General features: G+C 43.5%; 1 protein-coding gene across 1 annotated transcript; it reads left to right on the top strand.

Moving 5' to 3' along the window:
• The first annotated feature begins 25,015 nt into the window (after positions 1 to 25,015).
• Hs3st2 (heparan sulfate-glucosamine 3-sulfotransferase 2) lies at positions 25,016 to 127,960 on the top strand. The gene is made up of 2 exons (XM_027410352.2): positions 25,016 to 25,500; positions 127,342 to 127,960. Exons 1-2 carry the CDS (start codon positions 25,016 to 25,018, stop codon positions 127,958 to 127,960), a joined length of 1,104 nt encoding a protein of 367 aa, XP_027266153.2.
• Positions 127,961 to 144,179: the final 16,219 nt, after the last annotated feature.

Raw genomic sequence — 144,179 nt, 5'->3', positions numbered from 1 at the left:
AGATGGAATTATAATCTCGAAACAATAAGAGTTATAATAAAAATAGTAAGATGGACCCATAACAGAAGACACCCAGTGCTGACCTCTGGCTTCCATATGCTCATGCACATGTACACGCACACAGACACACAGACACACAGTCACACAGACACACAGACACACAGACACAGACACACACACACACACACACACACACACACACACACACACACACACACTTGCAGGTGCACATGTGTACATAGAGTTGTTTCAGAAAGGAGTCTGGGATTTTTGCAAATCCCCCACAAAAGGATATTTGCTCAGGTCTGTAGACAATGTTGATAATCTTAGCTGGGGGAGGAAAGTTATGATCGGTTTGTACAAAGGAGAAGGTGGGGGTGTTGTTCATCGCCCTGAAATACAAGGGACAACCCCAGAACAAAGAATGAGCCAGCTCAGATCGTCCACATCACTGAACCTGAGAAAACACAGTTATGGCTAGGGGAGCTTGTAGCTGGTAGAAGCTCTAAAGCAAGGAAACATAAAATCCATTAGGTGGAACTTTCTAATGGTCAGATGACTTAAGCAGTCAAATGGGCATCTTTCCCCGAAGAAATCTTAATGTTGGGATATTTGAAATGAACAAAGACTGAGCCAACGCAGCCATCCATTGCCCCAAGTATGGACTGGGTGTTATCTGCGGGGACAGGGGAGCATTCCTAAATATTCAAACCTAGGTCCCTTCCTGGAAGACTGTCATCTAGTAATGCCAGGTCGGGCCTGAGCAGGTGTAAGTTACTTTCTCCCCTGCATGATGCTGCCTTGTGCTACTGGGGAAGAGCCACTGAGTGAGCTCAATGACCTCTACAAGCCTGAAACCTCAACCTTGGCAATGACTCACTCCTGTCCTCCAAAACAAGTCTATGTAAATCCTCAAGCACACACTGAAATAGAAACAGATGACCTGAGTGCTGCAGGCTGGAAGTAGCTCTTTACACGCAGAGATGGAGTTACACTGAAGCCGCAAGCTTCTCTGATTTAGGGGCAAAAGGAAACATTTTCCAGGTTCCAGCTCCTTTTCGGGCACAGCCACTATGTGATGTTTGCTTAAATAACCCCAGAAAGCAGCTTATGGGCTTCTGTGAGAGTCCTGAGCTTCTAGCAACAGATACCAAAGCTGCCTGCTTAAGCTGGAAAGAAACCTATTAAATGGATGTTGGGACAGCGTAAGCGGGTTTCAAATATGCCTGCCTTCTGATGCATCAATGCAGTGACTTATTAGACAGCCGTTAGGAACTACCAAACAGATTAAACTTGTATTAGTATACAAAGGGGCCATAGTATAAAGGTTCGTGAGAAAATTAAGTTATACAACAGGATTGAGTTATGGTGGGATTTACTTCTCTAATGTCGATCACTTGTATTTATTTGTATGGTTAGAAACAGAATAGTTAGATACAAAAAAACAGAATGGAGCATAGCTTTAAATGTAAAATGTACTTTTATGTCTAAAACTTTCAGAAAAGTGAGAAAAACATGAGTCTTAGACTCAGCGCCAAAAGCATTAGTCTATGAAAGGCAAAGTTGGTGAGTTTGACCTCTGCAGAGTTTAGAAGGCTTTCTCTTCAAAAGACCCTAGGAGGGAGCTGGAGAGATGGCTCAGCAGTTCAGCTGTTTATGCAGAGGACCAGGGTTCAATTCCCAGGACCTACAATGGTGCCTAACAACCATCTGTAAGTCCACTTTCCTGGGATCCAATATACACATACTCCTCAGGCCTCCTCCAGCACCAGGCACACAGGAGGTACACATGATATATGTGCATGCAAAACTCCCATAGACATAAAACATAAATAAAATAAAAAGACCCTGTGAAAAGAATGAGAAGGCAGGCTGCAGATGCGAAGGGAAAATACTTGCAAACCACGTGTTCAGCAAAAGACCGGTAAAGATAATATATAAAGACCTCTTAATAGTAAGAATTAAAAAATCAGATTAGAGAATGTGTGAAAGACATGAAGATTTATTTTACCAAAAAGGACCTAGATTGTAGGTAACAAGCACACAAAAAGATGCCAAGCACCATTAGCCATGGGGATGTTTCCTGATTCTATAGGTGTGTCGCTACACACCTATTAGCACTGTCAAAATTAAAAAGTAGTGGCAACAGTGAACGCTGTGGACATGGAGAGATTTGATGGCATGCATGCTTTTGAACAAACTCTGCAAGAGTTTGCCTGTTTCTTTTGAGGTAAACATTCAATTACTACTTGATCCACAATTGAGCTCTTGGGCATTTATTTATCCACAGAAATGAAAAGTTATGCTCAGATGAAACCTACACACACACACACACACACACACACACACACACACACCGGTTTTATTTGTAATTTGCAAGTACCATGACTAAAGAAATCACAAGGTAACCATAGCACAAACAGAAACAAACTGTTGATACATGTAACATATGAAATTATGCTGAGTGAAAAGGGCCAGTTCCAAAACATTGCATAGCACGTGATTCTATGTGTGCAATAGTTGAACCAGAGAGCATGTTGCTTGTTAGTGTAAGGAATGGCATGGGAGAGAGGTAAGAAAGTCCATTAAAAGGCAGAGTGGCAGACTTTTTGGGCTGCTGCTGCTGCTCTGCTGCTGCTCTGTACTTTGGCTGTGGAGGTGCACACATGACATATGATATGGTATACAAGCAAATCCACAGTCGGCTGAACACAAACAAAACTGGGGGATTCTGGTTAAAAATAATGAGTCCATGGGATGGTGCTGTCATATTTAGGGGTTAGCCTTCCCACCTTAGTTAAACCTCTGGAAGTGCTTTCACAGATGTGCCCAGGTGTCTGTCTCCTAGGTGATTCCAAATTCAGCCACACTGACCATCCACCAAAGTCTGCCACCTGTCACCTTGACACTCAAATGAATCACTTTTCAGCCATAATCTTGTACCTTTGGTCCCAAGAGTCTTTAAACCAGAATGTTTATTTCATTCATTTATTCATTCATTCACTCATTCACGTAGGTATACACGTGTGTACCCATGCACAGGCATGCCACAGCACATAAGTGAAAGTAAGGGGACAACTTTCAGGAGTTGGTTTTCTCCTACCATTTCAGTTCTGGGGACTAGACTCAGGTCATCAGGCTTGGTGGCAAGTACCTTTACCCACTGAGCTGTCTACCTGGCCCACAGAAGTTTTTAACATAACAATTATTTCTGCCACTCAAGACAATCCTTCAACTGTAAGCCCTTGTAATATAAAAATTGATATAAGTATAAGCATTCCCATACCAAGAGTAAGGAACAGGAGTATGGTGAGAAAAGACTGGGCCAAAGAGCAAAATCTAACAGAAGAAATATTAACCCCTGAAGTTCCAGGTCTCCCACCTGATGCTCATGATGGAGTGAGTCATCCAGACTCCAATGGCCCTGGGTAGCCCTGGGTAGCCCCACCCTTCCATCTATGCTACTTTTAACACATATGACCTATTTGTTGCCTGTCTCCATTCTGCATCTGCAAACTTCCTGTGGTCATCCAATATCCTTGCAACTTAATATTTACCTTCTCAGATTCATGTAATGGTCACTCATTATGGGCCCCCTTAGAGAGAATCTAACCTGCCATACATTGCCAGGCCTTTGTGGCTTTCTGGCACTTAGGTACAAGCCTCCATTGTAAGACCCCCGGAGGCTCAGGCCCCCAGGATCTCGGTCCAGGACCGAGGCCACCCCAATCACCATGTGGAGGTGAAAGCTTGATGCAAACAGCATGAGGCTTTGTTGTAGTTGTTTAACGAGCTAACCCCATGTTAGCTCATGCCTTCCATTCATCCACCATGGTGGATGGCTAGGAAAGATGCTGTGAAGCCACTGGGTAGCGATCTTATAGGTCAGCATAAGGGGAGTGTCTAGGGGTATGCACAGGCTCAGGATTGGTGTGCCTCCAGGCTTGGAGGGTTTGCTCTGTGTTAATTGGTCAACTGGTTGTTATGGCCCATAGGCCCTCCCAGGGCAGTTGCTATGCTCTGCACGTCATTGCTGTGCACTTGTCCGTAAAGCACACCCAGAGCCGTAAAGCATAGCACCACCAGCTAATTTCTGATTGGTTCCTTCCATGAGGCAGACAGACCTCCTAGTGACCAAGACAAGGTCAGGCAAGTATGTGTTCGGCTGTTATGGCTGCTGAAATGGAGAGCTGGTCCCTTTACCATGACCCCTCTACTTCTTGAATTTTGTATGGCTGCAAAACCAGCAACATAGGAACGATGTCATCAAGTCCTGCTGCCAGCTTCAGATGTAACCTGGCCTCCTGCTACCCTGTCTGTAGTGACCTCTGAGCATGCTGACAGCAGAACCCAGGCTTTGCTCTCAAGCACACACTTCTTCAGTGGGTTTCTCAGGTCACATCTTTCTTTTGGATTTGCATTTCCCCAAGTTGGACACTTTAGTGGGTGGAGTCCTACCCTTAGGGAACCTTTACTACTGCTGTGATGCAGAACAAGCTGGTTTTTCTCTTTAACAATGAGAATCTCCATAACAGTTACAGCCACTTTCTCTGTTCACTTGTCATTCTGTGCAAACAACATGGGAACATTTTTGAGCATTACTAGTTAAAGAGAGTCCAAAAAAAAAAAAAAAGTGAAATTTGACACTTTCCCTATACAGAATAGAGTGAACTTTGTCTGCTGCCAACACTCATTGTGTAAGAAAGTCCATTCTTAAAGGTGGTCAGCACAAAATAAGAGGAAAAGTCCACCCCCACAGTTTAACACTTGAATATTATCTGTGGCTCACTCAGAGACTCATGAATAACAATGATGATAATGACACCTGGAGGCTAACCTTTACTAAGCACTCACTTCTGCCCGCACTAGGCAATCTCTTTACATCCATTCTTACTTAATTTTCATAACAATTCCAAGATGTAATCTTCATTGTTATCATTACCCCTAACAGAGATTAAAGCTGAGGCACTAAGAGATTCCATTAATACGGTCAGGGTCACCTGGGATGTATTAACAGACAGACTCTGAGCTCAAATTGGCCAGACTCCTAGATCTACAGGCAGGAGGGTGGATTGTGAGATGACTTTGGTCCAGAACATTAAATTTAGGTCTGTCACTGACTAGGAATCCAGACCTATTATGGCACAAATGTCAGGTCTGAGTCATGCTACCTGTTAGTGAGTTCAGCTTTTGGTGTGTCCTTTGGGGCGGGACACTCAAGATGAGTTCAAGGTGATTTTAAAAGTTGACCTGGCTGATTTCCTCTCACTAGGTTGTTTGTTTGTTTGTTGGACCAGGATTCACAAAGGTTGTGGTTGTAGAACTGGGGCTAAGGACTTGTAGTGAAATGGAAGCTAGCATAGCAAGAAATTGGGAAGTGAAACTGTGCTGTTGTTAGGGTAGAGAGAAGGCTTCTCCTACCCTCTTCTTCCTCCCTTCTCCATGTCTCAGGTACAGGTTGAAGGTCAGATGTTTCCTGGAGTCATTAATATAGGAAACACTATTCAGTTTCTACCATATGGCTCAAGTGCTTTGGATTAATTTGGTCTCAATTAGTTATTTCCTCAACTCTGTGATCAAATCCCTGAAAGAACCCAAAGGAAGAATGGTTTGTCTTGCTCATGCAGAATTCAACTCATCATGATTGGCCCCATGCACTTGAGCAGAAAACATGGCAGTGGGAGTGCACAGCAGAAGAGAGCTGCTTGCTTTATGGTGGGAAGGAAGCAGGAAAGGATGCAGGAAGAGGTCTGGGAAGATACACCCCCACTGACATACTGCCTGTAACGATGAGACCACACCTCCTACCTTTCACCACTACTCTGTAATGTCATCACAGGGATGAATCAGTGGGTGAATCTGGTTAGAGCCCTTGGAATCTAATCAACCCTGGAGATACATCACAGACATTAATCTCGTAGTAGTTTCTCGGTTCCATACAGTACTATAATAATCATGACTAACAGTCCCTGGGGCTTTTGAGCTGAGTGACTTGGAGGGTTAATCCAGGTGCTTTGAGGGTGATGGAGATGTCTTATTGCTCACACTGGATTGCCTAAGAGCAGAGTTGCCTAGGTTGTCCTCACAGCAGTGTACTCACTTTAGAAGCTCAGCACTGAGCTATGACCCAGGCCTGCTGAGTTAGACATTTCATGAAGAGGTTTTTTGATGCCAAACGGTTGAACCAGCTTTAAAGGCAGAAAAATCCCAAATCATATCCAAGCATCCAGGTACAGCTGAAACAGGGAAATGGACAGGTAGAGGCTCTCACTAGAGAGAAAAGCAAGCATTAGGCTGGTTTCTCCAACGGTGGGGTATGTTTAAGCACAAAGGGAAAAAACAAACAAACAAACAAACAAACAAACAAAAAAGCTCTCTCTAATCCAGCCACCAATTATAAAGAACATTGTTCTGTTGTAAACATCTTTCAGTCCTTTTGATTGTTTTGCAAGATAGTAACTTGGTGTATAATATCATTTCTTTTTACTTCTTATGCTTATTCAACTATTCAACAAAGAGAGATGGAGTCTCAAACCCAGCCCCTAGCAGACAACAGTTTCTAAAGGATGATACAACACTGTTTGGTCTGTATCATATGTCTTAAACTTATCTTCAATTTTGGAAAATGTCACTGGTCTTTTGCTTTTATTAATACACATATGTATGCATTTTAGTCAGCTTTAACTGTCAAGTTGATAGTCTACAGCAGTGGTTTTCAACCTTCCTAAATGCTGTGACCCTTTAATACAGTTCCCCATGTTGTGGTGACCCCTGTCTTAGTTAGATTTTTATTGCTGTGAAGAGACACCACAGCAACTCTTATAAAGAAAACATCTAATCAGGACAGTCATTTACAGTTTAGAGATTCAGTCCTTTAACATCACAATGGGGAGCATGGTGGCATGCAGGCAGATGTGGTACTGGAGAGGTAGCTGAGAGTCCTATGTCTTGCAGGCAACAGGAAGTCAACTGAGGCACTGGGAAGTATCCCAAGCATAGGAAACCTCAAGGCCCGCCCCCACAGAGGCACACTTCCTCCAACAAGGTCATATCCACTCCAACAAAGCCACTCTCTATGAGATTATGGGAGCCAATTACATGGAAACTACCATACCCCCAATCAGAAAATTATTTTGCTGCTAATAAAATTATTTTGCTGTTGTAATTTTGCTACTGTTATGAAGTGTAATGTAAATATCTGCTATACAGGATATCAGATATACAACCCTCAAGGGGTCATGACCCACAGGTTGAGAACCACTCATTTAGAGAGTCATCTGGGAAGGGAATCTCAGTTGAGGGATTACCCCCACCTGATTGGCCTGTGGGCATGTTTGTAGAGGATTGTCCTGGTTGTTAGCTGATACAGAAGGGCCCAGCCCACTATGGGTGGCACCATTGCCTTGGGATATATAAGAAAGCCAGCTAAGATTACTCTCTGATCAAGCTAGTCAGCAGCACCCTCCATGGTTCTTTCTTCAAGGTCTTGCCCTGATTTCCCTCAGTGATGAGGTCAATCCTATAAGATAACATAAACCTTTCCTCCCTAATTGCTTTTGGTCAGAGTCTTTGTCACAGCAACAGAAACGAAACCAGAATCTAAGTATAAAGAAGGAGAGAGATAGCCATGGTGCCACACTCCAGTAACCCCAGCTCTCAGAAGCTCAGGGAGGATTGCTATGAGTTCAAGGCTATCTTGAGCTACAAAATAAAGCCCTGACTCAAAACAAAAACCCAAACATAGAGACGGAGAACCATTACAGAAACAATCACATAGCTTGGGTGAGACAGATATGAGGTGCTGGTACGAATGACTGAATTTCAGGAACAGTGCCTTGGGATACTGGAATGTTCCCCCACTCCATTTCCTCTCTCTTAGGATAATTAGTGAAGTAAAAGTGGCCCAGAAACTTAGACACCACAATAAACATCATCCATGTATCCACCTCTTCTTTTGCTTTATATCTAGAAAGCAGGCTGTAGATGTTAACACGCTCCTCCTGTTGTGTGGTAGTGGCATCTGATGTGGACCATACTATAGTCTTCAGCTCACATCCGTAGATGGGGAAAAGGAGGTCAGAGGGCAGATCGAGATTGTGGAGTAGATAGCCACTGATGGAAATAGAGAAGTATTTTCAAGGTCTGCAGCTAAGCCCCGAGCTATCACTTATGTGAGCAAGGGGGAGCAAAAAATGTTTGTGTGAAATGGAGTGCAAACTGCCAACTTGTTATTGAGGTGGAGGAGAAGGCATCAGAGACTGGAGGGAGGGTAGAAATAAACCGCAGGGACAGAAGGAGGTACCCACTTAAGGAGCAGTAGCCCCCCGCAAGTGGGAGACTCTGTAGGAGTTTGTCTGCCTTTATTTATACAATACCAGATAACGCTGCAGCTCACACTCTGTGTTTGCCGCCGCCACCCCCATCAACAGATGGAGGTAATAAAGAGGCTAAAAATGGAAACTCAAACTGGTGTGTAGCTTTGTTATGGCAGTTTGTCACAGAACAGTCAAGAATCCTTCTCCAGTAAGTGTGCCTGTCAAGGTCGCCCATGGCTCTTTGGGTACTAAATCAAACAGACACTTGGCTGGTGGGGCACTAGCGTGTCCAGGGAAGCAGATCTCTTGGGGGATAAGGTTGGCCACTGCCCATTTCTGACCAGCCAGACACAAGCAGTGGCCTGGCTTCCCCGGGGTTTCTTGAGGGCTGTTATTTGCACGTTGGTCAATAGACTGTATAATTAATCAACTTACAGGGAGTTCTGGTTAGCAATGGATCTTGACCTCGGCTGCACACAAGAATCATCCAGGGAGTTTTAAAATAAAGACTAACTCGCCCGGATCCCCCCCCCCCCCCGTTCCCCCATGTCTCATCCAGGACCAACGGAGTCAAGAGCCAGTAAGGCCTGGGATACAAGAAGATTTTGTAAATCTCTGCAGGTGATTTTAAGATTTATTTTTGTTATGTTATTTTATTTTGCATTTTTTAAGTGTGCGTGTGCACATAGGTCAAGTGCTTACAGTGGCAGCAGGTCTCTTAGGCTACAGTTACAGACAGCTGGGAGCATCCCGATGTTTACCAGGTACTGGGAATGAACTTGACTGTTGTACATGAGCAGTGTATGCTCACACTGTTCTCCAGGCCCTCTCTAAGTGACTTTAATGTGAAGCCAGAACTGATAATCATGAGGCTGGCCCATTAAAGGGACAAGTTCAAACATGCATACCTAATACTGCTCTCCTTTTGTCTCTAATCTGTGATCTGCCTTTTCCTGGCTAACTCTGAACTGGGAGAGAAGCGAGCAAAGGGCTACAAAACAGTCAAGTAAAAATCACTGAGTGCAGTATTCCCTTTAAGATGGCTTCCAAGTACATACACATGCTGTGAGATCAGTGAAACCCCTTCATCATACACAGACATTTGTACATGCTTAGAATTTATTTTCTTAGAATTAACTCCTACCCTGTGATGAAAAGTTGCAGATATTTTCTAAATTTCATGATACAGTCAAATTGAATTCCAGATCCACTGTTCCAATGTAAATGCTCAAGTTTTTAAGCACTTTCCCCATACACCTGTTGCTTATCGTTTAAACAATATCAGTCAGCTTGACAATTGGTCAGTTCTATTTAACATTTATTTTGTAACTTCAGCGATATTTTTTCCACTCATGCATTTAGTCATCTCTTCTTATCCAAAACAGCTCTTTCTGTGTTTGGCCATTTTTTTCCCACTGTGGTTCATTTTTTTTTCTTACTCATTTTTAAAGTGTTTATATATTTGAGAATATTAAAGCTTTGATTGATGTTTATAGCTGATACATTTCCTTGGTGTCTTGATTCAGATATGAAGTTATTTCCTCAAAATGTTCAGGTATTGAAGGTTTGGGTCCCAGCTGGAGTTTTAGAAGATGGGGTATAGCTTGAGGTCCATGAGAAGGTGCCTTTGAAGGCAAGACCCTGGACTCTGATTCATACACACATTCTCTCTCTCTCTTTCCCTCTCCTTCCCTTCCCCCTCCCTCCCCCTCCCCCCCTACCTCTTCCCCACCATACCTTCTACTATACTATTCTGCTTCAGCACTCCTGACCCAGGAGCAACAGACCCAGGTGACTCCAGAGCCAAAATGAATCTTTTCTCCTTAAATGTATTCCTCTTGGGCATTTGTCACTGTGACAAAAATTTAAGTACATTTGCTTTAAATTTCATTGGAGGCTTTTTGTTCTTACTTTGTTCCAATACACAGATATAACATAGTCACTTGGCTGAAGTTACCACTTTTATCCATCACTGTTGTCTTCTTTACTACTATGTTTACAATGTTCTTCATCACAAAATGTTCTTGAAATTATTTCATGACTTCAGGGCTTAATTCATAACATTAAAGCTTTAATTCATCTGGGATTTGTTAGGCAGGCATATTGCACTGTCTCTAGCTACCCCATGCCCATTCCATCCCACACTGGACTGGGAGCCCTGTTTGCTCTGTACCTTTGGTCTGTCTGTCTTATTGCATTGCTTTGGTTATCATAACTTTATCATTTAAAACCTGGCAAAAACATGTCATTCTTCTCAGAGGGGTTTTGCCTATTCTTTATGGTTCTTCTGATTTGAGTATCATTTTTAAAAATCTTGCTAAGATTACCATCAAAACATGTGAAGACAATATTATTTGTAAATATTGATGCATAGGGTTATGGAATCAGAGAGAGATGAGGGATGGAGCTGTTTGTTTCAGTGAGGAGAGAGGACCACCCAACAGATCATCTTGGACAGAAGATCGAAGAGAGATGGTCGTTCAGCAGCTGACCTTGGACAATTTCTTCTCCAGTTGGTAACAATTGAGAGCATTGTCTCAGATCACACGAAAATATACATTTCAGGAAACTTGGCAAAGTCAGTGAAGAGAAAGTCCCAGACAAGAAATTACAAGTGTTTAAAAACATAGAAACATTCTCACCCTCAGCAATAGAGGAATACAAACAAAAACAGCAATTACATATCAACTATTTTCTATATGACTGGCATTTGCTGTTCTGGGGATCAAGCCCAGAAGATTGAACACTTTTGGACACAGCACTACCATTGAGTTAGTTATGTCAGGGGTCTTTGAGGTTGTGAGGCACAGTCTCCCTATATAGCTCAGGCTTGCCTGAAACTCCCTATGGTAGCCAAGAATAGCCTTGAGTTTGAGCACTCCTTGCCTCTCCTACTGGATTCAACAATCCAGTTGCAAACATGCACCGCCACACCCAACTCAAATTACATTTTATATCCAATTTCTTAATTTGCAGAGTTGAGATTGGGTGGAATTGCTGGGAGTGTGGTTTAACACAGCTACTTTGCCAGAAATTATTAAAGTAAAAAAACATGCATATCACACACCGGGAGGCAGTATCTTTACTGAGGGAGTATCTTGTGTTCACTCCCGGGACAAGCAAAAGCAGGGCTCCATGAGTTGCCTGACTTCTCTTTGGTTGGGAGACAGCTTGGACCTTTTCAATGTGCTCTTGAACCCTACGTTCCAGGCCACATTCCCTCAGCTTCCTGTTCTCATGGAACCAGCCTCTACGTTAGTGATGGACACATAAAGAGCAAGTCCAGTGCTAGGCAGGGATCTGGTCTCAACTCTGTGTCAAAAGATGCTCCCCAAGCCTCCTAAGGATTAGAATTTCAGGGAATTGAAGCCAAGCTGCCACTTGCCTTCCAAATACCTACTTTCTTTTTGGAGGAAAAATCCAATCAGTTGATATTTTTGCCCATCAAAAGTAGCTATGTCCTAAAAGTCAGCCAGGTTATTCTGTGTAATAAATTCTTTAAATTAAAAAAATACATTCATTTATCTAGTCATGTATCTATCATCTACCTATGTATCTATGCATCTGTCATGTATGTATGTATGTATGTATGTATGTATGTATGTATGTATCTATGTATGTATGTGCGTATGTATGTGGGCACAAGTACCACTGTGTTCCAATGGAGGGCAAAGGACAATTTGCAGGTGTTTGTTGTTTTCTCTTTCCATGGTGTGGTTACTCAGGTCATCAAGCTTGGCAACAGGCACCTTTACCCACTGAACGATTTTTGTGGCCCCAATATGATTAAATTCTAAAAAAAAAATGGAAAGTGTGCAGATGGTTTTCCTCAGAAGGAGGGATCACCCCCTTTCCCATCCTCTAAGCCATCATTGCATTGGAGACCCAGCTTCTGAGAACTTTAGCATCCATCTTCCTTGAGGAGGTGGGGTACATCCTCAGCTTCAGAGGTCTGGAAGCAGCTTGGGTAGCTGACACCACTAAACTCCACACAGACCTGGAATGCCTTCTATTGGAGAATCTTGAAATGACACAAATTTATATCCTATTCAAACTTCTGTTGTTGGGGGAAGAGGTGTCTCAGTCAGATGCAGCTAAATTTCATCCCAATTGTAACCAACTAGAGGCAGCAGATCTGTAATGGACTTTCTTGCAGAAACTGAGTTCAGTCTATGGGCATCAGTATGTTGCATGGACAAAATGAGTTGCAGAGTACCATAGCATCCAAATGTGTCTCTCACCATAGCATGTGCATGCGACTCTCAAAGTCGCCCCCCCTCGCAACACGGAGAAGTTGTCCCATTTTTCTGTACATGAAATGTCTTTTAAAAGAGCATAATTATATTTCTTAAACTGTGATAATGTTAAGAAGTTTAGAGGGTGATGAAGAGATTACATGAAAAAATATACTGGGGAACTGTCAAAAGCCACCATATCTTTGCCTGTGCTACTCTACAGTCCCACCTAAGGAGTGGCTCATGTATTGTTTGTAAAGTATAAATTAGTTATGTCTCCCACCAGCCCAGCCCCTGACCTTCATAAACTCTTTTCATGCCTGCTACTTGCTACTTGTGGTGACCACAAAACTGTCAGGGTTGGAGACTTGGATGTAAAAAAAGCAACCTCTTTGGCAAAGAGAGATAGCTCAAGGGACACCACCCGCATGCTTTCTGTTGGCAAAGTTCAAGGTTCTTTCAGAAGCCCTCTGTTGCATGCATTGTGTTTTCACAATACCACTGTGAAGTGAAGGAAACGAAGGCATTAATTGGAAAGAAAGAAAATTGAGAGGGCACAACAGCAAAGACAAGATTAATTGCAATAGAAAATCGGAAGCAGGGCCAGGCACGGCTGAGCCATCAAAGCTGCCACTACAGTCTGGAACAGGAAATATATCCTCAGATAGGTATCTAAAAGGTTCTGTGCCTAGAGGTATCACACAGTATGGAAAGCAGAAGAGGCACAGGTTGAGAGCCACATCCTTCTTCAGTTACTTTTGCATAGTTGTGACCAAAAGAACCAGGGAGGAGATAGCATATTTTGGCTCATGACTTCTGAGGGTTTGGCTCAGGCCCATTGTCCCCATGTGCTTGGGCAGAGCCTGGTGGCAGTGACAACCTGTGCCGGAGGCTGTCCCTCATTTCCTAGTGGACAGAAGCAGAGAGAGGCAAATTCTGGTGATCATCTCACTGTCCTCTTTCTCTCCTTTTATTTTGTGCACGTCCCCAGCCCATGAGATTTGGTGCCATCCACCTTCCTGCTGGGTCTTTCTTTTATCAGTCCTCTCTAGAAACAGGGGCACAGACATATCAGAAGAAGCCTCACTAATGCCCTAGATGATTCCAGATCCAGTAAAGTTGACAGGGAAAATTAACCATCTCCCCTACCCCTGCCACCACTGCCAAGTAACCCTTGCCATGTGCATAGTTGACAGCACTGTGGCTTCCTCTCTCATTTCTTATTCTATAGGAAAATAAGATGACCCTGTTGTGGGTGACCCCAGACTGGTAGTTGGGGTCAAGTGTCAACATAGAGTGAGGAGAATTAGTTTACGCTCATGCTTTGTATGAGTAAAACTTTCCAAACATATCAGGGGTGTGGGGAATTGTCAGGACAGCAAGGAAACCTTTTTGTCATAATACTCAGTGGTTTTCATTAGTTAAAATGACCACAGTTACCCTTTAAAATTGACAAAGGATCAGTTGAAAAAGGAAACCCATCAAAATTCAGTGTGTCATTTTCTTGATACTTGTGGCTACCTCTCAATTTGTGCAAAGCTTTGTTAATTTTAACTGAGCAGGTAGCATTTTTTGATTTGCTTTGTTTTTTATGAGACAGTGTGTATGTGGCTCTTTGATTTTGCTAGGCTGCTCAGAGTACATATGTTTATTTGGTGTGTGTGTGTGTGTGTGTGTGTGTGTGTGTGTGTCTGTTGGCACACAATCCATAACACATGTGTAGCAATTAAAGAACAACTAGAACAACTTTTGGGAGTTTGCTCTCTCCTACCGTGTAGTCCTGGTGATCTAACTCAAATGGTCAGGCCTGGCTGTGCCTTCACCTGCTGAGCCATCTTACTGGCCTCACACCTGGCTTCTTATATGGGTGCTGGGGATGGAACTCAGGTCCTCATGCTTGTATCGTGAACACTTTACCCGCTAAGCCACCTCACCAGTGCACACTTAGTGTTTTCTGTGTTTGTGTATATCTATCAGCACCAGTATATTTGGTCTTCTTAAAAATAAGAAGGGAATCATTCTATTTACTCATGGGTCTCATGGCAGATATTTCTGTTAACTTTTAAGTTTTTAATGGAGATGCTTTTGAGTCTGCTAGTTGTCTGAGAAGAGTGTGGGGCAGAGTGGAGGGGAATGGCCTGAGAATCAGGCACGGTTCCCTATGGCTTAGCGTATCAGAAGACTTCCAGAGTTGCTGGAAAGTCTTTAGCCCCAAGAATGGAGTTTTTGACTGAGCTTAGAAGCCACAGACAGCTTTGAATAACCAAACCCAGCTTGCCTTTGAAACTGGACTTAAGACTTCCTAGGGCCTCTAACAACATCTGTCCAGAAAACAGAGCTGCTCTAGGTATTTCAAACAAAAGAAGTCTGTGTGGGGGGAACTAGATCCAAAAGTGATGGAAGGGTTGGAGGAGTGAAAAGGGAAGTTAGAGTTACTTTAAAAACATTAAGCACTGCAGGAATTACTCCTGGGCTATGGGAACAGAAAGGGAGGTGATGTTAAAAGCCCACAGTTGCTGTAGGATGTTGATTGCTGGAGATACACTACTGTTACCATGGTCACATTGTCTGAAGGGCTGTTAGGCTAATGGAGCAAAGCCAGTGAATTCTGTGGGGCTAAGCCTAAAGGTATGCCCACTACAAGCACCATGCTATGTGGCCATGAATTAGAAGTTTAATCACCACTGCTGTGACTGCTAATGTTGTATATAAACAACCAATCTTTTCTTCTGTCTGTCTATTTTCTTGTCTCCTTCCTGGAGTTCCTTTCAGTGAACCTAAGTACAAACTACCTGGAGTGGATTCTGGGAAATGCAGTTTTCAGTGATACAGCAACTTTCAAACAACAGGGCAACAAAGGAGAGTGGGAAAGGAAGAGAGGGGGGGTACCAGCACTTGGGAGGCAGAGACAGACAGATCTCTGTGAGTTCAAGACCAGCCTTGTCTACAAGAGCTAGTTCCAGGACAGCCTCCAAAGCCACAGAGAAACCCTGTCTTGAAAAAACCCCCAAAAGGGGGTTTACAGTACTGCCTGTGGAATCCAGATGAAAAAGGATGATGATTTGGGTGGGACAGCACAATAGAAGTGATGAGGATCAGCCATGTTTTGAGGGGAAGAATAATTGGAACTTGCCAACAGGTTAGATATGGTGTATAAGGAATGCAAGATTCAATGATGACTGGAGTTGTCTTGGCTTAAATAAGGAAAAGACTGGAGTTTCCTCTCACTTAGATATCTGAGACTGGAGTAAAGTCAGTTCTGGACAACTAGTAAGACCTCAAATTTTGGAACATGCTTAGTTTGATATGTCCATCAGACACCCCCAATAGGGCTCAGTGAAATTGACTTGTCAGGGGAGAAAGATGTACTTTTGTGGTTTGTTAAGTACATAGGAAGTTCATCAAGCCTGGGGACTTGTAATGCCACTAAGAGAATGAGCCCTGCTAGAAAAGAAACTAATCTCTAGAACACTCCAAGTCAGAGGTCATGGAAATACAAGAAAATCATCGATGGAAACCTGGAAGGAGAAACAAGGAGGATGTCACAGACTGTGTGTTTCAGGGGACACAGCTAGGAGAAGAGAGTGCCAGCTGTGCCAGCTGCTGCTTGTATGAAGGATCAAGAAAGGCTAACGACTAATTGGGGAGCTGGGGCAGAGGGCTTGCCTAACCAGCAGTGAGGCGCTAGGTTTGATCCCTGCCTAGCACTGTAGCATTGGAAGAAAAACTAAAATGAATTGAATTTATCATTATGAGACCCATGGGTGACCTTAAAAAAGAACAGTCTTTTAAGGCAAGGTCAGGAGCAGTGAAAGTTGCTGGGCCAATGGGAGGAGCCAATGAGTAGAGATGACTCTTCAGCTGAGCCGTGAAGGAGCAGCCCTGGGAGGCAAAGGTGAGGTTAGTTTTTTTTTTAAGATGGAATAAATAGCCCCACACTTGTACGATGTTGGGATCAGTCCAGGGCCTGGGGGGTGTGGTGAAATGATGATGTGGAAGAAAAATGGAAAGATGGCTGGGGTCATGTCCTTGAGAAGACAGAAATAGACAGGATGTGTGCACAAGCAAAAGAATCTTATCTAGAAGCACACAGTAAAATCACATTAACAGGACAGAAAATAATGTCCATGGATGTAGACGCTAGCACGTGGGGAGAGGTGAGGGGGAAAGTCCTCTTCAGATTGCTCTGGTTTTCTGGTGAAGTGAGATCAAAGTCGTCAGCTGCAGGACCCAGGAAGGCTGTACTGTGAGTGTGGCAAGAGGATGGGTGGTCTTAAGGACGTTCATGGTAGGACTCGAGATTGAATGGGCTAGAAAATGTAGCATGATTGTGAGGAAGTGCTGAGGGGCCACTTGAGACTAGAAATGATGAATTTTAAGTGGGACTAGTCACGGCACTTCTGCACTCGCTGTATTCAACTGTGTTGTTGAAAGCACCGAGTAGGAAGAGAGATGATTTCAACCAGGAAACCCAGTGCAGAGAAAGAGGGTCGAAGGACTCACAAGATAGGTAATAATATGGCTATCCTGTTTATTTGAGATTTATTTATTATCCGGACTTTGTAAAGAGAGGAGAGACCGTGAGAGGAGTGACTGACAACAGACAGTTTAGTCCTTTAATGCAACTGAACCAGGTCCTTGCAGCTAATTCGGTTGTCATCCTGACAACAGGCTGTTTGAGGGATACTATCTGCCTACTTATGCAGGAAGCATTCATGGAACACTTGCCTGAGTTGTGTCTAGAGGGGGCATTTGGTTACTTCCTTGGGGATATTTGAAGTCCCGGGGTTATACAATGGATCCACGGAAGGAGAGATATTAGGGTGATTTTGAAAGTTGAACTTGCTTTCGCTTTGTTATCAATACAATTTTCAGGTTGGTTGAAAGATGCATATCTTTCTGAAGGGTTTACATTTGAATCAATCAAAATAACTTAGGCCAAAAGAAAATTATTGACCTCTGCTGCTGGCAGCTCTCAGTATTGTTGTGGCCAGCATTCACTGAAGGCTGCTGGTTAGCCCATTTCTCATAAAGACATCACACTAATTGTTATGTTTAACCCCAGAAGCAAAGCCAGCATTGGGCATAAACAGTCTGCTCCAGAGACCATACTCCTAACCACTATGCTTTATTGCCTCTTTAAAGGACAGCTTCAGGCAAAGTTGGATCCCGGGATCTCCAGTTTCTCACCAGGACTAATTCTTCACTCTCACGTTACTCTACTCACAGCAGCTGCAGGCTCATGCCATCCTCAGCCTAGCACTACCCACACAGCATTTTCTCTCTCCGAAAACCCTGTTACATAAATCTGTACTTAATGCTATGAAGGGGATTCACAATGCTATGAAATAAAAGAAAAACATTTCACAAAGCAGTAGAAAATACCTGGTCCAGAAGCAAACAGGCAAGTGAATAAATACACTGACGGGAAGGGTACAGACAAAATCCTAACAAAATTAGCAATAGCTGGGTGTTGATGGCCCACGCCTTTAATCCCAACACTCGGGAGACAGAAGCAGGAGGATCTCTGTGAGTTCTAGGCCAGCCTGGTCTCCAGAGCGAGTGCCAGGAGAGGTTCCAAAGCTACACAGAGAAACCCTGTCTCGAAAAACAAAAAAAAAAAAAAAAAAAAAAAAAAAAAAAGCAATACGCAAAATACTAACAAATATTTTTCCTTCTTGATTCTTGGTGTTTTCATTTCTTTCAACATCAAGAATGTTATCACCTAATAAAAGTGAGGAAAGAACACAGGGAGCTAAGGCAGGAGGACCAGTGTGACATTTCAGCAAGCCTGGGCTACACAGTAAGTTCAAAGCCAGTGTGGGCTCCATGGGGGCTTCAAAAGAAAAGGAAAATAAAAATGAAAGAAGAAAGATAAAAAGAAAAATGTTAAAAGAAAGTGTTAGAAATTCAATACAGACTAACAAGTAGATAGAGAGATCTTTATATTTCTCTGTGGAGCTATCTTACATTCATCCCTCCTATACAACTGAGGTCTGTAGTTTGTGAAACTGATGGAGTGTGAGATTGATACCAGAAGCCAGTACCATTCTCGTGTGTGTGTGTGTGTGTGTGTGTGTGTGTGTGTGTGTGTGTGTGTGTGTGTGTTTAACAAGAGTGGCCATTCCTAGTCAGCTATACCATAGTATTGAGCAAATGAGGGGCTGGCGTCTTCCCTGACGTTATACTTCAGGTTTGTTTTGAAATGAAATATTACTTCATCCTTGGAAACCTGGACAGGAGTCACATTTAGTGGTTGATCAAAAGGAGAAAAAACATGAAGAAAGCAAGAATACCTTAACATGAATATGCAGGTCAAGTTCTGAGTGCCAGGCTGAGCTGGAAGTAGCTGCATAGTTGCAGGAGAGAGACACAAGATAAAAGAGGTTAAATAATGCAGCACCTGAGAGGCTGGGGCTGAACTTTGGAAAAAAGATGCTGAAGTGAGTGAGGCTGGTGCTGAACCTCCCCACTCATGCTTTTGTTGTATACACCCCTGGGCTTCGGCACCTGGGAAAACATGGAAAATTCAACCCCCTGGAGATTGCTTCCTTACTTCTAAAATAAGGGTTTTAACAATGCATATGGTATTAGTTTATTGAGAAGATTAAATTAGGTAATGCAGCCAACCCCTTGTTCCTGGTGCAATAAATGGTGTCTATTTTTAGGTCTGTGGTGGCTGCCAATAACAAAAGTCATGAAAGTGGTTTAGATGCTTAGTGCTTAAAATCCTCAGGGTCCTTGGTCTTCTGGATTTTTCTCCTGTTCATGGGATCTTGAACACCTTGAGCTTTTGGGTTTATCCAGATAATGGAACAAAGCCGAGTCTCCTTCCCCTCTACTCCTCATCTCCTTGTAAAAGTGGAATGTTTATGCTCACCCTCTGGGCTCAGATGTGAACTTTGTGTCTCCCAGAAGGGAACCAACAGATCACAGGACTCCTCTGCCCTCTGCCTCCTACGGATCACTCTGTTTGAGGATACTTTCTTACATTTTAAAAACTTGGCTCCCAGGAAAAAATTTGAAACTTACTCGCAAGCAAAACTGAATAATGAGACTTGATTAGGTCCAAAAATGTAAGGGAAAGAGAACTTCCTTGTTTTCTAATTTCAAATTCAAGGTCTTCAATGCAGGGCATTAGAGTGGGAGGGAAGGATCATTACAGCCGTGGTACAAAAGAGACAGAAGGAAAGGGATTCATCCTGAGGCTGCTGTCATTCATCAGCTCTCTGTCAGTCATTCATCTGCTCGGTACCCTACTTAGCTAATCCTTTTTCATTCTATGATCTACTCTGAAGTGTTTGTCCTGTGTGAGTTATTCACCTTTATGCTTATCTTAGCCAAAGTCAGTTTCTGCTGCTCATATGTCAGTAACCTGTACTGAATACACAGAGAAACAGAGAAGTTGAAAAAAATAGCTGACCTATCTATGATTATCTCAGATTCATGACAGTTTCAGTTTTTCAGGTCCTTAAAAATAAGCTCCTCCCCACCTCTGTCAGTTTTCTTTTTTAATCAAAGTAGCCCCTAAATCTTAATTCTAATGGGACATATTTTTCATTAATGATTGATGTGGGAGGGTCCAATTCACTGTGGGTGGTGTCATCCTTGTGCTGGTGGTTCTGGGTTATATAAGAAAGCAGGCTGATAGTCGGGTGATCCCAGCTCTCGGGAGGAAGAGGCAGGAGGATCTATGTGAATTCGAAGCCAGCCTGCTCTACAGAGTGAGTTCCAGGACAGCCAGAGCTGTTATACAGAGAAACTCTGTCTCAAAAACAAATACAAAAAAAGAAGAAAGGAAGGAAGGAAGGAATGAAGGAAGGAAGAAGAAAGAAAGAAGGAAGGAAGGAAGAAAAAAGAAGCAGGATGAGTTTAAGCCATGGGGAGCAAGCCAGTAAGCAGCATCCCCCACAGCCTCTGCTTCCCTTCCGTGCCTTCAGGTTCCCACCTTGAGTTCTTGCCTTGGTATCCCTTGATGATGGACTTCAGCCTGTAAGATGAAATAGACTCTCTCCTCCTCTAGTTGCTTTTGGCCATCTTGCTTATTGCATCAATAGAAAGCAAGTTAGGATAGTCCCCTTGGTAGCTCACATGACTATTGGAATTGAAGCTCTTTTTGTCAAGCTTGTACTAAAGAAAGGAAAGTTTCATAAAAAAAATCTGTGGTTAGTTCTCAATGGAAAGAGTTGGATTGTTTAAATTCATGGAAATATAACTATAAGACATTGAGCTTGGTCACATCTCTGTTTTTGAATTAGATCCAACCCACACAAGCTGTATATAAAAAATGATTTTCAAGGTATATGAGTCTATGGGAGCCATTCTTATTCAAACCAGTATAGCATGTGACAACACTGATAAATTATATGTGGAAATAATATGGATGACCGATAAAAGTGTTCTTAAAGGGAAATGGCATGTGTTCTCCCATCCTTTTCTTCCTGACAAGCTGACAGCAGGTGGTTAGGTCAACATGGGATATGGAATGATTTTACAATGGAGAAAACATGACAGAGCACGTGGTAGCCTGGGTCCCTACCCTTAAGGAATTCCCATGCCAGCCCTGAATCACTTTCATCAGAACTTGCATGTGATAGAAAACCAGACATATACCTTCTCTAAGTGAATGCTATCTGATGAACTGCATGACTCATAATCCTACTGGATACTCCCTAGGGAGAATCGGGCACTGCAACTCCCATTCCCTCAGAAATTCTACTGCTATCTTGGTCTTCACTCTGGTTAAGATGCGAAGGAGAAAACTCACCTGTTTCTGATGTATCTGAGCTTTTAGAGTTTATTAAGAAATAAAGTAATTTAAAAACAGAAGCAAGCACAAAATGGCAAGTATAACCATGTCCAAGTCTTTTTCCTAAGGAATAGGTGTGCCAGGGTGTATTATACTGCATTCAGCCTTGTGATTTTAACAATGGGGTGCAGAAATAGGCTAGTGATGTGAAGAACTGTTGAAAGCATGCATTAGAACTCCCTTCAGCATATCTGTTTTGACATTTTTATTAACAAATTGAGTGAAGAATTAATTAAATTGTAATCAGATGTGGAGGTGACATAGTGCCAAGAGACTGGCTCCTGCTTTGGAAAATGAAATCACATAACTACAGAATTACAACAGTAGGACTTCGAGGCTTTTGTGGTTGCTTATGCCCTGCCCCATTTTACAGATTAAAGAAATTGAGGCTTAGAGAGGGCAAAACACCTGCCCACAATATTACAGGGAATCAAGAGTAAAGCCAAGAGCTGGAAATGTAGCTCCGTGGTAGAGTGTTTTCCTAGCTGTGCAAAGACCTGGATTCAATCTCTCAAACCCTCGAAAACTGAAGCCTGAATTTAACCTTTTTATTTTTTTCAAGAATATGAAAGCTAAATTATGACTTGAGATTCAAGCAGACATCTGAAAAAAAAAACATAACTGTAGCCGTGAACTGATGAAATGAGATGAAATTTAATCAGGTCAAATGTGTAAGGACCTACATGTTAGGTCTTTTTTTCTCTTTAAGTCCACTGTGCAAGCTCAGTAGGGGGTAGCTATGCCTTAATCATCAGCACTTGTAGGAAACACTTGAGATGTTACTTGGTGGCAAGCTGGAGATGTCAGCAGTGTGATGTAGTGACAAGAAAAAAGATGTGGAGTCTTATTGGAAATAGAATTTATCAAAGGTCCTGTTGAACTTTTCATTCTTTACCTAGAATTCTCATCCAGTTCTGGGTACCAGATTTAATAGCAATCTAGACGAATTTGTTCATATCCAGGAGAGTAGCCTTGGATGGAATTATGCGAATAATGCTTCAAGGAAGTTCGGAAAGCTTCAGAGCTCTGTAATTAAAACCTTGAATCTTGGAGCCAGAATGTCTGGGTTTAATGCTAGCTCTGCCAATTACTGAGTATATGTTTATTTAACCTCTTTTCACTCTCTGCAAATTAGGACTTATAATAATGCCTATAATAATACCTATCTCCAAAGATAAATGAAGTAAAGCCTTTTAAGTGGTTTGCACATTATGGCACAAAACAAGCACTTGATACATGTCAGCTATTGCTAGAATTAAGATTGGAGATAAAGGCATAGGTCTGTGCAGCTCTCAACCTTGGGCAGAGGACCCTCCTTTCACAGTAGGCCATGATCACCACAGAGACTCATAACTGGTCAAAGTGTTGGGCATATGTGATTATGAGTGCTCAGCCCCTAAAGGACATCTGTATCACATGCCTCCCAAGGCTTGGGGAACATAGTGGAACAGGGGGTGTAAGAATGTTAGAGCTGGAAGATGGAAGGAGATCTGCAAAGTGGTCCTTTCTGAACATGTCTGTGCCCACTGCCCATGCAGCGGTTACCTGTACAAGATCTACACCAGATCAAGCCAGTCAACACTCCAGAATAGAGAAAGAAGGAGCTCATGAGACCCCACTCCTGGCTGGGGAGCTATTGGCAGTTGATGGCTGCTGGGGGGAGTCCTTTTTATTCAGAGGTGTGGCTGCTAGTTAGTTGCTCATGTTTCAGTGGATGGCCCCACACCCAGTCATCTATGGGAATCACTAATTCGCCTCAGGTTATTTTTTAAGATGAAGAAGAAATGGAATTGAGAAGGAATATGTTAGAGGGTTCTGGGAGGATCTGGGATGGGGTAATAAATTCTCAGAATAAATAAAATATTATTTAAAAATAATCCATAGAAATGTGAGAAATGGTAATACTATGGTAGGCTCTAACAGTTATTAAATGATTTAAGACATGTTAACAAATATTAGTTGTTAATGCCTACTGTAGAGAGATTGGTCTAAGTTTTCTAGGGATGGGCATAGCTTGGGGGGAGGAAATGTATTTCCTAGTTTGAGCAAGAATACACAGACCATGTCCTGAAGTCATCAGTAGCCTAATGGAAGCTGAAGGTGGAGGAGCCATCTTGTGAGAGTCTTCACTTTGGGAACATTGGTCATGGTGTTTAAGGGACAGCATTCCCACCTGGGATGCAGGGTTCTAACCAAGTACTAGTGTGATCTCTCAGGAAATCACTGGGGTTCCTCACACAAGCATGTTCTGGGGCTAGTCACTGGGAACTGTTCCCGGACAGCCACTTGGCAATCACTGTGAAGAAACCAGCTACATGCGGGCTCTCAGAGAGCGTCTGGTACCCTGGACAGCTCCCTGGGGAGCAGTCCACCGCTAGGGGGCGGCCTCCAAGAGATGAGTAAGTCTGCCGCTCTGGGGCTCGCTTTCCTTCCAGGCCAGGGCAGGGAGGAGGGCGGGGTGGCGAGAGTGGGGCGGGATGAGGTGGTGTGCCAGTCGGGTGGAGGTTTATGCTCCATGGGTGCGAGACAGAGCAAGCCGCCTGGGTGTGAGTCAGCGCGCCGGTGCTAGGGGGCTTGGTAACTAGTCACGGAATCTCACTCACGCTCCACCCATCCGCTTTACAGTGTGCGCCTGGGTCCCAGGCGTGTGCGCACACTGCACGATGCCAGATTCCAGGCTGTGTGTATTGGTTCAGGGAGATGGCTGGGGATGGGGTGTGTCCTTGTTATGTTCCTATCCTCGGATTAGGGGTATTCTTCACCCTCTGTGGGGTGTTGGGGTGTGTCCGGATTAGGGTGAGCTTGCTCTTGTGCTAGTGCGTGCATGGTGCATGTGTGGATGAGTGTAGTGGAACCGAGTGTCAGGGTTGGGTGCAGGCATCAGCACCCAGGTCTGTCTGGGGTGGGTGTTGGCGTAATCTCGACTCAGGTGTCCAGAAGCCAGAGTGGTGGGGATGTCTAGTCTCCCTCAGGAGTACACAGTGTACCTGGCCACCCTCACCTCACCTCTCCAAGCTGGTCAAGACTCTTTAGGGAGCGGTCCGCATGGGGAGTGCCTGGGGCGATGTTGTACCTGAGCAGAATAAGAGAGTGGGGGTGCAAGGGGCGGGCCAGGTCCCCGGGCGCGGCGCGGGCTCGGGGGACCCGCGCGGCTGACGTCAGGCGACTCCTTAAATAGAGCCGGCAGCGCGCTCCACTCGGCATTTCCCGAGGAGCCTGAACGCGGCCGGCGCCAGCGCCACCGTCCGGTCCGCGCATCCTCCCGCCGGCACAGCCGCGCGGCCACCGAGCGTCCCCTGAAAGGCGCTCCGAGCATCCGGAATGGGGCTTCGGGCGCTGGGCGCGCTCCAAACCCGACGCGCCTGAGAGCCGAAGAGTGCCGGGAGCCGCCCCGCTTCCCGGAGCCCCCATCGCTTAGCACCAGAAGATGCTGGCAATGCAGCCACCCGGTCCCCGAGGAGCCACCGTCTCCGGGACCCCTGGGCACGGTGCTCGCCCAGGCCAGCAACCCCCGGAGGAGAAGGCGTCCCCTACGCCCGACCCACACGGCGGGGACAGCGCCACGCGAGCCCTCTAGGCAATCGCAGGGCCACACAGCAGCTCCGCCGCAGGTGCCACCTCAGAAACCATGACCCCCGGCGCGGGCCCATGGAGCTATGGCCTATAGGGTCCTGGGCCGCGCGGGGCCACCTCAGCCGCGGAGAGCGCGCAGGCTGCTCTTCGCCTTCACGCTGTCCTTGTCCTGCACTTACCTGTGTTACAGCTTCCTGTGCTGCTGCGACGGTCTGGGCCAGAGCCGCCTGCTTGGCGCGCCGCGTTGCCTCCGCAGCCCCAGCGTAAGTGGCCAGAAACTTCTGGCGAAGTCCCGCCCGTGTGATCCCCCGGGGCCGACGCCCAGTGAGCCCAGCGCTCCCAGCGCGCCGGCCGCCGCCGCTCCAGCACCGCGCTTCTCTGGGTCCAACCACTCCGGCTCCCCGAAGGTGGGCACCAAACGGCTGCCCCAAGCCCTCATTGTGGGCGTCAAGAAAGGGGGAACCCGGGCGGTGCTGGAGTTTATCCGTGTGCACCCGGACGTGCGGGCCTTGGGCACCGAGCCCCACTTCTTCGACCGGAACTACGGCCGAGGGTTGGACTGGTACAGGTAAGGGGGCCAACCACAGCTCCACTGTGAGCGCTAGGTCCGCTCCATCCTTGGAGCCACCCCTTGGCTTTTCTTAAACCTGAAAGGGGGTGTGAATGATTACTGTAGGAGGATTACCAAGGAGAACTTCCAGAGACTAGCTCTACACAAGGTTCTTTGAAGTGCAAATGGAAAGGGCATTCCTTCCTGTCTCTGGGGTCCATGGAAAAAAGGGGGGTGTTTCCAGCCAAACACAGGTGCTGGCTGGAAAGCTGGCTTCCGTATCCAGTTTTTAGGGTAGATAGGGCTGCTTGCCCAAGGCGAAGGGTTGTCTGACCACAGTCCTACTCTGGCCTACTCTGAGCTGGTCTTCGCTGATTGGTGGCACCCGAGGCTGAGGAAAGGAAGCCAGGACAAAGGCCTTCTGGGGTGGTTTCTGCCTTGATAGGTTCCTATACTTCAGACAAAATGAGGGTGTGCCCCGAGTTCTTGCAATGAGAAAGGGAACAAGGTCTGACCCTTCGAGAATGCCAGCCTCATCTGCAAATGTTTGCTACTGGGGTTCACTCCCTTAGCCGCTCTAGTCCTGGGTTAGTGAGCTTGGAGGAAAGGAAGGAATCTTGGGTTTTAGTCGTGGCTCTGGCACTTAGATTGAGTAAGTTTCTCAAACTCTGGCAGCCTCTTTTCCCCCATCCATCACAAGGGGCAGGAAAATAGTTCTTGCCCTGTTTGCCTGCCAAGGTTTTTTCAAAGTGTTTGAACGATGTAAAAATGACACTTAGCGTTGGGGGTGCTTTTAAAATAGCAACCAGCAGGAGAAATTTGGAAGACAGGTGGGCACTTAAAACGAAGGCTAGACAGGATCCTAGGAATAGTCAGACATGCCTAGAATGCCCACTCTTCCCTTGGACTTCCGCTGGCTACTGTTCGCCTCAGTGGGTGGTGTCTGGACATACAATGAAGCTTAACTGAGCTGGCAGCCTTCACTCTCCAGTTCTCCAGGGTTCACTGGCCTTCTATACCCTGTGTGGTGTAGACGTGCAGGATAGGTCCACAGAGGGTCTGGAGTATAGCGTATGGACCTTTGAGATGTCAGGGAATCTACCTGGAGATATTCTAGACAGTTCTGCATAGTAATGGAATTGCGGAGAGATGCCATGGTAGCTGACACAGCTGCTGAGGCTATTTCTTTTTATTTTCACACAAAAGGAGACCCTTTAGTCAGTGGACTCATAAACATACTGGACAAAGGATGATTTCATTAGAAAGATGATCCTAAGGAAGTCATAACAAAGAGTTCTGGGTTTTCAAAGAAGGGTAACCCATAGGAGTGACTTGTCACCCTTTTCAGCTAGCCCTGGCCAGCAGTAGCTATGGCTGTTAGGAGCAAGGGATGGGACACATGCTGTCCCCAAGATTCAGGCACATTGTCTGCAGTGGAGCCAATCAAGGGACAGTTGGCACACAGTCAGGTGTGGCTTCATGCCAATGGTGGGCTGATGGCCCACCATGTTTTCTGAACTGTGACCCATGGGTGTTTCATCTAGTTATGTGTTTACTGTCTGAACCAGACCCCAGGGATAGGCTGCAGAAGCACTGAACACTAGTGCCCTGCTGGTCAGCTACTCTCACTGTATGCCAGGGTTTCCTCGATGGAAAACATGAAGATCGTTATGAAACCTTTTTCCTCCAAGAAGTGCTTTTTAAGTGCAAAATATCAAAATTCTGAGCATCTAGCTTTTAGGTAATGTGCTCTCCCATAAACACCTCTATGTTGAGCCCAGGCTCTCCTCTGTTCCTCCCTCCTCCAGCAAACAGCATACCCCAGGCTTCCTTTCTGGAGCCTGTGTCATTCAGGGATGACTGCTTTTTATTTTTAACCTTGGCATGTGTGATTCGAAGCCAGCTTAGCTGTGAACCTTGGAGATGGGAGCCATGCCTTTTTTTTTCCCCCTAGCACATTTCGATTCTGCTAAAATTCTCAGCTGAGTCTTGGTAGGTTTTATTTAACATGAAGCACACTGACAGCTCCACTTCTTTCTCTCCCCTCCCCCACCACATTTCCTTCTTGAAATTTCTAAAGGAAAGATTAGCCTGGAGGTCTGGTCATAACTATGATACCCATCAGTTTCCAAGGAAGGCTGGGAAGTCCTCAGCACTCAGGAAAGGCTTGTGTGTTTTCTACTTCTTTTCCGGGGGGAGGGGCCGGGTGTGTGCAAACCAGCACCTCCCAGGGTCAAGGATTTCACATGGAGATCGCTGTTTCACAAAACATAATATTCTCCCCTACTTGGGCACTGTTTCTCTCTGTTTTATCCTTTATCATCACTTGGGTGACATGCAGCATTTGCAGAAAAAAATGAGGATTCCTGGGAATCTTTGCAGTATGTGTTCAAGGGGTCTTTCACTGTTGTGGCCTGGGTTTCCTGGGGTGGAGCTGCATATGTGCAGTGGAGTCCATGATTCCCTGCCAATTTTGAAGCCCTGGAGCACTTTTTAGGCCAGAAGGTCTATATGCAGACAGACAATGGGGAAATAAGAATCACCACCTTCAAGCCACAGGTGAGACTTCTCCTCTGTGAAGACAGAGTTGATATAGTCAGAGAGACAGCATCAGAAAAAGGGACAAGCCTACAGAGCCCTCACCTTCTTTATTCCTAGGTCCTAATCCCTTCTTGGGAACCTCTAATCCAGGCCACCTTCAGAAAGTCTAGCCCTCTGCAGGGGAATTCCTCTAAGACCCTTCTGTAATCTCATTTCTGGCTCTTACCTCACCTGTGTGGCTGGCCTGAGGTCCCCTCTTCAAATTTCCTCCCAGATACAGCATATGGATCTGTAGGGGTGCAGGGTGGGAGCCACTATCTGCTCAGAAGAGAAGGAAAAGTTATACTAGGTTGATGATGGCCCTATGGCAGAATCCACTGTTAAAGGCCAGAGATGACTTCTTTAGATGCTGTACAATTTGGAAAGGCGTGATGGCCCTGAGTTTCAGCTGCCTTCTCATGGAATGGAGCCCATAATAATTATCCTGGGTTTGAAGAATGAACCTTGAAACACTGCATATGAAAGTTCCATGGGAAAATTTTTGTTATATAAAGATAAGCAAGACAAAGGTGTTATTACTATTGTCACAATTACTGCTGTTTTGCTACCAATATTGCTGTTATTGCCATTAATGTTACTGCTAACACAAATGCTAGTGCTGTACTTGTTGCTGCCTCCAAATGGGGGCTGAAGAACACATTGCTAAATAGTTTCACACTTCACCTTTTCCGTGTGTGTGTGGTGTATGTGTGTGTCTGTGAGTACAGGCACACGTGTGAGCATATGAATGGACGCTAGAAGTTGAGTCATTTTCCTCCTTGTTTTTTGAAACAGGGTCTCTCACTGAACCTGGAACTCACTGATTCCACTAGGGAGGATGACGAGCAAGCTCCAGGGAAATGCCCCCTCAGGAAAGAGATCACAGGCACTGGCTACTGGGTTTTGGGTTTTGTGTGATTTCTAGGGACCCGAACTGACCCTCTCATGCTTGTGGGCGCTACAAATCCTTTACCAACTGAGCCACTTCCTCAGCCCATACTTTCCTTTTTTCTTACTTCCTTTCACCCCCTCCATTCTTTCCCCCCTCCCTTCCTTGCTTATTGCTTTCCCCTCTCTCCCCATCATCTTCTCTTTCCTAACCTTGCATTGATAAAATTTCACCTCATATTCTGCATACCTATTTACCCACCTTTAAAAATGAGAATGATGACTGACTTGGTGTTTTTACATCATATATAAAGCATGTACAACACCTTATGTGGAAACATTCAACAGACCTAAGATTTCACATAAGATACTATTGTTTTTACCAAAGTTCACCTCCAATAAAGCCTATTCGGTATGATCATCATTTATAAAGAAATATAAATGGCGTTGTGTCCAGGAGTGTTTAGGGTTCAAGAGGAAGGTGAGTCTTGTTTCAAGCATCTCAGTTTTGCTAGCACTATGTGTTGGCAGGCTGTACATGTGGAGAGGAAGAGAGTCTAAACTCATTAAAATGACAACAGGAACAAGTTAATACATGACAATTGACTCTGCACCAGTGTCCAAATGTTGATAGATGAACTTGTTATAAATGTTAGACTCCATCTCACATCTCTGCTTACTTTCTTGCTCAGCATCGGTGTGTTCTTGGGACTGTATAACAATCAGACACAGGATTTGCCCCAGAGATGATGGTCTAAGTAAGACAAAGAATGAAAAGCACAGAATGAAATCTACCACATTATCAAGCTCATCCAAACCAGTGACTCATATGTAACAGCAAAGCCAGACTCTGGCTCAGCAAGCATTAGGAGGGAGCCCACAGGCAAGAGACAGGGGCTTTCTGCATGAAGAAGAGAGCACAGAAGGCTTTGCAGCCTTATAGAAAACTGTTCAACACACAAAACAGAAAGACCTCTACTCACTGGGTGTACAGGTGATCTGTGACACCCCAGCCCCTACATATGTGTGGTCTCCTGTAAAACATCTTTCTGTATGAGAAGTTTTCCTACCAAAGTCCAGGGCAGTGTGACACATTCTGAATAAATGAAACCATTGAGTCTGGAAACCCCCGTCTGTCAGCCTTGCAGCACACTGGAGGTATATTAGTTAGTTCCACATGTGTACAGTTCTTCTCAGGCTCCAAGGAACATTCAAAATGAAGAAGCTGACGTTGCTCCAGGAGGGCTTGGGAGGGAAGAGTTGCTCTTACCTTTCTCTGGAGCCTCAAGGGACTGGAGAAGCTGGGAACAAAGACTTGGATGTCCCAAAAGCCTTTGATTGAGCTTGTAGAGTGAAGAAGATCCTTCGAGGCCCTAAGATTTTCACCAAATTCACACTGTTAAGACTGTTTGTGATGTTAAAATAGAAAAAAAGTGTCATTTAATAGAGAAAACAAGAAGCATAGCTGGGTTTTTTTGTTTGGTTTTGTTTTTAACTTTTCTGAGATTAGAATGCTTACAATGAATGGTAGATGTCCTGGCTTCCATGAAACACTCTGCTTCCACCTTGGTTGCAGAACTGCTCCTCACCAAGTTGTCTTCTGCCTTGAAGTGTGGCTTCACCACTGAGATCCATCAGTCTTCCCAAGGACCACTGTCTACATGGAAAATCTCCAACATGGTATCTCTACTGCCAGCAGCAAGGGGTCTCTGTTGGGAGGTTTATTCATTTTTAAATTTCCAGTGTTACCCATGTCATCTTCCTGAAACCATCTATTTTACAACTAAGGAAGGTGTGGGGCAGATGCCCACCAGAGATGCTCCTCTGTGATGTTCTCCATGGGCAGCTATAATGAGGCACTTACTTATATAGACCAGGAAGCATGCCCTAAGAGCCCCTATCTGTTCTGGTGCACAGTCAATGCCAATAGGTGCTGTTTCCTGAGTGATTGTTAATGTTCTCTGCAGCCAGTATTCAGCAGTGTTGAATAGCATTCTTCCCTTGGTTAGCCCTCCATGAATCATTGCTGAATGATTGAGTGACAGAGTGGGTGTGGAGGGGCGGAAGCACACAGCTCCTTATTGATCCAGATCTGCTGGAGGACTTGGAGGGGAGGCCAGCTCTCTGTGTGATGGCTCACAGCCAGTGGGCATAAAAGAGGGAGGTAGATAAGCAGATACTAGGGCTGTGAGTCAGGCCAGAGGGGTCTAAAAGTTCATGCAGCCAAACTAAGTCTGTGGCACCCACCATTTCCCCCAGAGCTAACTCTGAGGTAGGTTAATCCATTTATTTGTCAAACGCCCACCATTGGCCAGGCTCAGTGCCAGGCTGCTGTGGGCTGGCTCTGCTGCCACTCTTCTCTCCTAATGGGCTGCACTGATGGGCTGAAGTGCTTTGTAGTCCATGAGCAGCTTGACAAGGTGGGTAAAAGCCACCAGTGAGTGGAAATAACTTAGCATTTCAGAGGTAATTGCTGCCTGTCAGGCTACACAGCTGGGCTGTTGGTCCAATGCTTCACTCCCCAGGGCTTTCTCTGTGGGATAATGGGACAGGGTGAGTAACTGAAGGCTCTGCTCGAGCACATTCTCTCAGGAGACATGGCCAGATGTGCTGGTTTGGTCATGGGCTTTGGCATCTTGTAGGGCTCCTATGTACACATTAGCTGTTGTGTCTTCCTAAATTTTCAACAGGAGAAGCTAGCAATGGTTCTTTCTCAGTGCCTACAGCTCCTCCCATCTTTGCTCTAGGTGGGGTCTAGGGGGACTTCCCACGACCATCTTCCAATTCATGGTAGAGCTCCCATTTTGGAGGGACGAATCCACCATTTTCTAGAGTTCAGTCATTATATTGCACCACCTCTACTGTCATTTCCTTAATATTCATGTTTCACTGATCTCATTTAAACTTGTAATGGTGTTTAGCTAAGAATGAGTATAGTGTGGGAGAGGGAGGCTTGGTCCATGAATACTAAATTAGAGGTAGGAGTACAAGGCGCTGGTAAGAGATTGCATTGTAGAGTAAATAAAGATAACAATAATGTATTCCACTATTAAAAAAAAAAACTAGGAGAATTTTGGATGCTCCACTATAAAGAACTGATAAATAAGGAGATGGATATATTTAACCTGACATGCATATGACACAATGTATATGTGTATTAAAATATCAGTTGGTAATTAATCCCTCCTTATGTTAGGCTTTGGTTACTGTAACAAACTACCAGAGATAAGCAACTTTAAGAAGGAAAATGTTGATTTTGGCTCACATTTTTAGAGGTTTCAGTTCACCGTTGATTGTTCTATTCTTATGGTGCATGCAAACTAGGAAGAGGAAGACCTAGTCTCAGAGCAGGGAACACAGGAGACAGAGTGAAAGGGTCTAGATTCCTGCTATTCTCTCCAAGAACACGTGTCAGGGACCTAACAACTTCCACAGTACCCAACCTCTTTTAAAAAGTTACTTCTTTTATTTTTTGAGATTATATTATAGTTGCATCATTTCCCCCTTCTCTTTTCTTCATCCAAATACTCTCTTGCTCTCTTTCAAATCCATGGTCCCTTTTTTCTGTTATTTGTAGTTACATGTATGTATGTATGTATGTATGTATGTATGTATGTATGTATGTATGTATGTTCTTAAATACATAAATATAAATGACTCAGTTTGCATAATGTTAATTGTATGTATGTTTTCATGACTCATCATTTGGTATTGGATAACTAATTGGTGTGCTCTTCCCTTGGGAAGACTATTTCTCCTGATCTCAACATTCTTTAGTTGCCTGTAGTTCTTTGTGTAGGGTTGGGGCTTCCTGGGCTTTTCCCCACATCCGTGTTAGCGTGTCTATTGTTGCTATCCTTGTTCATGTCATCTTTAGGCAGTAATGTTGGTGACATTTCATACATGTAGCTCCTGATGTTGCTAGGAGACACAATCTCACAGTAAACTCCATGCTCTGCAGTCTTTCTGCCCTCTCTTCTGCAATGTGTCCTGAGCCTTGGATGCAAGAGTGTTTTGTAGAGGTATCTGTTGGTACTGGGATCTACAACTCTGTGTTTTGATTGGCTTAGGTTTTCTGTAAGGCTCTCCAGAGGTCTGTCACAAAGAGAAATTAACTTGATAAGGAGCAAAAACTACACTTATATGTGGGTGTAAGGGCCAATATTTTCAATGTAGTTAGGGATCCTTCTGTGGCAGTTGTAGGTTCTCCTCTAAGACCCATGACTTCACTAGCCCTGGGCTGTTGGCTAGGTTCCAGTAGCAGGAATGATCTCTCTCTTGTTGAGTGGGTCTTCAGACTAATTAGAGAGCTGTTGGTTACCACCTAGGCATGTGTCCCACTACTACACCTATGGTTTGCTGACCGTTGGTGAGGTTCATGGCTATCATAGCTGAGTAGGACAGTTGGTTGCTTCCCACCTTTGGAACCTTGCTTGCTTGGTGCCTTCTGGTACTATGAAAGCTAGTTCTTAGTAGGAGAGTTTCAGGTCAGTTCCAGTTCAGGGGCCCCTGGGCCCTGTAGGACCCCTGATGTAATTTAAAAAGCTGTGAGTGAGAAAAAGATGCCATGTGACAGAACTCACATCATGGAGGGTTTTTTTTTTTTTATTAGGGTAAAAAAAAGGGAATGGGAAAGGGAGGAAGGGAACTGGGCGGGGGGGGGGGGACTGGCCCCTGGGGATAGGAGCAATGAAGAGAAAAGAGAGACAGGGTAGAGAGAGAAGAGAGAGAGAGAGAGAGAGAGAGAGAGAGAGAGAGAGAGAGAGAGGAACAGAGATAAAGAGACAAAGATGGGAGGTGGGCAGGGCCCTTTTAAAAGGGAACATAATGAATGTGCACAAGAGGTGCTCTTAGCGCCTGAAGCTGAGGACATGTCCTGTCAGAACCCTATGACAGCCCACTACAGATGCCTGAATACTAACAACCCTATCTCTAAAAGTTACCACCACTACCAGAAACACCAAGCCTTAAATACATGGTCCTTGAGAAGCATTTTCTAGATCCAAATCATGCTGCCATCTATATATACATTTTAAAATATTTTATGCATCAACTAAAAAATAAACTTAATTTTAAAAATTATATAATCTTACATGTTAAGGAGTTTATGGAGGGAGTTAGTGGAAAGAAATAGCGAGTGGATATAATCATATATTGTATATATGAATAAAATTCTCAAGCAAAGGAAAATTATAATCTTTCATCAAGAATGAGGCTTCATCTTTTTAGTTCCTATTTTAGAGTAAATAGCACACTTTTAATATATGGATGTAATGCAACTCAAAAGAGACAAAGGGCAGTCCTACATGCCTCATCTTTTGGATTCCTTTTTTGAGACGAAATGACAAAATCCCCATTTTGTGGATCCCTTTAATGATGTTATCCATTTGTAAACCTAACATATTCTATGCAAATACATTTCAAGTAAATACATTTACAAAGCAACTTTGTTTAAATAAACCTCCCTAAATGGAAAGCCAGAATTACTTTCTGAAAGTGATCTCAAAGCAGACAGCTTAGAAACAAAGTCATGCTATTGAGTTTTTAACCAAAGAGCATGCACTGCTCCAAGCCTACAGCAGTCAGTCTCTGTCTTTAGTGGGGATACCAGGAGACACTAAGGAAATATTGGCATCAAGCTGAGACTTCCTTTCTTGATGTGGTGCAGTGGAATTGTGCAGGTTATGCAGGACACACAAGACATGACCAACATCAGGAGAAACATGTCTGAAGTTTATAAAAAATCCAATTTAAGTGAGTGCATTGGTGTCTCTGGGTTTTTTAGGTTCCTATGAAGTATTAATGATTGGGAGAGAAAAGCAAAATGAAAACTCAGAACACATGCAAGTGTTAAGAGAAGTGTTCCCCCAATGATCTACTTCTGGAAGCTAGGCTTCACTTCCTACAGCTTCCAGACCCTTCCAAATTAGTGTCACCATCTGAAAACCAAGCATGCAACATCTAAAACTGTGGGAGGCATGTGATACTAAAATAATAATTTTGTGATAGTCAATATGATAACTAAGGCAGTTACTGAATAATGGGTGGGTAGCATATACAGTGTGGATACACTGCATAAAAGGACGATTTACTTTCCACTTAGAATACACAAGGGTGGAAATGCCATTGTGTAGGTGGACTTTTCTTCATGCCACAAGCTCACAAATATTGACAAGGAGACTTATTATTAATTATGAAAGGCTGGCCTTAACTTAGGATTTCTCCCAATTAGTTCTTATAACTTAAGTTAACCTGTTTTTATTAATCTACATTCTTCCACATGGCTTGGGTACCTCTCCTCTGTACTAACTTCTTCAGTGTCTAACTTCTTCAGTGTCTTGTTGGCATCTCTCTTATGCCTAGATTCATTCCTAGATCCTCTCTCTGCCTGGAAGTCCTGCCTAGCTATTGGCCATTCAGCTCTTTATTAAACCAATTACAGTGGCACATCTTCACACAGTGTAAACAAACATTCCCAAACACCCTCGTGTTATACCTTGTAATGAACAATTAACACTTGCAAATTGTTTTATTCTGGGATTTCTTATTTAATAAGTTTAAATCACACTGCACAAGAAACTGCACAAAGCCAAACCATAGACATGGGTGATGATCATGGGTATTTGTAAATGGCAATCAAATGCCCAGACCCTGAAATCAGGAAGACTGTGTTGGCGTCTCTGCTCCACCATTTGCTGGGTATGTGTCTACCTACCCATTGCTTCTCTTTGGCACAGTGTTCCATGTGTGCACTGGGTCTCAACAATACTGAGTTTCTCAAAGGGAAGCAATCAGTGTTTGATGGGCAATAAAAGTGCTTCAAGCACTTCATGTATGAAAAATGTCCAATAAGTATTAACCATATTTATTGACCATTGATACTGTCATTGAGATTTTATTTATTTCAATACTAATGACACAAAGAACAGAACACAGGTCCTGCATCTTGGCTTCTCACATGGTGGGGTTTTGAGATGCCTATGACAGTTTCATACACAAGCAGAGTGTACTGCAGCAGAAGTACTAGGAGAATAAGGGTAGAATGGAAAAGAGATGGAATCTAATCAGAGGAAGGCTTCCTGGAGGAGATGATGTGTGATCTGAACCCTAAAGAGCAGACAGTCATAGATGATGTTGACTGAGCAGACAGAGAGGTGTCCTGGTGGGGATGTGTGTCTAAACATACCCATCCCATAATTTCTCTTCTGGAGACTCTGGAATCACAACACCAGTGTCATCCACTTAGTGATCATTCGTTATGTGTCAAACATTGACTAAGCCTCAGAATGGGCATGGGGGCATCCTCTAGTAAGGAGCTGAATGGGAAATAAAGTCAGGAAGACCTGAGCAACAGAAACTCCCAGCACCTGTGTGGCCACAGGGGCGGGGCTCCCATGAAGGGCAGGGCATTGAGAAGCTTTTCAATTGAGGACTAAGCTTAAGGTAGTTTTCTGCTGCTTTTGTCTCTACTGGGATTTTTCCTTTCACAGTGTTCTATAGATTTGGTTCTTTTTGTAACATGGGTCTCAGATGATATGTGTGTCAAAAACAAAAGGAAGCCAAACATATCCCTCCTTTGCCACCTACTGGAAGCCAACTTCCCTTCCTCACCCTTCTGTAACTTTCTTCACTGCCTTATTTTGTCTACTGCAGGCTTCTTGTTACAATTCAAATGTATCTTGATCGCTCTCTCTCTCTACTTTGAAATCTCCCTGGGTGCAGAGACCTTGCCTGTTTCATTTATTCTGACATCCCACAGCTCAGTGTGGAGCCTGACACACAGTAGGTCCTCAAGAAATATTAGTTGAGTGAATATTTGAAGCATGTGAGGCATGTCTGAGATCATGAGTCTGTCCAGAGGCCACCAGTAACTTACATCCCTTTATTTGGATTGCCATATGGTCTCTAACAGGGTGATAAGAATATAGAACCTATGTGTTTGGGACTTGATCATCATGTCATCAGATGCCTATTGAGCACCTACTATGTACCAGGCTCTATAGTGGTTACTGGAGAGAGGGAACGCAGTGAAACATACAGACAAAAGCCCATATCCTCTGCAGTCAACAACCAAGATAGGTCTGTGTCAGATGATGCTAAGTGTGACCGTGAAAATACGAGAAGGGTAGAAAGGTGTTGGTAGGGACAAGGGACTGCAGCTGTCATTGGTTAGTGTTTAGAACAGGCCTCTCTGAGATGGTATTTGAGCTAAGACCTGAAGCTGGTATAGAGACAAGGAACACTATAATGTAGTGGAAAGAACCTTCTAGCAGAGAGAAAAGCAAATGCAAAGCTTCTGATGGCATCCAGGACAGTGGAGTAATGGCAAAAACCTTCAAGACCAGGGAGGTCACAGTGGGTTCTGCAAGGGGGAGAAACATGTAATGAATTCAAAGAGCAGCTTGGGACAGATTAGGCAGGGCCTTAGAGGCTCCTGCAAGAGCCTTGAGTTCTTCTCTGAGTTGACGAGAAGGAGCTGGGTGGCTGGAGTTTTGGGCTCCTGTGATCCGATTTTTTGTTTTTGCTTTTAGACAGGTTCTCATGCATCTCAGTCTAACTTTAAACTTGCCATGTAGCCAAGAATGACCTTGAACTTTGGATTCTCTTATCTCCATCTTCTGGGATGCTGGGACCACAGGGGCACACCGTGTCTGGTTTTTATGCAGCACTGAGGACAGAACCAGGGCTTTGTGCAAGCTAGGCAAGCACTCTACCCACTGAGTTACATCCCCAGCTCCTGACTTGTTTTAACAGGCTCTCCTGAGCTGCTGTGATAGGGAGAGCAAGGCCAGAGCAGGAATGGAGAAGGCTGCTGCAATGGTAGTGGTGGACAGAGAAGCCCTGTAGCAGATGCCCAACATGGTCTGAAAATGTGATTTCAGGATTGATTGATGAGAGCTAGGTGTGTGGGATGAGTTGAGCAATATGGTGATTGTGACAGTGAGGGTGATGAAGGTCATGCTGCTGTTGGGCGCAATGGCTGAGCTACAGTGCATCTGCGGTTTCTCTCTGTTAAGCTTTTAAAGTTCATTGCAAGTGGCAGGCTGAGGTTTGAACCTAACCCTTTGAAATCCAGTCCATGGTCTGACTTTTCAAACATCCCTCCACAAGTGTGGATGAACTAACCAAAGAATGTTGTTCAACTGTAACCTGGATTCCCAAGTAGGTGGACAATGGCAGAGCACCTATTCCTAGAGGTCTTTGGGTCCCGTTTTTAAAAATGGAGTGTTTGGATAATCTCTTGACTTCCTTTGAAGGATCTTGTCTATCCCCAAAAAGGCACATGTCACTTGTGTGAGCCACCCAGATTCTCCACTCTGTTCTAGCTCCACCCACAGTTGTGACGAAATAGTTGTCTTGATGACATTACCAGATCGGAGACCAATGCCTGTGATTTCCTTCCAGAAGAACTGAACACTAGCGTGGCTCTAAGAAAATCGGGTTCCAACTCTCCTGGACTTGCCCCAAGCTGCTGAAGCATAGGGAATGTTCTCTGCCTTGGCAGCCTCTTTGCAGCATGTTTCTGCTTTGATGGCTTTAATGAAGATATGAAATCATCTAACAGCTTTCATTTTGCTCAGGCGAGATGGCTTAAAGTGGAGGCAGCATTTCCCAGGATCAATCCCCATCTTCAGAAGTGGTTGGTTAAACTCTCTGCAGTTATAGCAACTTCTCACCGGAACGGTGTGGGATCTGAATTATTAATTCTGTGAAAAATGAGTTAAGTTGCCGCAGAGCTCTGTAGTGGCACCAGCCCCCATTCTGGGTGCCTTTCTCATATTTCTCCACTATGAGCATCTCGGTTAACCAGAAATCCTAGGTAAAATGGCTAGATCTCTCTGTGTTAGTCATTTTGCTGAGAGAAAGAACTATGTCAGTTTTTTTTTTTTTTTTTTTTGAGACAGGCACTCTGTCAAAGGCATTTACAGATTCTTGAACTTGGGACTCATTCAAATGACAACTGTGTAAATAAGGTTACATCTGAGCACCTCTACTGGTTGACTGGTGTCGAAAGATGTATGTAGAAGGATGGGGACACCCTGAGCTATTGGAAAAATGGTTTTGGAAGCTGAAGGCAGGGATTGGGCCGCACGGAGTGGCTAGACAATGTTTTAAAATGGAGTGTTTTCATGGGCTTTGGGGTAATAAATGAATGAGTGATGTTGGTGTGAGCCAACAAAAATCAGGGGCTCATCCCTAAGACCTAAGTCCATTTAAACATTTTTGTATAACCAAATATTCACTTATGTCTCTCTTCTTCCCTCTCTTCTTCCCTCTCTTCCTCCCTTTCCATCCCTTCTTTCTCTTCCTTCCCTCTCCCTGCCGTCCTTCCTTCCATTCCTTCATTAAAAAGGCCTTTATAATATATCTTTATAATATAGTAGATATGGTGGTGCACACCTATAATCCCAGCACTGAGGAGTCTGAGTAGGGAGTCATAAGTTAGGGGGCAGGCTAGGCTATGTAGCATGTTCAGGATAGTCTGGGACACAGAGCAAGACCCTGCCTGGAAAACAGATGGTGAACCCTCCATTTGTAATTGTGTTTACTGATTCAAAACTTCTTACAAAAATAGTGTGTGGACAGGGTATTATTGGGTATCGTGGTTTGAAAGAAAACGAATCCCAAAGGAAGTTGTACTATTAGGAGGCATGGCCTTATTGGAGGAAGTGTGTCACCATGGGGGAAGACTTTAAGGCATCTCTTGCTCAAGCTTCCCTCAGCATGACAGTCAGTCAACTTCCTGCTGTCTTCTGGTCAAGATGTAGGACTCTCAGCTCCAGCACCATGTCTGCCTGCATGCTTCCATGTTACCCATCATGATGATAATGGATTGAATCTCTGAAGCTGTAGGTGAGCCACCCCAATCAAATATTTTCTTTATAGGAGTTTCCAAGGTCATGGTGTCTCTTCACAGCAATAGAAACCCAAAACTAAGACACAGGGTCACCTGTCTTTTTAAAACTTGGAGAGTGGGCTTCAGAAGCAGACACCACTGGCCCTCTGCTACTGACATACTGTGATGTGTGTTGCCCCATTCGGCTAAGCCTTGGTTTCTTTTATATGAACTGAAGGTCTCAAGTGCTCTTACCCTATAGTTCTCTGAAATAAGTCAACCTAACACACAGTATTAGATTTTATTGTCACTCTCATTGGTCCTTTTTCCAGAGTTGTGGTTGAAGCAGGTGTGATTATCAGTTAGCTTATGGCTATGCCAAGAAGAAAACAGACTTCCACTGTCATAATGTGGACTTTTGTCAGTGTGTGGAAAGCTAGGGTCTTCTCAGTTGGGCCAGTGAGAAAGGAAACAATCCAGAGTCAGGATGACACATGTTTGAAGAAACCCATTTGGTTCTATTCCTTGACCCCAGGGAGAGAGCCAGCAGTCTCTCTGCTCCTCCTTGTCAGTCATGTTCATTCTCATAGCATCCTTTTAGGATGATGAATTTGTGATACTGTCACTGTCCCAAGCTACTTCTCCATGAGACAGAAGCTCTGCAAAGTCTGGTCACTCCTCAGGCTCATGGTGTCAAATTTACAATGGCTCAGTTTCTCCATTCTTCCACACTTCTCTTGTCACCAGCATCTGGATGAGACAGGTTCATATTTTAGACATGATCTTACTTTCAGTGAATGTCAAATGCCCACTGATTCTGGATGTTTGATAGATGGAATCCATCCTGGAGAAAGAGAACTTCTTGACAAGAAGAGGTCTTGGGATATTCAGGGATGGACCATAAAGATCATCCTAGAAGAATCTTTGTGGATCAGTACTCACCATGTACAGAAAGATAGAGGAACATTGGAGTTTGGGGGGTAAATGAGGCTGGAGAAAGAAGAGAGTCATGACCAGAAAAGGCAGACACAGTTCAAGAACAAATGGGCTGCCAAGGTTAACATGGATTTCTTTAAAACCAAGTGAAGCATTAGTGTTAAAGATGGTACAAAAAATGGTACATTGTAGTTGTGTGCTCAGCACTAGGAGCCATCAATGGACAAGCCAAAAGTCACCCAGGTTACATCCTGCCTCTAAGACAATGTCCAAATACCTCCACATTCATGAGGCTCTCAGAGATCTTCCTAGAAGCTAATATTTGTTTCCCAACCTTCATTTCTGTGCCATCTTCAAGACTTAATTTTTCATGTACCCACAAATATCATTTACTTTATACTCTATTAATGACCTCTCATCATTTTTGCTCTTCTACATTACTTAAAATGAAACTTTAGGAGGCTGGGAAGATGATTCAGTCTTGAAATTACTGGCTACACAAGGATAAAGACCTGAGGTACATCCCCAGACTATGTCAAAAAGACAGGTAAAGTGGCATGCCCTGTAATCTCAACACTGGAGTGACAGAGACAAGAGGATCCTGGGGACTTGCTGCCCAGTTTCGGTGAGCTCCAGATTCAATGAGAAATTGCACCTCAAAAAAATAAATAAGGCAGGGGCTGGAGAGATGTCTCAGAGGTTAAGAGTACTTACTGCTCTTCCAGAGGACCTTGGTTTGATTTCCAGCACCTACAGTTCAGAATCATCTATAACTCTGGTTTTGATGCCATCTTCTGGCCTCTTTGGGCATTAGACATATATATGGTGAACAGACATGCATGCAGGCAACACATACACTATAATAATAATAATAATAATAATAATAATAATAATAATAATAATTATAATAATTTTATCTTTAAAAGCAAATAAGGTAGAGAGTAACTGAGAAAAATATATGACATCAACATTTGACTTCTACATGAACATGAACATAAGTGCAGGTGACGCTGTACAAGTGTACACGCGCACACACAAACACACACACACACAGAGAGAGAGAGAGAGAGAGAGAGAGAGAGAGAGAGAGAGAGAGAGACAGGGAGAGAGAAATTTTTGCCAGAAATGGAAAGCAATCAAGATAATAAACACAGTCATCACCAAACCATGAACTTAGTGCTGGTCCAACACTGTTGGCTGCCATGCTCTGTTGGCCACCATGCTCTGCCTGAGGCAGCCTTTCCTTGTTGAGGAGGAAAATAAAAAATAATCAGATGTTTGGGAATGTAGCTCAGTAGTAGAATGCTTGCCTAGCACATGTAAGGCCTCAACACACACACACACACACACACACACACACACACACACACACACACTTAGAGAGCTATCAACAGCATTCTAGCAACTAAGACTTTCTCCATGATGCAAGTAGGAGACTCAAATGCAGTGAAACAGGAAAGCTAATTACTTGCTAATGATATGATTGAGTGGTAGTAAAGTGACTCTGTGTAGCACTTCACTTTTTAAGCGTTAGTGCTGAGTCTCCCACATTTTGGAAAGTGCTGACCCACCCCCACCCTTCTGCCTTTGGTGTCACCGTATTACTGTATCATATTTAGTTGTCATGGTCCATCAACAGCTTGGGAGGGACTGGCTGACATTACCAAGTCTGAGTGGTTTAAAAAGCTGTGATTCTGATTTAAATTGCAAATAGATGGGGCATCATGGGAAAGCGAACACAGCCGTGAAAAATGGGAGGAAAAGATCCAGCTTGGCAGTATTTTTAGATCTCCCCCTGATCGGTTTTGCATAATTTGTATCTGGACTTTGGCTTCAGTAAGTTCCAATCTTTACTCGCTAATACGTTCACTTAGGGCTAACCCAACATTTCCTCCCAATCGCTCTGAAATCACCTGTGTAAAACTTTTGTGAAATTCTCCTTAAAAACACAGTGACTTGGATGGGTCTCAGAGGTATCACGCACGCATGCACGCCATGCTGAGTGAGAAGAAGGTTATGTACTGTGTGTTTCCTGTTATATATGACACTCTCAAACAGGCAAACCAATGATCTAGAGAAAAACCTAGTGGTTGCCAGGGCTTAGGACAGTAAGGTGAGGTGCCTAGAAACAGTCAAGTTGGAGGTATTCTGTCCTAAGACAGTGGTTCTCAACTTTCCTAATGCTGTGACTCTTCAAAACAGTTCCTCATGTTGCAGCAACCCCCAACCATAAAATTATCTTGTTGCTACTTCATAACTGTAATTTTACTACTGTTATGAATCATAATGTAAACATCTGATATGCATTATATCTGATATGTGACTCCTGTGAAAGGGGTCATTTGACCCTCAAGGGGTCATGACCTAAGAGACCCACTGTCCTGTATCCTGGCTGGGGTGTTAGTCAAACAAACCCATACGTTACCATGTGTACATGTATAGATGGGAACAGCTCTACGAGGGCTAATTGGGTTAAGAAAAAAGGAAATTAAAATTGAGACAAACAAGTAGGGACTTAGGAGGGAATGGGGTGGATTTGATAAAACACATTGCATACATGTGTGAATTCTCAAACAATAAATAAAAAATATATTAAAATGAAAACCGAAAGGGTTGGGGATATATCTCAGCGGTGGAAACTTTAGCTAGCATGCATGAAGCCTTGGGCTTAAACTTAGCAGGACCAAACAAACAAACAAAAATCATAGCAAAGAATACCCAATGGAAGTCCATTTTATAGTATATTTTCAAAGATAAAATTAGAAAGGAAAATATTAGAAACATCCCTAACTATAGGGCTCAGTAGAATGCGAGTCCTGAGTCCTAACTATCTGAGGGATAGTTCTTTTTTTTTCTTCTGAGTTTCTAACTTTTCCTAACTTTCACCCTTGTTATCTATTATCTTCAAGGCTTCAGGTTGCATTAAAATCTTACTCCACATGTACCTTCCTGAATAACACAAAGGTGTGAAGCCAAGGCTGGGTGAGCCCATTGTGGTGAAGGCTCTATGGCAGAGAGCCTAATGGCTGAGCTACAAGCATTCTCTTTCTTGTTCACCCTCCCTTCTGTCATGAGTCCACAGAGTAGAAACCAAAACCTCTATAATGCTACCTTCTGGCCACAGCAGCCAGGGCCAGGAAGAGCATTGATTTTGGAGTATAGATACCCACAGCTCTCCTCCGCACAAACTGTTGAGTCTAATCTTTCCAGAGTGCTGAGTGCTGCACAACTTCTCAGTGTTCATCATAGGTCACCAATCATCTCCTCTCTTTCATGAAATATGGACTCAAAGACCACATGCCCAGGACAGAAGAGAACCAGCGGGGATTGCCATTAAAGTGCTCACACAAGGTGCTCCCGCCACCTGGCCAAAGTCCTGTCTGTCACGTGGCTTCACTAAAATAGCTTGCTTTCCCTCAGAGGACTAAGATGCCATTCATACTATTGTCATTACCCTCAATGAAGTGGTTGTGCCAAACCTACCTAGACAGGAGGCCAAGAAAATGTAGGTGTTGCCATCCCATGGATGATAGTTACTCGGAAGGGTGATTACAGTGCACCAGGAGTGTGTACAGAAAGGGACATGAAGAAAATAAAGAAGGGATGGGAATTGGCAAGAAGATTATGTCACTTCCTAAAATATGGTGGAACAGACTATAGGTGACCAGTCATGGTGAGGTACTCATTTCTTCAGCATCTTTTATCCCCTGTGAGTGTTTATGGGAAGGTACAATATATTTCCACTTTGCTATTTTATCACTGTGTTGATCTGCCTACCTTGAATCCTGGGCTCTTGCAGAGTCAGCTTTGGATTTGCATATTTCAAAAATGGTGGTCACATCAGGTATCAAGATATTTGATCCTTGTTGCTGACCATCACTTTCTCCAATGTAGAGCTACTTTTATTTACTTGGATTAAAGAGAAATTGATCTATAAGTAAATGAATATGCAAAGGAGATATCCAAATAGAGTTCAGCATATCAGATAAAGAAAATTTACAAACATTCTTAAGATATATTGCTCAATTATAAGACTAGCATGGGTTGTAGACGTAACTCAGCAGTAGAGAATTTGTCTCACATGCACAAGACCCTGAGCTCAATCCCCAATCACACACATACACACACACACACACACACACACACACACACACACACACCAAAGCAGCAAAGTGAAAAACATATGTTATCTTCTGTATAAAAGAGGAAAATGGATAATATATTCAAATAATATATTCAAATGTTCTTATTTATGCATAAATTCTGAATGGCTACAGAAAAAAATCCAGCCTACTAACAGTAGCTTCCTAAGAGTAAAATTGGGTGGATGGGTGACATGGTGAAGAGAGAGACTTTTGATTAACCCTTGTATTTCTTATGCTTTATGAGTTCAACCTTTGAAGAAGTGGAAATTATGCTCTGTGGGGAAAAATAGAAAACCAATAAGAGGATAAAAAGTCACTCGAATAGTCCTTAGGGTGTGATTACTATTAGAATATTGCTTTTTACTGATCTGGATAAATCATTGTGTATATATACTATTACACACACAGAGAGAGAGAGAGAGAGAGAGAGAGAGAGAGAGAGAGAGGGGGGGGGGAGAGAGTGAGAGAGACATCTCCATGTATACAGTACATGTCCCATGCTTCATAGGCAGTTTTGTAGCTTGCAGTTTCATTTAACAATGTGACATGGTTTCTTCATGCCAGGAAGTATAGAGCTATACAATAATTTTAATGTCTGTGCTGCATTTAATTGTATGCACGGAGTGTTGTCTATTTAAATAAACTATTGATAAGCTCTTCAACTGCTTCCCAACTTCTGTTCATGAGCATTTTAATATAAGGGCAACAGCAGGCTCTTTACCCAGTTCCCCCTCAGGATAAAATCTCTTTTGGAGGAATTTTTAGCTTTGAGAATAAGTATGCTGAAAACATGGAAGTATCAGTTTTACTACACATTTCCAGTCATGGAAGTATCAGTTTTAGTATACATTTCCAGGCATGGAAGTATCAGTTTTACTACACATTTCCAGTTTTTTCCCACCCCAGCCCCCACATCTTTTTTTCCCCATTTTTTATTTGAATTAGAAACAAGATTGTCTTACATATCAATCCCTGTTCCCTCTCCCTCCCCTCTTCCCCTACTACTCCTCTAACTAAAACCCTACCTATCACATACCCTTTCTGTTCCCCAGGGAGGGTGAGACCTTCCATAGGGGGTCTTCAAAGTCTGTCATATCCTTTGGCATAAGGCCAAGGCCCACCCCCATGTGTCTTGGCTCAGGGAGTATCCCTCTATGTGGAATGGGTTCCCAAAGTCCACAGCTATGCTAGGGATAAGTACTGATCTACTACAGAAGGCCCTATAGATTTCTGAGGCCTCCTCACTGACATGCACATTCATGGGATCTGGATCAGTCCCATGCTGGTTTCCCAGCTATCAGTCTGGGGACCAAGAGCTCCCCGTTGTTCAGGTCAGCTGTTTCTGTGGGTTTCACCAGCCTGGTCTAGACCACTTTGCTCATCACTCCTCCTTCTCTGTAACTGGATTCCAGTTCAGTTCAGTGATTAGCTGTGGGTGTCTGCTTCTACTCCCACCAGCTGCTGAATGAAGGCTATAGGATGGCATATAAGTCAGTCATCAATCTCATTATCAGGGGAGGGCATTTCAGATAGCCTCTCCTCTGTTGCTTAGATTGTTAGTTGGTGTCATTGTTGTAGATCTACAGACATTTCCCTAGTGTCTGATTTCTCTGTAAACCTATAATGGCTCCCTCTATTATGATATCTCTTATCTTGATTTCCTCTATTCTTCCCCCAACTCAAACTTCCTGCTCCCTCATGTCCTCCTCACCTCCCCCCCCCACTTCTGCTTCTCCCCTTCTCATTCTCCTAGTTCCCTCTCCCCTCCTCTCATGCTCCCAGTTTGCTCAGGAGATCTCGTCCCTTTCCCATGTATGTCTCTCTTAGAGTCCTCGTTGTTTCCTAGCTTCTCTGGCGGTGTGGAATGTAGGCTGGTAATCCTTCCTCTATGTCTAAAATCCATATATGAGTGAGTACATACCCTGTTTGTCTTTTGTGACTGGGTTACCTTGCTCAGAATGGTTTCTTCTAGTTCCATCCATTTGCCTGGGAATTTCAAGATTCCATTGTTTTTTTCCGCTGAGTAGTACTCCATTGTGTAAATGTTCCACATATTCTCTATCCATTCTTTGGTTGAGGGGCATCTAGGATGCTTCCAGCTTCTGGCTATTACAAATAATGCTGCTATGAACATCATTGAACAGATGTCCTTGTTGTATGAATGTGTTTCTTTTGGGTATATGCCTAAGAGTGGAATTGCTGGATCTTGTGATAGACTGATTTCCATTTTTCTGAGGAGTCGCCATACTGATTTCCAAAGTGGCTGTACAAGTTGGCACTCCCACCAGCAATGGAGGAGTGTTTCCCTTTCTCCACATCCTCTCCAGCATAAATTTTCATTGGTGTTTTTGATTTTAGCCATTCTGACAGGAGTAAGATGGTATCTCAAAGTTGTTTTGATTTGCATTTCCGTGATGGCTAAAGATGTTGAACACTTTATTATGTGTCTTTCAGCCATTTTAGATTCATCTATTGATAATTGTCTATTTAGTTCTGTACCCCAGTTTTTAATTGGATTGTTTGGTGTTTTGGAGACTAGCTTTTTGAGTTCTTTGTATATTTTGGAAGTCAGCCCTCTGTCAGATGTGGGGTTGGTGAATATCTTTTCCCAGTCTGTGGGCTGCCATTTTGTCTTGCTGACTGTGTCCTTTGCCTTACAGAAGCTTCTCAGTTTCAGGAGGTCCCATTTATCAATTGTTGAGCTCAATGTCTGTGCTACTAGTGTAATGTTCAGGAAGCAGTCTCCTGGACCAATTAATTCAAGGGTATTTTCCACTTTGTCTTCTAATAGGTTCAGTGTGGCTGGATTTATGTTGAGGCCTTTGATCCATTTGAACTTAAGCTTTGTTCATGGCGATAGACATAGATCTATCTGCAGTCTTCTACATGCCAGCATCCAGTTATGCCAGCACCATTTGTTGAAGATGCTTTCTTTATGCCATCATTTAAATTTAGCTTCTTTGTCAAAAATCAGGTAGGTGTGTGGGTTAATATCAGGGTTTTCAACTTGATTCCATTGGTCTACCTGCCTATTTTGTGCCAATACTAAGCTGTTTTAGGATATAGCTCTGTAATAGAGCTTGAAGTCAGGGATGCTGATGCCTCCAGAAGTTCCTTTATTGTACAGGGTTGTTTTGGCTATCCTGGGTCTTTTATTTTTCCATATGAAGTTGAGAATTGCTTTTTCGAGTTCTGTGAAGAATTGTACCGGGATTCTGATGGGGATTGCATTGAATCTATAGATTGCTTTTGGCATGATTTCTATTTTTACTATGTTGATCCTACCTATCCAAGAACATGGGAGATCCTTTCATTTTCTGGTATCTTCTTTGATTTCTTTTTTTAAAGACTCAAAATTCCTATGGTACAGGTCTTTCATTTTTTTGGTTAGCGTTATCCCAAGGTATTTTATGATGTTGTGGCAATTGTAAAGGGTGACGTTTCTCTGATTTCTTTCTCTGTGAATGTATCATCTGTATATAGTGGGGCTACTGATGTTTTTGAGTTAATCTTGTATCCTGCCACTTTGCTGAAGGTGTTTATCAGCTGTAGGAGTTCCCTGGTAGAGTTTTTTCGCAGCCCCCACATCTTAAGAGAGGTATATATTCTTCCCTAGGGGACCTGAAAAGGGCCTTTGCCCTTTGTCAAAGAGTGAGTTTCAATCTCATCAATTCTCTAAGATTGCCAATCTAGTCAGTCTTTGCAAGTCTAATGCATGAAACTATATCCTTTTAATCTGGATTTTTGTAAGTATTTTTTAAAATGTTTTAGTCCATTTGTATTTTTATTCTTAAAATTTTAGTTACTATGGTCCTTTATGTATTCCTTCATCTGGCTTGAGAGAAGATAGCTGAAACTAATGGCTAGGTTGACCGAGAGCTGACTTCAGGTTTTAATGTGTTCCTGATAGTTGCATTTGGCTGCTTTTGTCTTTATATTAAGCCTGATGGTGATTTTTGTTTTCCTTTACTTAAAAAAATTCTGTGGTGCTGAGGCTTGAACTCAGGGCCTGGAGCCCTCTGGGTAAGCCCTCCAGCACTGAGCTGCATCCTTGACAATTTTTACTTTTTAGTTTGAGAGTCTCACTAAGTATGTCTCGGGCTTGCTATGTACTATTGGCAGACCTTGAACTTGTGGACCTCCTGCCTCCACTTCCTGAGTGTAGCTGGAATTATAGAACCATATCTGCATGTCTGGCTCCAGCTTGGTGATTTTCATCTTCAAATATAAGTTTTATGCACTTTAAAATATTTGGACTTTCCAGAAGTCACTTATTGTGTTGTTTTGGTGTGTGAGAGTGTGTGTTCTGAGACAGGATATTGAATAGCCTCACAGAGCTACTCAGTCTCCTGAGTGCTGGGGTCACATAAATACCTTTATGATAAGCTTTCATCTTCCCCTGCTGCACCCCACCCCCAAGTCCTCCCGCCTCTCTGGATTAGTGGGGTTTTCTTTCTCTCCTCTTCTGGAGTGAAACTTGTGTTATCTGTATCTGCATTTTTAATAGATCCTTTAAAGCAGATCAAACTCTTGCTAAAGAGTAATACAGAATAGTGAATGCAGCCCTCAACGCTGTCTGGCCATAGTGTGGCTGACAGGCCCTTGACTCCACTTTGCTTTTGTGATGATAACATTTATCAAAGACTGTGGTGATATCAGTGTTTTCCAACCTGTGGGTCACAACCCCTGGAGGTCACATGACCCTTTTACAGGGCTCACCTAAGACCTTCAAAAAACACATGTATTTGCATTGCGATTCATAATGGTAGCAAAATTACAGTTATGAAGTAGCAAAGAAAATCATTCTATGGTTGGGGGTCATTATAACATGAGGGACTGTATTGAAAGGTCTTGGCATAGGAAAGTTGAGAAGCAATGGTCCACAAGTTTAAACTCTAAACAGCATCATGATACTTAGTGGACAGCAGCAGCCTGCCATCTGTGAATTCTGATTTCTGGTTATGTAAGTAATCAGTTTTAGGATTCTTTCAGTTTGCTACTTCTATGTTCTACATATTACTAAATAACATGTTTGTGTGATTGTGTCTTATAGATCAGATAAAGGCTAGCCTTGGGAATTAAAATTGAACCTGTTAGTCATTCAGTCAAAAATTTTGGTGTCAGAACTGTACCATATGTAGCAAACAATGTTAATATATAGAATACCTGCCAGAACCAGACAGATATGACCAAAGAGCTATTCAACAACAGCTAGGGTTCTTTATTATTTGGAGAGAATGCATATGCTAAGAATCCTGCCCAGGTGTTAGAGGAAGGAGGAGACAGCTTAAGAAAACAAGGAAATCATTCAGAGAGGCAAAGACATTAATGAATGGTGAAAAGCAGTAGCAATGACTGAAAATAAATGCAAGAATTAGTTATTTCAGAAAATTGTAAAATAGACAAAAATAGATGTAGAAGGAAGGATATAACTTCAAGAATGCTTTAAAAATTGTGAAGGACACAAACTTTATGATACCGAAAAGGGATCACGTAAAACTTTGTAGTGGAAACCAACTGTTGTGCTCTTCCCTGGGGAAGACTATTTCTCCCACTCTGAACATTCCTTAGTTGCCTGTGGTTCTGTGTACAGGGGTGAGAGCTTGTGAATATTCCCTATTCATGTTGGTGTGTCTATCATCCTTGTTCAAGTCGTGTTTAGGCATTCATGTTGGTGAGACTTCCTGCATGTAGCTTTGACATTATTAGGAGACAGCACTTTACTAAACAAACACAATCTCTAAGCACATTCTAAATATTTGTCCTTATTTAAACATTTTAAGTTATCTCTTGAGTTGGATTACCATTTCTGTTTCTTATGTCTCTGTAGCTCATTAGTTTCTGATTTCATTTTTCTTCCTTTCATTTATGAATTGCATTGTTCTTCTAGTTTCCTATATTGTTTACATGTATTGGATGTGGAACTTGCTTTTGTTATTTTCAGGACTATCCCTAAAGAAATTAAAGCTATGAGCTTCAAAAACAATCAGTAAAAATCAAACATTTAATCTTCTTAGAGCATCACAATAGTGCTAAAGACATTTTATAAGTATAGTCTCAAAACTAATTTTCAGTGAAGAGAGTCGTGGGTGGGATCTTGAACTGACATGAGTGACACTTGCTCACAAACTCCACTGATAAACAGCAGAGGTGCAGAGGTGAGCATTAGAGACAGAAGAGCAACACGTAGAGCAAATAAGCATGGAAGTCTTAGCCAGAACTGAAGAAAGGGCAGTCGGCAGAGAGCAGAGTGCAGAATACAGTAGCCATCTGAGAGTCCTGCTTCTATGTAAAATTATTGAAACAGTTTTTCTCATTGTCTTATGTTTTTAATTTCAATAGTTACCTAAATTTCACAACTACATTTTGTTTTATTTTATTCTGGAGGGGGGTTGCTGAACTCAGTACATAGTCAAGAATGACCTTGAACTTTTTTACCTTCTGTCTCTACCTCCCAATTGCTGGGATTACAGGCATGGGTGACCACACTGGGTGTATGTGACACTGAGTATTGAACCAGGGCTTCTGCACTCTACCAACTGAACCATAGACCAGCCAGACCTCTGTGACTGTTACTGGACACACCAGTATTTATTGGCTCTGGTTCTGGACTTTCTATTACAATGCAAAATTTTAAAAATAATGGTTTCTGGGCGTTGGTGGCACATGCCTTTAATCCCAGCACGCAGGAGGCACAGGCAGGCGGATCTTTGTGAGTTCGAGGCCAGCCTGGTCTCCAGGATAGGCTCCAAAGCTACACAGAGAAACCCTGTCTCGAAAAGCAAAAAAAAAAAAAAAAAAAAAAAAAAAAAAAAGCTTTAGGACTGGAGAGATGGCTCAGAGGCTCAGAGGTTAAGAGCACTGACTGCTCTTCCAGAGGATCTGAGTTCAGTTCCCAGCAACCAACCACATGGTGGCTTATAACCATCTGTAATGAGAACTGGTGCCCTCTTCTGGTGTGCAAGCATGCATGTGGATGACTGTATAAATAAATAAATAAATAAATAAATAAATAAATAAATAGTTTCCATTTTTCTCTTTAACAACTTTTAAAAGATTCATTTATTTTAGTTTTTTTTTTGTGTGTGTGCCTTCATGAATTTATATGTACCATGCACATGTAGGTGCCTTTAGAGTCCAGAAGAGGGCTGTGATACCCTGGAACTGGAGTTACAGGTGCTTGTGAACCACCTAGTGTAGGTGCTGGAAACTGGACCCAGGTCCTCTGCATGAGCAGCCCCCTTCACAGCTAGGCTCTCTCTCCAGCCCCGTGTTAGAGCCCCTTGTAGACTGAAGAATGTTTTTCTGTTTCCTTTGTGTATAATACTTTGGCTGGGTTGGAATTCTTAGGACAAACATCTTTTTTAAAACCTCTGAAAATATGATCTGATTGTCTTAAGGCTTTTGTGCTTGTGAAGCAGAGGGGAATTCGATGTCAGCTGGATCCTTTCCTTTTTGTAGGCACACTGCTTTGCTGTACTTCTTTCTCTTTGCCTAAGGTGCTTACATACTTTTTTCTCTTAAATTAAAAATATAGGCTCTGAGCCAGCCTGCCCTCAGTTCAAGGCCAGAGTCTCCTACCCACTAGTGTGTCTGTTTGTGAAGTTCACTTCCCTGCTCTGTACTGTATTCTCTCCTGGGTGTTACAGGTGTGATTTCTGGCTCATAGGGGCCATATGAGGGCCAGCATGAATTAGTGTGTGCACAGTGCTTAGAAGGAGAACCAATCCCATAGCAAAGACTATATCCAGATTCAATACTACTTTATATTGTATCTAATAATTTTTATTTGCCATTATTTTATCGTTGTAATTACTACTACTAAATTATGTAGTATTTTGCTATTAATTGTATTTGCCTCTATAAGTAGCCAGAGTTTCCAGTACCTATGAAGGAATTTCCTATAGTTCCCTGTAAGCATATCACCTCCCCAATTGGCTTTTTCTTCTTTGCTTTTGGAACACATAACTGATGACTGTCTCTGTCCTTGGCACAGACTGCCACCCCAACAATATACCACAGATGAGTGTTTTATGTTCTCCGAGTTTTCTTGTATCTGGATAACCTCCCAGTCATCATAAGATGGATATTTGCACACATCCCAAATTGGTGCTCAGTGAGTCCTTCTTCCACCCCTAGTTTTGAATTCAGGAATGCTCCCTGAAACTGCTGAAGTTTTTCCATATACCCCAGGCAAGCAGTTACAGCCCATACAAATTGCAGGTTGGTTGGGTCTTTCTTCTTCACTGTATCTTCTTCAATGTATCTTGTAAAAAGTTTTCTGCTTATGGTATGCCAGCTCAATGCATCTCTAGCCCCCAGGATAGACACAGACTTCTGCTTGTCACTACTAAGAGGGGCCAAAGAGGATGGGTGGAGGAAGCTCTAGGTTCAAAGAGCCCTTTTAATCTGGAGCTAGCTTTTTGTTTGTTTGTTTGAACAGTGCCTCACATAGTCTAGGCTGGCTTTAAGCTCTACATGTAGCTGAGGATAGTCTTGAACTCCTGTTTACATGGTGCTAGGGCTCAAACCCAAGGCTTTGTGCATGCCAGTCAAGCACTCTATGAGTCTGGCTGTATCCTTGCTCTTAATATCAACTATTATCATGGTTTACCACCTGAAACTGTAGGGTCTCTTCAGAGTGGAATCAGATTTTAATTCTATGCTTCTTCCTCGGTCTATACTTAGTCCCTTTCCTTCTTTTACATTGCTGGACATTAGTTGTTTTCTATCCAGGCTAGAGTACCCCTTGTTGAGGAGCCAGGAATTTGTCCCCTCTAGCCAATTTGTCCCCTTAATACAACAAGCCCCTCCAATATAACATGCCCTTGGGGTATATCTAAATTGGATGAGATACTGACATATATAATTTTTCTACATTGTGAAGCCAAAGATGTACAGACGCCTACAAGTAGTTTATTTGGGAGGTGGTTCCTGAAAACAAGGGAGAAAAACAAGTTAGAGGCGTCTACTTGCCACTATGGAGAGTCAGATTCAATCCTGCTAGGGAGCCTAGGAGATCATGTAGACAGTGCCTCAGAATCACCTCTCTGAGGACCTATTGGTGGAGGGTATTTCCAAAGGGTACTTCCTTCCCATACTTCAAGTCTACATATGTCAGAGGGAAAAAAAGCAAGTGTCTCCACTTTGAATAAAACCCTGGGCGACCAAGAAACCCCATGAGGAGCGCAGTTGAAGGGTCACAGGAATTGCCCACAACTGAATTTCAAAGTGGACTAAGGTGGGAGTGATAAGAAAACATAGTGTGTCTGTTCCTTAATGTACAAGAGTTTTCCTGATCAGGAACTTGAAAAAAAGTCGTGCTCTCTGCCAGCCATTTCCTCCCCCTGGAGCCCCATCACTGGAGGCAGATATACAACAAGGACTAAGCATCCTGCCTAGGACCTGATGTACCACCCTGTATAGATAACTTGGCCATGACCTTCAATTGTTTCTGTCGCACTTGGTCTGGATCTGGCATCCTAATTCCAGCCTTTGGTTCTGTTCTTGTTCTCTTGGCTTAAATGTGCCTACCAGGTCTCAGTCTGCTCTGAATTCTTTAGATCAGGCCATCTTCTCCAGAATAGGGGATCTAGAGGGACCATGTTACAGCAGCCTACCATTTCTAGAGCATTGGTACTCAACTGTGCTAATGAGAGCTACCACAGATGTGTGGGAGACAGCAGAGCCTCAGTCGACCAGGGACCTCAGCGGCTTTTCCCAAGAGAGCTGAACAATGCTTAAGGATCCTGAATCAGGAGTGAAGGACAGACATCAAGAGCATGGTCCTGAGTCAGGAAACCCTCATTCTAGTTCAAGGAAGGTCATCAACTTTCCTTTGACCTTTGGCCAATAGCTTGTGTATTCTTGGGATTTTTTTCCCCTTTCATTTATAGAATTAGGAGGCTCCATCTTCTTCTACAGGAACAACAGTAACAGTCTAGTTAGAGTTTATCCTTGGCAGTTTCTCCCTGCATTTTCTACATTTACCTAACTGTTGAAGGAAAGAGGTACTGAGTTTCCAGTTACACCCCAATAGAGTTTTAAGGAGAAAAAAAAAAAACCACTTCGTAACTAAAACACTAAAGAATAACCTAAAGGAAAAATTTGTGCAAGAATGTGGAGTTCTGAGAGTTGTGTGTGAGTGCTGAATTGGAGGAAAATGAACTTAAATTGTTTGCCTAGCTCTAGAAATCTCTTCAGGGCGAAATCATCTGCACCATCAGGGTGGTGGCCCACCAGTCAGATGGCTCAGGATTTTGAAGGATCCATTGTGGAGCCCTTTTGGAGTAGGCTCACAGCTGGTCCTGGGGCCAGCATCCTTCAGATGCATCTTTTCAGAGACATTGCATCATCAAGGAAGCTTTTCTGACAGTTGGTGGAGGCCTCTCTCCTGCAGCAGCCACAGAATGAGTCCTTTGAAAATCATAAATGACAAATTGCTTCTGTGGCCACGTTGACATCCTTGCTTAGTGCAGTCCAGGTGTGTTGCAGCTGAATAGTTGGGCCAGAGTCCGGGCTAGGGAGAAAATCATTATGAAGAGCTATCGATTAGGTGTCCACAGCTGCTGAAGCTCAGCGGCGGAAGCTTCTGGAGCTGTGTTTATGAAAGGGCACGGGGTCGCAAAGAAGGGCAAGGATGTGAGGAAATGAGGAGGCAATTTGTTTAAAGGATAATGGTGTGTGAAGGCAGGAAGACCTGGGTTCAGTTCTTCCTGTGCTGGGGCAGGCATGCAGGTGTCTGCTAGGTGTGTGTTTGTCTCTCTTGCAGACAGGGCAAGGCTCTGAGGATGCTGTGTGTTTCCTGAGAAATCTTTCTTTGACTCATATTATTTTCTGTTTTCTTTTTGTATGTGTGTCCATTGCATGATCATGTGGAGACAGTTACATAAGTGTGCACACGCATGCAAAGGCCAGAGGACAAGCTGGGCTGTCCTTTCTTAGGTGCTACATACCTTGTTTCTTTCCTTTCCTTTCCTTTCCTTTCCTTTCCTTTCCTTTCCTTTCCTTTCCTTTCCTTTCCTTTCCTTTCTTTTCCTTTCCTTTTCTTTTCCTTTCTATAGTCTCTCATTAGCCTAGAACTAAATGACTTGGTTAGGCTGGCTAGCTCACTTGACCCCAGCCAGGAGTCTACCTGTTTCCAACCCCCATTGCACTGGGGTTGCATAAGTGTGAGCCACCACACCTAGATTTCTAACATGTGTGTTGCAGGATTCCTCCCTGGGTCCTGTTACTGTTTTAGAGACCCCAAATAACACACAGAGACTCTATTAGTTACAATGTTGTTGGCCAATGGCTAAGGCTTCTTATAGGCTAGCTCTGTCTTAAGTATTAACCCATAACTATTAATATATGTATTTCTATAAGGTCTTATCTTACCAAGAACACCAGACTCATGTGTCCTCTCCTTCTGAGATCACATGGTGACTCCTCTCTGCCTATACTTCCCAGAATCCTCTTTGTCTCCTAGTTCTACCTATCATCCAATCAGTGTTTTATTCAACAACCAATAAAACAAACATATACACAGAAGAACATTCCCCATCACATGTGTTCAGGAGAGCCAACACAGGACTCTGATTGTCAGGCAAGCACTTTACCAACTAATCTCTCTACCGCCTCATGTTTCTTTTTGTTTGCATGTGTGTGTGGTGGTGGTGGTGGTAGGGTCTGTGAATGTGTATTCTCATGTGTGTCCATGTGTGGCTGTACAGGTGCTGTGTGCATGTGGATGCCATCAGTCGGTGTTGGGTGTCTCCTTGCTCACTCTTCATCTTATACAACGAGGCAGGGTCTCTCAGTTATATCTAGAGCTCACCAATTTGGCTACTCTGGCTAACTAACTTGGCCTGGATATTTGTTATCTCCATCCCCAGGGTTCTGGGGTTACAGGCAGGCTATCATGCCTGCTAGCATCACTGTGGGTGCTGGGATTCCAAAATCTGATCCTCATGCTTGCACAGCAATCATTTTTCCTCCTTGAGCCATTTCCCCAACCCCTTGTTTTCATCACACAATCCCAGCCCTGCCCATGCTGCCCTTTACTACCCTGCCAATAATATCCAATCTTTTACTGTTCAGCAGAGCTCAGCTTGCACAACACAAGCCAATGTTGCTCCCTCATCAATGAACTGCACTAAACAGTACTTACCATGGTACATCCCTGATTGCCTTTGGCAAACCAGTGTAACACACTCCGCACTATACTGAGCATCTTCAAACACCCGTGTATGGTTGTGGAAAAAAAAAAAGTGCAGCCTTGTCTGTATTTCTGTTTCCCATAAGCTTCAGAAAGTATCTGGGCACATCATAAGATTAATAATATTTGTTGGATGAATGCATGAGGCTTGTTTGGCTTGAACCAAACAAGATCAGGGCTCAGAAAAGTTCATGGGCACCAACTGTAAGCCCTTTGGACTGTTGGCTCCTGGCTGGAAGTTCACAATGAGAGTGGAGCACTGCTCAGGAAACCTGGAAAGAGCTCTTGGCGAGAACAAAAGTATAAAGAGCGAAGGAAGGGTATAACAATGTTCCTTCCTGCCTAGAGCTTTGAAATAGTTGTAATTTCAAATGATCTGTCAATCACACTTGATAAATTAAATCGTACCTTTAAGTAGCACTTCTCAATGTGTTTTCTTCTTGGCATAAAAGCTGAAATATAGGTAACTTCTGTGACTTATGGGAATTTTCTTTCCTGGGTAGCTGTAATTTCATGCCTTTTCCTCAATTCACAGCAGCATATTGTATTTTCTCTTAAGAAGACACATAATCTTCCCCCATTTTCGGCCAAGATTCTCATATCCGTCCTCCATCGTCATACTTGATACTCTTTTTTTCCTATTTTCTTTTTTTAGAATGTGTCTTTTTTTCTCTCCATTTTTTATTTGAATTAGAAACAGGATTATTTTATATGTCAATTCCAGTTCCCTCTGCCTCCCCTCCTCCCCCCCTCCCCCAACTAAAACCCTCCCTATCACATACCCTTTCTGCTCCACAGGGAGGGTGAGACCTTCCATAGGGGGGTCTTCCGAGTCTGTCATATCCTTTGGCATAAGGCCAAGGCCCACCCCCTTGTGTATCGACTCAGGGAGTATCTCTCTACGTGGAATGGGCTCCCAAAGTCCACACCTATGCTAGGGATAAGTACTGATCTATTACAAAAGGCCCCATAGATTTCTGAGGTCTCCTCACTGACATCCACATTCATGGGGTCTGGATCAGTCCCATGTTGGTTTCCCAGCTATCAGTCTGGGGACCAAGAGCTCCCCGTTGTTCAGGTCAGCTGTTTCTGTGGGTTTCACCAACCTGGTCTAGACCCCTTTGCTAATCAATCCTCCTTCTCTGCAACTGGATTCTAGTTCAGTTCAGTGATTAGCTGTGGGTGTCTGCTTCTACTCCCACCAGCTGCTGGATGAAGGCTATAGGACGGCATATAAGTCAGTCATCAATCTCATTATCAGGGGAGGGCATTTCAGGTAGCCTCTCCTCTGTTGCTTAGATTGTTAGTTGGTGTCATTGTTGTAGATCTACAGACATTTCCCTAGTGCCTAATTTCTCTGTAAACCTATAATGGCTCCCTCTATTATGATATTTCTTATCTTGCTTTCATCTATTATTCCCCCAACTCAAACTTCCTGCTCCCTAATGTCCTCCTCACCCCCCTCTTCTCCCCTTCTCATTCTCCTAGCTCCCTTTCCCCTCCTCTCATGCTCCCAATTTGCTCAGGAGATCTTGTCCCTTTCCCCTTCTCCAGGGGACTATGTATGTCTCTCTTTGAGTCCTCCTTGTTTCCTAGCTTCTCTGGTGGTGTATACCTGCTACTCTTACTAGCTAGAAGTAATGCCTCGGCTGCCTCTTTCTCCCATTTTTGTTCAAAAGTTTCTCGGAGAATGCGATGAAAACTACCCACAACCCCTTGTGTTTACAGATCTACACACACCACAGTTTTCACAGAGTTTATCAGATTGCAATGGGTACTTCAAGTTCATGGAATATGGATGTGATCTTTATAAAAGAATTGGGCCTTCTCATTTCAACTTCCAAGCATAAAATAAATGTATTTTCCCGGGAAGTCTATAAACTGGAATTTGGGCAAAGTAAGACAAAAAACTAGCTTTTAACTTGATAAGGAAGTTTAATAATGTGATAATTATGCCACACAGCTTACGTAATCTTTGGCAGCACTGGACTGTGATGTTTGTTTTGGATGGGCACCTGGTCACAAAGGTAGAAGCAGATGAGACATGTTTATAAGCTGTCATGGGAAGCTTTACCCAATGAGGTTGGTCTGAAGCCAATGCCCCATCAAACACTTGGATTTTCTTACTAGGGAGGTAAAGCTCATCCACATATTCTGTGTCTGGCCAAGAAACTTTATTACTTCAGAAGCATTGTCTTGCTTTTGCAATTCACCATAAGTTTGCAAAATGTGATTGTCAGAGTGAACATGAGAGGAGAAGATTAAGATGGGAGCAGTTTATCTAGCAGCATGCTAGAGTGATGGTGTAGAGATCATTTTCCCCATGACCCATCACCAGCGGGAGAAAGGAAGGTGTTACTGGCAAAGAGGATACATTTTACAACACTGTACACTGTCCCTGTTGATTGTCTTCCCCTTCTGGGAGCCACAGCCAGCTCACCAGCCTCATGGACGTTAGAAGTATGCTCTCCGTCATACAGTCATACAGAGGTTGCTCTCACAATGAAGTTGATTTGATCTAGAAATAATCAGTATTTTATCCTTTTCCTGAATAACATGGTAGCTCTGCACAAAAATACTCATCACCAACCTCCTACCATGCAATTGTCTAGTATTTGAGTTACACAGCAGGTGCTGCAACATAAATCACGTGATCATCATTTATTCCATTTTGAAAACAGCAAGCAACCCACCAAGAGCCCCAGAGGCTAGATATAGAGCTGCAGGATTGGGCATTTTCCTTGCAATGTTTCAGTATTACTTTGGTCCCATAATTCCTTGCTGTGCCCCATCCCTCCCTTCTGTAATGGGGATAGTTGCTCTATGGCATTGTATACTGAAAGCATGTAAGTTGTTGTTATTGCTGCTTTCTTTATTTTGTAGGTGTTCACAGTTAAAGGATTGCCTTGAATCTCAAAGGAGACTTTGGGCTGTTTAAGAGTGTTGGAACTGTTCAGATAATGAGGACTTTTGAAGTTATGAGTTGGCCATGAGGCCTAGGGAACCAGGGGTGGGATGTTATGGTAAATTAATGTGTTTCATTTGATTGACAAGGGGGGGACTTGTGATGGTTGATTTCAGTTGTCAAACTGAACTGATTGAATTGCAAATCATGTGACACATTAGTGGCCGATACCTCTGGTTGTATCTGTGATGGTGTCTCCAGAGAGATTTGACCGAGGTGGGTAAAGTCTCTATAGGCTAGGATGCTAGGCTGAGTAAAAAGGGAGAAAGTAGATAGCAGTCTAAGAGCTAGCCTTCCCCCTTTCTTTGGCGCCCATGGATCATGCCCCTTTGAACTGTGAGTCAAAATAAACCATCTATCACCTAAAGCAATTAAAAACAGTAAAGGTGTGTAAATTTGGTTGGAAGTTTTCCTAATTCTTTCAACCACATGCTTCTGAGTTTCATTTGTCTATTGCTAAATTTTTAGTTTGTTTTCTATCAAAATGTTGCTAGTCTGAGGCTGTAACTCAGTGGGATAGTGCAAGTCCCTGAATTCAAAACTCAGCACCAAAAGAAGAAACTTTCTGTTTTGTGCTCACGTTCTTCTTCTTTTTTTTTTATACAAGGAGGGCTTTTGATTGGGGGAAGGGAGTAGGGAATGAGGGAAGGAGTGGAGAGACCAGCCTCTGGAAACAAGGGTGGCAAAAGGGAGGAAAGAGAGGCAGAGAGAGGAGGCGGGCAGGGCCTCCTTGTACTTACTTTCAATGAAGATTAGTTTAGGACAGAATTCTATTCTGTTGCCTTCTAGAAGTTTCTTGTTAGGACAGCTTGCTTTGAATTTGAACTCTCTTTTTTTCTGTTTTGTTTTTGTTTGTTTGTTTGTTTTTGTTTTTTTTGTTTTTTTGCTATATGTTTGATGTTTTGGAATTCAAGATAAAGTACCTAAGCAGATTTATTTTATTTGTCAGTTTTTGGGAATTCCATTTGCTGCTGCTATTATGGTGTGCTCACTGTGTGGCATTCCATGTCCAGAAAACTTACTCCTCCCACTTAGCTGAAAGTTTATAATGCTAGCTCAATATCCTGTCACAACCCCACCTATCCCCGGCCTCTACTTAACCACCATTCTCTTCATTGTCATCTGGTCAGAACTCCTGTGGCTTCTGAATTCTAGAGATTGATGCTTTTTGTCACTTCTGAAACATTCTCAGCCACCATCCTTTTCTTTTCCATTCTCTCTACTTTCTCCTTATAGGGCCTCCTGTTAGACACAAGTTTTATCATCTGATGTATTTCTCCCATTTCTGATCATTCATTCCTCTTTCTTTCTTTCTTTCTTTCTTTCTTTCTTTCTTTCTCTTCTGTTTGGTGGAAAATAGGAATTGTTTTTTGTGTTTTTTTATGTGCTCAGATACCTTTGACAAGAAAAAGGCCTGATCTGGAAGGGCTGAGACTTTTGCCACAGCTTGTATTTACCTGTTTCTTCATAGTGCTTTCCTAAGTGGCTCCATTTCTTTTAACCTCTTCAGTTATAGTAATCATGTTTCTGTGTAAATGACTCTTATTATCTTTTAAATTGCTCCCTTGTATGGAGTCTTGGGAAGGCATGTGCCCTTTTTGTCATTTGTCCTTACTGTTCATTATGATGAATCATCTCTCATGCGTTTTTAAGGTTTTTGTTTGTTGTTTTTACATTTTGAGGTTGTTTTAGCTGGGGTTGCTTTTTCATAAGGATGCCACACTGTCTTGGGTGTAGAAGCCCTGAGTGGCTTTGCATTTGTGTGCTGAGAGGCATGTTTGTTCGCCCTTCCCCTCCCCTTTCTTTCCCTCTTCTTTCCTTCTTTTGAGGTAGGGGCTTGCTATGTAACACTGGCTGGCCTTCAACCTTCTGTGCAATCCAGACTAGCTTCAAGCTTGAGATCCTCCTGCCCCAGCCTCCTGAGCATTAGGATTCTAGGCATGTGGTTCCATGCCTAGCTAATTGTGTTCATTTCTTGCTGTTTGATTCATGTACCATACATGTAACCTTGGTGCTTTAATTCATCAAGACTTAAGGTTTTCCCCCTTGATCACAGAGTTCTTCATAGTTCTGCAGCTTGTGGGTGAAGTTTCTCTAGTTTTCCTCTAAAGCAATAACCAGTGTAAGATCCTTAGCTCTACACTGGGTCTCAGTTCCAGGGTATATTTCACATGAATTCAGGGTCAAATCTTCAGTCCTTCTGTGGCATTATAACTCCAGCCACTAAGGACTGTGCTGAAGTTCATGTGAAAACTGGCTTGCTAGTGTCAGGGTGTTGGGAGATAGAACCTTCTTTTAGAGGTTGTTCAGCTTTTGAAGGGATTAAATCCTTTTGCAGGCTTGGGTTAGTTACCACTGAGCAGTCTGTTACAAGGCAAAGTCAGCCTCTTGTGTTTTTCTCCTGCCTGCCTATGTTACAGTGCAGCAGGACACCCTGACTCGATGATCAGCTTGGAGCCTCATCCCTCAGGCTTGTGACTGAGTCTTTACATATTAACTAGTCTCGGGTATTTTCTAACAGCAACAGAAAGCAGTAACACAGTCTATCTATATAAAGTCTATCTCCGTAGGCTGCGGTGGCAGAATTCCAACTACCAGCATTTTCAAAATTTTGAGCATTTGAAAATTTCTCTTCCTTTTTATGTGAACTTATACATGTATTTTTATTGTGGCATTTTATTTGTCATTTCTATAAACCTTGAATTATAACAACACACTCTTTTGGAAAATAATCTACTCATTTAGAAAGATACTAATCCCTTTCAGGTCCTAATCTCCCTGCAAGTGTCCCCCCACCCAGTACCATCACATTGAAAATCAAAGATTGAGCGCAGGTTCTGGGAGTGGAAAACAACACTGAAGCCATAGCTTGATTCACAGTGGGTGGAGTTACAATGTTACCAGAAGAAATGAGGGTGTGACAAAGGCTTATATGAGGTTGTTACCTGAGATTGAGATCCAGCATAGAGCTTGGTATTTTATAAAAACTGCTATAAATGTCAACCTCTTTCCTATCAACCCATAAAAATAGCTAGGATTATGTTTCTGGGGGATCTATAATTCTCTTTAATCACAGCAATGTGTGTTTCATGACACAATAGACAATTTAGTGAGATGTTGAAGGAGGGTTCCAACTTTTAGTAAAGTTCCTGACTGTTCAATTTGAGCTTTTGTCTCATTAACAAAAGATTCTTATAGACTAATGTAATTTCAGGGTATAGAGAGGCGATTGGCCCTTCAGACTGGTTGCTATGTTGGACCAGTTAACTCTTAGGCATTATCCTGATGGTTGGGTGAAGATGTTGCTGGGAGGGCTCATGGCTAGCCTTGTGTGTGGTCTTACCTTCCATTCCCTGGGTGTTATAATTTGGTTACTTCATTTCCTCCTGTAAACTTACTGAGGACCTGAACCGAGTCAGATTCACCTTGCAAACACCTATGCTGCCAAGCACAAAGTAAGCACAGTAATAATCTATATATTTAACAGGAGCACAGTTTTAACTAGATATGTTAAATTGAAGAGTCTGGGATGTCATTTCATACTAGACAGGGGAAGACTCTAAATCAGTGCTCAGTGATGAGAGGGTCAAAGAACTGACATGCAGTGGTGATGAGAGGTAGCTCAGTGTGCTGTCTAGGCATATCACATCCCACAGTCTCCCTCTTGGATAGGCAGCCCAAGGCATTCATCTTGGTTGTCCATTTTACAACATCTTGAATCAATTAGAACAAAGTAGCAGGGCACACCTGTGAGGGATTTTCTTAGCTGGATCATTCAAGGTAGGAAAACCCACCCTAAATCTGGGACGCACCTTTTAGTGGCATCCCACATAAAAAGACAAGGAAAAAGGAAGCCTTTGCTTTTTGCCTACTTGTTCTCATTCTTTCTGGCAAGCTCATCCATTCTGATGCTGAGGAACTTCTGAGCTGGTGTTGGAACCCACCTCTTCAGGATTCCAACACAGACCAAAGACCAGCTGAGGACATCCAGCCTCATGGACTGAACAACTACAGAATTCTTGTCCTTTCCATTGAGATACAGCTATTGTATCCCAATGTGGATTAGTAGGACCACAGCCTCTTTTAGCGCTCTCTCTCTCTCTCTCTCTCTCTCTCTCTCTCTCTCTCTCTCTCTCTCTCTCTCTGCCTGTCTGTTCTGTTTCCCCTAGAGAACCCTAGCTAATACAACATCCTAACAAAACTTCATAAGAGTGCTGGGACAAAGACAACCATTGCAGGATGGTCATGATGAGGGAGAGGATATTGGGGATCGCCTTGATGCTCATCCCTGGCAATGGGTGGGCAAAAGAGGGGATACACAGCCCTGAGTTCTCTGTAGCCCTAGAATCAGTAGGTCAGAGTATCCAGAATGTGGAGAGACTGTAAAGGAACAGCACTGAGTTTAAAAGTGCAAGAAAGGGAGCACCTTAGTACAATAACACTTACGTAAAAATTTTAAAACCCACATGCAGAACAATATACATATTGCAAGAAGAGACTCCAGTCAAAAGATAAACATTAAATATGTGAGCGTGGATTCCTTGTGGAAGAGGGGAAGTACATAGAAAAATGCAATAATTCCTAAACACATAAGAAAGATGTCGTAAAAAGACCAACAATGATGGCAAGCAACGAAGTCAGGAGATGGTTAACTCTGGATTCATGGCACTGAAAAGATAAAGAGAAGGAGGCCAGGTGTGATGGTGCACACCAGTGATTCCAGCACTTGGAAGGCTAAGGCAGGAGGACCATGAGTTTGAGGCCAGTCTGAGCTACACACACACACACACACACACACACACACACACACACACACACACACAGAGGGGGGGGTAGTGTTTCTGTCTTAACAACAACCTTAAAAACAAAAACAAAAACGAAATAAACAAACAAACAAAAGAGAAAGAGAGAGAGAAAGGAAGGAAGGAAGGAAGGAAGGAAGGAAGGAAGGAAGGAAGGAAGGAAGGACAGAAAAGGGGGAGGGGACTTTGTCTACTTTGTTCAATTGCCACACATACAACTTTAAGTATTTTCTGGAATACTGTACTTCTTGTTAATTAATGTCATATTCATGGTTACTTGTCAGTAGCAAGATATGATGTAATGTGATTTGGGAACCAGATGAGTCTCCTCTACATACATATTTGATCTTGGGTGATGGATCAATTCATTTTCCGGGCCTCAGTTTCCTTATTTGTAAAGGATCCCTGAGGGCTATTACAGGAGCAAAACGAGAAATTACAAATTATTTGCAGGACTGTGGTAAGTGCAGATAGTCCACAAACATGATTGCTTTCTCCTTGATTATATTGCCTGGGGTCTCGGTCTGTAACACATAGTGTTGAGTCAAGATTTCTTGAGTGTAAATTCGCTGATTCCCACCAAAAACTGGAGCAAAAGGTGCTGGTGTTGGCTCTAGTTTTAAATTAAGAAGAAGAAGAAAAAAAGAATTTCCACATAGCATTTTGTTTTGTGTTTTTATTTTTATTTATTTATTTATTTATTTTCACCCAGGGTTGTTTCTGAGTGCTGTGAATACTCGCCTCTGAATTCCTTTAAGAAGGACTTGTCACCTTTGAGCACACGCCTCCTTTGTCTCCTCCCAGCTGTTTTCCTGCCTTCTGTCTGGAGGACTCTGTGACTTCTCAGTCATCCCAGCCCCCTCAGAGAGAAGCCCCCTTAGTGCTCAAGTTGATTTCTCTCTTGCCTATGTTCTCTGCTGACTGTTAGAGAAACCATAGCTTACACTGGCTTTGTGATTATCCCTGCTCCTGCTGCCAGCGAAGGAACCCTGACATTGTCCTGTGGACTGTGGTGATTTTCTGAGGTCCTTAGATTGATTGCATTCATCTTAGCAGCAGGTTATATGCACTATAAAATTATCCAGCTGTTTCCTAAAATTTCCCATTCAACCTGAGAGTCTTTAAAAAGCTTTCACATTTTGAACATTTTCAATCCAGCAGATTTGGACAATGCAGCTGCCTCACCACATTTTGGGCCTTGTTTTTCTCATCTAGGAAATGGGAATGATCTTTGGCATGGTGTAGTTAAACACCCAGAGGGCAGTGGAACAAGTAATGGTCCTAGTAATTGGGTTTGCATGTGTAGCCACACATGGACAGAAATGGCTTTCCCACCATCTACGTTATTCCTGTACTTAACGTACCTCTGACAGAATCCAGTCATCCTGCTCTTAAAGTCAGCCACCCCAGTCAGAGTCTGATAGCATAACTTACAAAAAACACACTGTTAGGGTTTGACTGGGTGCCCAGTTGGTAGCACTGTTTTTGGGAGATCATGGGGACTTATGGAGATGGAACCATGATGGAGAAATTGGATCACTGGTGGCAGATCTCATGGGTTATTCTCTAGCTCTAATGTTCCATTTTCCCACCCTTGCCCTCTTTTCTGATCCACCAGGATGTTAGGCAGGCAGCTTCTTGCTCCTGCTGCCAACAGCTGCCACGTACACAGCCATGCCTTCCCTGCTGTGATGTATTGGACTGTCTCAAGCTGTGAGCCAGAACAAACTTTAAGTTTCATTTATTTATCATTTAACTTGTTTCTTTCATGTGTTTTTCTCACAACTATGAGAAAAAGCGACTGATACACAGATCCTTTACTAAAAGGTTCTCTGTTGATGTGTGGGGAATTTTTAGGTGTGGGAAAACCACCTGTTTTACTATCTGGTTCTCATTCTAATGCTTTGTAGGCAGACAGGATAGAGTGAGCTGTGCTGTAATAACAAAAATCCCCAATGCCTCAAGCAGTGGCTTAGCACTATGTAGGTATATTCTTGTTTCTGCTACATGCCCCTTGAAGTCTGCAGCAGATGTGAACTGGCTGTGGCCAATCAGAGATTCGGCTGATATAAACTGCGTTGCAACTTCTGTTCCCCAGCTCAGCACAGGAGTGTAAAGAGAATGTGGTGAAGAGTTCACTGGCTCCTGACGTTCCTGCTAGGAAAACCTCAACATACTCCTTGTAAATATACTGTCTCTGGATTACCATTCCATAATTCATAGCACTCAATTCAGTGTCCCCTTGATAGTTCCCACATAAACCAAGGATTTCCAGCTCTCCAGACAGTTTGAAGTGATGGCTGTGAGTTGGGGACTACAATGCATTATTGGCTTAGTATAAGCCCTGGAAGCAGAGTCTGGGAGCAGAGTTGCTTCTACACAATAAAGTGTGCACTGTCTGTTAAGTTTATTTCAATATGTCATATAAATATGCATATACATATATGACATTATATGTAATATATATATATATATATATATAATATTACTCAGTCATAAATAATTAGATATGGAAACTAAAAAACACAAAGAAGAAAGGAAGGTTGACTTAGAGGCAAAAAAGGGATTACTATGGATTAGGAAAAAGGTTCCAGGATGTGATTGTGTGTGTGTGTGTGTGTGTGTGTGTGTGAGAGAGAAGAGAGAGAGAGAGAGAGAGAGAGAGAGAGAGAGAGAGAGGGGGGGGGGAGGGAGAGAGAGATGCTGTACTCATCTTGCTTTCTCTTTTCAATTCAGTCTGGGATCCCAGATTAGGAGATGGGGCCACCCACATTCTTGGTGGCCTTCCTACCACAGTTAACTTTTCCTAGGAAGTCCTTCAAAGGCACCCCCAGAGCTTGGTCTCCTGGGTGATTCTAGATGCTGTCAAATTGGAAATCAAAATGAAGCACCACCTTACAAACATGTTATTAATTGTACTGACAGCAGATGCCAGTGTGTCCACACCCCTCCCTCTGTGACATGCACCACGATGGACTCTACCCTCCCATGTGAGCTGCCAAGGCAAACCCTTCCTTCCTTAAGTTGCTTTTACCAGATATTTTGTCACAGCAGTGAGAAAAGTATCTAATAAGATCTCAAAAACTATGAATTTTAATTTTTAAGGAGAAAACAGCTTTGAATTTTATACTAGAATTACCTTTTTGTGTAAGTCCATTTTTTCATGCATTCTACTTAACACTAAAAATCTATTGCTTATCTGAAATTCAAATTTAACTGGTTGTCTTATAATTTCATTTGAAAAAATATGGCAACTTCTAATAGGAATTTATTGCCAAACCACACAAAGGGAAAGCTGGTTTCTCCAAGCTGGGATGCTGTGCTGGTTAGTTATTTTGTCAACTTGACACAGCTAGAGTCAAATTTGAAGAGGATCCTTGATTGAGAAAATGCCTCCATCAGATTGCCTGTCTGTGGAGTGTTTTCTGTTTATGGATTGATATGGGAGGGTCCAGCTCACTGTGGGCAGTGCTACCCCTGAACAGGTGGTCCTGGGTTCTACAAGAAAGTTGAGCAAGCCACAAGGAGCAAGCCATAAGTAGCCTTTGTCCATGGCCTCTGCTCTAACCTCCAGGTCCTTGCCTTGTGTCCCTGCCATGGTGTTCTTCAGTGATGGGTGTATAAGCCAAATAAACCCTTTCCTCCCTAAGCTGGTTTGATCAGGGCACTTATCACAGCAATAGAAAGCAAACTAGAATAGATACTATATTCAGAGGTGGAGGAGCTTTATCTGAGTGGCACAGACCACAGTTGCTCATACTGAAGATGAAAGGACATGGTATTCCTCCCAGGTGTGACAGAGCCCCAGAAATAATAGTTGGCAATGACATGGTAGTTAGTGTTCTGGTTATCAAACACTAAACCACCTCAAAACTCAGCTAAGTAAATCAATAACTTACTGTCTCTCATGCCTCTGCTCATGAGTTCATGAGCTCATCTAGGCAGTTAGTTTTTGCTTAGTCTCTCTCCTACCACTGCAGTTAGATGTTTGCTGGGGCTATAAACACCTGAGCTCTCCAACATAGGCCCTGTTTGTCATATTCATGGGAGTTTCACACCCCTTGTTTATTTTTCTTTTGTGTGTGTTGGGGGAGTGTGTGTGTGTGTGTGTGTGTGTGTGTACATATGGAGACCAGAGTTCTTCTCTGGAGTCATCCACCTTGTTTTTAGAAGCAGGGTCTCTCACTGGTCTGTTGCTCACCGAGTAGTCTGCTGGCTGGTCAAGGACCAAAGAAATCTGCCTGTCTTCACCTCCCAGCACTGGACTTAGAAACTTCCACTGCTGTGACTGGTTTCCCATCCTCTACTTGGTGTATTGCATTTCCCGAGTTCCCTTTATGATCATTTAAGATTAAAATAAAGAACTACACAGACCAGTATAATTTAAGGTCAAGTATAATGTTGATCAGATAATATTAGTCCCTATCTCCCCTCCTGATGGCCTTAGTGTGCTTCCTTGCTCCATCAGCACTAGCCTTGACCATGTGGCATACTTTGCTTAAAGGATGATAGCTGATAATGATCGATGATCTATAATGCGTCTGTGTAGCCTTTGAAGTTGCCCATAAGAAAAGTGCACCCCAGGTAACTAGCTGGCTAAAAATGATGAGACATGGGGAGCAACCTGAGTCCATCCCAAGCTTAGCCTGTCACACCAGTGGCTCTCAGTCAAAAATTATTTTTTTTTCTATTGGGGAATGTGTGGCAGTTTTCATAGGCATCTTTGGTTGCTACTGAAGGCACAGGCACTTGGTGTGTAGAAGTCAGGGATGCTAGTGACTATCCTCCACTGTGCAGGACAGTTCCCATAACGAATAACAATCTGACTTGAGATGTCAGTAGTAGGAGTGGGGAGATGGCTCAGTCACTAAGGTACTTACCATGCAAGCACGAGGACCTGAGTTCAATTCCCACATTCACATAAAAAGTTAGGTATGGTGGTGCATGCTTGTAATCCAAGCTTTGGGGAGGTGGAAACAGGCAAATACCTGAAGCTTGTTGGCCAGCCAGCCTTGCCTACTCAGTGAGTTCCAGGCCAGTGGGAGACTCCACATCAAAGGAAAACAAAGATGGATGCCGTCTGAAGGACAATACCCAACATTGTCCTTTGACCTCCATACATGGGAACACTCATACATGTAGGTGCATGCACACACATGCAAAACAGAAATAAAATGTCAGTGTTGCTGGGGTGAGATGCCCTGGTCCACACCAGTAAAATTCCAGTCCACCTACAGACACATGAGTGCAGCTAAGTGTTGCTATTTGAAGCCCGAGTTTTGTGGGAGGTTTTAAACGCAGCATTATTGTGGTAATAAATGGCGGCAGTAATGGCAACTGTGAGAACCATGCTTTATGAGGCAAGCTCAATAAAATGTTCCTCCCAGCTTAACTTTGCAATCTCCTTGATGGCTCTGGTCCCTGGCCATTCTCTCTGGCAAAGGGAAGCTCTGTGGATTCTCTGTAATTCATAGTCTCCTGGGAGAGAGGACATCTTAGACACCAAAGGTCTCTACCTCCTTCCTTGTGTGATACGGCTTCTCTCTTGCCCCATGAAGCCCTGTCTTAGTTATTTTTCCCATTGGTGTGATAATGTATCCTGACAAAAACAACTTAAGGGAGAAAGAGTTTATTCTGGCTCACAGCTCAAGGGCACAGTCCACCGTGTTAGGGGAGAAAAGGTGGCAGGAGCTTAAAGCAGCTGGTCACTACTCATCAAACCCATGAGCCAAGTGATGGATGCACATGGCTGCTCAGCTCTCTTTCTCCAGTTACACAGCCCAGGATTCCAGCCAGAGAATGATGCCACCCATTGTGGGTGGGTCTCCCCACCTCAGTTAACACAATCAAGATAATCTCCTGCCGGGATTCCCAGAGGCCCATCTCCCAAGTGATTCTAGATTCTGTCTAGGTGACAGTTAACTGTAACCATGAGCCTTAATGAGTCTCTTCCTTACAAGGAATGCTCCTCCTCCTCTCTATCACATTCTATTTAAGATTTTCCTCCAGATGGTTATAATGATGGTTTTTCTCCTGCAGAAAACATCACATACTCTCTCATCCCTGCAGCTCAGACTCTCCTGCACTGAGGACCACCTGCTGCAGTGGTGATGGTGTTCCCAAAGGAAACTAATCCTTTCTGTATTTTTCCAGACCAGATGACAAATGTTCCTAGTGCTCCCCCATAAAACCCCCACAGGCTTTCCATCCTTTTCAGCATCTTAGTTCCCAAACTGAGACAAGAATCAGGTTTGGACTAATTGACACAGAAAAAGAAAATTATAGATTTTTTTTAAATTTTCTGAACATGCCATTATATTTTATATCAGATGTAGTTTCATACATATCTGGTGTGGAAGATTTCTAAGAATTGACATGTAACTAAAAGTGCAGAGAATTAAGGTCTGTGGAGTCCTCAGCCACTAAGGGAACATCTGTATCACACCCCTCCCACCAAGGCTCAGGAACCATCTTTGATAAGGGGATGAAAGATTATAAGAGCCAGAGGTCAGAAGGACTGGAGTGAAACAGTTTCTTTGGACATGACAAGACTGTTGCCCACATCAACTCACAGCAGCTGCAGCTGCCTGCAGAAGACCTGCACAAGAGCAAGCCACCCAAGGTCCAGCATGGAGGATAAAGGAGATAATAAGGTCACTCTCCTGGCTGAGATGCTATTGCAGTTGATGGCTGCTGGGGGGTGGAGAGTCAGTTTTCTTTGAGGGTGTGGACCCTGGTAGGTCAGCCATGCTCCAGTGAATGGCCTCCTCCTTGAGACTGTGTAAGCAACACAAATTGGAATCCACAGGCTATTAGAGAGAGAGAGAGAGAGGGGACATGATGTTGGGAGGGGGTAGTGATTGGAGGTAGTCCTGGAAGGAGCAAGGGCTGGAGAGATGGGTCAATACAATCAAAAGACATTATGCATGTGTGAAATTCTAAAAAAGTTTACATATAAATTGACGTGTGCATTTTCAATTTGTAAAACATAGAAATCAAGCTTGAAGGCTTGTTAAGTTCTTATATCCATCATCTGTGTAATCACTTCTCAGGAGATCCTTTAATAGGATATTCTGCTGCCTCCAAAGACCCTTGTAGCCCTTTCCACACCATCAGCCCTGACAAAGGTAATCCTTTCTATACCTTCTATCACTATTAGCTTTCTGTTGCTGTGAGAAAATACCTGAGTTAAATTAAAAAGAGGAGAATTATGTTACCTTTTAATTTGAGAGGTTTTAGGTTGTCCAAACATGTGGTGGAACAAAGATATTCAACTCCTGATGACCAAGAATGGGGTGGGGGAGGGAGGAAGAGAGAGAATGAGAGACAGAGAATGATTGATTGATTGATTGAATGAATGAACGAGAATACACCCTTTAAGGGTAAACTCTCAATAACACACTTGCTCCAACTGAGCCCCACCTCCCCAAAGTTTCCAGTGCCTCTCAATATTCCATCCAGTTATAATCAGTAGATTAATGGTATCTTGCTGCAGTGGGGGCTGAGCCTTCAATACATGAGCCTCTGGGGATATTCAGATCCAAGCCTAATAATCAACAATGATTAATTTTGCCTGATGCTAAACATGATGTAGGATGGATCCTAACAGTAAATCACTTAGGGTGTCCTATTTTAATTCTTGCTCCCCCCACCAGAACATGGTTTTAAATCTATCTATACTGATAGAACTATACATTGGAGAGCTCTAAAAGGCTTCTTCCACAGAGTAGGGGGAAAGGTGGTGGGTAGAATTTCTACCATTGTTAGCTCATGAGTCCACAAATAAATGAAAAGGGAGTTAAGGACCTCTGAGAATAAAAGCCATTTAACACAGGCATCTGTATGTATCTTTAACTCCCATCATTTCCTCAATGTCAACACGACGTACCAGGAGGACCACATGCACAGGGGTATAGACATAGCTTGGACATTCCTAATGAAAAAGTCCCAAAGCCCAAGGGTTCTAAGATCCAAAACTGTTGAAAGCTGACCTCATGCAACAAATGAAAAATTATATATGTGTCCTGACACTGTGATACGCTGGAAATACCTGTAAATTACCTGCCTGTTTTGCAGTGAGGTGTATGTGAAATTTATTATACCACATTAAGCTTGGGTCCTGTCTATAAAGTATCTCATTATATGTATGCAAATGTCCCACAATAAAAAATTAAAAATCTGAAATATGACTGGTCCCCAGTATTTTTGGATAAGGAAAATTGAACCTGTACTAAGAATGGCCATCACCTGTGTGTCAGACATTTCAAACTCCCTAGATGTAGTAGCACACAGCTTCAATCCCAGGATGCTGAGGCAAGAAGACTAAGAAAGGTCAAGGAATCTGTGCTAGATCCAGGACAGTCTGAAGCTGCTACAGCGAACCCCTACACCACCCCTGCAGCCTGAGATGACCACGGGCCAGGCAGAGGAACTAAAGCAGGAGGTAGCATGGTGCTTGGGCTTCCTCCAACACTGGAAGGCTGCCATGCATACAATTATGGAAAGCTCCTCCGCCCCCAGTCCCCAGTGCCAGAAGCCAAAATAAATAAACCCCACTGAGGTGGGGCTTCCTCCAAGGCTGGTTGTCTGATCACACAAGAAACCTGGCATAGTTACTCATCTAAGCAGGTTAATTCATTAGTCAGTTTTGATGAGTTTTTCCCCCCTAGGAAAACACCCAGGTTTCAATTTTAATGTGTGGGCATGTGGTCTGACCATTGTGATTTGAATCAGTTTAGGGATGGCAGCCATCTGACTTCAATCCTGTCTCAGAGTGTGGGCATTGGAATTTCTGGGCTCTTGAACCCTAGAAGACACCCTCCTGTTCCTGGAGCAGGGTGGAACAGCACTGGGGCTGTGTGTGCAGAGCCCTGGGGGTGCAGACTTCAGAACCCTCTATCGTGGCGTTGTCTTTGATGTCTCCTGCCACGGATGTAGGATGTAAGGCTGGGCTCCTGCCTCTCCTTTATAAGCTCCCCCCTGGGTATTTATAGAGATCTTTTCCTTGAAGTTAGAACTTCACCAGGATGCATGTCTCTTTTCATGAATTTTTTTCTGATTGGATTTGTATTCTGAAACACAGATCTGGGTTTTTGTTTAACTTGGGAACATTTTTTCTCACATTGAATATTATTATTTTGTTACATTTATTTCATCTCGTTCTTGCACAAAGCATACATTTCTGCCCTCTCTTCCTCCTTCCACCCTGGTGCCCTCTCCCCCATTTCTTCCTTTCTCCTGGGGATCAAATCCAGGGTCTTGCACATACCTGGCAAATTCTCTAGCACTGATTTATTTCCCAAGTCCTAGGGTTTTCTTTTTATGTGATTTATTTTTTAACAATTCTTTGAGAATTTTATACAGTATATTTTGATTATATTCACCCCCAAATCCCCAGCCACCCAACTCCATATACTCTCTAAAACAAAACCAACAAATGGATAGAGAAAACACCTATGGAGTCTAGTGTGTGCTGTTCACACACTGTAGGTATGGGGCTAGCCACTGGAGCATGATCAACTCACCAGGGACCACACCCTTCAGAAAACTGGCTCTTCCTCTCCCAGCAGCTGTCCATTGCTCTCTAGCCAGGAGTGGGACTTCACTCCTCCATGCTGGGATTTTCTCTGGCTCGAGCTTGTGCAGATAGTGTGCATGCTGTCACAATTGCTGTGAGTTTATATATGTGCAACTGTCCTGTTGTGTGTGGAAAGGAGTTTTGTTGTGATCACCCACCAACACTGGCTCATACAGTCTTTCCATTCCCTATTCTGAAATGATCTTTGAGCCTTGGGAGGAGGGGTATGTATAGATGTCCAATTGAAGTCTGAGAACTCCGTAATCTCATAGTCTCTGCACTTTGACCAGTTGTGGATCTCTGTGCTAATTCCCTTCTATTGCAAAAAGAAGTTTCTCCCATGAGGACTGAGAGATGTGCTCATCTATGGTTAAAATAATGTTATTAGCAGTTGTTTTAGAAGAACAATAGTAGGAGGTTCTCCTTTAAGACCTATGACCTATCTAGCCACAGGTTCTTGGCCAACATAATGGTGTCAGATATGATCTCGTTCTTGTAGAGTGGGTCTTAAATTCAATTAGAAAGTGGTTGGTTGGTTATTGCTATAACGTCGTGCCACTACTATGCAACTGGGCATGTCTTTCCAGACCAGTTGTTATTGTAGCTCATTGGGTTCACAGCCAGGTGAAGTATGATTATTTTCCTCTCTGAGAGTCTATGTCATGTTTTCAAACACCATGAAAACCAGCCAGTAAGGGAATGAAGCTTCCAGGTGAATACCAACTTAATCTCTCCAAGTTCTAAGACTCAAGTGTGAGTATCTTCAGCAATTTGGTCTTATATCAAGCTCTGGAATGTAAGCAAGAGGAATGATGATATCCTATATATTGGGAGCTTACTAGCCAGCATCTTCAGTAGAGCTAACCCATTTTTGGCACAGGGATTTTTATCTGTTAGCCTGTGGTATCTGGGGAGGCGTTGTCCTACTATTGTAGGGTAACTCCATTTAAGCTCTTTTTATATATGTATATGATGTATATGCATATGTGATTTTAGACATCTTCTACAGTAGTAGGCTTCCACATGGTTTTGGTCTCACAACCCTTCTGCTTCACCTTCCCCAGTGCTAGAATTAACAGGCAGATTACAATGCTGTGCCACCAATCCCAACTACAAATATATACTTCCTCTGCCATGTCACACCACACCGTCTGTCTTCAACATGTCCTCTCAACCCTGCCCCTCTGAGTCCTGTGGCATTGCTTCAGTTGGCCGACCTCCTCTGAGTTGTTTTTCTACTTTGCTAATTTAGCTGTTACTGTATCAAATGCATTTTAAATTTCTCTCTGCGTTAAAAGCATGATTATTTTTTCTTTGCCTTCTCCTCACATCCATATTTTAGTTTCATTGAGTCTGCATTTCTTAAAGGAATTTTTTGATAGTACAGAGAAATGCTGTTGGAATTTGCTTCTGCTTCCTGCAGTAGATCGTTCTGAGAACATTTTTCCTTTTCTCTTTTACAACAGACATTTTTCACAGACTTCACTTTTTCCCTTTTTATTGCTTTTAATTGATGAAACTGGGTCTGGTAATTTTTTTCATTTTAAAAATATTTATTTTATGTATGTGTATGCCTATGCCTGATTGCATGTGTATGTACTACTTGCATGTAGTGCCTGCAGAAGTCAGGAGGGTCATCAGATCACCCCCCGGAACTGCAGTTACAGATAGTTGCTAGCCTCCATGTGGGTTCTGGGAACTGAGCCGAGTCTTCTGCAAAAGCAGTCAGTGGTTTTAACCACAGAGCTATCATTCCATCCCATTGTTTTCCTCTAGTAGATTTTTCTACTAGTTTTCTCTACATGGACCTTGATGTGACAGTTCTTTTAAAATTTAAAGACTTTGGTGGTTTGAATGAAAATATCTCTCATAGACTCATCTGTCTGAACCCTTCGTCCCAGTTGATGGCTCTCCTTGAGGAGGTTATGGGACCTTGAGGAGGTGGAAACTTGTTGGATGAAGGATGTGACTGGAGACAGGCTCTGAGGGTTTACAGCCTTACCTCCACGTCCCCCCACAACAACCCAGTGCAGAAATCCACATATCCACTAAAAGCTCCAGTTCTCACCATCCTGGCGATTTTGGTGTTGAGCATTTCCAATTGGAAAGATGGTCTCAGAAAGACAAATATCTCACATTTCACATTTTCCTTGATTTGTGAGTCCTGGAATTTATAAATACATAAAATAACATATGTTGAGGCTGGCTAGATGGCTTATTGTGGAAAGACAGTTGCCACCAAACTGATGACGTAAGTTCACTTCAAGGAATCACAAGGTAGAGGGAGAGAACTAACTCCTCAAAATTGTTCTCTGATCACCCCCCACATACAAATAATGTAACTAAAACCACACATGTACAGATGACATGAGAGTAGAAACCAAGCTGTCTGGAGAACAGAAGGGATTGTAATAGAAGGGGGTAAGAGGGAGAAGAATGGGGTGAGTAGGGGGGCTTGGGGAGATTATTCTCAAAGCACATTATATACATGCATGAAAATAGCATTTTTAACTCTGCACAATAGTATATTTTTAAAATCACTTGAAAAAATTCAAAAGTAGTGATAAGAAGTACTACCTAGGTGGATGTGTAAGACCCTAGACCCTAGAGGAACAGGCTGCATTCATCTCTGCTTCGGTTTGGTTCCATTAAGTTGGCAGTGACCTCAGAGAGCCCAAGGGAGTAGCCCTCTCTCAGTAGGAATCTAGGCTAGGAGTCCTCTGGGTTCTAATCTTGACTATTCTCTTGACTTGTGTGTCTCAAAACTTCTCTGGCTCTTTTTATGGTAGATCAGAGTGGCTTGACTTACCATGGCTTGACTCTCATATCTGATGCTTACAGGTGTCTAGTGTCTAGAACAAAAACACACCAATCAGGGTTATCAAAGGAAGCCCTTGACCCACTGCTGTGTGTAATCACAAGAGGCCCTGTCCTGATGCTTTATGATAGTACTATGGGGATGTTACATCTCTCAAACACACATGTTACACTGAAAATATTATAAGTCAATAATACATGTGCCACTCTCAACATTCTAAATATTATCCCATCTCAGCATCATAGTGTTCTGTGGTGTTGGTTGTGTCTCCTCAGCTGTGACTGCATGGCCAGCTGGAAGCTGTAGCTGGCTGCCACTGCCCAACATCTCAGGAAAAGATGGATCCATGTAACACTAGCCCAGAGCAGTTGTTACTGAGTGAGGATTGCTTTCCTACCATGATGAAGTTGAGCAATCATTAGTTAACTCCACCACTGTAAGTCAGTACCTGTGTGTGCATGCTGCTCTACTGAGTTTCTACATCACACCCAGAGTGAATCCTACTGAGACCTCTCTTTATCAGTGATGACTAGGAGACTTAACTGAGCCAAAGACTCCTCACTCAAAATGTAACAATCAGTGCTGGCAACACTGGACACAGCTCAGTTGTTGAAGTGCCTGCCTTGCAACCATGAGGATCTGGATTTGATACCCAGAACCCACACTTAAGAAGCTGGGCATTGGAGTACATACCTGTAATCTCAGCATTGAGGAAGTGAGCATAGGTAAATTCTTTGGGGGCTGCCTAACCATCTAGCTTGTCTGAATCAGTGAGGTCCAGATTCCAGTGAGTGATTATCTCAAAACAAAAAACAAAAACAAACAAACAACAAAATGGAATGATCTCAACATTCCTGTGCACACATATGCATCTGTACTCACATACACAGGTGAAACACACACATGAAATCATTGCTAGTCATGATGTTGCATGCCTACAAACTAAGCCCTCAGGAGTCTGAGACAGGAGGATTGCCATGAGATGTGGCCAGCCCAGACTACATAACCAGACTCTGCCCACCTGTCCTCCCTCAAACAAATGAACGAATGAACGAATGAAGGAATAAACAAATAAGTCAGGGTCTTGCTGATAACATAGTGAGTTCGTGATAAGTAGGCAGTTGAAGATAGTGCTATGAATTTCTACATTTTTAACATCTTATGAGGGAAAGACGATCTTATTCTCCGGTTGTTTCATACTCCCTGTATCTTTCCTAAACCCTGTGAAGCACTGCCCCCCTCCTTCATGTGAGAAGCCATTGGATGGTTCCTCTTCAGAAACTCCCCACACCCATAGCCCCCTTGGTGGGTATTTGAGGTGGTTTTTAAAGCGTAAACAGTGGAAAATTCGTTAATATAATTTCTTTTCCAGCCCCATTGCAAAATGAAAGGGAAATGTGTTTAGGGAAAAAAATTCACTTACAAGTTTGGCCAGCTGCCTGAGCACAGGAAGGAGCCTGACAAGCTCAAAAAAGTTGAACTCTTTCTAAATAAAATTCCCTGTATCTCTCCTAGTTCTGTGCTGGGGGAGCCCTTCCAGCGACCCCTTTGCTAATGATAGCCCCAGCATCAATAATGGAATGTGAAAGACAATCTTCTAATCAATTCCTCTTTTTTCCTGCTGGTTTAGATTAAAGCACAAAAAATGCCCAAACGCTCCATCTGCTTCCTCTAAGATTTCTGGTAGGCTGGAGCCCAATTATGTCTGCCTTATCCATTTTTAATAATCTACTTATGATCATGCAAACACAGGGTGTGATTATACCCACATCAGCTTCTGTTTCAGAGCTTCCAGCTTCATCCATAATTAATAAGCCCCTCAGTGCATTGGAGGGGAGCTGAAGGAGAGATGGTAGGCATTCCTCGGGAACATGCTCTTTGGGCGGCTGTTCATTCATTCATTTTTACAAACCTTTACTGGTGTCTACAGAACGCAGGAGCCTTGCTGGACCCAAAGGTAACAGGATAACACATGCTTTTATTACAGAGAGCCGTCGACTGTGAAGGCAGATGCACACACACAAACATCTGTGGTATGGACTGTGCTTGTGTGCTAGCAGCCAACTTCAGCTGCTACAACAACCAAAATGTTTTCTGTTCTCGAATGATGAAGAATGGGATAATTAGACCACTGTGTTATCACAAATATAATCTTAGGAAGGCCTGTGGGCCGGTTTCTTTTGTTTGAAAGAGAGCGAGCTATTCTGGGGAGGCAGTCAGCTCAATAAGCAGGTTTGAGAAGAAAACGCTGAACTTGCAGCAGACAGCCCGGGTACAAGTCCCAGCTTTGCACTGTGTGACCTTATACAAATTGATTTACATCTCTGAGCCTATTTCAATGTTGGAGAATGGCTCCTTTCACTCGGCCTCTCTGTGATCACATGCACAAACTCACCCTGTGGAGGACCAAACACTCTTACCAGTAGCAGGGAAAATTCAAACCATTACTCATCTGAATTATTGTAAGAACAAGTTGCCCTTATTTCTCTGATCCAACTTCCCTGTGGGTTCTCTCCCAGCTATCGCCCACTTCAGAAAGATCAGAGCCTTCACATAGGCAACAAGTGTGGAATCTTTCAAAGTACCCACAGTGTAAAGCTACACTTACTTGCAAACAATGCAAACTACCTCTAGTCATTCTCAACCCAGAGGGGACACTTTGGGGGAGTACCAGGGACCCCTGAGTGGGCAGAAGGCAGGATAACTGATAGTGGTGTGTATTCTGTATTTGCAGAAAATGTCAATATTTTATGGCCTATTTTCATTTTGGCATGCCAGCTGCCAGACCCCCTCACCCACCACTTTCCCTTTATCTTTTTTTAATTTAAAGAACAAATTTATGGAATATCTGAAAAAACAACCCCCCCCAAGGCTGACTTTTCCATAAAATGAGTCTTACATTGAGACTGTACTGGACCACCTATGGTCTCAGTTTTCTTCATTGGGCCAGACTGGTAAGCCACCCCCACCCTGGATCCTGTCCACTGCCTGGCCTATCCTGGAGGAATTCTCTGCCTTCAAAACCTCTACTCTTAGCCTTGATGGAAAACCCAGAAATCTGCAACCCATGGTTTACACTCAGTGAAACCTGCAAACATTAATCTCCAGCAGGACTGAGGGACAAATAAGGACTCGGGCTGTAAGCACACTACTGAGGGCAGAGACTCTGAATTTAAGCTGGCCTAGTCTGAGAGTGTTTCTCAGGGAACCTGGCAGTTGCGGGTGTTGGGCAGATAAAGAATGGGGCAGAGTGCAGAATTGGACAGTTCCTATTGGGTTTTTGCAGCTCAATCAGACCCCTCCCTGTCTCTAGGCCCCGTCACCCTTTCTTGGTACACTGCCTTGAAGCCTCTATGCCTACATGCACATGCCTCACTAGATTACCCCAGTTACCACCATGGCTTACTCCCCTGGTTTACAAAACCCCTGCTTCTGTGTCTCCCCAAGCACAATGGTCTCCCTCCCCCATACACACCAGAATTCCTCATCACGTTGGTATTTTAATTTCCTTGACCCTTATTGGTGCGTAATTTCCTTCACCTGTATTATTTCCTTTTTGTGGATCTTTGGCACTCCCCACCCCATCTAAGACAATTTTCTATTTCATTCACTACTGCAACCATTGGAGCCCAGGACTATCTCAGGCTCTAGAGAAATATTTGTGGAAGTAAAAAATGAAACAGCCACGTCCTGTACTTATAGCTTGCTTTTTACATCATGGCTACTGGAGTATATTTAACTATGATGTATAACACATGCATCCGATGAAAATATATTATGTTGGTTAGTTGTTATTGTGATACAAAATCTGGGAAGAAGAAACTTCAATTGAGGAATTGCCTCCATCAGATGGCTTAGTGGGCGTGTCTGTGGGGGGTTGACTTGATTGATTTAATTCAGATGATTGATTTGGAAGGGCCTAGCCCACTGTGGGCAGTTGCCATGCCTAGGCAGGTAGGCCTAGTTGTATAAAATGCTAGCTGAACCTGTGAGAGTAAGCCAGTGAGCAGTCTTCATCTTTGCCTTCATGCTTCTACCTTGAGTTCCTGCCTTGGTTTTCCTTGATGATGGGCTGTAGGCTGTAAGATGAAATAAACCCTCTCCTTCACAAGTGCTTTTGGTCGTGGTGTTTATCACAGCAGCAGAAGGCTAACTAGAACACATGCATCTGGGACATGTGTCTCGGGTGAAAGGACTCTGAAAATACAATCCCAGGATGAGCTTTGACCTTGTCATCTCCTCTCCCATAGGCTTTTGCTATCACCTGAATAGTAAACAATACACAAAGACCTGGGCAGCAAGAAACTTTTCAAGCAAGACTAGAAGTATATTTTCCAACCCAAAGACAGAGTCGGGGTCCCTGTCTAGACTCACAGATGAATATAACTTCCTAAAATGGAGCTGCAGAGATGGTGCAGAGGTTAGGCACTTGCTGTACAAGCATTGGTACCTGAGTTCAGGTTGCCAGGTACTCACAAAAAAAACTGCTATTTGAGCACAGAGGTCCACCTGCAATTCCAGCCTTGGATATGGAGACAGAGGATCTCCATGTCAGCAAGCTCAGAATTTGATTGAGAGGCTCTGCATCAATGAATAAAATGGAATATTGTTCAAGGATGATTCCTGATTTTAACCTAGGGCGATTACATGCATGCACACACACACATGGACACATATATGCATGCAAGAAAATGAACACACACATGCAACACACACACACACACACACACTTGACAATAGATTTAAAAAAGCACAAAGGCTCTAGCAGTGGTCTCTGAGATTGTGACATGGCCACTTCAGACTTGGATGTGGATCCCTCTCCTCTGTCTCTTCAATCTCCCTCAGGGCCTTTGCACTTGTTTCCTAGAATTCTTTGTGGCCTAGGCTTGTTTTCCTTTCATTCACACTTCAGGCTAGTGTATTCAGGAGAGAGACTCTTCCTGTAGGAAATAGTCACCTTCCTTCATCCTTCCTCCATTGTTTTGCTCCATTCCTACTTTGTGTGAATAAGCCTACCCTTCCCCTGGTTCATTTACCCCTGTAGCCTCAATATGGAGGAATGCCTCACCCTGCATCACCTAGGTGCTCACCATACATTTATTGAATGAATAAATCAATGAAGGCACCAACAAGCCACGAGGAATTGCTGTATTAGAATCCAAAGGCAACTGTGTGGGTGTCTCATTCACACAGCAGGCTTTGAAGAGAATCAAAGCAACGATAGCAAACTGGGAGGCTCTAGGCTCCAAAGAGGCAGCAGATTCGTGGGAGTGCCCCCCAATAGTGATTTAAAGATATGCTAACCAGCATCTGTTAATCTTGCAGTCCCAGCTGTTCAGCACCAATCACCTCTATCATCCCCATTTTACAAACTCTGTGGCCTGCCTGCTCATGAAGCATTTCAGCTCACCTACCCAGGACCTCTAGATCATTGGAACTCAGAAACTTCTGTGGCTTCTATTGCTGTCCTTTTCAGTACATTAGTAGGGATATGGCTAGCATCTATGCTGATAGCCTTGGACATGTGTACAAACATTGCCAGGTTCAGGGGGTAGGTAAGAAATGGCTGACGGTTCTGGAAAAGGAAAACAAGGCCAAGAGCCAAGAAGGAGGTAGACTAGGGTAGAGGATGAAGCCTCTCTCAGGAGGAACTGCATCAAAGCCATATCAAAGCATATCAAGCCATATCAAGGCATCCCATCAAAGTAGAGGCAGGTCTACATTGTTCACAACTTATGCCCTTAGCGTTCAGCAAAGATTACCACCAAGTGCCCGCTAAAGTCTCCAACACATCTGCAAAGACTAAGACACAGCTCTTTGGGGTTTAAATCCTGTGCACTGGGGGCCATCACCCTGCCAACTGTATACAGCCTTCTCCATCATGGTGTGTGTGAGTACCACTACAAATGGGTCTTCCACAAGTAAGGAAGGATCTTCTGGTAGCCTCACTAGGGCCTCCATAAGTATAGAACTTGAGGCCGGGCATTGGTGTTGAACACCTTTAATCCCAGCACTGGGGAGGCAGAGGCAGAGGCAGGAGGATCTCTGTGAGTTCCAGACCAGCCTGGACTACAGAGTGCCAGCATAGGCTCCAAAGCTACACAGAGAAACCCTGTCTCGAACCCCCCCTACAAAGTGTAGAACTTGTAGTGGGTATTTTAGAACAGTTTGCCCTCTGAGCTATCATAGGTATCATTGCCAATTTGTCCTCTTGGGCCATAGAACTGCTCTTATGCTCATGGATGCATCTATAAAAACAGTCACTCCATTTTCTGTAGTCATTCAACACACATATCCAGATTCTATACCCTCTTCCTCAAAAAAGAAAGAAAAAAAAACAAAGCAAACACCTTAAGTTTTTGACCTAGAGGCTTGAGAGATGTCTCAGTGGTTAAGATCACTTGTTAATCTCTTAGAGTGCCTGAGTTCAGTCCCAGCATCCATGTAGGTTGCCTCACAACTACCTGTAACTCCAGCACCAGAATATCTGACATCCTCCATGGACATTGCATGCATATGTGTGCACACGCACAATGAAATAAATTAGAAAAATATTTACAAACTCCCACTTTAGTGCTTTTCTTTTGGTTCCCCTTGAAGTCACCAGCTCCTGGCACAACACCTCTGATTCAGCAAATCACCCCAGATGACAGGACCACACACTTGGGGTATATAGGTGGTCCAGTGGTGATGTGACTAGCCTCCATCCCTTCCATTCTTCCTCTGCAGCTCCCAGAACTCAGTGTCCCACAGTTTCTTCTCATGGTGAGTTTGGCAGGAGTCCTTACCCTGTCTAAAAGCCCCTTGCCTGCAGCTCATATGACCAGGGTCACTTCTGAAGTACAATACAAACACTTTCATGACAGTCATGTAGAAACTGAAATTTCAAGGTAATGGAGGGACTGGTATTCGTTGAGTCTTTGTAGTACCATCAGTTGAAGCTATGACAACACAGCACAGTCACATCCTGGGCATGGCAATATGGTGACTGCCCAGCCCTCAGTATCCATCTCATTTAAGTATCTATCACCTGGCTGTGAATAGGAAGAACATATTCAGATCATACACAGAAGAATAAGTGGATTTTCTACAAAGTTAGCAGGCATTTCTCAAAGCACAGGAGATTCATAAAGAGCTGTAGACAGGAACCAGGATGGCCATGATTCATCTGATTAAATAGCAGACACTACTGATTATCATGACTGATTCTTAACGCCAAGTCACCAGAGATAGTTTGGCTGGTGTGGTTTGAGGCAAGTGTCCATAGCTGAACTAGTCCATGGCAGAGCTTTTGGGTTGTTTGGTAGAAATGTGGCTGCAGGGGACTACTCCTGTGGGCACAGGGCTTCTCCTAGGAAATGGAATTGACAGCCCCAGAATAAACCTATGAATGACCAACAGCACACAAGTCACATACCAATAAATAGATAAATACCAATTCCCCCAGGGATTGCTGTTTTCAGAAAAAGAAACCAGACAGATTTCTGCCTGGGTAAATAAAAGGAAGGAAAGAGGGAATGTGGAGGAGAGGAAGGGAGAGAAAGTAAACACAAAGATAAAATATTAGAGAGACAAAATGGCAATATTTTTAAAATTATGTTTACTAAGCAGTAAAATATTATTCAAGAAATGTTTTCTAGAGAAATTTACACGGAAATGCAGTACAACTATCATCCTAACAATGATGGTAATATTTTGAAAAACCTGACAGGCCAAGAAGATTTTATGACAGAATTCAATCATATCTTCAAGGAGTTAGGTTGTATATGCTGTTCCAGATGTTAAAAAAAAGAATCCCCCCTGTTTATTTGGATATCTTGTGACTGCATTACACTGATTATACAGATAGGCAACCTGAATAGCATAGAAGCTGAATATTCAGCAAAAATAGCCAAGGGAAATAAACATCTAGAGAATTTAGGGGAAATATGTTTGGAGGCCAAGTAAAATTTCTTTCAAGAATGTTTTGCTTTTAAAAAGTCCAATAATACAATTAAATCACTGCAGTGGCCAGAAGAAGAGAGAATACACCATCAGCTGGACAGCTTCTAAAGTAGGCACGGATGGAGGTCAGTGGCTGTGTCTATAAACAAAATACTGAATTGGGATTACAGGAAACTTTCCATATCATAGAGACAACTAGATACCTGCTTGTAGTTTCCTTAACACGGGATTCAGAGCCTGGGAATGTGAACGGTTTTTTAGTGCTGTTGTTGAAGGGATGGCCAATGCAATAAGACAAGAAAGAGAGTGGCTTGATACAAATTCTGGAAAGAGTCATGTCTGCCCACTACTAACAGAGGGTAGTATTGTCTGCTCAAAAACCCCAAGGAAATTAACTAGAGGGGAGGGACAGACAGACAGACAGACAGACAGACAGACAGACAGACAGACAGACACACACACACACACACACACACACACACACTAACCAACTGGACCATATGTAGGGAGTTGCACAAAAATATAACATGTACAAAAATCATAAGTATTTCAATAAATTTGTAGAAGGAATTTGTATGAAGAAAATTCTAAACTGTTACTAGATGGTATATACAGAACACTGAATGCTGGAGCTGTGATCTGTCCATGGATGTGAGCCACCTTCTGGGTCATCTTTTTATCTAGTTAAAGAGAGACTTCTCAAGTTCATATGAGGATTAATTAAAATAAAAGTGAATATTTATTTGAACACAGATTAAGAATACTACCTTAAGTGCAATGAAATATATAATAATTAAGAAATGGTGACATTAGAAGAAAAAAAATCAATGAATACAAGAAAAATTTATGAACATGTTTGGAATTAATATGTAATATGTGGTGTTAGTCAGTAGGAGAAACTTATTTAGCTGGTAATGTAGGGACAACTGTCTAGCCATTGGGTGAAGGATTCCTCCCTCATATATATCAAAAATTAGTCTTAAAGTGATTACAGATTTGACATTAAAATAAAACCATTTTATGCCAACAGAATAGTGGGAAAATCTAAGTACATTGCCCATAATAGGATGTATCAGAAAAAAGCTAAGACATTAGATTTTGATGATATAGATTAGAACTATATTATCTGTTTAAACACAGAACATCTTAAATTTTTTCAAATCACAAAAGCAAAGCAGACAGTAAGATAGTCAGTGGGCTCCTGAACACATGAAGTTAGGGGCTATCACCTTAACATGTAAAGAATGATTACATACAAACAAGAAAATCTCTTACTGGGCATTAACAAGGGGATTCAAGTAGAAAACCAACAAATCAAAGATGAAATAGTCAACAATGCAATAAAATAATAGGAGAAACCTTTTACCTCCAAAACTGGAGCTTCTGGCAAATGGCAAAGAGCCTCCATTGGCCTCCAATGGCCAGCATGCCATTGGTACTTGATGCTTGGTACAACAGTCTTCTGTGAGGAGATTTGGCTGGCTGAGTTGACTCAGAGAAGTTCAAGGACCCAGAGAACAGGCCCCCTTAACCTCAGGGGTGCTTGATACAGCTGTGCTGAACATTAAAAGCACAAGCAGACACTGATGTGTGAGACCTGCATGGAATACTATACAGCTATTTGAAAATATGGAGCCAGTGTAAACTAAGAGTATTATTTATCCACAGCACACAATCACATGTAAAATGATTATGGAATAAAGCAACCATTTAGTTTGATTCTGTTTCTGTTTTTAAAATTACTGCACAGTTACCAAATCACACTCACAAATGGAAACATAAATGTCCAGAAGGATATACAGTGCACTATTAATAGTGTTTATTCCTGCATACAGGGATTATATAAGATCCTTTCCCCCTCTCTTTCCTTATCAGATGTGTTGTTTCTGTGCATATTAACTAGGGAATGCAAAGTCGGGAAATGTTTTAATGTCAGCAGCAGTTAGGTTTCAGATCTGTTTCCAAGCCTGGCCCTACCCAGGACTGCTGGTAGTCTCTGATGAGTTCATACACATCCGTGTTCCATCTTTCACTTTCAGGCATCGATCTGTTTCTTCTCTTTGCTTCTGCCTCTCGCCCCATTCCCTGGAGCTGGGGCACATACTTAACTCCCAGTCTTCTGTGCCCCTCTCCAGATTTATTCGGTGATTTCTCAAGTGTTTTTCCTAATTGAATATAACTCATAATTTCATTTTTAAAATACATGGACCCATTAGTGTCAGTAATTAGACATTAACAAGTATGGAGATGGCCCATTAATGAAACAGCAGCTTGAGGAACCTCTGATGCTATACTCTGTGAGGGAGAATTGCTTATAAACTCAGTCCCTTGAGGATTGATGATGGACCTGTTTGTGAACATCTGAACAGCAGTGGGACCAACAATGAAATTACCGTCTTCCTAACAGGGGCTAAAGCAAGGGCTGCACATGGGATTGATGTTGCTGCACTCACAGCCCAGATGCCCAGCCAAGCTGGAAAAGGAGGCCTCTGTCAAACTAGTCCTAGGAGACAGAGCTGGCTCTGAGAGACCCTTGCTCAGCTGGCTGCTGGATCAGTCTGAGCCTACCCTCCAGCACATCTAGAAGGCAATTCAACAGTCGTGATTCAAGATGTGCTGTCGGCATCAGGTGGCTGTGAGTTCAAGTCCACTCTGCCAAGTTCCAGCTCCGTGGTCTTGTGCAGAATTTTGTTGTTATTTTAGAAACAGAAAATGCATTTATCGATCACTGGTTTGGGATATCAACAAAGAAAACCTCAGAATGACAGAAATAGGAGTTGGATGAGTTTTTGCAAATTACTTCGCCACCTAAGATTTAAGGTCTTCAGCCATTTGTTACTTTAGAGCAAGCATTCAGAAGAAGCCCTTGACCAGCCCTTGACTCGGAGCCACAATCTTGCTGGAGATACACTCCTTGTGAAGACAGTGTAAACGCAGCTATGTACACTGCACATCTTATCAGGAAGTGCCAGGTGGACATAATCCAAACTGCTGGTGCTGATTTACAAAGCACTACAATTGTGGTCTTTCTGGAACTTGCAGTTGGGGAAACTGAGTAGTGCTGGAGTTGAAAGCTTACCTATGCTTATGTAGAGCTCACTCCAATGTGGAATGAACTGGAGCCATTGGAATGCATCAGGCCACTTTTGACCTCTGGGGTGGTCTGCCCTGAGCTGACCTGCTCGTGTGTGTGTCATAGACTTCAGAGCACTTCACAATCTCTGGGCATCCTTGCAGCCTGTTACTACTGATTGTTAACCCAACAGGTTCTATGATCACCTTGGAGAGAGGCTGTAGTCGATTGTATAGATATATTGGGTCAACGAGATGAGAAGACCCACATTAACTTGACTGGGGTCCTGGACTGAATGAAAAGGAGAAAGTGAACTGAATATGGGCATTCACCCTTCTCTACTTCCTGACTGAGGATGCAGTGGGACCAGTTGCCTCAAGCTCCTGCATGTGGTCCCTGTGAAGGTGGACTTGACTCTAGAACTTCGAGAGAAAACAAACCCTCCCTTTGTTAAATTACTTTCTGTCTGGTGTTTTGCTGCAGAATCAGACAAGTAGCTAATCAACTTCCTAATATTGCCCAGATAGTACCAGTCAAGTGTTTAGGAATGATAGTCTAAGCCTTCTAAGTGATTCCTCCTTTGTCCTCGCCTCTCTTCCATCTGCCCCCACACGGTATCTGCAAAACAGGTCACATGGAGAAGACTAGACCCCGATCTCCCTCAGCTTCTTGTCATATTTGACATAAATGCCGAGTCTTGGTATTTTTTTATTTATCTGTCCCTCTCAATAACAGTGGCCTCCTTGATGCCAGAGGAACACATTGGAATCCACTCCCTGTAGACCTTTTACTCAACCATCTCCTGAATGAAATCTCCTCTGCCACCTTTGAAAAGTCTGAGCCTCCTCAGCCCTTCTGACCCCACCCCCACCTTCTCTGGTCTAGTTTAGGACTTGAGCCCTCTAATGTGGCTGGCTTGTCAGATACATCCCACACCCATCTACCCACACCACTGAGACTTTGGCCTTTTCAAGTCAGTCCCTGTCTGGGCTTTGGACCAACACCAAGCACATAATAGATGATCAATAAATATTTGATGGATGTATGGCTTGGCCCCATCCTCTTTTATCCACAGGGGTCTGGTATTTGGGGGTCAAAGTCCTAGAGAACCTTGCAAGTGTAGCAAGCTGCTAGTGGCATAGCTTATGAGCTACTGATATGTGTGGCTCCATCACGGATGTTGGCAGAGTCAGGGCCACAGTAGGGCCAGCTGGGAAGTGTGAAAGGACTGAAATTGCCCCCTGGGGAAGTGACCAGGCATAGAAACATTTATTTGGGTGCCAGCTATAACAGCTACACATGGCCCCTATTCTCCAGACTGCTTATTGTTGATGGAAATGAGATCTGTGTACCTTAGATTCCCAAACAAGCTAGGAGCAGAGCAGACATTCTGAGATGAACATTTCAGAAGCTGGCCTGTAAATCTCTCCACACAGAATGGGGACAGCCAGCCCTGTGATCTGTCAGTGGAGCATCGGATGGCAAGTAGCAGCCTGGAGATAAACCCAGGAAGGAACTACTTAATAATCTACCCTTCACTTCTCATATCGACCCGAAAGATGATGACTTCCGACTTATTTTCCAGGAGATAAGTTCCTCCTTAAATGTATCCTGATTTTTATTGTCATTTGCCCTGTGCTTCATCTCCTATGTCAAATACAGTCAATGTTGCTCTTGTGCTGCTGTTGCCCCAAAAGTTTTGCTTGGCTCACATAGTACTTTGAGGGAAAATATTATTGGATGCCTGCTTAAAAAATGAAAGCATAACAAAAAATAACACAATTTATCTTGAAGAATGGGAGATTTGGGCAACACTAGACCCATATTTCTGTTTGCTAGCAGCCAGCTGGAAACCAGTGGGGTCATCTAAAAATGGAGTAGGTATCCAGGGGCTCTTTATCCACTCTGCCCAGCCCACTACACTCACCTTTTGCCTGCATGATTACATAAAAGCTTGAACTAGAAAGCCTGGCTTCTACCCTTAGGTGGTGGTCACCCTTCTGAGAAGGAGAGAGCACCCCTGTATCCCACAATATAGGAGGTTTCTGAACTATATCCTGAAGCCCCAAACATGAATCTTTTGTACAGTCTTCTCTCTTGTGGCTTGTGAAAGGCAAATTGGGAAGGATGCCTTTTATTTTAATTTAATTATTTCGAGATAATCATTCACTCTGTGGCCCAGGAGGGCCTGACACTCACTAAATAGCCCACGCTAGCCTCAAACTTTTGATTCTCTTACCTATGCCTTCTTGGTGTTGGAATTATGGGCACTTAATCACCATGCTTAGCTGGGAGGGAGGCATTTATAGAAACATCTCAAAAGCTGGGTGTGCTTGTGATCTTTACTCTTGGGAAGCTGAGGCAGGAAGATTGTGAGTTGGAGGCTAGTCTGGAATACACAGTGAAATCTTTTCTCAAGAAAAGAAAGAGATGCAGGAGGAAGGAGGGAAGAAAAGAAGAGAGAGAAGGAGGCAGAAAGGAAAGAGGAGTTTTTGAGCCAGCAGAGTGGAGTTCAAAGCCTGGCTCCATTGTTCCTTCAGAAAGTACCATTTCTGTGGCTTGACTTTCTCACGTCCGGGAGCAGGATTTATTCTATTGACCGTGGAATGGAAATATTGGAGGCAAGCAAAACCACTAAAACAGAAAGTTTAAAGCCTGGAACACAGCAGATATTTAAATATTCATTAAGTCTTGTCTCACTTTAATGGTGTGTTTCTTGGACCATCTTCTATTGACCTCTATTAAACATCCATCTAAAAATGTTAGGGGACAAATAGCCCAGGCTGGAAGAGAGCAATGGGAGATAGATGTTTTTGTCTTGACACAGGTAATTTTAAACATATAGCCTAGCCACCCTCTTTGATGTAAACACTTTATTAATAAATTTATTTATTGACACATGGGACATTATGGACAGTTATCCAAATCTTGTTGGATTAAGAGTTCATACACTCTACTTGGCTCTTGTCGAATGACTACAATATTTAGCATAAAGCAATTACTATGCATTGAGTATAACAACTCTCCAGGGTGCTGGTTTTGTTCAAGGTCACCTGGATGGTTCTTCCAGTCTGAGCCATACTTAACTGAACTCAGTTGGGTTCATCCCTGCATCTGTGGCCATCTTGCAGGTCACCTGGGGCTGGATGACTTATGAAGGCTCGGTCTAGAAATCATGGGAACCATGTCTCTACATAGTCAACCATTCTCCAGTTGGCCTTACTCAATGGTAGCCAAGGGGTTCAGGGTCCACAGAAGGGCAAACCTTGGTGCCCTAGAGAGTTTCAACTGCTTGCAATTGTTACATGAACTATGATCTATTGATCAAAGCAAGTCACATGGCTAAGTTTTGACTCAGTGTGAGAAGATGCTATCAAGGGGGTCAGCAGCAGGAGGGGTGTTCTTTAGCCATTTTTTTTGCAATTGTTAGGCCTTATTAGGACCATAAGCTAAGCAGCTTCCAACTTCTAGTGAGTGCAAAACCCAACAGTGAATTGTCCTCCTCCACATACTGCTTGCAAATTTGGGGACTGGTGAGGAGTTTGTTCCAGAAAGAACTGTGCTCAGCTCTTCTCCAGGCTGTTCATAGAGATTGCATCTGAGCTCCAGTCCTTGCTTCTCTGTGTGGCCTGACTTGACCACAACAGCCTAGGCAGCAGGCCCATATGGCTGTACGTCTGTGTCTCTAGAACACCAGACTCTGCCAGTACCATATGCTGTCTGGGAAAAGCCATTGCTCACTGAGGCATCATTGCTGAGAATGGGCAGAGACATCTGCTGGGGCTGGAACCTGTCATGGTCCAGACGAGTACAAGGACCCAGTGTACCTCCAGGCCCCAGAAGCTGAAACAGCTGAACTAATGACAGGTCTCTGGGCTCTCCTGAGTCTCTCTTCTGGATCCTGGTCCTGCCACTGGTTCCAAAAGCAACCAGTGTTCTGTGTCTCCCAAAGTCTCAGAACTTAAACCCTAAGACTTAGGTAGAGTCTGAATAGATTTGGACCCATCTGATCCTTTTCTCTTACAGGAATGCACTGGGGGCTACACCACCCTTTCCAGCTCCCTCAGAGTTAGGTAACTCTAGTGGGACTGACTCTTAACTGCAGCTAAGCATGGAATTTGAGGTTCACACCCAAATTTTATGTAAGAGGCTGGGAGGTCAAGCCCACAGAGGCATGCCTGCATGAGGCAGCAATCAATCCTGAGAGAGCACTCATCATATACCCCATCACTAAACACTGAATCCTGTAAGGTCTGTATTATTAGTGTTGTTTTTTGTTATTAATTATTCTTTTAAGGAATCCATGGAAGTTCAGATAAGGATAGGTGGAGAGATAATGCTGAAGGTCAGTCCTTGTGTCTCCCTCCTGAGCTCACACCCTTAGTTTTGATACCAAGTCACTAAAGAGAGGGAGGATGAGATTGCCATCAGAAGTACAAATGCTTGGGTTCTGACTGCAAATTCAATGCTATGTCACTCTGCCTAGATAACCCCAAATCCAGGCTCTGCTTTCCGAGTGGCTAACCAGTTTGAATGGTTGCCCTCTTGAATTCCCATGGATCCACTATGTGTTTTGGTACCTTGTCTGTCACCTCTAGAGATTTCACATACCTAATGTGCTGCAGGAAGTACTGCTGATGTAGTGAACGCTCCTGTCTTTGATGCTGCTATGGAGTCCTGTGGGAAAGCAATTGAGCCCCTTTTGTAGACTGTGTCCTTGAAAGGGCAAAGATAAATGGTGGAAGAGGTGGGGAGTTCGATGCCCTCTGCTGGGTTGGCAACTCTGTTGGGAAGCCACCCTAGGGGCCTGACATGGTGGACACATGGCCCAAGTGATCTGGCCTGGTTTTACATGAGATTATCTGTGTCTAAGGTGTGACAAGGGATGGGGAGTGCCTTGGAGCTGATGAGCAGAGTCCATGGCAGCATTAATGTGTTTGCACACCCAGCAGGCATTGCCATCCATCAGTCTGTCGGCCTCTCTGGGGGTTACTGTGGTGTGAATTAATGTGAAAGTAGCAACTTCACCACTGAATTCTTACTCCAAGTCTGTTTATGTTTGAAAACTTTCCCTGAACACCTAGAGGGTAAGGCAGTCCATCCACCATCTACCATAAAAGCATAGAGATTTTCCATGGCTATGCACTCCAGACAAGGCTCAGGGGCCATTGGCCTGAGAAGATACCCCTATTTTGTCAACCAGGGGCTCAGTGAATCACAGTGAGAAAGTATGAAGCCTCTAGTGGCCCACAAATCTCTCTGAGGCATGGAGTCCAGTCTGGGAATATTTAAGAACTGTCTGCTAAAGTAAGTATTAGAGAGTGATCAAATGCCTTAAGAAATCACTCATGTTTGCTAACTATCTTATATTTGTCTTTTCTTCAATAGTGCTGTTCAATTTGATGTTGCAAAGTATAGATAATATTTGTTGATTCTGCCTGCCCAGCATCCATTCCCTCTTTGGCTAGTACAGGCAGTGTGTGTGTGTGTGTGTGTGTGTGTGTGTGTGTGTGTGTGTGTGTGTTTCCACTGTGGAACAGCTTCTGTCACTTGTAGTCCTGATTAAGGAATGCATCCAATTGCCCTGCTTTCATGAAGATGAACCTGAGGCCTGGGCTGGCCAATCAGGAAGCTTGTTGTCTGTTAGTCAATGGAACTCAAACATAGCCAATCCCAAATCCCCTAACATCTGGAGTAGGAATGCTGGTAGAAATAAATTTTTTCTCCTCTGAGAACTCAAGCTATAAATATTATGTAACAAAAGTATAGTGGACATCTCTGTCAAACACAGCAAGGGAGTGGTCTTTAAAGTAAAGGCAACACACAAAGCTCAGCAGAACCAGCCAGGCATGGTGGCATAGGCCTGTGATGCCAGCACTCAGGAGGCCGAGACACTAGGTGGACCTCCAATCTGCCCTCCTTCTGTGTGGTACTAATATAAACCTCAGGAACGTATTCCTCTTAAGCAGGCAAGAGGCGTGCTCAGGGACAGGCTGGTTATGCCCTGCCTGGCTAGTATGGACACAGATCCTGTTGGAAGAAGCCACAGTAGAATGCACATTCAAACAGCAAGTGATCACAAGTTCAAAAGCAGCCTGGGCTATATGTGAGTCCAAGGCCAGTCAGAGCAAGTGACTTAGTGAGAATTTATCTCAAAATAAAACAGCTGGCTGGGGCTGTAGCTCAATATTTGATGACCTAGTGCAGGGCTCTGGGGTATTCACCTGGCTCTACACAGAGAAGAGGTGTGGGAAGAGGACCACTAAGTGATAAAGACAGAGGGCACCAAGGACAATATTTGATCCCTGGCTCCAAAGAAGCCTGAGACTAAATGAATCCCTGAACTTCCAAAGCATGTCTGATAACCAATTCCTTTGTCATTGAGTTTCTGTTACTTGTGACCACACAGCCAAACTCAACTCTAACCTTATCTCTATGGTCTCCTAGTTCTATGGTCTTGGGAAATGGTCTAAACTCACTTTCATCATCAGGAAATCTGGCATGATAACAGCATGTGTTTTGTAGGACTGCTGAGAAGACTAGCAAGGACACCTGTAGATGTGATCATTTCTTGACTTGAATATGTGCTTAGTGATGGCTCACCAGCTTCCTTCCCTGTGCCTCTCTATGGCTGGTACAGATGCCAGTACTCTTGGGGGAGGACACAGCAGAATCCATGTGAACACAGCAAGCTCCAAAGGCTACTCTCAGGCCTTGCTTTTTGCACTTTCTCTCATTTTCTGCTTTCCACCCCATTCGTTCACCAGCCACTCCCTTCTCTAGAGAAGGCATCAGAATTCACGTGTGGACATTGCAGCTGCCGTTTTAGAATTTTAAGAATTAAAGGAAGTCAACTGAGAGAAGACAGAGCCTGCAGGGTGTTGATGGGATTAAGAACAAACTAATGAACACAAAGATATGTGATGTCTGTAACAGAATCCTAAGTTTTGTGGCAAAGTTGAACACAAAGGTTCCCAGTGGCCTTGGGAAACTGGAGAAGATACTTCATGGCATGAAAACAAAAACTTGAATTTGCCTGAAAAGATGCCTCATCCAGAAAAATATCTTCCATGAAAGCACATGAACATAAGTTCAGATTCCCAAGAAACCACATAAAGAGACAGGCGTGGCTGTTCATGAGTATATTCCCAGTGCTGGGAAAGTGGAGGACTCAGGGCTTGTTGGCCAGCCAGTCTAACCAAATTGCTCCAGGTTAAGTGAGAGACCCTGTGTATCATTAGTCAGGGTCTCTAAGAAACAGGACTGATAGAATGATATGTGTGATTTATTAGAGTGGCTTGCAGGCTGTGGTCCCAGTCCATCCATGGATGTGTCCTGGTAGAGAGCAAGGCCAACAGTCTGGTGGTTGTTCAGTTCACGAGTCTGGATGTCTCAGCAGTCTGATCTGATGCTGGAGTCCCAGGGCTGTCCTAAAGAGCTACCAGTCTTCAGTCTATGTTGGAATTCCAAAGAATTGGGCTCTAATACCACCAAAGGAATGACTCAGTGGCAGGACCGATGAACTTGCCAGTCAGAGTGAGGGCAAGCAGGCAAAAGACAGACACTTCTTTCTTCCTTGTCTTTTTATGTGGACTGCCATCCAAAGGTGTGGCCCAGATTTAGGGTAGGTCTTTTCAGCTCAAAGACCCAACCAATAAAATCCTTCACAGGTTTGTCCAGTTGCTTGTATTTTATTTGATTCCATATTTAATCAAGTTGAAAACCAAGATGAGTCATCATACTTGGTCTCAATAGATGTTAAGGATGGGTAGGAAGAGAGCCAAAGGACAAACATGACAGGGAAGAGGAAAAGAGGCTGGGGTTAGGATACAGGAGTGAGGGAGGTAGGAAAGGTGAGGAAGACAGAAAAGAAGGAGGTAACAAAAGCACGTTGCTTAAAGCATCACAGTGATATTTAATATCTTGTATGCTAATTTAAAAATAAAGCTAAACTTTTAACAATAAGATGGAGAATGATTGAAGAAGATGGTTGACCTGGGGCCTCCACACATACACAATAAGAAGAAGTGGAGGAATGAAAGAGAGAAGGGGAGAGAAGGGCAGAGGGAGGGGAGGGGAGGGAAGAGAAGGGAGGGAGGAAACACATGCCAAAGATTCTCAACCCCATTTGTTCTGCAAGCTTTCTAAGAGCAAGCACTGTGGGTACCCTGCTTGTTCATCCTCCAGCATCTCCTCAGGTTTCTGGCACTTTATTAGTAACAAACATCAGCAAAAGAAAAAAATGGGTATGTACACTGTCAGAGACATGCAGGCTGCCTGCTGGCAGCCAGTAAGGTGCAGCAACTGAGACACATTTCACTTGAGACTTGTGTGTTTTGTAGCTCTTGGTGTTTTTGTTTTGTTTTGTTTTGTAAGAACATTTTAGCCGAGCATTGGTAGTACACGCCTTTAATCCCAGCACTCCGGAGGCAGAGGCAGGCAGATCTTTGTGAGTTCGAGGCCAGCCTGGTCTACAGATCAAGTTCCAGGACAACCTCCAAAGCAATACAGAGAAACCCTGTCTCGAAAAAAGCAAAAACATTGTAAAACTGAGAAATTTCACATGGGATAAAATCTTTGTTTCTAATTTCATGTTTAAAAACAGTGGGGATTTCCAAAGAGATCCTTTGAGATCGCTGAGGGAGCTGAACTTAACAGCACTGAGCGCCTCAGACCACAGGAGTATCCCAGTCATCCATATGCTCCATTGGGGGAAAATCCAGATCTCCTCATGGCAATATTATAAACTTTTAATCAACTCTAGCTCCAGTCAGAGCACACTGATCAGTCTCACCACTGACAGTCACAGGACATAAGGTGACAGCAAAGAAACTTGGTGTCTTACTGGCCAAGCTCTACCTGCAAATGGTGCCCAGCAACCAACCTGAAAGTTTGATGCCCCTTAAGAGAAGGTCAGAGAAAATGGAGAGGCCAAGAAAATTAAAGAAATTGCCTGGAGGGCAGAAGTTGAAGGAGAAGGAACTGTTTTGCCAAGGCAGACATTAGCTAAGGTGGAAGTGTTTGAAAAGCTATTGTGTGGAAGAGAAACTGAGTCTGCGCTATACGGGATGGTTTGGAAGTTTGGGGAAGCACAGACAGCACTATCTAAACAAATGAAATTTGCTTAGAAAGCACTACAGTGGGCCAGCAAGATGGCTCAGCAGGTAAAGGGGATTGCTGCCAAACCTGACAACCTGAGTTTGGCCCCACGTGGTCAAAGGAGAGTAATGACCCCTGCAGCTTGTTCTCTGACCTCCAAGCGCTTTCCTTGGCAAGCAAGAACCCACACACATGCACCCCTCCCCCACACAAGAAGTAAATAAATCCAACAGAAAGTATTTTAAAAGAAAGACTCTAGGAATATCAACCTACATGAGTTTGGAGTTGTGTTTGGGTTTTGTTGTTGTTTTGTTCATCCGGTTGGAACATTTCCAGTTTCCCTTCTACTAAGGTTAGCAATTAATTACAGCTGTCCTCACTTCCTGCTTCTAAACTTTAAATTAAGGAAAAAATATAGATTCAGTAACAAATTAAAATGTAATTTGTTTGTATTTATGGTCAGGCTAGATCTTGAACACAAGCCCATAGTGATGCTGAGTCCTGGGGTCCCCACCCAGCCAGTCACAGGGGGACACCAGACCATGGGAAAGTTGGGGAATCCACCCAGCCAGTCACAGAGGTATGTCAGACTGTCTTTACTGTCAGAATGTCGGAGAGTGACTTCCAGACCTGCTCTAGAAACCAGGACAAGTCCTGACAAAGGATCCATAATTTACCGGTGATGGGCAAGTCACAGAGACAGAGGGAGGGGCAAAAAAGTGGAGAATCGGTAAAGAAGCAGAGACACCCTTGGCCCAAACCTCACCCTGTTAGCTCTGAAATCTAACACTGACACCATGCTTAGTTTATATCAGGGATTGCTCTAAGAGCGTCATATTACTATAGTCCCTTCATCAGTCCTGTTGCGTGGTACTGTCAATGTCTCCATTTTATAGACAAGAGACTCAAGGAACAGGGGCCTTCAGCAGCTTGCCTGAGAGCACACTGCAATCCCTACACCCTGTTGTCACAGTACTGTGTGGTAGAAGATCCTCACACTGTGGATCTCCCTGGATCCTGGGGAATGAAATTCCTCCAGTGCAGGCACTACAGAAATGGGCTGCTAGATTTGAATGTCTGCTTTATCACATTTAAGTTTGGTAACCATGGGTAACTTCCTTAGCATCAGTTTTTCCATCTGCAAAATGGAGGAAAAATACATTTACTGTCACTTTTATCCCCTATGAACCCAGACAGGTTCTGATCCCATCTAGACACCTACTCAACCATCACTCCTTGTTGCTAGACAAGTCTTCTGCCCAAAACCATTATACTTTTTAGATGACTTGCTGCTGACACAACAAACCCCTGTACAAACAGAGCAAAGGCCCCCTCAGGCTCCCTCACCTGTACTTCCTCAAGCCTCCAACACAGGAGGATAGCTGAGCCACTTAATCAAACCCATAGTTTTTAGAGATGAGGTTGAAAGGAGTCAAAAAGACACGCCCTCCCCCACAAGAACAGAATGTTTGAACTTGGGCTACTGCTCTCAAATCTCACTTCCTACTAGAGTTGCCTCAGCATGTGTCCCAGAGGGTTTTTGTTTGTTTGTTTGTTTGTTTGTTTTGTTTTGTTTTGTTTTATACCAGAAATATCCCATCTACCAGGGAGAAAAAGGGCTCCCTTCCCCAGACAAACACTTCAGTGAGGATGCTGCATATGGAACTAGGTTGAAATCAAGCATATTTTACCTGATTAATTGTCTTGATTGTCCAGAGTCTAGAAGCGTCAGATTTCAATTGACCTAGCTAGCTCTGCTTTCAAACTCTCTGAGAGTGTATACCAACTGAAAGGTGTTCAATTAGTGAAGTGCTTGCTGCCCAAGCATGAGGTCCTGGGCTTCGATCCACAGCACCAACAAAAAAGACGGACATGGCGTGCCTGTAATCCCAGTACTGGGGAGGTGGAGACAGAGGATGACTGAGGCTCGATGGCCATTCTAGCCAGATAGTGAGCTCCAGGTTTAGTCTTACAAAAATAAGGTGAACAGCAGTCATGGAAGACATCCAATGTCAATGTCTGGCTTCTATACATGTGCACATGAATTCACACACATCAAGGAATCAATCTTTCATGTCTGGTGTGATGGTGCATGCCTGTAATCCTAGCACTTACTTACTTGGGAGGAAGAAGCAGAAAGATCGTAAGTTCAGGGACAACTTGGCTACATAACAAGACTCTGTCTCAAGATGTACATGTGCAAGAGAGGGGGGGGGCTAAAGGAAGGAGGGGAGAAGGGGGAGGGAGAGGGAGAGAGAGAGGGAGACAGAGACTGCATGGGAAGGCAGCCTTCTTTCCAGCACCCTGTTGGGGGCAGACTCCCTAGCATCCAAAGACTGATGGCTGAATGTGCGTTGTTTTCAGGGGATGCAGTTAACACTAGGATTTTCCTCTAAGCAAAGTGGTCCTGTGGGCTCGTTTGCTTCTCCCTGAAACTCCTCTCCAGACAGCCACGAATTCTGCTTTATAGCTCCAGTTAGCTGTACAATTAAACTCAAAGCAACCCATTTATGAATATGAGATGCCAAGTTTCCTTGCAAAACATAGCAAAGTAACAGATGCTTTCCTGCAGTAAACAAATTGATATACAGCTTTGTGTTTCTCGTCTTGGTACTCACAGCAGAAAGCCTTCCCAGCAAGTACAACTTAGGGACAAGGTGCTGTAAGGTGAGGGTATGTCTACATCACTCCACTGCACATGGAGCCTGAACGACCCACTTCTGCAGCTGCACCTTGTCCCAAACTCCAGTGAAGGAGTTCTCATAGGAGGCCAAGAGTCACCGCCAGCCTTGTGCAGAAGGGACAACTGTGTCACTTCCAGACAAGCCCGGCCACAGGGGAGGCAGCCTGGCAAAAATCCATGGACCCTTGACTTGACCTCCATTTTTTCTTGGTTACATCTTGGTAAAAGAAAATCCACACAACTTTAGATAGGGAGCCCAAGGCAGGTGTTTCTCTTTTGCTTTTTGCAGTGCAGGGGACCAAACTCAGGGCCCAACACATGGTAGGCAAGCACACAAGCACTGAACCACATCATACCACACAAAAGGCAGCCTCTGCTTCATGGAGTTGGAAATCAATCACACAGGCTGAAGGACCTTCCAGGAGGGGGGCATTTGACCCACTCTCCTTTGCTTGTTTTTAACCAGACAATTACACTGCTGCATGGATCTCACTTTGAACAATGAGCCCTGATTCACCCAAGACCCTGGTCCCTGGTGTTCTTGAGAGGCGTGTGTGTGTGTGTGTGTGTGTGTGTGTGTGTGTGTGTGTGTGTGTGAGAGAGAGAGAGAGAGAGAGAGAGAGAGAGAGAGAGAGAGTTTGGTCACCTCACACTTTTATTCTCCCATAGGCATCTTTAAAACCATTTATTTCACCTTAAATATTTGGGACCATTCTTGGAAGCCCTTTAACAGGCAACCTTGCTCTATAAATCTATCACTAACCAATGTCATAATCTATTCAAATTGATACAACAAAATACCATAAACTGGGTGAGTTACGGATAGACATGCATTGCTCACAGTATGAGCCAAGTCTAAGATCAGAGTGTCAGCTTCCACTGTCTTCTAACTGGTCCTTACATGCTATAAGAGATGAGGGAGCTCCAGAAGACCCTGTACAGACTAATCCAGTTCACAAGGACTCTGGTCTTGTGACCTAATCACCTCCCCATCACCACCTCCATTTGTCATACCATGGAGACTCATTTCAGCATCCGTGTTCTGCAGCAACAGAAACTTTCAATACACAGAACATCCCAATCTACACATGCATATGCATGAACCCACAGCAGGCCCTCTGTGCTCCACTCAGAGCTGCCTCAGTCCTTACCCCTATGTGCTGAAGGTTGTCATGTGACAGTAGCATTCCTGGCCAAAGTTCTGGGGTGTTCGTATCTCTAGAAATTGCCTTCAACAGATAATAGGCAAGGGCTTGTGGAGAGCCACTCCAGACTTCTTGGTTGGGATGGCTCTATGTCCTGTGCGGTCTCTTGACCCTCGATTCTCCCAGTGGTAACACAGCTTTGATTGGCTTCCTTTCTGTCCACACCCTCTGCTGTTCTGTAAGACCACCTTCCAAATAAGAGTATTGCATGAAAATCCTGTCTCAGAGTCTGCCTCTTAGAAGGGGGAGGCAGGAGCAAAACTAGACTCCAAGCTCATTCCTGGTCTTCTGTCTCTCAATCAGTGCTGATGTTCAAATCTCTTATACTGATTTCACTCACTAGGGCTGCCCATGATCTCATCAACATAGGGTTAATTGTCGAGAGCTTTTAGCTTAACTGAAACATCAGACACCACTGACATTTTTGGTGCATACTGGGAAATAAACCCTCCTTTCCATTTCACATTGTTAGGGTACATCTTCTCCAAGCAACACCATCTTCATGCACACAGCCTTGCACTCTCTGGAGTCAACTTAGGTGCCTGCTGTCCTTGTGCCTTGAATGCAGCTTCATTTTTAGCATTTCTCCTTCCTTTGTAGCCATTTGTCTTCTCTGCTAGATTGAAGGCTCTTTAATTAAGGCTTAAAAAAAAATCTGGTTGCAGCACCAAGGGCAGGGTACAGAACACACTATTGAGTGAACCAGTTGACAACATTGTACAATAGCCACTTCATCATGAAAATCAATACCAGTGCACCTTCCTCTATGTTTTGGCTACACAAGGATATGTCTAGCTGAAAAGACAAAGGCAAAAATGGAGATGTATACAGACCCAAATCTTCGTATAAATTCTTGGAATTAAACAAAGGAGTAGGCTCTGGGAACAACAGAACCTTCTGACTCAAGAATTTTGGTGATAAATGTACAATCAAAGCCAACTTGGTTGCCATGACAATAAGTAGAGAGCGAGGCAGTTCAGAGTATCATTCCATCATCCATGTGTGGGGCACTGTGCTGACACCGCCTATGCATTTTATTTAAATCCTACAAGAGCTCGAAGAGTACGTATTCCTTAATTCATCTCATAAACATGCGAACAGAGACTCAGAGAGCTTGAGACTTACTGAGTACTCTGATCTTCAAGTGATGGAGACTAGATTACAACTTGGATCTCTTTTCCATAGGGGTTATACATAAACACATTCAACTATTTTTTGCCACAATTAGGAGGTGAGATGGAACTTGAGATTTGGGGAGCCACCTATTAGTTTCTGGGAAATAGTGGATTTTTGACAAACTGCAATGACTGTTCTTAAGGCTGACTGAGGGATTCAGCAGTTAAATATTAAACACCTTCGTTCATTCCAAGAGTCTTCTTGATACAAGGAGGAAGATCCCAGGGTTCTAACAGGTCTATCTTACACAGCCAGAAGAGAAACTAATGTCCCTCCTCTGACATCCTTGTTAACCAGAAATTACTTCCATACAAGTTCTCAGGGTTCAATAAGATCTAGTTATATCTGTATAACAGCTTTAGGGGGGGGGGAGTGGACTTATGTGATTCTATCTACAGTAACTACACCAGGTATGGTGATATCTTGTTTGTACAAATAAAGTGTGTCTGAAGATCAGGAGTTGGAGTCTGCCACTAGCTAACCATAGGGGTCTGGAGGTCTGTACAGACAGACAGGAAGTGATATGGCTGGGTGAAAAAAGGAATGTAGGTGGGAGGAAACAGGAACTCATCTCTTTTCCACTGGGAAGCTAGTAAGCTAAATGTGGCTGTGGCTTACTTCTTCTCTCTGATCTCTCAGCATTTCCCCCTATATCTGACTCCAGGTTTGTATTATTAAGACTTATTAGGGACGCTGGAGAAATGGCTCAGAGGTTAAGAGCACTGACTGCTCTTCCAGAGGTCCTGAGTTCAATTCCTGGCAACCACATGGTGGCTTACAACCATCCATAATGAGATCTGGTGCCTTCTTCCAGCCTGCAGTCATACATGCAGGCAGAACATTGTATACATAATAAATAAAAAAAATTTAAAAAGACTTATTAGAACTTGTGTTACCACCAGATGTGGGGGTTCTGAAGAAAATTCCTTCCTAAAGGAGCATTCATTTATGGATTTTTTCATGAAACTCATTGAAATGTTTTTTACTTTAATATAACCACATTTTGAACAGTTCTTTTCACATTTTCTGCTTCAGACTATCTAATAGACCAGTTATTTATATGCTTAACACAAAGGACAACATATACATCCTTTGACTCTTTTTCTGATTGTTAAAGTGTTTCTTAAAGAAATCTCAATACAGGGCCAGAAGATGGCTCAGTGAGTAAAGTGCTTGCTGGACAAGCATGAAGACCAGAGTTCGGATCTAAACGCCCAAGTAGAAGCTGGGAATGGTGGTAGCACATGCCCTAACTCAGGGCAGGGCTGGACACAGGCAGATCCTGATCCTCACTGACCAACAACCAGTCTCACTGAAATGGAGAGCTTAAGACACATGAGAGACCTAGTGGAGAAGTAACTGAGGAAGACATTGTGTTGTCAACCTGTAGCCTCCACATACTCCTCACCTGCCTGAGCAAGAACACCTGTGAACACATGTTTACACACACACACACACACACACACACACACACACACACACACACACACACATATATATATATATATATATATATATATATATATATTTGTACATGCACACACATACACAAATACATACATACATACATGCACACACACATACAGAGGCACACATACTCACATACCCACATGCATACCCACATGTGCAGGCATGCACACACATACACAGGAGACAACCCCATCCCTAACAGAAAAGTCTCAGCTACATGCATCTTTTCTTGTGGTCTTCATAAGGACAGTTTTCAAATACCCTTCAGATCTTCTAATGCAAATGCATGGGTATCTTTTTTGTTTTTGTTTTGCCTTAGCAGTACCAAGGATAAAACTGTTTCTTTCTCTCTGTCTCTTGGTTTCTGTCTGTCAGTCTGTGTGCAAGAGAAAGAGACAGACAGACACAGAGACACACAGGCCAAGCAAGTGTTCTATAACTGAGCTACAGCCCTATCCCACTTTTTATTTTTGACTTTGTGACTGTCACACTAAGTTGCCAAGATGTTTTGAATTCACTCTGTAGCCCAGGCAGGACTTGAACTTGGGACCCTACTGCCTCTCCATAGCCTTGCAACTGACTGGAATCACAGGCAAACACTGCCTGGCTCTGCTTGTTACCATGTTTTCTAAGGACCCTACAGTCCCTGTGTATTGCACAAACCACCTCTCTTCATGGAGCGCCCAACCTCCTTCCATCAACTATTACACACATCAGTTATCACAACAGTTCCATTTAATAGACAGGAAAGCCAAGGCTTGCCGAGATGAAATAACTGACATGTGGTTGCTGTCAGGATGTGAGCAAACAGGATTGGAAGCTATGTCAGACATGTCTCTGAATCTGTATCAAATATGTGAAATATACTGTGCTTCCTGATTTAAAGAGCCATCAAACCGACCTATCACATCAGAAATGCCTGCCGATGGGGCTAAGCAAAAGTTCGCTTTAACTGTCCAATTCCCTGGCATTTGGTGTCTTGCCGGAGGCACTGTGAAGTAATAGAAATCACCTGTGTTTAACAGGACAGGGCCAGGGTTTTCTGGCAAGTTTAGTTAATCCACATAGACATGGCTGATGAGGAGACTGGTTAATAAGTTGTAGAATTTTTAAAAACAAGCAGATGTGCCGTGTGAAATGCATTTTACTTCCTGAACCCATGGGATGCATGGAGATGCTCCTCGATGTGTGTACACTGGTGACTTGATTGAGCGTTCAGCTGTGTGTTTTGCAATGCAGGTATCCTGGCTTTGTTCCAGTGTGGATAATTGCATTCTGCTTGACTTCTCCTTCCAGTGCCAGGCAGGTACAAGGTTGCTGATAGTAACTACAGCTAACAGGAGCCCACTAAGCACAAACACATAGGGACATTTCCACATACTGTTCCCAATCCTTTGCACAGCTCTGCGGAGTTGGTTTTATTTAATCCTCTTTAATGGGGAGACTGAGGCTTGCAGATGAAATGGCTTGCCATCAACCACACGATGTTAGAAGCAAGATACTCAAACTTCCAGTTTCTACAGTCATTCGGGGGAGAAGGTACTTGAGGAAAAAAGTTGAAGGTACAAAATTGATGCGATTTGTATTACAAGGATGAAATTACAAAGTGTTGATTTTAAGTTAAATTGAATCTTAATCTAACTAGTTTAAATTTAACCATAAAATCAAAATTACAAGAGATTTAACTTGTGGGTTATTTTTTTTTTGTCTCTTATTGAATACAGTGCCGATTTTAGATCTTTCGGGAATTATGTTTCACGATGAGAAATGAGTTTTCTTACCGTCCTGAACCTCCAGTTTCCCTTCCCAGAGGCTCACCCTAATCTCTCCTTGTACCTCATCTAATACATTTTAGGTGTCTATGCCTTATTTTCTCTTTGAAGCTGCTGTTACAACTTGTTTGGCAGAAATGTACTGTAGCTCTATTTTTATTGAGAATTTATAAGTGCGTTGGGAGTGGAGACATGGAGAATTTTATATGAATATCATCAGACAAGGAACAGCATGTTCTATAGTGAGGTGGAGTATGTGAGACTAGACTATCTTGGAGTAAATTAGGTTTTTCCTTTGGATATCTGAATACACATGTATAAAATATTTCCTAGATCATTTTTTTAAGATTTGCTAAACATCAGCCTTTTCCCCATCTAAAACATCTGCAAAGTGTAGTTTATAATCATTGCATAGCATTTCCTTAAACCAATCATAACAGAGCTGTGTACCTACCTTTAAATTATCTTTATTATTTTTCCCACTTACATATGCTAAGTGGCCTTGAATACCTCTCCACAACTATCTCAATATTTTGACAGGATACATTCCAGTGGTGCCTTCCACAATATACAAATTTATTTTCCGTCCCAATGACTATATAGGGCACACATTTCTGAGTATAATAAATAATTTTAACAGTCTGATAGGTCAAAACGTCATCTTATTTGGATTTATTTTGTATTATTTTGATAGCTACTGAATTTGAATGTTTTGCCAATTTTATAACAACTTCGAATATTAGGTATTTTCTTCAGTTTTCTATTGAGGTTTTTTTTTAAAAAAAAAAAACTTTATTTTATGTGTATTTTGCCTACGAGTATGGCTGTGCATCACGTGCATGCAATGCCTGAGGCAGCCAGAAGAGAGTGTGGCAGGCCCTGGAACGGAAGGTATGGTCAGTTGTGTGGGAGCTGGGAACTGAACCCAGGTCTTCTGCAAGAGCAAGCCTTTTACCAACTGAGTCATCTATCTGGCTCTTGAGATGATTTTATTAATGATTTATAAAGATATTGCACATTAACATATTAGCTGTGTGGAGCGTGGAATTTGCATGTTCTTCCTCTTCATGTTTTTGTCATTGTTATTATTGTTATTTTCTTTTGTAAAACTTTGGATATTTTGTGGTCAGAACCAAAGATCCCCCTGTGCATTTTTTCTTTTGTAGTTGGGTTATAAGTCTTTTCCAGTTTGCAAGGATACATGCATCTGTTGGATTAGTAATTGTTTATGTGGTTGTTCTCTCCCACCCCCTCACACGTGTGTGTGTCTGTGTGTGTGTGTGTGTGTGTGTGTGTGTGTGTGTGTGTGTGTGTGTGTGTGTGTGTGTGTGTGTGTCTGTGTGTATGTGTGTGTGTGTGTGTGAGAGAGAGAGAGAGAGAGAGAGAGAGGGAGGGAAGAAGAGAGAGAGAAGTTGAGGAGGGTATGCACGCGACATGTGGAGGTCATGTTCTCTCCTGCCATCCACCATGTAGATATGTAGATGCTGGGAATTTAACTCAGGTCCTCAGGCTTTTCTGCAAGTGCCTTTACCCACTGATCCATCTCACTGGGGCTATTGTTTTCTTCTTAACATTGAATTATTTTGCTAATTTGACTTAACATTTGGATAAGCTGCGAATAAAGCAATCTCTAAGTCCACCACCCTGCAAATAATTGGCTAATTGTTTATCCAAAGACCCAATCACTCCGAATTTCTCAAGTAACTGTAAACACTACCCTTGGGGCTGGGAATGTAGTTCAGGAGTAGAGCAATTGCCTAGTATGCAGGACGCCCTGGTTTAGATTCCCAATGCTGCCCCCCCCTCCCCGCATAAAAAAAGAAAGAGTAAAAAGAAGAGAAGAAAAGGAAGAAACACCACAGAGAAAATAAAAGAAATTGACCACAGTAAGGAAGGAAGTGAGGAAAAGAAAGGAAAGGAGGAGGAAAGATGGGACCATTGAAGTGAAGTTTTGACTGTTTTTCCACAGCTGTACCCATTTCTGACCTGTTTTTATTCACACTCCATTGATCTACTCCCAAGCCACAGCCACACTGTTTTAATTACGACAGCTTTCATACATGTATTCATATGGGATGTGCCAATTTCCTGCCTCTATCACTCTTACTTCTAATAAAATGAACTGGCTGTTTTCATTAATTTATTAATCCAATAGAAACTTTATAATTATTTTGTCAAATTCAATTTTTAAGTCCTTTTGGGATTTGGGTTGGAATTACACTTGACTTATAGATTCATTTGCGAAGAATTGATGTCTTACTAACATTACCCATTCCCATCTCCCATCTCTCCATTTATTAAAGTTTTAATTGAGTTGTCCATAAATTATATAGCAATATTAAATATTAATTGTGTTAGTGGGCATCTTTGTCTTGCCTAGCTTTAATGAGGCTCCTAGCCTGGAGGTGCTGAGAGTAGGCAGCTCAATAGAAATGCTGGCTTCCACTTTTCAGTATCTTAGGCAGGTTCTCCTCCCCCCCTTTCTCTCTCTGCACCTTATTTACTAAGTGAAAGATAAGGTCATTAAGTTAATAGTGACACATACCTGGTAGTATTGAGAGACTCAAATGCAATACCACATGTGAGATGAATGTAGACTACGCCAACCATGAGCCTCCCAATAACTGTCAACTGTCGCTCTAATCTTGCTCCCTTCCTGCTCTGGGCCTATGGGTCAAGACAGATGTTCTGTTTTGTGGTTGTTGAAGATGTGGCTTCCTGACTTCTTAAGATCATTTTCCTCACTTATAATGGATGTTGAATTTGCTAAGTTCAAATCTGTGGAGATGTTCGTTTTCTTCTGGCCTATTTCCACGCTGAGTTGTAACTCTGTATTCAATGGAATGATATTGAACTCAATGCAGCTTGGCAACTTTTAAAATGCATTGAACTTTGAGAGATAGGACTTGATGGCCACTCTGTTTTGAGGGGATGTCTTCCCCTGTCACCCCAAGTAGATCCACCTGTCTGCTGCCAGCATCTGTGCCCAGTCCACTTTTCTCTGTGTCCAGTGTCATCGAGTCTGGCAGTCCTCATCTTTCGAGGATAAGCCCCCATGGTCTGTGCTGATAGGTGATCCCCAAGCTGCTGAGAGATTGTGTCAGCGCCCATTTGCTGCTGGTGGTATAGCTTAGTCATCCATGCCTGGCAAGCATAAGACACAGGGTCAAACCCCAGTTCCACCAAACAAAAATGATGGAGAGAGATGAGAGGGAGAGAGAGAGAGAGAGAGAGGAGAAAAAAGCCACTCAAGTGTCAAGCATCTACTTATATCCATTTCTTTGTATTCAGAGGGCTCTTTGATGGAGATCCTAAGCGTGTCACTCCAACTAGATATACCTGCCTGCCAGTTCTCGACCCTTGTCTCAACCCACTCTTCTCTGTGCCCAGTGCCATGGAGTCTGGGAGTCCTGGTAGCCATTTGCAAAGCATAAGCTCCTCTTTCCTCATATTTGAATCCTCCATTGTACCTTTCAAAACACACAGCTGATGGCTGTCAACCTTAGTCATCCTCACTGTGCAGCAGAGGAGCCCCCACCGCTCCTGTCCATCCCGTTCCCGTGCCACAAGTCACCCACTCCCCAACTCTTCCTTGCCTCTGGTACCCACTATTCTACTCTCTGCCTCCATGAGATCTGCTGGTTTTTAGCTTCACATGTAAATGAGAGCACATGGCATTTGTTAGAATAATTTTGACAGTAGAAGCTAAAAGCATTACTTATCGGCCTCAATACAGTTTAACCCTAATTACTGTCCTTTTATGCACAACTTCTGCAATCTCAAGCTCTGTCACCCTGTCACTTGGGCAGTTGTTGTTTTTTTTGCAGAGGACTCTTTGGAGGGCAGGATGTGATGTTTTTTCAAGCTGTTGAGTGCTCTACAATGCCTTTCTTTCACTCTCATAAGCAAATTGACTAAATAATAAATATTAGGATTCATTTTTTCCTACAAACTTCTACAGATGGTAATCCAAGTTTTGTTTCTTTGTTGTTTTTTCTAGCTTTTGATGCAGCTAAGATGTCCCTATTCAGCTTGACTTTGTAGAAATGTTTCTTTTACGTATGCCAGATGTCTATAATGCTTGCAAAACTCTTGCTTTCTACCTGTCATTTAAGATGTTTGCAATGCTGTTGTTCTATAAGATAGACAATGGCTGGGTGGGTGGGTGCTTATGTTCATGGTTGTGTAGTTTATTTCATTAGAAGTAAGCAGCCTTTCATTCTACCCATGGAGTCATCTTATTGCCCTGGAAATGTCTGCTTATTGAAATCTTCCCTCATATGTCTAGCCAATTTGTTTTAGGCCCCTCTTTCAATTTTACCTACAAACTATGCATTGCTGCAATTGCTCTGTCTCCTGTACCAGCATCTCTCTGCTCAGTTCTTTTGTGGACCCTGACACTAGAATTAAAATATCACCCTCAAGTGTGTTCTGATTTTACTTCCTGCAGTGATAGCACTGCTCTTGATGGCTGTCAATGTGGGGGACTCCTGCACTTTTAGATTCTCTGTAGTGATGTCTTAACCTCATCTGGTGTGTGTGTGTGTGTGTGTGTGTGTGTGTGTGTGTGTGTGTGTGTGTTCAGGAGCATGCCATGGACATGACATGACACACATGTGGAAGTCAGGACAACCTAAGATGTCAGTCCTTGCTTTCCAACATTGTCTGAGAGATGGTCTTATTGTTCACCCTTTTGTATGCAAGTTAGCTGGTCCTCCTGGGCATTCTGGGTATGGTCCTGTCTACCTCTCGTCTTTTTCATGCTGATGCCTGCATCTAAGCATATACTCACACCTGACTCTCAATCCCCTTCACGGTTTCTGAGTACTTCATTCATTCATTTTGTTTTCTCCTTTTCCTTTTTCACATGTTATAATGAAGTATTTTCTTTTGCCCTTTAGTACCTCCACCAAACCTGTAGCTTCACAAGGGCAAGCCCTGTGCCCATTTATAGCCATGACCTCAGAGCTGGCCGGCAGACAGTAGATGCTTAGTAAATGACTATTGAATGGATATATGTGTCCTCATTACGATGTTCTGGCAATTTCCTAGAATATGCTAAAATAAACACTTAGCTGTCTTTTTTTAAAGCCCATTTCATCCCTGAATCAGTTGTATGTTGCAGACCATATATAAACACACTTCTGGAAATCCTTTGTAAAGATCGTCAGCAGATCTCTTTCCTCAAGGAGCCTATGTCACTTTGATTTAGGCCCTGATTCCTTCCCATCCTATTCACTTGACAAGCAAAATATTTGGTGGCTATGATTCATGCCCATTTGTTTGCCTGTGATGAGATTGGCTCCGTGACAAGGATTAAAGATACACAGAGACAGGAAGATACTATCTCCTGTTGATGGGGTTTAGAGGAGGACTCACAGGAGAGAAAAGCAATATATAGACAGATATGCAAAGTCATTGCGTGCCTGTACTTACAGCTATGAGAGAAAGAAACTATGGAACTAGAAAGTCATGTCAGAAAGTGGTGATGTTTGATCTGAGGATGAGAAAAGTAGGGCATGGAAAGAGCTAGGGTTAACTATGCTGGACAGAAAGAATACTAAAGTCTTAGGATTGGACAGGACAGGGCTGGAGAATTTGAGAGAGGCGGCTAACTGAGCTTGCTGAGTTTCCTGAATGCCTTCTAGAGCTTTTTTTTTTTTTAAATGTGGAGTTGTTCCACACCAAAGCTAGCCAAGGATCCACACTTGCACAGTTTATGCAAGTCTTGAACCTGACAAAAAGCACCAGTGAACCAAAAGTCACATGTGCAATTTCAATAACATCAGAGCACACACTGTTTGAGGGGAGTTGACTGTCCTCAATGGGCTCAGCACAATAACTACTTCTCCTTGCTCCCTGAGTGATCAGAAAGCCAACCCCTGACAGCCTTTGCAACCATGAAGCTTAACGCAGGAGCTGATGTGCCTACAACTTTTGCAAGACCCAAGACAACAGTCAAGTTGCCCAAGGTACCTAGAGACTTGCCTGTGTCTGCTCCATCAGCTGTAGCAGGATCATTGCCCACTAGGGGGCACTGTTGTGCTGCAGGAAGTGGGGCCAACTTGTGGACCTGCAAATCCATCCATGTTTCTGGGAACCTTGGTGTGTAAGGTTGTAAAGCTTGGTGATATTATATATAATACATATCTGACTCATTATTGTTTGGGGGAGCTTGCAAGTGCCCAGGAAACTTTCAGAGTTCTTGGGGACTGTCTGGTTCTTTTTCAGTGGGCCTGAGAACCCACCACAGGAGGTGAAGGGAGTTGTGTAGACATTGCAGACGGGGACACAGCATGATAAAGATAAGCATGCTAACACTAAGGAGACTGGCATCCAAAGCCACTGGGTTCACCTGACCCCATGGTTTCCATTCCCTCTGGAGTACAAGCCAAGCTCATCAGCAAAGGGCAGGCTTTGGTGATTTGAAGAACATGGGAAAGAGTTAAATCACATTACATAGAAGGGGGAGAGTCATTTGGCCAGAGAAGCATGGTAGACTAGCCATGTGTGCTAACGTCCTTCGTGTTGGCAGCCAGAAGTCTGTGACGGAAGCCACCAGCTGACTAAGGTGTTTTCTGACAGAAGCATTTTTTAGATGAAGAAACAGGGAGGGCAGTCAGCTCCAGGCCCCTACTGTCTCCTCAGGTCTTTACAGCTGATCTGCCATTCTGTAGGAAGAGGAGGGGAGGGGTGGCCAAGCCGTGAAAGGACAGGAGAAAGCTTCTCTTGGAGTTGGTCTGTGTACTGTCTCAGACTGACTCCTGGCAACCACAAAGGGGATAATGACCCTCTCAGTGCCACTTGGAAGCCATTACTATCTTGTTTCCTGGATGCTGATGTCACTAGGGAGTACCATACAAGGGTAAGCTGCATCAGAATGAATTAGAGTAGCTCAGCCCTAGCTAAAGAAAAGCGATGAAGCTCAGGTGTGTAAGAAGAACTCTGAGCCGCCTGTGATGAATGTCAGAGAGAGAAGGTTACAGATTGGATCTGCTTATAGCTCAGACACTGGTGTCACTTGACAACAGGTGGTTGATGAGCCATTCATGGAGACATTCGAAGAGCAGTGCAAAGTCCTGGAAAAACTCGTATGAAATAGGCATGGAGACCAGGAGTATGCATTCCCAAAGCAAAGAAGAAAAAATTTTAAGGAGGAAGGAGTGAGTAAACATTCCAGGTGCCATAGGAAGCAGAAATGAAACAGGACTAAAGTTGGAGTTAGGGGCTGACATTGCCTGGTTCCATCCCAGGCATTGTCAGTTGAGTGTGATGACACATGCCTGCAATCCCAGCACTCAGGAGGTGGAGCTGTGAGGATCAGAAAATCAAGGTTGTTCCTGACCACATAATGAGTCTGAGCAGCAGGGCTACTCTAAAAACAAAACAAAACCCACAAATACACAAGCGCCCACACTAGAACTGGCACTTAAGGGTAGGATCAGAAAGACAGACATGATGGGAAGGGGATGGGATGGAAATTTGGGGCAATGAGCAGAGGAAGAATGAGACTAAGGAGAGGAAGTGGGAGCTTTAAGCTCTAGTTCAAGATCCCCAGCTAGAAAGAATAGCAGACAAATGACTGCAGCAGGAGAGGGGCTGGTACTAGTCTCCCCAAAAAGACTTGAACCCAAGGAGGGAAATCAGATAGAAAATGGGAAGCCCATTGAAGGACAGTGCTTTATGATGAGCATAGGCTCTCACCTCACTTAGGCCTCAGGACAGCCAAGGAAGTCTGAGCCATCCGCCTGCTGCTGGTGAGGATACTAGTGGAAACATCACAGAGCCAGGAATCAGAGCCGCCCGACTTAAATCCTAGTTGTTGCTTTTATTAATCCTGATCATGCACAACTCCTTTACCTGACATCAGTTACTCAACTGCACTGATTACAATAAGCTTTTGTCAAATACATATCTTGCACCATTATCACCAGGGCTGCCTTTATACCCCGCTACTCCAATAGCAAGGACCAACAAGTCAGCTTCCAGCTGGAGGATAGAAAAGCAGGCCTTTGGGGCCTTCCTAACACCTGCTGGATTTGTGTATTGTGAGTCCTCACAGGGATTTTACTGGCTTGACCCAGGGAGAAGGGCAGTGGGGGAGGAGGGAGAGGACAGAGGGGAGAGGAGAAGAGGAGAGAAGCCCAGAGAGTGGCAGATATGCAGTTACTTCCAGCTCATGTCCCCAGGCTCAGCCACAGATGGAGCATGAGAATTGAGGTCCAGTTGCCAGGAAACTTCTCAGGGCTGCTCATGCAGTAGCAAAAACACTCAACACCCACGGTTCCCCAGCCTTCTATCCGGGCCAGCGTCTAGAGAAAAGATGCCTGCCATGTCCTCGCCACCCACCCACACTTCAGCCACTTCAAATGATCTTCCTTCCCTCAATCTGCAATGCAGGCATTCGTCTTGCTAAATAATATCAATGGAGACTTTTAAAAATAGCTTTTCATAAGCTAGTGTTTCTTAATGACAAAGAGAACGTGCTCACTGTCAAGAAGAGAAGCAAGTCCATACGCACATAAAGCTAAAGGTGAAAATAAATTCCCATTGTACACCACCATCCACTGCAGACCTCCCAAGGTCATTCTCCAAATGTAAGCTCTGCTAACAATGTCCTGTGCATCACTTTAGAAGAGTCGCACGCATATACACGCCAGCATATGTATGTAGATTTTGAACGCAAATAGGGTCACATTAACCTGACTGCAACTTGCCTTTTCCACTTAATGATACATCCTAGACTCTCTTCCATGTCTGTCTTTAAATAGGTCTGTCTTGCTTTTAACAGCCACTTTATAATTTATGGTACAGCCTTGTTATAGTTTATTTAAACCACATCCTACTAATGGCCACCCGGCTTTGTTCCCAGTCTTCATCTTTTACACACAACATGTGGTAGTTAGGTTCATGCTTGCTGCTATAATAAAGCTTAAACAAATAAACAAGATGCTTGTCCCTGGCTCACTGTAGCTCAGAGAGTGCATTTCCCAGTTATAGGAAGATGGTCACCCCTCCTGTTTGTTGAACTTGTCTCATTCTAGAGTCTTCTGCATCAGAAAAGACAGGGAAGAGGATGGTCCCATTGTACTATCACCTTGGCCTTGAAGCAACAAATCACATTTCCATTCACTCTTCCTGTCAAGACCCAGCCATGGTTCCCACTTGGGTGTGGTAAGAAGAAAGGTAGTCCCCATGGAACTGTGGGGACAGTGCAAAAGGGTCTTAGAGGGGAGGAGGTCCCAAGGAGGGAAGAGGGGCAATCTCTGTTGGATGCCTCTCCATCTCCATCACAATTACCACAGTGAGCATCCCCACCCCACCCCCACGTCTTTACACATTTGTGCAGATAAATTTCCAGGAATGCAATGGCCTTATTAAGAGGATGTGAACTTCAGACATTACAGGTAATGTCTCACGGCCCTCCTAAAAGTGCATTGATTTGTGCCCCACTAAGGCAGGGGGGCTTTCCTTCACACCCTTGTTAAATTACAGTTGTCACCATTTATACAGCCCAAGGCTGGGGAGATGACTCAGTGGGCAAAGGGCTTGCTGAGCAAGTGTGGGGATTTGAGTTCAGACCCTCAGAACCCATATAAAGCCATGTGTCTGCAACCCCAGTACTCCTACTGGGCAAGCTGGAAAATGGAGACAGGAGACTCCAAGAGCAGGCCAGCTAGCCTGCCATGCAGAACAGTGAACAAGAGACCTCGTCTCAAACAAGATGGAAGTGATGTCTGAGGTTGTCCTCTGACTGCCACAAACACAATGTGACGTGCATGTGTACCTCCTCTCTCCCCTCTCCACACACACCACATTGTAAGAGGATAAATGATCCATGTTATAGGTGAATAACAGGATTTCGTTATGATTTTAATTTGCATTCCTTTAAATGAATGTGTTGAGACAGACCAGGACTGTGTTCATGTACTTACATTCCATCGGTGGCTTTTTCTGTTAGTTCTTTTCTCGTGACCTGTGTCCCTTTCTTCTACTGGCTGTTTCTCCAGTTCTTGTTATTTGTAAGGAGCAAGAGAAAATATATACAATATGTAAATGAAAAATATGAAACCATCCTCTGTGCTCCCAGCTGACATGCTACAAGAATTTGCCAATTTTGTTGTTTTCCTTTTCCTTGTGATACTTTCTTATTGCAGAGACTTATTTCTCTAATGTGCTTTAACTTCTCCATGGTTTTTGTCTCATGCCTAGAAAGGCTGTCTTAGTGCCAAGATGAATTTTTCATGTTCTCACGTTTTCCTCCAGCGCTGAGGCTGCATTTGAATCCAGACTGCAGCAGTGTTGCGTTGGTGATTTCCCTCAGTTCTCAGAGCCCCACTCACCACAGCCCCCAAACAGGAACCAGGAAAGCTGCTGCTAGGTGGGGCAATTGTAAAGTTGGACCAAGAGGATTCTGTCTCTGAGCTTAGAAGAGATTTTGGCTGATATACAATAGGCTAAGCGGCAGTTTCCAGCTTGCTCCTGTCTAGGTTTGTGTTACATGACCCTGTACGTGACTGACATCTGCTGCGTATCCATTCCTTATGATGAGAAAGTCCTGGAAATTTTGTAAAAATAAATAAATAATAAAAGTAAAAAGTCTCTTGAATTCCAAAATTGAAGACTTTGAATGTATGACTGGTCATTCAAAAAACCCTATGTTCCCTGTATGGCTGTGTCATGTTTGTACCCATACAGTGGAATTCAAGACAAATCCTACAATTCTCAAATATGGCTTTACTAGAGACCTTTGAAAACTAAGTCACAACATAAGGGGCAGAGACTAGGTAATGCTGTCTCCTCTCAACAACTAGGAGGGCCCTGCCCAGGGCTGTATCGCCTGTTGTTTTTATCTCCAGAGAAACATCCCTTACCTCCACCCCTCCACCAATCTTCTTTCTTAAAACAATGTATTGGTTCTTTGAGAACTTCATACACTATGTTTATCATATTCACCCTTCCACCAACTCTTCCTAGACCCAACCCCTTCCCTTCCCACCCAACTTTGTGTCCTCCTGTCCCTCTCAAGGCTAATCTGTACTGCCCAAATGTTCCCGAATATGTGATCTTCCACCAGAAAGTGGTTGACTTCTCAGGGGCTGCTATCTTAGGGGAAACTGTCTCTCTCTTTTCCAGCAGCCAACAATTGTTAATATCTCCACAGCCTGGATGGGACTTCATGCCCAGCACTCTTCTGCATGCTGGATTTGATCTGGCTTGGGCTTGCACAGGTCTTGTGCTCGCTGTCACAATACTGTGAGTTCGTATGTGCAGCTACCCTGTTGTGTCAGGAAAACACTGTCTCCTTGAAGTCATGCACTCTCTCTGGCTCTTACACTCCTTCTGGCCCTTCTTCTGAAATGATCCCTGAGCCTTTATAGGAAGGTTGAGGTATACATGTTCCTCTTAGGGCTGAGCATTCCACTCTCTCTTACTCTCTGCCTCTTGACCAGTTATGGATCTCTGCTGATAACCACCGACTGCCAATAACATTGACTTCCTATCTTTAGGGCAATGAGGAGAGCATCCTTGGCAGTTAGGGGATAACAGATGACTGGTTGCTGGGCTTTGGGTGCCAAGATGACCTAAATGGGTCTTTGGGGACCTACAAGAAACTATTTGCAGACATAGACCCTCTGCCAGAGAATAAAGTGGCCAGTTCTTGTGGGAAGCTGAGTTATTATGAAGCCCCCCCCTTCCTGCCCTACTGTGGTCCCAGTTTGACCCCAAAGCTGTTAACTCCTTATGAGAAAAAATAAAGGTGTGGTTGACATATCTTTGTGTCCCTGGAATGTATCAGGTGCTAAATGAATGCTTGTTTAATTAATGAACACCTGAACGTATGCTGGTACATGAATAGGCCTCATTGATGCAGAGATATGCCAGTCAGGATTACTGACTTTAGGGACCAGGCATTAGGGGATGCTTGACTCAGATAATGTGTCAAGAATGGGCCATCTTTATATCAGGTACCGTGGGATTATAAAGAATAGAAACAAATGTCTCACTCCTCTAGGCAAAGAAAATGGCAGAGCAGCCATAAAAAGCTTCCTGGTAGAGGCAATAATATGCTACATAGGTAAAGAAATGCTTGGTGCAAAGGACACATATCAGAGGCCCCTCATCATGAAAAACAGCCTAGGGAAAGATAGAGTAGACTTTGAATAGTCCACTCTGGCTGGAGCCCAGCAGTGGCCATGGCCAGGATCAAAACAGCCATGGACGTGCTATCTAGTTTAGTATCATATGGGCAATAGAGAGTGACTGGTAGTGTTTAAAATGGAATTGAGTATTTTGCTCCTGGGTCACTTATCAGTAAGGGTTTGCTGCTCTAGACACGGAAGGAAGTGGCCTCTTGACACAGGCTGGGTCTACCCCAGCCAAAGGGTAAATGGCCACAGGTGTCTGGAGCTTGGATGGGCACGGAGGTTTAGCAGGTTTGCTTTCAGAATATGCTCTTTGCAACAAGGCCTCTTCCCTCCACTGCAGCTGCTAATTATCCCTCTGGAGACCGCCGTGCTTTTCAAGGAGCCTCGTTGCCCACTTAGGAGCTAATAAATCACCAAAGTCCCCCAGGCAGCTGGGCCTTCCAGAACACAAGTGCAGAACACACAGGTTTAACAAATAGGAAACCTGCCAGAGACTGTCTGAAATAAGCATAGGCGTGCCTACTTTGTGTTCCCAATAATGCCCAGCTTCAACAGGCCCTTGTGTGCAGGATATACCTTGTGTGGACAGTGGAAGCTGAGGAAGCCATCTGTGTACTGCTGGGTGGCCAATGTGAGTCAGAAATCTCATTTCCAGAGAGCCCCAGGATGATGAAAAGCTATCACGGTTTGGATAGGAAGTGCTTGGTCCCCAGAGAGTGGTGCTATAGAGTGGGCACAGAGGAAATCTGGCACTTATGTCATCACCAAGTTGGTTAATCCATTGATGAGTTCAAAATGAATGGCTGGAAAGCCCTGGAGCATTGTTGGAAAAGTAGCTCACTGGGGAGATGGCAGAATTTTGAAGGTCATATCATGTCTCTGCAACCCCCTTTCCATTTGACTGGGGAAGCATTTACTTAACACCTACTATATGGCAGGGATGTAAAGGCATGTGTAGTACAGTTTGCCTCCTTAAGACGTTAACAGCTGTGTGGGCCAACTAGGACTGGAGAGGTGAAGTCTTCCACTTCCCATGTTGGGCTGCACCTAAGCTTAGCTTCCCACAAACACTGGTGGCTTCCTCCTCTGGCAGAAGGCTCTACACATGAGTCTTGTTTCCTATAGGTTGTCAGGGTCCCAAACAGCTCAGCTGTTGAGCAAGCAGCTCAGTCCTTCATGTTCTCCCCACCATGATGATCCTGCCTCAATGCAGGAATAACGGAGCCAGCTGCTCATGACCGCTGGAGTCATGATCTAAAATAAATCGTCCTCCCTTAAGGTGCTCCCCAACTATCTTGTCATGTCTGGAAAACAAATTTGGATTTTTCTCTCTAGTAAGTTCTGCAGGAGATATTTGCCTTTTTCCTTTAGATACCACGGCACAGAATTCTGAGTTGTGGGGGACGATGTAGCAATGCATTGTCCTCCTATCTCATTCTTCCCAAATGAAAGCAATCTCTTTCTCTTGCTCTCCTCAATGGGTATTTTCAGAGTCAAGTCATCTGCAGTGCTGTGAATACAGCAATGGACAAGGCAGCGATCCAAACTCGGAGAGTTTACAGCCCTACCATGGTGGTAGGGACTCTAAATATTGCTATTAAAACGGATTGGGGGCTAGGGATGTGACTCTGTTGATAGAATGCCTGCCTACATGCACACCCTGGGTTTGATCCCCAGAACCATATAAACCTCACGCGGTGGCACAAACCTGTGATCCCTGCACTTGTCAGGTGGAGGCAAGAAAATCAGAAGTTCAAGGTCACCCTTGACTACAAAGCAAGTTTGAGGCCAGCCTGGAATACATGAGACTTTGTCTATAGAAACTCAAACTACCAAGCTGTAGACACTTACCCCATTCTCACTGAGTAGGGGTGTATAGGGAAGCAGCATGAGGCACAATGTAGCCCTTACTCATGAACAGCTCCAGTGAAGGCTGTGTGGCACAGGAACCCACAGTCTATACCGTGCTTCTTTTCCCACTAGAAACATCAGCTTTCATATTGAGGCTCCTGGGCCCTGTGCTCGCAATTTCTAATTGAATTAGTGTGGCTTGGGATCCAGGTGAAGTACTTCTCTAGGAGCTCCCAGGATGGTCACCAGGCACAGTGCTGAGCCTTGATCTAGGGAGCAAGTGCGGAGGGCAACACAGAAACCCTGTGGGAGGCCTGCCTTTGCATTTCCTTTTCCATCCTGCATCTGGAGTGTGTGATAAAGTATGGCTTTGATTTCCCTCCTTAGTCCATGGCACCCAAGGTCACAAGGACACCTTAAAAACAATGGGGAAAAAAAAAACCCTCCTAGGATTCTCTGCCAAGGCCCTCCTCTGCCAGAATGCTAAATAAGTACTAAACTTATTAACTAGTACTGATATCTGAGGACTCATAAGCCACACTGTGGTTTGCAACTGTGCCCTCCAAAGGACAGTTAACAGCTTAGCTCCCAGTCTATGGTGCTGGTGGTGGTGGAGGAACCTCTAAGAAGTGGGGCCTAGTGGGAGCTCCTTTGGTCACTGAAGTGTGCTTTCCAAGAGGGTGTTAGCGTCAGGTCCTTTTGTGTTTCCCTCCTGTGAAGTAGAAACCTTCCTCAACCATGTGTCTCCTACATGCTCACCCATGGCCCTAACAAATGGAGCCCATTCACCACACATGGAATTGTCCAACACTGTGAGCCAAAATAAACGTGTTTCCTTATAAGTTGATTATGTAGGACATTATGTTGTCAACATAGTCAGCAACAGAAAGCTGACTAACACAGGACACTTCCCAACAGGCCTATTTCTGATATTGAATCTTGGATCCACTCATTGAGAAATGATAGTGGTCTGGATTATACTCCAAAGGCAAAAGTAAACAAGAGGCATGTCCAAATAGCTAATAATCTTTGGAAACAAAAAGAGACATAAGAGATAATTACCAAAAGACAGAGTGATGCTAATGAATATAAAATACCAAGAGATGACAAGGAAGGGTCACAGATGTGTGACTTCAGTTTAGATTTGTAAAGGTGGGGAAGCATTCATCAGAACAAGCAAGACAAAAGCCAGTACCAAGCCTTGAAAAATTAAAAATCCAGGAGTGTGAAGACAGCTTAGCCAGCAAATTGCTTGCTGTACAAGTGAGAGGAGTTCTAACCTCAGAATCTACACAGAAAGCTGAACCCAGTGTGGTGGTGGTACATGCTTGCAATCTCCATACCCGGGAAACTGAGATGGGCAGATCCCTGGGGATCCATGGCCAGAAGCCTAGCTGAACTGGTAAACTCCAAGCCAATTAGAGACCAGGTCTCAAAAGCCCACGGTGAACAAATGCATGAGGAATAACAGCCTGAGGTTGACCTCTGGCCTCCACCTGCAAGTGTGTACACACAGAGATGCACATGCATGTGTACCCACAAAAAAACAAATGCAGGAAAAAAAACATAGGAAAAAAAACACTTGTGTTGCAAGTGTGGGTTTTATGTTTGGTGTGGCATGACCATCATCCTACCGGGAAGTGATGGGGATTAATGCTAGAAAGGCAGGGAGCTCATATTCCACAGAATACAGGCTTTATTCAAAAGAACCACTGAGACTTGAGTTGATTGGATTTGCTTTAGAGTTTCCCCTGGTGGCAGAATGGATTGAAGCCGGTAGAAGCATGCACGTGAGAGGGGGGTCTATGATAGCAGAGAGAAAACAGGGGTGGACACTTGCTGACTAGGCCAGGAGGACACAGACTTGGGAAGGCTAGGAAGGCAGGCCTGGTTGGGTTTTTGTTGTTGTTTGTTTGTTTGTTTTCCTGTCTTTAAAGCCATTTGATTTGAGGAGGAAGCTAGTGAGTTCGGCTGTTAAGGTGAAGTGTCCAGTCCACAGACAGTCAGACGCTGCAGTTTAGAACTCAGAAAAGCTGAAGTTACAGCTTCCATTGTCAACTTATGAATCACCTCCCACGTGATGACTAAAGGCCGGGAGAGGAAGTAGGTCATTCAGGATGATTATGGAGAAGGAGAGAAATGGGAGATAGTCTATTGGGGAGATCCAGAACAGATTGGAGAAAGTCGGGAATTTTGAAAGAGGCTGAGAAATTCAGAACATTGCTGGATTAGAGAGGTTGTTTGCTCCATTTAAATCTCAAATATATAGAGAAGGGCTATAGTGGTGGCTCAGCAGTTAAGAGCACCAACTATTCTTCCAGAGGACCGGAGTTCAACCAGCACTCACATGGGGGGTGGTTCACAATCATTTGTAACTCTATGTTACAAATGTTCTCTTCTGGACTCCATGGGCACTGCAAACACATGGTACACAGACATACATGAAGGAAGACCACACACATATACACACAGAAGCATGTCTGTGTGTGTGCATGTGCACGCACACAAGAGTGTGTATGTGTATACAAGACTTTGTCCAAAGCTAGAAGGACAGTTCAATTCCATAAAGGAAAATCCAGACTGTGACTGGCTATAGGGAAAATCCTTGCTGAACAAGTTAAAACAACAGATGGTTGATAAGTCCAAACAGCAAGTGTAGGAATAGTCTCCTGGTATTTTTTTCCAGCACTATATAGAAAAGAAGGAATACAGAGACTCAAGAGAGATATGCAGTGGGAGAAGCATTGCACTGTTTGCTAGAAACTGTAAACAAGCAAAATTTCATCTGTGACAAGGAGGAAAAACAGACTTCAAGGTGCTGTCTCATGTCCCCACCCATGTGTGGAAAGCATGGAGGTGGACATCCGGCCTCTACTCACAGTATCATCACAGGCTCTAGTGGTCTGTTCCAATGACCTAATGAGAAATGAATATTCAAGAATATTCTTTGAAGAGAGAGAGAGAGAGAGAAATGTTTCTGTGCACAGGAGCCCTTCATCTTTTGGCTCGACTACTGTTAACTTACCTACAATCTGGCTCTCATGTGTGTGTGTCTGTGTGTGTGTGTGTGTGTGTGTGTGTGTGTGTGTGAGAGAGAGAGAGAGAGAGAGAGAGAGAGAGAGAGAGCTGGAGAAGGACCTTGGCTGTCCTGCTCTAACACCCCCCCCACCCCTTATTCCCTTGAGATGGGGTCTGTTGCTGCTCTTGGAGCTAGACTGGCCTCCAGCAAGCCCCAGCAATCCTCATGTCTCCACTGCCTCTATAGCACTGTGGTTGCAGGCATGCTCAGCCACACCTGGCAACTTTTGTAGTTACTGAAATCCAAACTCAGAGCCTCATGCTTTCACAGAAAGAGCTCATGCCCATTGAGCCAACTATCCATCCCATAGCTTGACCCCTTTATTTTAGCACTGATCATATTGATTTTGCAACTGACGTGTCTATTAGGAATTAGAATAGTAGACTGTCTATTAGTGTCCAGCTGGGGGATACTGTGCTACTCTGGAGGTCACCAGAATTGATCAGGATTTTTCCAAACTAGTAAAGGGGGAGATGTTAATGGATACTGAGGGCAAAAGTTCACAGCTGTGCAACTAAGGCTTGGGAAATGCTGCCTCCACAGTTTCCCTCTCAGATATTCCCTATTGCACTAAAGGATATTGCAAAGAATTATGTTTAATGGTCTGCCAAGCACCAAGTCTCTATGCTGGTGAAGACCTTTGCATCAATAACACCCACACAGTTTGGAAAAACATTAGAGGTGGTTTAAGTGTCCTGCCCCACATATGCAATGTGTCTACTCTCATCATAAACCCCTGCTTGTCTAATTATAATGTATACCAAGTATATGTCTAGGAAACTCCATCCAAAGATTCTAATGAAATGCATTTGGGGTTGTTTTAACTCCTCCATCCCTTCTCTCTTCTTTTGAGACAGAAGAGTCTCACTATGTAGCCCAGGCTACCCTCAAATTCATAATCCTCCTGCTTCTGCCTTCCAAGTTCTGGGATTACAGACATGCTACCATACCTGGCTTGATATCCCACATTTAAAACTTGGTCCACTCCATACTAATAACCACTATTAAAACTTTCAGCCCATATGGGCTGATACGGATTTTGGGTCTTGATTGCATCAGTCTTCCTGCACGGTGAATATGGGGCCTAAGGATGGGTATTCAGAGAAGCCTGAGGAAGTGGGATGAGCATGGGTAAACCATGAGCCCAACACACCTTGCTCTCATAGGTGAATCCATGAGCCCAGCACACATTGTTCTCTGAAACTAGTAAGAAGGTCTGGGAATGGGCCTGGAAAAAGTCAGTTTCAATATGGGATAGAGGAAAATTGAAAGAATTGGGATATGAGAGCTTATCTTCCTTGTGTGGAGGACACTAGTCCCATATTAAGGGTGGGTAAGAGGAGCAGGGTTGGGAGCTTACAGTGAGAATTTTAAACATTGCAGAATGACAGGGCATGCTGTACACACAGCTGAGGGTTCAACCAAAGCAAGAACTGCTAACTGTCTGAAGGCAGTTCTATCTATTGGTTGGAAACTCGGGCACAGAATCGAAAGGGATGAACAGTTGGAATGCTGCATTGTTAGAGACTGAATATATATATATATATATATATATATATGATGTTAAAATTATTGTTCACTGGGTCCAGAATATGGAAGAAAGTGAAATCAAGAGGCTCATAGATAAGTTTGAGGGCAGGTATAATGAGTTTGGAACTGTGGTAAAAGGTGAAAGGAGACAAAGTCATTTCCCATGGAGGCCATGCCAGACTGGAAACCAGGTAACAGTGAAGCAAGGGGAGTGATTCTTCCCACCTTGTTGGAGGTTTGAAGCTGCTATCAGGGGCAGCTTCCAGTATGTGCTGTGAAAGATCTCTGCTCTGTGCCTGTCATGGTTTTGGTGACAACTGTGTTGTTCTTGGCCTTCAGGTTAACTACTATGCCAGAATACCCTCTTTCCTATGTGTCTAAGGTTACCATTGTGGATTTGAGTCCCACACATCCAGGATGGGGGACTTCGCTTTTACATCTCCATGGACTCTTTCTCCCAGTTAAGTCACACTCACAGGTTCTATGTGGATATGTCTTTGCGAGAGGCCTCACTGAACTCATTTCACTGCCCTAAAATAAATCACAGGGTGAAACATTTTAGAATCATGACAGTTTCAATGACAAGGCCCAAAGTTTGACTATGAGAATTTTTAAAGTAGTTATTCTCAACCTATGGGTTGAGACCCACCCTTCTGGGGGGGTGTCCACCAACTCTTTCATGGGGATCACCTAAGACCATCAGAAAACACAAATATTTGCATTATGGTTCATAACAGTGGCAAAATTAGAGTTATGAAGTAGAAAGTAATTTTGTGGTTTGGGGGTCACCACAACATATTAAAGGGCCATAGCATTAGGAAGGTTGAGAACCTCTAAAGGAAAGCAAACAAAAGCTGGAAACAGAACTTTGGAAAAAAGTATCCCAGTTTACCATGTTGAGTTGGCATTGTACAGAAATTAACAGCCATATTGGTCTAGAAATGATGAACTTAATTTTTTTTCCATTTGTACAGGGGTAAGGCACTGTATTAAATATGTAAGGTCTTATCTACGTGGGTTTGATTACAAAAACTAATAAAGTATTCTCTAAATAAAAAAATGAATAAATGGGAGAAGAATAATAACAAATGGATATTAGTATATAGGGTTTATCATGGCAAATAGAAGGATATCATTAAATTGAGGAAATCTAACAACTAAATAAACATTGAGGTTCTTTGTCTTAAAAAAAAAAAAAAGCTGGAGACAGAGCAGAAGTTGGGAAGCCATGAGGCCAGGTGGAGGCGATAGGAGGAATAGAGAATACAGGGAATGGAGAGTCTGTGTCGCACAGTGAGGATGGATGCTTTAGGGGCTGATGGTGTGCACTGTTGCTGGGCAGTAGAACTGGGAAAAGGGTTTGTCTTGGCTCTGCTTTCCTCTTGGCCTCATCTGACTCAGTGTGAACTTTAAAAAAGGAACTTTAAAACAGACCTAGCCCAGAATACTTTGAATTGATTGGTTTAGAATGGAAAGAGCCCCAGAGATCTTTGTTTAAAGAGAGGTGTCAGGGAGAAAGAAACAAACTAACAAAGAACCAGAGAGGAAGAAAGAAAAAGTTGCATCCTTATGTAATGTTCAAGTGCAGCCTCCAGCAAGAAATTCTGGTTTAAAGACAAGACATGACCTTCAGGGGAAAGTATCAATGGGAATGAGGGGTGTTCTCCATCAAGGCCGGAGAGAGGTGCATCTGGAAGGGAGACTGCAGAGCTCCTACTTTCATCCCTTGAAGTCCCAAGCAGAACCGGAAAATTAAAAAAGCAAGGGAAAGATGGCTGCATTGCCTGGCTCTGCCTGGGGTTGCTACCAGCCTGGAGAGGTCTGTGCTTCATGCAGACTACACAAAGGGTATAATTCACATGTTCTTCCACAGAAGACGTCAGAACTCATTTCTATAACCATTGCTATTCTTGCAAAAACAGGCTTTTTGCTCCTCAAAAAAAAAGACTTTAATATATTTGAAGAAATTTTTTTTTGCCAGGATAATACTCAACGGCTTACTTTGTATTTTTGAATACATAACAAACACATTAAAAATTTCAAGCAGCGTAAAAGATTATACAATCAAATGTAATTCTCATTTATCCCCGATTGCCTGGCTCTCCCCACCCACATACAGTTTCCCCCACAGCACTAGCTACAATTACCAGATCCCTGTGTCTCCTTCTTTAGATAAGAGACCATATTTGGTCTTTCTTCATTGTAAAGTGTAGGGTCATCCTTGTTGTAAGTAGCCACAATACCATACTCTGTGGATACTGAAGTCTGTACCCCACACTCACCCTCAGGTAGTCTTTGAATCATTTCTAGGTGACTGGCTTATAGTACATAATACAGTGTAAGTATTGTATACAAAGAAACATCTGTATATATTTAGCATGTATATATTTTCCTAAAATATTTTTAGCGTGAGTGTGTGTATACAGTGTGTGTGTGTGTGTGTGTGTGTGTGTGTGTGTGTGTGTGTGTGTGTGTGTTTAACAAGCCATGTATGTGGAGATCAGAGAAAAGCCTCAAGTACCATTCCTCATATTCCAACTTGTTTGAGGCAGGTTCTCTTTGTCTGTTGCATATACCAAGCTAGCTGGCCAGTGGCCTCCAGAGAGTCTCTACTCTGCACATCTTAAATAAGAGTGCTAGTATTTACAAACATACAGATACCCATCTTTACATGGATTCTGGGGGTCCAAACTCAGGCCATTTGGCCTCCCCAAATATTTTCAATCCACAGTTAGTTGGATCTGTAGCTATAAAGCCCATAGATACAGAGGCTTACTGTATGTTAAAAATCATTGCATGTTAATACATATAGATCTAATGGACTCTAATGGTTGGTTAAAAAAAATTGTTTAACCTGTAGTAACAGATATTCAGTTTGCTTCTGCCTTAAAGAAGCCCTTGTTAAATATATTTTAAAAATTCAACATGAGTTGAAGTGAGTTCCTCACCAAGTAAGAAACTCAAATGGGACGAGAGAGAGAGAGAGATAGGGGCCTTCATGGGTCACCAAATGGAGGGAGCTAACAGCCGTGTACCAAAACCAGTCATGCTCTCTGATAATGTGTTGCTTCTGTCCCCCAGGAGCCTGATGCCCAGGACCTTGGAGACCCAGATCACACTAGAGAAGACGCCCAGCTATTTCGTTACTCAAGAAGCCCCTCGACGGATCTTCAACATGTCAAGGGATACCAAGCTGATTGTGGTGGTGCGGAACCCTGTGACCCGTGCCATCTCTGACTACACGCAGACGCTTTCCAAGAAGCCAGACATCCCCACCTTCGAGGGCCTGTCCTTCCGCAACCGCAGCCTGGGCCTGGTGGACGTGTCTTGGAATGCCATCCGCATCGGCATGTATGCACTGCACCTGGAGAGCTGGCTGCGGTACTTCCCACTGGCCCAGATACACTTCGTCAGTGGTGAGCGGCTCATCACTGACCCTGCTGGTGAGATGGGGCGCATCCAGGACTTCCTTGGCATCAAGCGATTCATCACAGACAAGCACTTCTATTTCAACAAGACCAAAGGATTCCCTTGCTTGAAAAAACCAGAATCTACCCTCCTGCCGCGATGCCTGGGCAAATCAAAAGGGAGAACTCATGTCCAGATCGACCCTGAGGTCATAGACCAGCTCCGGGAATTTTATAGACCTTATAATATTAAATTTTATGAAACCGTTGGGCAGGACTTCCGGTGGGAGTGAGTCTCCTGAGATACAAGGGCTCTACTCTCGTCTCTTCCATGAGGTTTGCTCCCAGAGACCCTGATTCTCATCTCTAGCCCTTCTTCCCATCTTGAGCCCTATGAAGGATCGTCTTGGAACCAGGAAGCAGAGTAAAGGCCAAGAGACCGGTGGTCCCTGCCCCGTCCAGGAAAAGTCTACTTGATCTGACATCCAGTTCCAGAATCTGTTCCCTTCCACCCCCGAGAGGCCTTGGGGAATTGCTGTAAGAAGAGTGGATCTCCCAATGTTGGGTGATATCCTGAGTGGAGATGGTTCTGTTGCTGTGAGAACAGCAGTCCATCCCATCACTGTGTACGCAGACGCAGTGGTGGACTTCTTAATTCCATGTGGCATGTACCTTCCCTCTGAGCTTCATCTTCCCCAGCAGTCCTGAGTGGTAGGACAGGAGAACGCCCTCCACCCTCCTCAGAATGCAGCAGCTCATTGACAATATGCAGAGCCAAAAACACCTCTCTGGCCACTCCAGGAGATGGACTCTGTGATGATGAAATAAGCCAGTGACTTCAAAGCCCGTGGTCTCCACTGTGCTTGGAGGATGCTGTCTTTGAAAAGTACTCTGTGACTCTCCCTGCTCCCTGTGGACAAAAAAAAAAAAGCACACAATTCTGCTGTTACGGGTACTTTCTTCACACGAGCTTTCATGTTCAGCATGCACGGAATCATGCTTGTCCATGTGAAATAAATATGGCTCTCTGGTGTCCTTAACACTGAGTGTTTCTCTTGAAGCCAGGCCTCATTCATGAGTAAATCAGTAAGAAGTAGTCAGTGATGTGGAAGACATGTGTGGACGGTCTGGGGTGGGTGAGGTGTGAAGACTGTGTGGGGGAGAAACCAGGGTGAGGATGGGGTGGTTTCTGACTCTAAGAGTCTGGAACAGAAAGACTGCATTGAGATCTGGAGGAATGTTTTCATTTTATTTGTTTATCTTCAGGAATAAGCACTGAACCCGGACCCTTGTACAAGCTAGGCAAGAGTTCTCAAACTAAGTTATACCAAAGTCGTTTCTGCATTTGTTTTCTGATTGTGTTAGTGTGTTTTGTACATACATGTTCGGGATGGGGGAGAGTGTGTGCATGTCTGTATGGATGCCCAGGCACATGTGTGCACATGCATGTGGAAGCCAGAGCTCAGTCTCAGGTGTCATACATCAAGCAGGTCATCCATACTGTGTTTTGAGACAGAGCCTTACTAGCTTGAGGCTTACCAATTAGGGTATTGTTTCTCAGGTAGACTAGGGTATTGTTTCTCAGGTAGACTTTCTACCTTGGTTTTTGTTGTTTTGTTTGTTTTAAGGCAGAGTATCTTACTTTGATGGATCTTGCCAATTATGCTTAGCTGGCTAAATAGAAAGCCTTGGGGAACTGCCTGTGTCCACTTCCCCAGTGCTAGGATTGCAAACTCATGCCACCATGCCCAGCTTTTCCCTCGGGTGCTGAGGAGCAAACACAAGTTCTCATGCTTACTCAGGAAGCTTTACTGATTCTCCCCTGCTCCTGGATTTTTTTAAATTTTGAGTAACGTCTTACCAAGTTTCCCATGGTGACCTTGAACTAAAGCTTTTCCACCCTCAGCCTCCGGAGTATCTGGGATTAAGCCATACTGTAGGCCTAGCTCCTTCTCCGTTGACTGGATAATATCTCTGCTTAGATACTTTCAACTGAAAATACCAAACTGAAGGGCCAAGGACTGAAGGAGCATCAGATATGCCTGGCCAGCATGAAGCTTTGAAATAATTGGTAATGGTTACAAACTGAAACTATTGCTATCAAAGTGTGGGAAACATTTCAGCTTTTGGATGGGAGCTACACTCCTGAGCTTCCCAACTCCTAGTATGCATAGTCTGCTTAGCCCATGTATGTATTTCCCAGTCTTACCTTGAATGTCCCAGACTCTCAAGATGGTGTCAATTCCTCCAGCATGGCACCCAAGATGATTCTAATTCCCATCATCTGGCTCTTTTCCTGCCTCTTTCTCATCCTCCCCTCCAACATTCTAGAATTACATGTGCTTTCTTGTGTCCTTTTCAAGTCTACATACTTGGGCCCATTCCCTCTCCTTTGCTTTGGTATGCTTTCTCTTCTTCAGCTCCATCTCATTCAAAAACCAAGATCCCAGTAAAAGTTCATTAAGTATCATTTGCTTGGCATTTGCAAGGCTGTCTCCCTCTTCGGACATCTGCCCACTCTCCTGTCTTTATCTGGTAGTTTGCCAATAACAGGCTTCATTATACTTAATAACAGTTAGACACTCAAATGTGTTTGCACTGTAGACCATGAATTCTTTGAAGATCATGACTATTTTATGATAACATACAGTAGTCTCACAGCAAATGTTTAATGGGTGGATGGATAGATGTGTGGGTGGATGCTGAAGACTAGGGCCTTGGATGTGACAAGGAAGTAAACTGCTGCAGTACACTTCCTGAATGGTTCCATGGTCTCAGAGCCAGGAAGCACTACAGAAACTCCAAGGGCATCTGCATTCATGTGCTCTGCCAACATTGTAGAGGTGTTGGCAGAGTTTTAGGGCAAAAGCCCCAACAAGTTCCGCTTGGCCTCCTGTCCCAATAAACCAATTAAAAAGATGAGTAATGATGAAAAGCAAAGGGATGGGTTTTGGTCCATACTTACATTGGGAAGAACAGATACAGGGACCACATGACCCCAAGTCCATCTCTGGGGCACTGACTAGAGCTTCAGGTCAAAGGGAGAATGGCACCAGGTAGACATAATTATACCATACTGATCAAGATGTGGTCTGGATGTTCTTGCCCAGTTCTAGTTCTGCAGGATGATCTGAAGAAGCCGCATTGCTTGGGCGAAGCAATCTGGTGACCATGGGTAATTTCCCTCATCTGAGAGGTGCTCTATCTCTGCAAGTTCTGCTGCTCCTGGAATTGGAAGCAACAGCAGACTTAAGATGATAATGGGAGATTTTCGATGCCCTTCGGGGATGTGAACAGGACATTGTAAAACACTGACATTAAGAGGCCTCTGTGATTCTTTTGTGCCTTTAACCTTGGAGGGGAGTAAGATAGATTAGATTCTAGTGTTTCTAGATAGGCACCCCTTGAGTGGTTGTCATGCAGAGGTTAGCAGGTGACACAAAGAAAAGAAACGAGGTCCAAAATGAAGGCAGAAATGCCAAAGTTCCATCCTACCTCATGGGACCCAGTGAAGAATTATTTGTTTTTAGTAAAGGTAGTATCTGACTTACATGGGTCAAAGGACACAAAAGTCTGAGGTGTAAACTGTATGTACAGGCACATCTTGTGAGCCAATCATCTCCCAAGACCACAGATGACTGTGCCCGTGGTGCTGAGGAGTGAGCACCGTGAGTTCACCCCTGTGGATCTAAAAGTGTGATGAGGAGGAATGAGCAGCCATGGCTTCCTAGAACCTAGGCCCTGAACTGCTCGTGAACAGGACAAGTTGTATGTGGATGGCAATAAATTACTCTATTTCCTATTCAAATTTGTTTAGTGCCCTGGTATCTTGATCCACACTTGTAGGTGTGGGAATCACGATTCACTAGACTCAGTACAGGTTAAGTGAAGTTTATTTGGGGAGAATACACTTACACAAGAAACAGATGACTGCCACGGGTTCCTGCTCCAAGGACCTCCAAGGTCCAATGTTCTCCTTGGACCTAAGCAGGAAGCCAGAGGGAGCTCTGGCCTTCAAACCTAATCCTTATCACCGGTCATGTGAGCACCTTGACCACACCCAAAAGGGCATGGTCAGTGCTACAGGTGTAGAGGTGGATATCACTACACACACTCTGGACGAAACCACAGCCACAGAGAGACAGAATCTCATGGGGACATAAAAACAGGCTTGTGATAGTCAGGAAAATGTGATAGTTTATCTCCACTTCCCAAAAGTTCACAAAGAATCTGTAAGAATCTAGAATGCTATGTAAAGATAAGCTTCATCCCTCTACATTGCCAGAATCCACAGACTGCCCCTGCTAAGCGGCCACCTCATCTTAATGAATAGGTATGTCTCCTGTAATTAGCATATCAATCATTGGATGCAAATGAAAGGTGTTAAAGTACCTTTAAAATCCAGTTTAACAGTTTAAATGACTGAAATCCAGAATACATGAGTCTGCTCAGCAAACTCTAACTTTTGCTCCAGTGTAAATGTTCCCTCTCGCTCAAGGTGCCCCGGGCAGAGTTGCACAAGTCCCACATTAGTGCAGTTTAAATAGATGAAGTCTGACTCTTGCATCTAAGACCAAGAGGCCTCCTCAGAGAGACATGCACATGAGGTGGGGGTGTGGGAACCCGACCCAAAGCAGTACCTTAAAAGACTGAAGTGTGCCCGTCTCTGTTGATAGCATCTCAAAGCAGGTGGCGGGATGGTCTTCAATACCAGAAATGCAGGGTCCTCAAACCTTCATGTGTTCAAGATGGTGACACGTGGCTGCATTGCCCTCCACAGAAAGAGGACAGGAAATAAAGAGCACCCTAAAAAAGAAGAAACAGGGCTACTGACTCAGCTTGGCTTGCTCAATACAGCAAGGAGTCCCATAGAAATGAAGGGGAGGAAGGACTGAGGTGGATCCTGAGCTAAAGGTGACTGGCACTGGGAAGCTGGTGATGAGCTCTTCAATGTGTAGGTTAAGGGTCATGTTTGTCTTTCTGTGGTTGGTGCTGAGATGAAGGTGAGGAGAGATAAAGAGGGGCTATCACACACTGACTAAGTCTAAACTGTTGGAGATGGGTTCCTGCAGAGGTCAGAGATCTGCTGTCACATTGGCTGGCCTTTGTCTCTTCATACACCATTCCCTCAGGATCCAAAGAGGGTTCTGGAGAAAACTGTCTCTTCCAGAGGCTATAACATCCTTTCTACTTCTATTTCAGGTTGCAGCATCTTTTCTATTCACAGCCTTTGCACGGTATGAATGGTACTCCTGAAGGTTGTACAGGGTGGCAGCATTCCTTTCATCCACACCGGCCTCCGCAGAACTCCATCCCTTGGCCACATTGCCAAGTGCAGGGAGGTGGGAAAATGTAAGGAATTCTGTTATAGAAGCAGAGTACTGCAAGTCTGGAGGGTCACCTTCCTGACCCAGACAGACTCTTCTTCACAGCACAATGCTTGGGGTGTATGCTCTGGAACTGTGGCATGTGAGTGTGTGCCTCCATTTAAGTAGAATGTGGGTCGGTTCTTGCTTCCTTTGCCCTGCTTCTACCAAAAGGTAGCATGAAACAGGCTAGAGAATGCACCACCCTGGGGGTCAATAGGTCCAAATTTAAGCCCAAACTCTCCTCTTTCCTAGTTGTATGACTTTGGGCAAATTATTTCTTCTCTGGGACAATTTAATCATCAGTAAATCAAGACACACATTGTACTTGGGATAAGAGGTTTGCTGTGAAGATTAGGTGAGAAAACTCTTGTTTGGCACACATAGTAGGTTCTCCGTTTGTTCTCGTTCATTCCCTCCCTGGCAGTAGAGCCTGCCATGGCTGCTAGACTCCTGTCAGCTGAGAGGCCCTGGCAGCTCTAATTGAACTGAGCTCATAGCATCTTCCATCCAGACTCTTCCCATGTATGAACAACTCAGAATGAAGTTGTTCTTACAACCCAGGATCAAGTGGCTCAGAATAAACCCAGCTTAGACATGTTGCTTTTATCTCTAGGAGCTGGGAGGACAAGCATAAAAGCCTTGGCATGCACTTATAAAACCCTTACTACATTTTGCCACTGTACAGTGAACATGGAAATGTGCTCCATAGGACCAGTATTCTTAACTCATTGCTTTGCTGAGAACAGTGGCTTAAACAAAGAACTGGCCTCTCTTAAAAGGGGATCTTGATTGCCCATCAATGTGTATCTTGCATAATTCATTGTTGGAGACACAAAGAACCTGGGCGTTGAATTATGGGGCATCCTAAGATCCTGGCCATTGCATCCATTATGGGGCATCCTAAGAACCCTGCAGCAACAAATATTTTTATTTGGGCCAACAAGTGTGGCTCTTACACGTGTCTTTTGGTCACCTCTGAGTGCAAAGAAAGCCAGGGAATGCAGTCTCTTTGCTGAACACAAGTCAGCCTGGAGTGTTGATGCCTAGAAAGAGGGGGAAATGGATGCCAGGAGGCAGTTAACAGGCAGGGCAGTTACAAGGAAACCCAAGTGTTTAAAAAGTTGTCCCTGCTTACCAACATTTTCCAACCAATCTTCAGAATGGACCTAGAAAGAGTCCCCATGCTCTCCATACATGGTGCTATTTGTGGCTTTCAATTTGTCTCCCCTCTTTTCCACTTGAATTCTGAAAGCAGAGGACCCCAGTACTAACTTTTCTCTACCTTCCCCTCCAAATTAGTAATTAGCTCTCCGAGGGAGTGACAAAACAAAGGGAGACATCAGCTGTAGAGTCTGCCAATATCCCTGGTGTAAATGCTGCCCCGTGGCCAGTTTCTAGCTACCAGAGAAGCATGGTCGAGTGTACAGATAGGAGGAGTTGCACACAAACAGCTCCCTAGAGACAGATGTAACCAGCTGGGGTGCACCGCTGCCTGACTGCTCCTCTCCCAGCTTCCCCAGCCAGGCCAAAGGAGACCTGAGGAGATAAATCAGCAGCCAGTACTTTTGTTAGGTATTCAAGTGCCAGGTGCTTAGAATTAACTTGAGCTCAGGGACCTGAACCAAATGCATTTTGGTATTGTCAGATGCTACTCAGCTGGTGACTCAAGGAGTCATCTCTTTATAAAGCTTCAGTCCAACTTGGTTCAATTCCATTCCATCAGTGAAAGAAAGGGAGAAACAATTTAAATGGCACAGCAATTTTATCTTCCTTTTTTTTTTTTTTTTTGCAGATAAAATGTACAGTACTGCAGAATAACTGTGAGAAGGAGGCCCGGGTCTTTTGTTCTTCCCCTTCATGTATATGATTCTCACTGAGAACACATTGCTTCACTAACTGGCTCTAATTTGGAGTAAAACGAATCTTTCTATTGCAGTATGCCTAAACAAAAGCAACCCAGTACTTCAGATGCTCAAGCAGGTAGACAGGAATCTGGTGAATGATGGACCATTGCAAAAACGGCCTGACTATTTGCCTTTCCCAAAGGTCCTTTTGAAGCTTAATCCTCCATACAAAGCAGCAACAGACAGAGCCTTTAGAAGGCAAAAGGGCTGTTAGGGCTCTGTGCATACCCCTGTCCTTCTGTCTGTTATGTCACCAAAGGACACAGAGCTTACAAACCATCCTCTTGGAAGCAGAGGCCAGTTGAACTTGCCATCACATTGGGCTTGGACTTTCTAGCTAGTAGAACTAGAAGATGAAATGGCATTGTTTATCAGGAACTCAGAGCATTTTTGTTTCAGCATCAGGAACAGATTAAGGTTGAGGGTGAAAGTGTAACTGTTGGGTTGAGGCAATGTCCCGAGGGATTTTGCTCAAGTCCCTTTGTCATCTGACCTGATCCTGTTGGAGCCCAGTCTCAGAAGAAAATGCAATTCTACTTTACTTGACTCCTATCATTGAAACCTGTTTTCCCTGGTGAACACAGACAGGCATTATAGTCACTAGGCCTAAAAAAACGAGACTAGACCATGAAGGGAAGACTCGAAAGAAAGGTAGAGGAGAACAGAGGAATTTTAGAAACCTCTTGATTCTTAAATCAGCCTTTTCCTGCTTGCTACTGGGCCACATAGTTTGTGTCCCCCTCCTCACTCGATAGAATTGTTAACAAAAATGTATGCATGTGTGTATCTGACATTTATTTTGTTCCCATGTGTCTCGAAGACCTGGAGATGAATCTTCATGGCTGACATGTGTCTGGCTGATGTCCGTTTGACTGTAAATGATTGCTGACACCTGGCTAATTAGATCATGACTGACATACAAGCAGTCTGTCCCAGAACACCTCAGTGTGGAGCTTGGCTGAGTGTACCAGTCTGAATACCATCTGATCACACGTTGATGGGCTTGCTAGGGAGGGCCTCTGTTTTCCTTTATACTTAGAGACAGTAGTGTACCTCATCCCTTGAACAGCTAGGGTTAAAAGCCCACTAAACACAGTGATCCCTGTCCTAGAGGAGCTCAGTTCTAGGTTCCTGATGGTGACTGCACAGGCCTCTTCTACTACCTTCTGAGTCCTGGGAACCCCTTTCAGTGGTTCTCTATGTTCAGAGTCCTTAGACCTGAGCACAGCAGGGGATTCTCAATAACATGATTATGGAAAAACAAAATGGCAGAGGTGAATAATTCAGGGCACAGAGGTACTTTAGATAGGAGTTCAACCGTGTCTTTAAATAGTAAGATGCCATTTTTTTACACTGGTTTAAAGGAATGGGGTCCTTTCACATGACTTCATACCATTTTCACTTTGTAATAACTAAAATTTTCATTCCTGTTTCACAGAGGGAAGAGATTGAAACCCAGAGATTTAGCTAGCGTTACCCAAGTTCACAGTGAGGACTCAATTCTACAACCCCTAACTCTGAATTCTTAGTCATTATAAGGAAGGGGTGTGTACTACAATGCTAACATTTAAGTGACCTTCTGAGAAGTTGCCATCCACAAAGTTTGTTAGACCCGAGACCAGAGAGCAGCTGCATATTGTGTTGTTCACCCATCAAATCTTCTCTGACATCATTATCTGAGAAGTGGTGGCAAGAGTAAGCCATCAGACACAGAGCCTGACACTTTATTTGTGATGACAAGAACAAGCACAGGTGTGTGTGTGTGTGTGTGTGTGTGTGTGTGTGTGTGTGTGTGTGTGTGTGTGTGTGTGTGTGGGGCATAACTAAGCCTCCTTCCAAATCCAAACTGATATCTGGGAAGTAGAGTTGCTAACTCAATACAAAATTCGAAATAACAAGTTCTGTGATTACAATGGTAAAATCTGGGCATCAGGTCACACATACATAATCCCAACACTCAGTAGGCTGAGACAGGAGGATCTTAAGTTCTAGGCCAATTTGGGCAGCAAAGTAAGAGCCTGTCCTGAAGAAGAATAAGAGGAGGGGAAGGAGGGGCAGGAGGAGGAGATGGCATGACTGGCAGTGGGTGAAGAGGCAGAGAGGAAAGAGAAGATGGACAAATACACTATAATCATGTCAAGGAACATCAGAGTGAAAAAAGTCCTGTAACTGAGTTGAAACATAACTTTGAGCTTCTGAATACTTTTTATTTTTGGTTGGTTTTTTTGTGGTTGTTTTGAGACAGGGTCTCTCTGTGTAGCCCTGGCTATCTTGTAATTCACTGTGTAGATCAGGCTGGCCTTGAACTCATAGCGACTTACCTGCTTCTGCCTCCCAGGTGCTAGAATTTAAGGCTTGAGCCACCATACCAGGACTTTCTGAAGACTTAAGGCAAAGAAGAAAGCTGATGGGACTGCATCTCATATGACCTCATATTGTGAGTTCAAAGGAGAGAGGACCATTTTCCTGAGAGAGATCTTCATGGGAGAGACACTCATCAAAACAATTCTCCTTTTTTAGAGGAACTGGGGTAATCTGCATGTTAGCCTCCCCTGCACAATAATGAGAATCTAAATTAGATGCTTCTGCTGGATGCCCAGATGGTGTCATATAACAACTATTAATTAGCAGCAGTCCAGACTGGTGGAGGAAAAAAGTAAGACTATCTTTTCCCTCCTTGAACCTAAATCGCAAATTATGGTATTGGACTGGCTGTGGGCAAATGATTAGCCACCAATGCCACCAATGACTTTTTGTGAAAAGTAGTGTAATAAAAGGGCAACTAATAACTAAGGTTTTATGAAGAAGAGGGTGACTACAGAAACCACAGGTGATTAAGAAAAAAACACTAGACACTGGGATGGTGAGATGGCTCAGGAGGTCAAGGGGTTTGCTGCCAAGCGACCTGAGCTCGATCCCAGGGACTCAGATGGTGGAAGTAGAAGATCAACTCCTGAAAGTTGTCCTCTGACCTCCAAAGACCTCCAAATCACATGCCTGCATATGCATGCCCGTGTGTGTGTGTGTGTGTGTGTGTGTGTGCGCGCGCGTGCGCGCGCACACACACACACACACAGAGAGAGAGAGAGAGAGAGAGAGAGAGAGATGAGTAGATGATAGACAGACAGACAGACAGACAGATAGATAGACAGACACATGCCATTTTAATTATTTTTAACTCTACTAAATTTCCAAAACAGTACCATAGTCTAGCTTGGAAGATTCCAAGCTTAGAAAGCAATGCTAGGGCTCTACTCCACCTTGTGGCATAAATGCCTGCTGTATCTAGATGATCTGACATACTTTCAGCGTGTTTTGCCAACCCTAGTTTAAAATATTGAACTGTATGAAATTTCCAATACCTCACTGTTTTGATCTATAAAAAAAGACTCTCTCCCCTGTCTCCTCCTAAAGCAAACTTTTAGGAAATTAGAGGGCACAGTAAGCTACTGTAGTGCCCTGTCTGACTTATTTGAGCTACTGGGGTCTATTTTTAAAAAGTCACATAATATGGAAAAATACACTAATATAAAATGTTGCTTTTTCTCTTCTCATGCATTATAAAAAGCCAGTCATTAAATTCCCCATAACCTTTAGCATCAGGTCCTCTGTGTGTGTTTATCGGTTCTATGAGACTTTTCTACAATGTATTTTGATTGTATTTGCCCCTCTCCCAACTCCCTCCATATCCTCACCTTCTCCCTTCCCTGCACACCAGATATTTTGTCCTTTTTCCCCACCACACCAAGGCCAATCTGTGCTATTCATATGTGTGGCTATGCACTGGAGCATGGTAGACCTACCGGCTCCTTTTTGCAGTAAGTGGTGATTAACATAGCCCGAAACTGGTCAAGGTACAGTGAATAAGAGACGGTAAAATGGCCAGCCCTAAAAATGGTCTTATTTTGCACCATCTAGAAACTCTCTGCCATGGTTCATTTGGAAACTTCTGAGTAGTGATGGTGCTGGGTAGGTAAGGTATTAGATCTGAGGTCATCAAGGGAACAGTAGCTGCGTCTCCTGGAGGTCAGATGACCTTTGTGGTTCAGCATCTTCGAAGCTGAAGTCAGGCTGTTGCTACTACATGAGAAACGGAGGCAACAAGGCATCCCACTAATGGAAGGGTTATGTCCCTTCCATTATAGACCTGATGACACTATAACGTCACTCACAATGAGGCTTGGCCACTCCTCTTTGAGAGCTTTTCTAGAGGATCATGGGAAGGATACCCTGAAAGGAAGATCTGGTTCACCATGATTTGAGAGAGAAAGAATCACCTTTTCCTAAAGGCATGCCACCTGCCTCTTATATATCCCTGAGAAATTCTTTTAAATCCACAATGTGGAGCTCACTGGCAGCTCCCCACCTTCGAGGCAACTCACTCCAGTCTTTCTTTGAATGTTTACTTCACTTTGCTAAACAAACTTCTGCTTAAGTTGTCTATATTTCTTGACTTAATTAATTCCTTCAAAAAGGCAAAGCCCATCACACTTCTGTGACAGGAGATCCTCCCCCCAGTCCCAAGTCCCTATCCCCAGGACACTGGGACCACTGACCTCTCTGGCAATCAGTTGTGGAAATGGAGCCATTTCCTGCGACAACTATTTAAGAGCTTGCACTCTAAGTTCACACCACTAAGAACGAGGGCCAAATGTAGGTGCAATTTCTTTGCCTTCGCTGAGTTAAATTTTCCTGCCTTTTCTGTTACAAGTACATCCGGCGACCTATATAAACATCCGAGATTAGCATCAATTTGGCTCGCTGCAAACTGTGTAACCAGTGAAGCTTGACTCAAAGGAAAATAATTTCAAGAATGTTTTAATATGGAGATTTTTATAAGGGTTCAAATGTAAAATGACTCCTGACTTTTCTGAAGGGTTTTCTTGTGACCCTTCTATAGAGCATATTTGGAGATTACATTTAATTTTTTGATCACAAATGCTTAGCGATTAATCTTTTGGGGGAAATGGCAACAAAATGGTTCTCAGAGGTAACCAAGGAAATGAACATTTGTGATAGAGTAATTTGATGTTTCCCATTTGGATGCCGAGAGTTCTCTGCCAAACATAGGTTTTTGGTTTGGGCCTGTGGGTGTGTTACCAATTCTACCTGGCACATTTAGCCAAAAGGACTCATTGTTTGATGCTGCCAGGATCCTTTAAGTGTCACTTTGACTTGCAATGGATGAGAGGGTATTGTCTTCTCTGTTGGCTATTGCAGTGGGACTTGTTTCCTGTTGCTAAAAAATGGAACCACATTTGTAAAGAACACAGTTTCTTCTCATGTCTTTTAAAACAAAGTCAACTTACCAACTTATCAGTCTACCCACTCAGATTCTCATGGTAAGTTCAGTAAGATGAGAGACAGAAAGGAGAATTAAAAGCCTTGGGTCAATACTAATAAGATCGTGAGACTCAACTTATAAATGATTTATATATGAAATCAAAATTTATATATGAAATGATATATCAATGGCCTGAACATTTTTTCTACCTATACTCTCTCTATTAAATGAACTAGAATCAAATCATGGCCAATAGTCAAATAATGACCCAAATTCTACTGTCCCTGATGAAAACTATAAAGAAAAGAGACTCTCATCGTCAGTTTGCAAAGATAAAATTTCAGGGAATCTTAATTGGGCCACTGTGTCCCAAATTTGAGATATTTTGACATGATTTTTATAATTTTGACTTATCTATAGTATTTATTCAATCATTTCCTTAATTTTTATTCATTCTTATTTGTGTGTGTGTGGCTGTTTATCATATATGTGCATTTGTGTGCAGTTACCTTTAGGGGCTATCCAGTCCCTCCAAACTGGAGTTGCAGGTGATTGTGAGCTGTGGAATCTGGAACCCAAATTCAGGTCCTCTGCAAAAGGAGCAAGTGCTCTTGCCACTGAGCCATCCCTCCAGCACTTAACCCTTTGTCCTTAAACCATCCCTTCTCTTTGTTTCTCAGTTATTTGAAAATGAGACCACCATTTTTCTCGTAAATGGAGACATTGGTTGCATCAACTCTAAAACACAAAACCACAACTCTTGTTGTGAGAGCATGTCTCCCCCTTCTGGAGCTGGGTTCTGAGACAAGGCCTTTTCAGGAAGCTTAGCTAGATCATTGCCTACCTCGTCTCTTCACACACGTGACTGGTGCACTGGCAGTCACCCCTCTTCCTTGTTTGAGTGGATCTCATTTATCAGCAATCCTAGTCTTGTCTCAATCTAGAGTTAAGCAAGTACCTGGGTAAATGAGTTTGCTCCTCGTACCCACACCATACCACAGGGGAGCTTCCCAGTGTCCCAGCTGAGGGACAATGTAGGGGCCATTAGCAAGCCTCCTGGTCCACAAAGTCAGATCTCATTAGAAGAAATCTCTCATCTCAGATGCCAAACCGTCACAACAAGGGTGCAACTGCAATCTTTCGACAGTTTTAGGCTTGTGTCTTTTTTCTCAATTAGCTCAGAATTCATGCGGAAACCCAGAATTATACCTTATCAGATCTCTCAAACCCCAAATTTATTCATTTTTTAAAACTATCTCTCTGACCAAAACACCCAACAAAAAAGAGTGCAAGGGAAGCACCATTTTTCCTATGAGGGACAGGAGCGAGAGGATAAGCAGTCTTCACAATGGGGAAGTTAGACTGACTTACACAGTTTTGGCTGGGTAATCCAGCAATGGCTGTCTGCATGCCCCAGTAGTCCCACATGTCACTAACAGCTTTGGGGGGCTGCAGGAGAGCTGCTGGCGGATTGACGGAAAGCTGCTAGTTTAGTTCACATGGGAGGCTGGAAAACTGGGCTCTGATGTCAGTGAAGGATGGCAGCAGCAGTAGCAGCAACAGGGTAGATGCAATCAGAATAAAGATTGAAAGTGGGCAGACAAAAGTAGCAGCTTGTCTCTCAAAACTCTTCACATGTAGACCATCACTGGAAAGTACTGTTAACTCTGGGGGACAGCCATTTCCCTCAGCTAATTCTCCCAGGAAATACCCTCCCAGAGATAGGAGTCTTAGTCAATCTTAGATCCAATCAAGTTGACAACCAAGACTGATGATCACAGGAAAGAAGAAGCTATCTTGACTCCTAGTTTGAAAGTACTCAGTTCCACCATGGCAGGTTCCCATGGTAAAGATGCTCAGCTCACAGTGTGCTTGTTGGGGAGCAGGGAGAGGGTGCCTTACCAGGCTTATCCTTTTCCTGTTCTTTGCACCTGGGCTTTCAGCCTATTGGGCAGGTGTCCCTGCGTTGTTACCTGTTCTGGCAACATCCTCACAGACACTTTCAAAAGCATATCTCAGTCTCCTAGGCAATTCTAGATCCAGTCAGGTTGGCAATGAAGATTGATTAGTACACACAACAAATATTCACATCTGGTGTAAAAGTGATCAATGCAGTAACTAAAATCCTCTTACAAGCCAACAATGAGATCAGTCATTCTGTTTTCAGATCTGCTGAATGTGGACAATGTGGGAAGCTACAAACATTTATCTCTTTTTTTCCCTAATGAGAATAGATTGCAGAGTTAACCCTTTGTACCCTACCCCAAGAGTTAATTACAATAATTGATAATAACTGAGGCACTCAAAGCTAAGAGCAAAATCTGAAAGACTCCAGCAGTCAATCATTTCCTCCAGGAACAGGGATAATATTTTTTTAAATGTCAAGTCCAGTACAACATTGACTCTGACCACTGTGCCTGGATTCCAGACTACACTACCAGGATGACCTCCTTCTGCCTGGGATAGTGCAGAGTCCTCTGAAATCCTGCTACCCAACCCTCCATCACCTGACAGCTTGTTGAAATGCAGACCAACAGCAGACCTGCTCAATCAGAATCTGAACTTTAGTATATTATGGTGGGAAAGGCCCCATGATTTCCAAAACACCACCAAGGGAAGCCAGTCTTCAGACAGACATGGGTCTGTATTCCTACAGAGGCATTGAACCTATGTATGCACCTCTAACATCCTTCTTGTTGTGTTTATCAACAGCAGAGGTACCCCTACACAGATATGGTCACTCGAACAGCCAGGTGCCAGATTTTCCACTGTTAAGAAATAAATTATTTCTGGAAGTATTAAATGTATAAGTCTTTGATTATGAAAGGAATTGGTGCCCTTAAAAGATAAATCTATCATTAAATAAGGCATATGTCAACATGTGTTAGTTTTTATGGTGGGTACATAGATTTCTGTTATATTATTTTCTACATTTTTGAAATTTTGATATGAAAAGATAAAAAAAAAATATAAGTCAAAAGCAATAGATATCCAATTGGGATAGGAAAAAAAGCAGAGAGTAAAAATTGCTTGTGGTTCTACTACCCAGATATACCTCTGAGTGTTTGTTCTCTCAATCCTTTTTCTTGTTAAGAGGGAGATTTAAATTTGCATTTTTATTATCATCATTTAAACTCCTGCTGTTAATTCTTCTTTTTTAATAAATTCCAATTGAAATGGTCTCTGAAATGAAGATGGAAATGGGCAGGTAAAGAGAGTGACCCTCATCAGCATTGGGAGGCAGGGAAAGTAGCCAACAACACACTGAGGCTAAAGAGGTTTTTAGACACACTCAGAAACCACACACACAGAGAGAGAGAGAGAGAGAGAGAGAGAGAGAGAGAGACAGAGACAGAGACAGAGACAGAGACAGAGAGACAGACAGAGAGAGAGAGAAAGAGAGAGGGGGGATCTTATTAGTTATTTTTATTTTATTGTGATTGATTATCTGGCAAAAAAGCACCATTAGGGAGGAAGGGTTGGGCTTGGTCCACAGTTTAAGTTCACATAGTCCATCACTTTAGGGAAGGCATGGTGGCAGAAGCACGGGATAACTGGTTACATTGCACCTACAGTCAGAGAGCAAAGTGAATGGGAAAGGGGGCCCCAGCGTTCCCCTCAAAGGACCCAATTCCTCCAGCAAGGCTCTACCTCCTAAGACTTCACAATCTTCCATAACAGCACCATCAGCTGGGGACCATTTGTTTGAACACATGAGACTGTGGGACGTTTCACATCCAAACCACAACAACCCCCACACTCAGAGAATGGGACCAAGGAAGACATGGTCAGCATCCACCCTGGCCCACAGAGTGTTGAGCCTGGTGACTCCCTTAGACAGCATACCAGACAAAGCATCACTAAGGAGTTTCTAATGAGGACACTTGGAGGTCTGTGCCCTAGTAACTTCTGCTGCAGGAATAAACCCAGAAAGGAAACTGCTTGGCCATGCAGG

This window comes from Cricetulus griseus, chromosome 3 (genome assembly GCF_003668045.3).
Source record: "Cricetulus griseus strain 17A/GY chromosome 3, alternate assembly CriGri-PICRH-1.0, whole genome shotgun sequence".
In the NCBI taxonomy this organism is placed as follows: domain Eukaryota; kingdom Metazoa; phylum Chordata; class Mammalia; order Rodentia; family Cricetidae; genus Cricetulus; species Cricetulus griseus.
The sequence above is the reverse complement of the archived record's forward strand: the minus strand, read 5'-3'. Positions and strand labels throughout refer to the sequence as shown.

Coding starts and splice junctions, on each gene's coding strand:
- Hs3st2 (XM_027410352.2), top strand. CDS start 25,016: ATGGCCTATAGGGTCCTGGGCCGCGCGGGGCCACCTCAGCCGCGGAGA. Junction 25,501..127,341: donor CGAGGGTTGGACTGGTACAG/GTAAGGGGGCCA, acceptor TCTGTCCCCCAG/GAGCCTGATGCCCAGGACCT.